Genomic DNA, 137,761 nt, shown 5'->3' on the forward strand with positions numbered 1-137,761 from the left:
AGGAGGCAGCAAAGCGAGGCAGGAAGGAGAGCGCGGCTTGGCTGGGTGAGCTTTGGCAGGGGCAGGGAATGAGAGCCGCGAGGCGGGCGCTGAGGACGGAGGCGCTGCCCGTCGAGCTCGCAGGCAGCCAGGCAGGCAGACGACGAGAGCCCCGCGCTGGGCGGCCTCTCCTCACCGCCGCCGCCCCGCCTCTCGCCGCCCGACTCACCCGCCTCCCTCCAGGCAACATCTCGCGGCACACCAGACAACATCTCGCGGCACACTAGTGTGCCGCGGAACAGTGGTTGGGAAACACTGGTCTAGAAGTTATCTGCTTGACCTAATGGGCAACAATAACATTGTTTTTGTGGATACTATCCCTTGCCACGTCCCTCTGTGTTTTCATGCCATTTCATGCCCACTTCCTATAAAACTGAACATTTTGCCGTAAGCAAAGTGAAGGGGAAATGTGCTGGAAACAGTTGCTTAAGGCAGTGTCATATAAACCTGTCACACAGACAAAGCAGAATAAATACTCAATAAACAGCCAATGTTGTTGATGCTCATGCAAACTTTGTTCAAACAGATCAGGATAAATGTTCAATAAACAGATCACCTGGAAGTGACCTATGACTCCCAGGTACTGAAGCATTACTTATTTTGGCAACAATAATGAAACATTAATATGAATGATATTGACACAAACTATACTACTCTCTTACACACACATATTTGAACCAGACACACATGACACTGACCAGTTCCTTAAATCATAGCAGTAGAGAATTTACTATGGTTAACATTACACCATGAGTGACATTTGCCTTGGTATTTTGATGTACTAATAGAAGCTGAAATGAATAATTTTGACAAATGTTCAAGCACCCAGAGAGTATTGCTCACCAAAGAAAAATACTAATTATAAAATATCCATCTTTCTCCAGGAGAGACAAATGACTTAAGAAACTTTGGATATTCCTATCAGAAGAAACCTGAGCAACTAGCAGCCACATGTATGTAAGCTTGCTAATGTGGACAAGCAGATAAAATTACATACTATTATAAGATGGACATCCACAGTCTTAATTTGGAGCTCTGTGGGATTCTAAAATGACCCTTTGGGGATTGCTAGGCATACTACAGACCTTGAAACATTATGGCTGCAGGGAAGGTATGAAATAATTGTGGAAAATGAATACAAGGGAAGCAAGGTGACTTGATATTGGTTCATCGGATGGATTGTGATATTTTAGGATAGGGAAGGGGAAAGCTAGGGTTCCAATGGAAGCAAAATATTAAATCCAGGGGAAATCAATTGACACTTTTGGGTGTAGTAACCCATTGGTGGAGTGCCTTCCCCTGAGTTTCATTATGATCTTTTCATCACCAATATTCTATTTATTTGAAAGCAATGTTGTGATGGTGTACCTGAAAGGTGGGGCATAAATATATTATGATTATTACATAGACCCGCTGATACTATTTGTTTTTTACACTCCTTGGGTCAGCTACTTAGGTTTTTCAATTGAAGAAGACAAGACTTCTCCAAGAATGCAGCTACACAGGGATGAAAGCCCATGTTACCTTTGATTCTTTCATGCACTGGAAGAAAGATTTCTATAACCCTATTGAAGAGGGAAGATGTGTTTTGAAGGATTTTACTCCATGATGTTTGCAGTAGATTCCCCTACAATTTGTTATATGTATGTAAATATAATTACCAGGAATGTATAGAAAACCTCAGAATATCTCTTGAAAAACTGTACAGGTGAAGAATTATCCTTACTTAGGTCTTTATTAGGATGAGAGGTTTGCCTAAAAGAAAGACTGGTGTGATACTGTAGTTTTGTTAATAAAATAGTTAAATGCCTTGCTACAGTCACATCTTTTTTATTAAACCAATGCAGATGGTGATAATTGACTACATGTGAGTCATCTTGCATTGATGAAATAATTGATTCAACTGAATGGGGGCAGACAGCAGGATACAGTCAGTTGGATTTCTTCATTGGAAAGGTAGGCTGCAATAAGACTTGTTTTTTATGCTTTTTGCGGTAAAATGTTTTGATAATTATTTTTGGTTTGGAAGTAGGGCAAGATAAAAGAATATGGAAGCTGCCTTTCTTTATCGGCCCTGAATGTTAAAGGTTGATGTGCAAAAGCGGTTGTCTCTGTTTTTAAAGACATCAAAGATGATAGTATTTTTAAAATACTTAGGGGGAAATCTTTCATTTATAACATACAATATAACAATTATGAATACGATATAAATTTCAAATTTGTTTGGGGATGTATTGTATATATTTCTAAAAGTTATATGATTGTTTTTGAAGTCTGTCTCTATAAAAAGAGTTCTGCAGCCCAGTCACTGAGTTCAATAGGTCTTACTTCCAGTTCCATGTAAGTTAGTGTAGTATTGCAGCCATGAATTCTTGAAGTATTCTTGTATACTTGGAATTCTGTGCCTTTCTTTTGGCTATGTATTTTGCTTGGCACAGATCTCCATGCTTGTGATGACATGGTTTGTCAACAATGGCAAACAAATACTGTGGTCCCAAAGGCATCCACACACACGGCCATGTTTTCTTAACTTGCATTGAGTATCCTCTTTCAAACTGATCATGGCTGCATGAAAGAAATATGGTAAATGGGACCTGTGGCATCAGACAGGAGTTGCAACTGGGAGGCTGGGCCTTCCACAGAATTGTCACATAACTGAGTAACAAGGGCTTGTAATTAACAAGCTGGCTGACCTCTTTGGCCAAAGAGCCACATTCATTCTTGACTAAAGTTCCAAGGGCTGCATCACAGAAGTAGGCATGGCCATCCTATACACTCTAATGCATACAAGAGACATATAAGCACACAATGTTCTCCCCCTCCACACCCAGCTCCTCTGTGTAGATCAGTTGAGCAAAGAAGATTACCGGTATCTTCCACACTCATCAAATGCTCAATCTGATGTCTGTGGAGAGCACAATTTGTGCCTCCATCAGAACCCTGTGTTCTGCCTGCCCCAGTATTGAGTCTACTTTAAATTTGTTTTCATTTATTTATTTATTTATTTATTTATTTATTTATTTATTTAGTCTTATAGTGCAACCCTATACATGTCTACTTGAGAGTCCTCTTCATTTAAATGGGACTTCCTCCTAAGAAAGGGAGTAAAGGATTGCAGTCTTAGTCAAGAATAAACAAGCATACTATGACCCTGGAAGTTACCGTAGGTCTATAATAGGATGCTGCTATATTTTATAGCATTTGGGAGTACTAATATTGTTGAAAAGGCTGAAACACTAGGTAGTATCTCAAAGATTATAGATACAGATAGGTAGCCGTGTTGGTCTGCCATAGTCAAAATAAAAAAATTCCTTCCACAAGAAGTGTGCATGCACACGAAAGCTCATACCAAGAACTAACTTAGTTGGTCTTTAAGGTGCTACTGGAAGGATTTTTTTTATTTAAAGATTATAGAGACATTCTCAGGAATTATTAGCTAAAAGGAAAATCTCTTGGGACTTCAACTTTTAGAAAACATTCTAAAAGTTCTCTTCTTTGTAATGTACCATAGATAAGTTTGGTTGGTGTGCATTTATAACATTCTGGGGGTATTAAAGCAAATGTTTTAATGGAGGAGTTAATTGGCTTTGAATTTACTAATCTTGTACTGGTGGATTTTCATCTTGCTCCAGAACTGACAAAAAAGTCAGAATGTGTATAGTTTGCAAAGTGCACAGCATAACACAATTCTTTTCATAATGCCATGTATGTGCACATATTCATTCACAATGGAATTTCTGGCATTTTTGGAGTCTGGTTTAGTAGTTCTTGAATTATGGCTTTGTTAATATAACAAAGAGGTGTTAAATATCTGAGCGGCTGATAAGATGTCACAAGCCAAGCCATCAGGGGGAAATGGTATAATAGTGTCTAATACAGGTTGCAAGTGCCTTGACTGCATGTTGAAAGTTAGCCTAGAATCAGCAAAGTAGCCTCCCCCATGCTGTATTCCTTTTGTGGTGTTGGATGAAGGCTTGCATTTTAAAAGATGCTTCTGTGTGGCATGCAGTTTGCAAAAACCTCCAAAATGACCTTTTCTCGTCAAATTTGAACTGAAATAACAGGCAGACGCTGGGGTTCTAGGGGAAATTAGTGGCTAGGGAACAAAGATTATTTTTCTTACAGGAAATGTATTATAGCTTCCACTTTTCCTTCAGACTTTTGAAACTTTGACTTTAGTGGTTAACATTAATCAAGTATGGAAATAGGATCAAATGCTGTAAGTCATAACTTTTATCCAATCTGTGACAGACGTGTTATCTTAGCTGGGAGATGCATATTCCTCTGCCATACCAAACTTGCAAAATAGCATTGGAATAGTATGTCTCATTCATTCGAATGAAATGTCAATAGCTTTCTGAGGTCAACGTGTTTCAATCTGGTAATTTAAGTGAGTCGTTTTACCGCTTGCTTTGGTTTTCTTCTTCATTCGGAATGTCCCATGAAATCCAATATGGATTACATCATCTATCCCATCTTGCAATTCATGGCCTAAAAAGCTGCCAGATCTATCTTTGGAAAGCTCTGCAAGGCAATTGAGGATCTCCCCACCACCACCTTAACAGTCTTTCTTTAATGATAGAGCTTTCCCCAGTGATAATAAGGCTTTTATAAGGAGCTTTCGCTGCCTCCCCATCCTTTCCTTCAGTTGCCCTACTGTCATTCTTGGATTTCAGACCTTCCCTTAAGAAACTGCCAAAATGTTTCAGCTAGGATCCTGTTACATTGACAGTAGTAAATGGATGAATGTTAACTAAGAGCAAACTGCACAGTAAACTCACATTGCATCCGATTGAGTTAAAGGGAGAGGTCTTACTTTAACAACAAAAAGAGCAGTCAAGAGATGAGCACTGCTCCCTCCCACCCCAACATCTGACACTCTGCCAGTTGCTTCGGTCACTTCCTCCCAATCAGGGGTGCCAACTTGAATAAAATATTTTTTTGGGGGGTCAGTAAGCCTTGCCCTGTGTAATTGATCACAAGGTGTGGTGCATGCACATCATTTGAATGGCAATGGCCATCAACTTTGGGGGGCATGGCCTCCTCCAATATTTAATTGGGGGGAACTCAGGCCCTGGGAATTGGTTCCTATGTCCCACTCCCAGATCACTTCTGGTATCAGAGCCAAGAAAGGTGGGCAGAAGTGGGCACAGAAGGTGGAAGCATTCAACACCCTTCTCTTGCCATCACCCTCTTTTCACTTTAAAAACAAGACTCCCTCATCCCCTGCTTAATATGGGAATGAGGGTACACTTGGATAATGGCACCCCTCCCACACAGTCTGACCCACATGAGGAGGACCATGTACACCAAGATTTGGTCCTTGGAGGAAAGGAAATACCTGTACTGCATTTTCTAGGATTTTAAACATTAGGAATGCTAATACAAAGTCTCCAAGCTGTACCTCACAGTACCTTGCAGTACATTTTTGGCCCCCAAATTTATAACAAAATGGTGATAGACATGCCTGATTTCCTCTATGTGGATGATGGTCCCACCTGAAAACATTCCAGTATGTTATTAGAATACTGATGAACAACTTATTTCTTAAGGCAGTGCCTGACTCCAAATCCATATTTCTGCAGCATTAGGAAAATGTCCTCATTTGCTGAAATTAAACAAAGACAGATACTTGTTTAGAATCCCTAGTAAGTGCAGCCAATAAATATATGTCGTCACTATGGTTGCGAAAACAAATACCCGCTATTGGAATGTGGTTAACAAGCATAACAAGCATTAAGTTACATGGAAAGACTTACTGTCTGTATTATCTTAACAACGGGGCCCTTGGATAAAGGGTGGAGTAAGTAGAATGAATTGATTAAAAACAAATCACTGATACAAAGTTGTAACTATTGGCTAAATCGTCAAAGCACTGGAGCCAATAAGTACAACTGGCTTGCTTCAGCCCCACCATATGCCTTAAGGACCAAATTCCCTTCCCCACACAGAGGCCAAGTCATAAGCCAAAGTCTGAAGGTCATATTGCATATCTTTGGATCCGAGCCTAAATTCTGGGGTTGTTTGTTTGTTGTTTGGCAGTAAAAGGGCCCTAAATAATCCAGTTGATTGATGGATTTACCCTCCCCTCCCCCGCTGTTAAGTATTCTGTTTGATGTTTTGGTTGCCAAAACCATTTTGAAATACTCTGCTTGTTCTAAAAGAACCACTTTTGTTATATAATATTTTGGATAGCAAAAAGTGCAGAGTGTGTATAAAATTATGTGTTGCGAAACAAATGTTAGATCAAAATTTGAAAACCATCATAAATGTTGCATTTTTGACTATCTCTAATTTGCTGAGATAATTTACTAAAATAACCTCTGATGCTCGTATATTACAGCACTAGCAAAGCGATGGGCTGAGCTGTTGGGAGAGTGTGGGATCCTTGCCATGGAACTTCCAGTCTTTTGGTAACATTCTGCTGTAGGAATTAACGTAGCCAATTCTGTTACATAGCAACTCTCTGCCCTAATGCTGGAATCACTATTGTCATGGCCCTACAGCTGATTATGCTTCCACCAGTGGCATTCCAGAGATAATGGCTTGCTGCACTTAGGGACATTACTGGGGTCATCTCAAAATTGTATAGCCTACTTTCCACTGATGTGGTGGCATAAGAGATAGAATGCCACTCTACAGGACTTCCGGGTTGGCGCGATCTGGAAATGGCGGATTCCCTCCGAGCTGCGGAGGGAACCGGCTCAACTGAGGACGGGTCTTGCCGCGCCGGCGACGCGGGGACCCTCAAAAACCGCAGGCGCTGAAGCCTGCGGACTGAAGACTCGGTGGGCACCTTAAGCGCCCCCCCGATTTACGAAGAGCCTTTTTAAAGGCTGCGGAGAGGATACGGAGGGTGGCGTGGTGCTGAGAGTCGATCGCTACCTCGGTTGAGCGAAGCCACGAGCCATGACTGGAGAGCGCTGATTCCCTTCCTTGAAATTCGGACTGAAAAGAATAACCCGTGAGTAAAATGGAATTGGACTTTTTGAATATTATCCCGTGAATTTGAGACGACCGGGGGGTGTGCTAAAAGGAAGTCCGCACCCCCCCCCTTCTTGCAGACGATCTAAAGCAACGATATAAGAACTAAGCTGGAGTGCCTACCCTTTGTGGGGTGAGTTGAAAAAGACATTAACTTCCAAGATTTGGCAAAAAGAAATTTTGAGCTGGAGAGTGGAGTGTTGGAAGCTTTCTTTTAGTTGTAAACAACCCCCCCCCTCCCGGGCCCGGGAGTGTCCTGCTTTTGAGCTTGTGGAAGAGGTGCGGAGTTTGACAGCTGTCAAAGCTGTCAAACGGACAGTTTAAGTGGAAAAATCGTTATTTAAGATCCCTCTGGATTAAAATGAGTTGCAATTGAGTTAAAATTGTTGGAAACAAAGTAATAACAATAAGTTGGAGGATTGTTGGAGAAAGATTACTAAGTAACCAGATTCCCTCTAGGGGGAATTCTGTGAAATTACAATGGCTGTGGATGGAAAGTTACTAGTGGAAATCGAAAGACATGTTTCATCTGGTGGGAGTCTTACAAGAGCAGAGTCTGGCTATGAATAAACAACTTATGACCTTGACTTCTGGAACAAGCAGCTCTGCTGAATGTATTGAGGACCTGGATGAGAAAGAATCCACAGCTGAATCGGAAATGATATCTAAAGAAGTGGAAGAGACTAAACAAGAAAAAGAGAAAGTAAACTTGGAAAGTACCAACCAGAAGCTGACATCTGTGGAATATAAACAAGGAGACTTTTGGATTACATCTAACACAAATCTGCGAAAGATGCAAAAGATGAAGGAGGAGGCCCCGGGAGTTTATGGAACACAGGAACTTAAAATAAAGAAATATGATGGGGGCCTCCACTTTGATTTTGACTCTGAAGATGCAGACTTTGTGGAAATTTTCCAGCAGCTGTTTCCAAATGTTCTTGTGGGAAGAGAATATGGTTGGATGGTGACAGAACTTTTTCGAGATTCGACGACCGACATAAAGGATTACCAACAAGACCGGCGGAGAGGGACTGAAAGAGACTTGAAAGCCTCGGACGTGAGGAACCCAGGCTAAGAACTGATATTTTGGATATGTACTGGGAAGGGACGAAAACCGGGGATGGGAGGGAGGGAAGAATAGAATTGTAAAAACACTCAAGACCTTTGGGTTTAGTTAATATGATTTTTATTTAAGACAAATTGGGAAATCAATGGAAGAGAACTTGAGTCCAACTTAGAAAAAGTTTTACTTTTCTTTATAAAAGAGGTAATTTTAAGATGATTAAGAAGAGAAATACCAATTTGCTGACACAATTCTGGGAATGGGGATGCATGAAGGGGGGTGGGGGGAAGTCAGGGAACAAGGTTAGGAAAGTAGGATTTTCTGAAATTATACATGTTTTTGTCTTTTGTCCTTTTTGTGTGTATTTGTCTTTATAAAAGGTGAAAAACCAATAAAAATTTCTATAGAATGCCACTCTACAAAAAGATCACATGGATGCATTATGTTCTACTTACACACATCGATACTCTCACACCAAGGCCTAGTATCACCTTTAATGGTGATAAGCATTTTGTGAAAATCATGTATCATATGACAAATCCCAGCTTCTGTCTATGAAGCACTATGGTATAGAACTACAGGTATTCCAAATGCGGTCATTGAAAATATGTGTGAGAACCTGTCAGGGGTGCCATCTTGCTCTCAGGATTGTGGGTGCCTGCCACTGTTAGGCGGATGCGTCATGTTGCACATCTGTGTTGCGGTGAGCAGCGGTGGCTCCTCTTCCTCCTCCTTCTCTGCAGCCAACGAGGTGCTCTTTTCTGCGGGGAGGGACTTGGAGGCAGAGACACTCTGCCTCCACATCTGAACCCCACCCCCCTGGAAAAGGGTGCCTGGCTGGCTGGCTGGGGAGGGCGGAGCTGAACTACTTCTCTCTCAGAGGCAGTGCTGCTGCCACCCGCCGGCTTTTCTCATTGACTTTGTGGGTGCCCAGCCCCCACAATTACAGTGGTACCTCAGGTTAAGAACTTAATTCGTTCTGGAGGTCCGTTCTTAACCTGAAACTGTTCTTCACCTGAAGCACCACTTTAGCTAATGGGGCCTCCTGCTGCCGCTGTGCCACCGCTGCACAATTTCTGTTCTCATCCTGAAGCAAAGTTCTTAACCTGAGGTAATATTTCTGGGTTAGCAGAGTCTGTAACCTGAAGCGTATGTAACCTGAAGTGCATGTAACCCGAGGTACATACCCGAGGTATATTATTGTGGGTGCCCAGGCATCCACAGCCCCCTGGAGTTGGCTCCTGTGGAACCTGTATGTTCAGAGGCTATCTACACATACCAATGGGCACACAAAGAGGAACAAAAAAGGAAGCAGTAAAAGAGGAGTCGGGACGCGGGCAGCGCTGTGGGTAAAACCTCAGCGCCTAGGACTTGCCGATGGTCGGCGGTTTGAATCCCCATGGCGGGGTGAGCTCCCTTTGCTCGGTCCCAGCGCCTGCCAACCTAGCAGTTCGAAAGCACCCCCGGGTGCAAGTAGATAAATAGGGACCACTTACTAGCGGGAAGGTAAACGGCGTTTCCGTGTGCTGCTCTGCCTTGCCAGAGCAGCTTCGTCACGCTGGCCACGTGACTCAGAAGTGTCTGCGGACAGCGCTGGCTCCCGGCCTCTAGAGTGAGATGAGCGCACAACCCTAGAGTCTGTCAAGACTGGCCCGTACGGGCAGGGGTACCTTTACCTTTACCTTTAAAAGAGGAGTCAGCCACATCTCCATACATGCCCAGCTATTGTGAATGCCTAAAGAGGACTTGAGTTGTGAGAGGTTTTGAACATCAAGGTCTTGAAAATTTAAATTTCTACCTACTCTTTTCATTATATTAATGATTAGCGTTCATAAAACCAAACAATAGAAAAAGGAAACTTATTTCTAAATGTTACTCTGTTGTGCTACTGGATTTGTTTTGTAACTGAGGGCTCAGCCACACTTACCTTTCTAGGCCCAGGTTGGCAATTTCCTGGTCTGTTTCTGAACATTTCCCCTTTGCTGTCCCTAGGAAAACCCACCCTTTAGTGTTGAATTGTTATGTGGATTTTCATAGGGAATCTGGCAGGGCAAAAAACTCAAGTGCTCAGACACAGACAGGAGAAACGCAGACCTGTACCTAGAAAAAGCAAGTCTGGATGAGGCCTGAGTTCTGTATTTTATTTATTTTAAATCTCATTGCTTAATTTTTGGTTATGGGCTGTGTATATTGCCAACCTAGGACCTTAGGGTGAAGGGCAGGTAAGTAATTAATCATCAGCCATTGGTAACACACCATTAAAGGAAGGAAATTGCTTAAAAACTGCTCATGGCATATTAAAATAGAAGGCTCACTACATAATTTTGCTTCACAGTAATATTTATCACAACTTTTGTTCTGTATGACATTTTCTGCCTTCATAGTCTTGATTGATTTAAACTATCAACCAGCTTGCCAGGGAGTCCCCTTTCTACCCTCCTCCCTCATGGCAATATTTCTAAAACGTTGTTGCATTTTAAAAACATTACACACACACACACACACACACACACACACACACACACACACACACACACGTAAGAAACATGAAGAAATATCTCCAACTCTAGCTTTGTAGACTTCTGTTTGAGGTGCTGCTTGTACATTTCCTTACACAGTCCTGAAACAGACTGGCAGTAACCAAGCAACAACTTGTCTTCAACTGGCAAGTTAGTGGTAGGACTGTGATAATCCAGCACTTCCCAAAGGCATGAGTTGCAAATCTGCAAAGAGCACATTGGCTGCTGGGTCCTGCTTTATTTGTGTATATAATACAATCATAATAATTGCCAAAAAATAAATAAAATCATTCTTAATCTGCTCTTTAGCTACAAAGCTTTTGTGTTAGCTTCTCTTCCAGTGCCAAAATCCAGTCTTTAGTTGTACCATATTCAACATCAGCCCACTTCAGATGTTTCCAAAACCTTGTAAAAGTCTTTCTTGCAATTGTCAACAGAACTCAGACTGATTTCTTACTGTTAAGATCCATATTTTGACCACCCAGAGTGTTTAGCAGGACTGAGGTGTTCTTTTTAAATGGATTTTCACAACTAATATTTTCCTTCCAAGTTCTGAATCGTCATCAACATGATTTTTTTCACATCATATTGTATAATGTAACTTCTCTTGCTTTCAAAAAGGGCAGAGCTATCCTGTGGAGGTGGCTGGGTAAGAGTCCATGATGGAGGAACCACACTTCCTAAGCCCCACTGGATTTTTGCCAGTCAGAAAACGAGTGGGTTCTTCCTTAACTCCCATCCCCTTTCCCCTCAACATTCCCCTTTCCATTGGTTCCAATGGGAGGTAAAATAACTACATCAGCTTCAGGTTTGCTAGAATACTTTTCCCATTCTAGGTGGGGGTGTCCAGGGAATCTCTGACATACACCTGAAGTGCGCTTTCAGGAGGGCCATCTTATCCATAGGCACTAGGGGTGCGGGGCACCCGGGCGCTGGGCTCTCAGGGATGCCAGGCTGAGAGTCCAGGGCCCAAGAGTTGAGTCCGGGGAAGAGCCCACCCGTCAGTTGGAGCACCGTGGTGGTCTCTTCTGCTGCGGGTGGCCCTGTGCCACAAGTTCAGGGGCGACTGAGCCAGCAAGATGCTAAGGCAGCCGGCAGGCTCCACCCTCCTGCGCACCTGGCAACCTGGGGCAACCTGGGGGGAGGGGCGCCGCCATGCGGATCTTTGCACCCCAGCGTTGCATGTGCTTAAGGCAGCCCTGGCTTTCAGCGATACAACTGCAGTGATTTGAGTCTTCTACTTTCAGTTACAACAGGATCTCTAAAGCAGATTTCCCTCTCTATTGGTGGATCTCCTTCAATTTATTATTAATTTATTATTAATTAAATTTCTATACCGTCCTTCAGTCAAAGATTGCAGAGCAGCTTACAATATAAAAACACAAAAATATATAGCATAATAACAAAGAATAACAACAACACCCCACCCTAACACAGTTATTTTTATTTATTTAGTTTCATCAAGCGTATCCTATAGCTCCAGGAACCATAGGATTACAGCCTTAAAAATGTGGTGGTTAAAATGTTGAGTGCATTTCAAGAATAGCATTTTTTCGCTGAAAACTGAAATTGTCTTTCATCCAAAACTCTTAATAGAGCATTTGTTCCTATAAGATGTGGTTGTGTGTACACACACCAGTGTGGGAGACAAAACCTAAATAATTTTCAATCACGACTTTGCTTTCTAAATCAATACTTACTAATTATATTTAAAATACCATGTAGTCCGAGTTGTTCACAGCTGAGAACACTTGCGGGATGTGTGTTGAAGGGGCAAGATGGCTACGAGAAAGCTGCATCTCCTTTGAGCTCTACAGTCTGCAGTTTGTTTGTAGTTAGCTTTTAGTCTCTAGTCTTTAGCCAGATAAGTTTTTATATAGTTAATCTTATTCTAATACTTCTTGGGATGTTTTGAAACCCGCTAGAACCACTGATGAAGTCAAACAGCTATGTGTAGTCCTAATAGATAGCTTTTAAATTTTCTTCTTTCTTTAGCCAATGTCCTTGAAAGCAGCAAACATCTGACCATTGATGACTACAGTTCTGGAGACATTTGAGTCATGTTTCCTATCCTTTGTGACTTATAAGGACAGTTGCTAAACGCTGGCTATGAATATAATCCTCAAGATCTTTATCACAGAAAATTAAATGCAGTCATCTATTTGCATTTTGTTTATGAAGTTTTGTTTAGCAACACACCCACACGTAAAATATTTAGGCTGTTTACTCCAAGATGTTTCCTGAAAGCAGGCTGGCATGAATGCCTTACTTTGTTGAAACAGATCCAGCTGCATAAGAAATTGCATTTATAAATGAGGGAAAATGGTGAAACGTGCATGGGTGAGGTGCAGGGAGTGATTGTTGTGCTTACCATACTTTTGAGATGGCAAAGGGGTGTTTTTGAATGTCCTTTACTTCATTCTGCAAATCATTTCACTTAGTAGTCTGCACTCTGCAGCCTTCCTAGGTGCCCCTACTTCAGTTAAAGCCCAGGGGAAGACCTAATGAGAACTACTCCCTTGGGGCTTTCTCAAATTGGGAAGCTTGGACACCTGGGGAGACTACAGCATGCTAGAGAAATGTTTACTGGAAAGAGAAGCAGACAAACCTTGCAACACACACACACCTTGCAACAACCAAGCTCTCTCCACCACCACCCTCCTTTACAAATTTTAAAGTACTCTGAGAAAGTGACAGAAAAATGGAAGCATCATCTGCAGGGGAAGAAAATTTATGAGAAATTAAAGACAGATTTTGGCACATCGCTACCTGGTGCACACCTATGAGACCCTAGGCACATGATAGCACCTAAAGGCCTCTGCAAAAGCCTAATGATGCCTAAAGGCAACACAGGACTCTGGCACTGAGCAGAACAGACTTTTAGTAGGAACCATTAAACATCTGCAGCTTCTTTTCACCTATAATGAACAGCATAATATGGCTAGAATTCCACCTGTAGTGAAATTCCCTAGCAATTACAGCATCCAGCATGTTCGGTTACTATAACACTTCCTTTATTTGCTGAACACACTTGGAATCTACATGCCATGAAGGGAGACCCCAGTCATGCATTATTCATGATCATAGGGAGAATTCTAAGCATGCTAAGCCAAATGTGACCCTTCACGCTTTCGGACTTGCCCCAAAAAAGTGTGTGTGTGTGTGTGTGTGTGTGTGTGTGTGTGTGTGTGTGTAAGTGTAACTGTAGATTTACCCCTTAAGTTGAAGACTTCCTGTGGTAGCTTGATCTTACAGCACTTACAAGAGCATGAGACTCTTAACCTCAGGGTCATGGGTTTGAACCCCATATTAGGCAAAAGATTCCTGCATGACAAGGGTTAGACTAGATGGCCCTTGTGGTCCCTTCCAACACTACAATTCTATGATTCTACTCGTATTTGATTTCCTTGGTGATAGGGGCATGGACTTAGCCCCCTTCAGTGGTGCCCTCCAAGTATTTTGGACTCCAGTGTCCATGCTGGGTGAAGCTGAGAGGAGATGTAGTCGAAAACCTCTTGAGCACACCATATTGGGAAAGGCTACACAACCCACCACATATTTAGGTTGCTTGACTGATGAAGCTTTATGTCCCTTCCTGTCTTTCTGCTATTTGCCAGTTATAAAAGGCTGAGTCTATAAAGGCAAATTGCAGCACCAGTTCCATGTGGCAGAACTCAAAGCATTGGCAAACATTATTTTAGAAAAGGAAAATGTCTATGGGGGTGACGGCGTTTGAATCATTACCCAGTTAGTCCAAAGTTACTGAGAGAGAGAGCTTGCCCACCTTTGCCGTTTTTTGCTTTTTGGGATGCCATGCTGAAATTTCATTAGTTTGTCATCCTTTATGGCTCAGAAAGTAAATCTCTGCATGAGGAACGGATGCATTGTCTTTTCTAATGGTACACATCCATGACCATGGTCAGAAAGACAACATCTAGTGCATAGGAACACAGGAATCAGGTCAGTGGTTCTGTCTATAAGGTGCTGTGCTAATTACTGACAGTGGGTCTCCCAAATTCGGATCCCTAATTTCAGTTTTTCCTAGCCTTACTGGATATACCAGGGATTGAGGCTGAGACTGTCTGCATACAAAGCAGTTGCTCTACCTGTGAACCACAGACCTTCCTGTTGGAGTTTTAAATTTACCAATTTATTAATTTAAAGGTTCAGGTTGTCTGAGCATTATAAGGTTGCTTACAGCAAGGAAGGATTGTAAATGGATTTAGCTGAGTAGGGCAGAACTAGGTAATAGGGAATAAGATGACAATGGGAGATTAGATGGATTGTTAAGGGCTGACAGCTATAATATTATTTTGGCATGACAGATGTTCAGTGAGGGACCCTGAGGACCCCCCCTCCAAATTATTGATTGAAATTATTTGAATGCCAGAGTCTTGTATCTTAAAGTTAAATTGAACATTAGTCATTGCTGCTGGTAGAAACAGGGGAGTCCAGATGCTGAAGGATACAAACATTGTCCATTGTTGAATGAACCTAATTAAATTGAAAAGGAGATCATTAGCAAGAGAACTTGAAAATTACCCCAAAGCTAATATAGGGGCATGAACAGCTGTGGTTATGAGAATGTTCTAGCACATTTGGGCACACGTGTTAAGCAGAACAGGATGGAAACACAGATGATCAAGTCAGAATGGGGAATTGAAATCACCATGCCAAGAGGAATGTTAGAACATGAGCGGATGAGTCAGGATATTAGTTGATGTGTCAGACAGATAAAAAATGAAGAAGAGTCCGTTTTGAGGGTCTCTTTTAAAAAAAGTGTATTTAACCCTCTGGATATGTGGTGATCTTTGAAAGGTCTCTGACTGATCAGATACTGAAGTTTAGTGTAAAAGGAGTTGACAAGAATCTTGGGGAATAATAGTGGGAAGAGTAGGACACATAACTTGTCTTTGGCCCCACAAACTACCTGCTGTGAGGTTGAATTCCCATCCCCACAGGGGGTAACGTGTCTTCTTCTGCTTGTGTTTAAGCTCTGGCTGTGTGAGAAGGATGTTTGTCAATTGCCCAAAAATAAAAAAATGCCTTTCTCTACATTTGTTTGCCTTCTTGTGGTCCAGTTGATGTTTCTACTGTTCCTCCCACACCTACATGTTCGAGGAGTTGCTGGTTTTTCAGCCTATTTGCAGCTCTTGAATAATCAGTAGAACTAACTCTCAACATTCTGTGGCAGTCTGCCATTTTGGTATAATGTGGAGACTGGACTAGCCAATTTATGGAACTGAAATATAGCAACCTTAGCATTGGTGTCTTTTATTGTGCAATCAAGAACCACCAGATAATATTTGCTTGTGGTCAACTTTCAGCCCCATTCTTAACTTGCAGCAGGACAAAGCATCATGCCTCAAATATTTCAATAGTTGTATAAAAGGGCAAGACAAGGTGTAGAACACACAAAATGAGTCCCACCCCCCTCGCTTGGCCTATAACAGACAGTATCAGTTTAATTTCCCCTGCCCTTCCGCATGCTCATATTTGGTTAATGACTCTTCATTGGTTAATAAATTTCCACAGAGACACAGCCTCCTTCAATATTAAGTTGATATTTGGACTCATTAATAGTATGGGGAGGGCATTAGCACATTTGGACAATGCTCTATTACCTCAATGTATATGGATTTAATAAACCTGCAGCGACTGCAAATGGAAAAGGGAAACACAGCATTCTGTGAAATGAGTATCAAATGTGTATTCAATAATGTCAGATTAATTCAAGGCAGGCAGAAGGTGGAGACTGGATAATGCATCTGGCGTGTGTAAAGAGGAATATCCAAATTCTGTAAAAGGTGAAGATCTCAGCTTTCCTGTATGGTTTACATTAAGTAAATGTCTAGCCCCTGTCTAATTTCTTGACACTTATTTAGAAAATAAACAGTGCAATATTCATTCCATATTCAAGTCAAGCCTGGTTGAATTCAGCATAGAAGCTCAAGTGTAGGACAGAACCTGTGCACAGATAATAGTTTTTGTAGAACAATGGGAGTGAATTTTCTGTTATTGCTGTTGTGGCCCTGATCATCCAGCATTCATAACTTGAAAACAGAACAAATATAATGGGCAGGGGGAACCTCACAAAAGCAGAATTTCTGTTCTTTATTGCAACTGTTTCTTCCTTGAGCTTTGCAGGCCAGTATAGTGGCAACTAGATCAGACTGCAAACAGCTTATGGCTTAGTTGATTTAATGAGAGAGAAGTTCTGTGCATGTGATCATAGGTACAAACAGGTGGAAGTAATGGCAGATCATTTTCTCTGGCCCCGTCACCCAATCTTTATGCATTCATCAAAATATTATATAACTGCTGCATCCAATTCATGTGAATGATAAAAGTGTGAAATGACAGAACTAAATTATAGAGAAAGGGGTAAGAAGCAACTTCATTAACACAAACTTGGGTAAAAGGTACAATGTACAACATTTCAGAAAATGTTCCCCAAAATGTGTGAACTGTTGGATACAACAATTTATTCTAGGAATTGCAATGGAAATTGATGGAGTGCTTTGCATTTGTATCCAACACAATGTATTAGCCATTAAAATGTTCTCCGCTGTCCTGATTATACTGAAGGTTCAAGCAGAGTGAGGCATTTTGCGGCAACATGGTGGGGAGCTAATGCTACTTATCGTTCTAAGCGGGAAGTTTTTTTTAAAAAAATGGGAATAAAGAATCCACTTGACTGTTTTGAGTTAAAAAAATAATTAACCTCTGGGAATGCTTTTGCTCTTTTGTAATTGTGACTGCTGCTGTGAGACGTTCATTTGGGAAAAGAACGGCCTGGCCGCCAGTTAAGGACAAAGCAAGCAAACATAACTCAAGCAAACATTTATAAAGTGTGTTCACTTGCAGAGCGGCCTTTAGAAAAAATCAGACCCCCTCAGTTTCTAATTAAAACTGCCCATGAAAGCTCCTTTCCTGAAAGTATAAGGAATTTGTGGAAAAACTCCAAACTGGTTATCAAACTGTTCAGCACTTTCAAGACACTTGCCACACATCATTAACAACACCCTTGGATAATGCCCAAGGCTGGAGGGAATCTCTCTCTCACACACACTCTTTATAATAACCTTACCAACATAAAAATGGGAAAGGGGTTTGGACTCTCTGGTCATGGACTCTAAAACCGGGATGGGGAACAGCTATCAAAAAGAGAGACATATGAGGATTGAGCCAAACGCCTTCTGCATGGACAGCATGCACTCTTACCACTGAGCTATAGACTGTCCTTGTGGCTTTTCTTCTGCCTGGTGTGGAAATGCTCCATGAGATATGGAATAATGAAGTACTGCATCACATTACACATTATGGCAGGGGCATAGAGTCCTAGAGGAGGCTCCACCTCTAGGCTGTGGCTGACCATTGGCTGTGTTGGCTGGGGCTGATGGAACTTGAAGTTCAGCAACATCTGGAGGGCCCCAGAATCCCCACCTCTGCTCTAAGAGGCCATTACCTTTCACAGGGACGGCAGTTCAGGACATGGACACTAAGGAACTGAAAGGAAGCCCAACTGACTCCACTTCACCCCACTCCCTCTCAGTAGCTACCAGCAGCTTTCTGTGTTAAGTATTTTAGCTACTTCCAAATGAGTCAGCCTTGTACCAGCAACCCTGACATGAAATGCATCCTTTCATCTTACTAATTTCCTGAACATGCTGTCTCTCTCAAACCACCACTTCAGTCAGACGTGACTAAGCTAAGCCTTCTATTTCTGATGTATAAGCATTGTCTGAGGACATTGAGGAAAACGGGGTGATAGTTCATCATTAGGGCATTGAGTTTGAAGGCTCAGATTTTCAGGGTAGGGTGGTAATAAGCCACATTTCACTGTGTCTGCAAGAATGTTTACTCCCCAGTGGACACCAGCAAATTACCAGCAGAATGTGACAGTACTGTGTTATTGCATATATTTCATTCCTGGATACACTTTGAAGCCTAGATTTCACCACTATATGATTGTGACATTCTGTTTCTGCAGAAATATTAAGCAACTGTGAATGTCAGCAACATTAGTGAAGTCTGCAGAAAAAAATATCTATAATTTGAAGGAAATGTGTTTTGTTTTTTTAATTGTTTAATTTTAAAGCTTGTATCCTTCCTACATCTGAAGATGCCAGGGCAAGTTACAGGAACAGATGCATAAAACCGTCAATAATAAAAGATTTAAGAACAGCAGTATAAAGATTAAACCATCTATCATTTTTCCTGCTGCCCAGGCATCACTATTCATGGAAAAACCTGATGGTAAGGCAGGCTTTCAGCTGCTGACTAAAATTAAACAGCGATAGCATCAGCCAAATCTCCAGAGGGAGTTTGGTCTACAATAACATACATGTCGTGCCCCTGCCAGATGATGATTCTTTGAGAACATCTAGGAAAGGATTATCTGGAGCTCTCGTGAGCATAACTCTTTGCAGAAACCTCTAAAAGGCTGCAGATGGGCCTAGGTTGGAGTCCAGGAACTGTGGCTTAAACACCTCAATGTGATGGTGGCAGAACTTCTGGAACAACATCTTGCTATCCATACTGAGTCTTGTACTCAATCATGACTGGCTATTTATCTGGGCCCGAAATCTGGAGTGCCCCTTGCCAAAGCCCTTCCTGGAACCGCTGCTTGACTGGAATTGCACAATGGATGTTATTGCTGTTGCCTATGCCCACAATAGATAGCCTTGGTTATCTGGAAGATTCCCTGCAACCTAGGACCCAGCTAGGACAGGACAATTTCACTGAGATCTTAGATGTTGCATTTAAAACGGAAGATGTATCCCCGTTTTCTACTATTAGATGTAACATATTGTAACGCTCCCCTTAGGACAGTCAAGAAGACACACTGCCTTTAAAATAATATTGGGCACATTTATGAAAGATAATTTGCTTTGTTTTGCTTTTAAACCACTTCTCGTACATCATTTATGATGCACCTGGGTACAGCATAATAATAATAGTAATTTTATCGCTTAAACTTCTGGGCAGCTTTCAGCAAAATATAAAAAAATAATAAAATGTCAGACATTAAAAACTTCCCTGAGCCTTTAGATGTTTTCTAAAAGTTGTGTAATTCTTTATCTCCCTGACCTCTGATGGGAGGGCATTCCACAGGGAGGGCACTACTGCCAAGAAGGCCTTCTGCCTGGTTCCCTGAAACTTCTCGCAGTGAGGGAACTGCTAGAAGACCCTTGGAAGTGGACCTCAGTGTCCAGGCTGAATGATGGAGGGGGAGACGCTCCTTCAGGCTTCTGCTCACCTGAATTATGTCTATGACAGTTCTTCTAGTTGTGAATAATGTTGCTTGTAGACATAATTACATGCTGATGAACTGTTTTCATGTCCTGCCCATCTAAATTTACTAGGCTTTATTATGAACACTTTCCTATCTTGAAAGCCAAGGAGGCACACACACAGTTCCTAGGCAAAAATCTGCTTACCTTTAAGAAAATTGCTATATGGCCTTCAGACCACATCTCTGTTCACTGTCATAAAGCGTCAGCTCCTACAGTCCCAGCTACTCCTAGCTGTCTTAGAGTCATTATTTCTTTTAACTATATGTCAAGTTTGTACACTCCCTGGTTGCAAAAGGTCAATGAAAGAATGAAAGAGCTTAAATTAATAGAGCCATTTCAGCTTTCTACTAAAATCAGTGCAAATCTGAATTGAAAACAAATGCCTAGAATATTTCCTATAAATTACTGGATGCACTCTGACAAATTATTGCAATCAGAGAGAGATCATTAAAGGGAGAACATTGCTTCATTTTGTTCAGCCAAATATTTGTGACCTGGAGTGCAACATTTTTGGACACTGGCTGTCTGTAAGTAACCACAACATACTTTGAAAGGCCATCTGAAGTAAACTCTGAAGGAAACTTCTTGTGTCCTGTGCTCCCATTTGTTACTTAGAAAACAACAATGTTTCTACAATGAATATTTATGAGACTACAGCATAGGGCAAAATGCTATCTTTACACAAACTTTTCCAATGTTAAAAAAAAGTTCCATCTATTTGTTTATACTTTGGGAAATCAAGTATAGAAATATTCTTTTGCCCATTTTTAAATTACTATCTCCAGGGAATTTTTATTTATGATATATAATAGTTTTCCTACATGCCTTAAGGATCTGAGGCCAGTTTTAATAAAAATCCATTTGCAGATTATACATGTAAAGATAAGAATCACTGCATGGGCGGACCATGATATGAATGTTGCAGCTGACTTCTATAACCATATTTTAGTGCTTTCAACTTGTTATTCTATACATGTGCTGCTTTACAGCCAGTGCTGATCTGACATATTGCAAGTTGTCTGTGAAAGGCAATCTTACATAGTTTGTGCTACCTCTCTCCTTCCATACACCTCAAGGGGAAAAAATCTAAACCTCCTCATCTCAGTGCAATTTTATATATATATAAAACAACTAATCTTACTGAGAAAACCTTCCTTGGCTATTACACTGATAGCAATGTCTAAATCTAAAAAAAAATCCTCAAGGAACTATTGATTCCATTATAGTGGTCTAGCCTCCAAGATGAAAGGAATAAATGATGTTCAGTCAATCTGCACTGTAGGAAAGGGCAGCAGCTTTCTCAGAGAATAGAGTTAAAGAGGAACACTTCCACCCATCACCATAATATGAAGGACCATAAACATGGATAGAGATGTTCAGGAGTGTGAAATAGGAGGAGGAATCAGAGATCAAGGCAGGAAATTGATTTGGGTGAGTAGAGTCCTTTCCTTACTCTATCCTGATTTAAGTGGGGAGTCCCTATCTTTTGTTATAACCCTTGTTGTTACACCTTTTGACAGGTCTTGTGCCAGCCCATTCCATATTGAAATTATAGTACTTTCAAATTCAAGCTGAAGAATTAGTAGATTTCAGGGGGGAAATAACATAGAATTTATATTTATGCATTGCTCTTGAAAGCTTCAATAGCAAACAATATGTCATTCCTTATTTCACTACACTAGATCTTAGCCAAAAGGTCAAGAAGCATTGTGTAAAATATTTTTTTGATATATCAAGCACTGTCAAGCTCCTATAGAGCCTATAGTTTGCAAAGGCTTCCTTTCACTATCAGAAAGAAGAAAGGGAGCGTATGAGATTTGGAAAATCTAATTAACTGCCATCCAGTTGCTAATCTTCCCTTCTTGGGCAAGGTTCTTAAGCAAGTGGTTGCAGAGCAGATCCAGGCACTCTTGAAGGAAACTGATTTTCTAGATGCATTTCAATCAGGGTTTAGGCCAGGTTTCAGCACAGTAACTACTTTGGTCACCCTGAATTATGACCTCTGTTGGGAGAGAGAGACAGGGGAAATGTCTCCCTGATAATTTTCCGTGACCTCTCAGTGGATTTCAATGCCAGTGTGGTGTAGTGGTTAAGAGCGGTGGACTCGTAATCTGGTGAACCGGGTTCGCTTCCCCGTTCCTCCACATGCAGCTGCTGGGTGATCTTGGGCTAGTCACACTTCTTTGAAGTCTCTCAACCCCACCTCACAGAGTGTTTGTTGTGGAGGAGGAAGGGAAAGGAGATTGTTAGCCACTTTGAGACTCCTTCGGGTAGTGATAAAGCGGGATATCAAATCCAAACTCCTCCGCCATTAATCATGGCATCCCTCTCAAGCAGCTGCCCAAGTTAGGGATGGGTGGCAATACTTGGATGAATGTTTCCAGAGGATCATGCTGGGGGAGTGTTCTTCAGCCCTGTGAAGCCTCCAATATGAGGTTCCTCAGGGTTCAGTTTTATTCCCTCTGCTGTTTATCATCTGCATGAAACTTTTGAGTGGGGTTATCCGGGGCATTTGAGTACATTGTCAGCAATATGCTGATGACATACAGCTCTACTTCTCTTCCACACCTGCAAGTGTGGCAGTGGATGTGCTGGATCATTATCTTGCTCTCTGGATGAGAGCCAACAAACTGAAGCTCAATCCAGACAGGACTGAGGCACTGTTAGTGGGTGGTTCCCTAGACCAGATAGACAGGAGGCTGCCTGCTCTTAAGAGGGTTATACTTCCTCTGAAGGAGCAAGTATGCAGCTTGTGGGTACTTCTGGACCATTTGCTGTCGCTTGAGGCTCAGGTGGCCTCAGTGGCATGGAGTGCCTTCACCACCTCTGGCTGGTGGCCCCTATCTGGACAGGGATAGACTAACAGACATACTGTTGTCTATGATCTGGTAACCTCTAGATTAGATTACTGCAAAGTGTTATACGTGGGGCTGCCTCTGAAGATGATTTGGAAACTTCAGCTGGTAGAGAATTCAGCAGTCAGGTTGGTCACCAGGACAAGATGGTTTGAGCATATTACACCAATCCTGGCCCGACTGCACTGGTGGCCGATTAGTTTCTGGGCTCAATTCAAAGCTCAGGTTTTGACCTATAAAGCCTTAAACAGCTCAGGACTGCAATACCTCAAGGACTGCCTCTCTCCATATGAACCTACTTAGACTCTTCTATCCTAACCTAAGGCCCTTATTTGTATGCCTTGTCCACGAGAGGTCTAGAGGGTGACAACATGAGGACGGGCCTTTTCTGCAGTGGCTCCATGTTTGTGGAATGCTCTTTCTAGGGAGGTTTGGTTGCTGCCTTCATTATACACCTTTAGGCACCAGGTGAATTCTTCAACCAGGGCTTTGGCTGATTAACATCCTATACCCTTTTAATTGTGTTTGTGGGAGGGGGTGAGGGATGAGGGTTTATTGGTTTGGGGGGGGTTGCTCTTGTTTTTATTCTGTATTTTGTGTTTCATTATGTATGTCTATGTTGTGAACCACCCTGAGATTTACAGATGAAGGGCAGTATACAAATTATAACAACAGCAGCAACAACAAAAGGTAGCATTAGTTGCCGGAGTACTCTGCTTTGTGCAAACTTCATGGAAGTTTTCTAATGAGGAGCAGGTTATGAAGAAGAAAGGACTCTTATAGTAGTAGTTTTGATGGTATCGCTCTAAAGATTTGACAGTAGGAATGTTCTTTGGTTGTACAATCCTTCTATAAATGGAAATATCTATAGTAGTAGAACAGGGTTGCCAAGAATGCTGAGTTATTCTTATTTGCAGCTAATATGATGATAGTTCCCAGCAGTAAAATGGACAGCTTGAAATTTGAGGCTGTAGAACTATTTGATGCTGTAAGCAAGTATCCCCCCCACTCTCGGAGAAACAAATGCTTTAATAAAGGAAATATACCACAATACACGGGTGGCGCTGTGGTCTAAACCACTGAGCCTAGGGCTTGCTGATTGGAATGTCGGAGGTTCGAATCCCAGCAACGGGGTGAGCTCCCATCGCTCGGTCCCAGCTCCTGCCAACCTAGCAGTGCAAAAGCACGTCAAAGTGCAAGTAGATCAGGGACGCGGACTTATAAAAAATATGGGGGGGGGCCCCGGGAAAGCTCATGAATAATAAATAAGCTCATGAATATGCAAATAAAGTGGTGCCGCCTCCTCGTGAGTGAATAGGGGAGAGCGTGCTGCACCTATTAATCAGCTCCGAAGGAAATTGGGTGGAGCTTTTGCTCGGGAGGGAGGGCAGGAGGCATGCAGCCCGACCCTGTGCATTTTGGGCTGGGGGAGGGGCGGCGATGGCGCTCTGCTGGAGGGGCGCCGGAGATTATTGGGGGGGCGGAGCCCCCCCAAACGAATTTTTGAGGGGGCTCGGGCCCCCTCAAGCCCCATGGAGTCGGCGCCTATGAAGTAGATAAATAGGTACCACTCCACCAGGAAGGTAAACAGCGTTTCCGTGCTCTGCTCTGGTTTTGCCAGAAGTGGCTTAGTCATACTGGCCACATGCCCCAGAAAAACTGCCTGCGGACAAATGTCTGCTCCTTCGGCCAGTAAAGCGAGATGAGCGCCGCAACCCCAGAGTCATTTGCGACTGGACTTAACTGTCAGGGGTCCTTTACCTTTTTAAATATCACAATACAGTAAAAGTATAGATCCAAATGGTGGAAACGTGGGCATTATTTAAGCCATCTATATTGTCATGTGCCAAGGGGTTCTAGGGTATGCATTTCTATGTGAAGCCTCTTCCAGCCATTGGCTCAGCTGCTATGATGTCATGGAATGCTTGTGGATGTTTTAACTCTTGATGAGTAACAGATCAGCTTCAGTTGTGAAAGCATAGTTTTCCCCTCTCCCACAAATACTTGACAGCAGAAAATAAAGTCTCACGTGTCACACCACTGTTTTCATAATCACTTTGGATCACTGCTAACACCCTGCCCCTACTATCACACACTGTAGAAAGGTCTGCTCCATCCTTCCCCATTAGTATCCTTCAGATATTTTGGACTACAACTTAAGCATCCCTGAGCAGTGACTGTAGTAGCTAGCACTACTGGCAATTCTGCGGCACCAGGTTGGGAATGTCTGCTCTATTCTAAATGCTGCATTCATTTACACTGTCCTGCAAATTTAAAAGTGAAGGAGGATGTTGCCTAAAGGTATATTTTAAAAATCACACCTGCCCTACAATATGTTTTCAAGGAACCAAAATATATCCCAGCAGCTGCAACATGTAAAGTGAAACAAACAACATGTAAATGAAACAAAAAAAATCCTGTTGAAGGGGAAAACAGAGGAAGAAGGGGTTTTAATTTTGATGGGAAATGACAACCATATAAAATCTTTGCAAGGAAGTATTAAAAGAATAGGCCCAAGACAAGGCTGCTTGGATGGGTGGTCTAGTCAGTTGGGTCAGTTCACAGTAATCATCAAGAGTTCACTGAGAGTTATAGCTTCACATTAAGGATTTCAGTACATATGCCAAAGCAGCTGGCAGGGGCATTGATTTCTGCTTAAGACTCAGATTCTTAAAATATGAAATAAAAAAGACTCATTAAATTTGCATATGGTAAAATATAGATGTAAGGATGCACATTCTGGCTGCCTTTCAGAGTGAATGCTGCCATATAAGTAAAACAAATAATTGTGTTTTTTACAGGGGAGGGGAAGACAAAAGATCTAAGGTCTTGTGCAAAAGGTTTGGTGCTCAGCCCACTTCCTAATAATGCTCCTCCTCTGCCTCCCACCCCCTCTGTATATAAACTGCAGACTTGCACACATACTACATAAAAATTAATGTACCCAGCAGAGCTTTAAAATAAATATATATCACCTTTAACATTCAAAATATTAGCAGCTTGACAGATTCATTTACTGAACTGGGTAATTACAAACTTTCTGTGGCAGCTTTATCCTGAGACTCAACATCCATTTTTCAACATAATCAGCTATGTAGGAACATGAAGGGTAAAAGAACAGAGCCTTCTTAAATCAGTGCTCTGTCCTCTGTGATGTGTTGGGTTTTTTTAATCAAAATGCTGAGTCAAAGTAACCAGAAGAGGAAGAAGAATGCAAATCAAACCAATTTGCCCAAGTGTGCATATGTGGAATTCTTTCTTCTTCTAGCCATGTGGACTAGATGCGATCTAAGGCTGTGACTACTGGAATCCTGCTCAGACCACTCACCTAGGTTTCTGAGATTGCACCAGGAATACCAATGCTGTTTGAGCACTATCTTTGCATCAATACAAGCTTGAAGTTTATTTTCTTAACAAACATGAAAGCTGAGGTTTATTAGGGTGCTAAATCTGCACTTTGTACCAGGTTTTGCAGTTGCATAGACCAAATATTGATTCTGACTATACAGTAGAACAGAAACTTATTCAATGATTGGCTTTCACAGCAATCCTGGCTAAGGACTGGCTGTTCAAAGAAGAACTATAATGGGCTGATCTCTGGTTGGCTGTGTGTGTTGAACATTAACTTACACAGTACACCTGTTGCTCATGGTCTCATGGACAGTATTCATACTATGCTACTCCTCCTGAACTTCAACCTTGGGTATCAATCCTTCTTGTGTTTCTTCCTTCCCTGAGTTATTTGGCTCTTTATCTTTTATTGATATGATGTGGAGTTTTCATAGTTTGTCTGGAAGGATAAGGAAATAGATAAGCAGCTACTTTTCTCCCTCAAACAGATATACTGTGTTGATAAATTAAAATGAACCATAGCATTCAGAGACTCTTCTAATTAAGATGGAAATAACTGCAAGTTTCAGTTTATTATTTTTAAGAATTCATCACAGTGTGAATGCACTATGAGCTCATTTGAGCTTTTGGTCTGTAGATGGGATTTTGTGTGGAAAATATTTTCATTTCTAGTCATAAAGTTAAAAATGGCTCTCTTAATTGAATTCTGTTTTTAGCAAAGAGAGCTTCAAAGTCTGAAGCAAATAAATGTAAAGGTCAGTGATTTATGGCACCAGTAGTTCTTTACTTTGGAGTACAGAAGCTTATTCTCACTCTCACTCTCAGTAGATTTTTCTCTCAACAAATTATTCTGCTTTCCAATTAGAAGATGTAAGAAGGGAGGTTACATACAAGGCAAACAAAGATGACAAGACTGGCCACAAGTTTGAAAGATCAAATAGAGCACTCAGATTACAAATGTGTTTGGCCAAGTCAGGTCAAACTGTTGGTGTTTCTGGACTTTCACCTTATATGTCCCAAGTCTGTGTGATGGATTAGGTGCTGATTAGGGTCAATATTACCAAAAGAATGTTTGAAGCCTTGCACAGTTGTCTACCTCTGATCAGTGAAGGATGTGCCAAGATTGTAAGGTGCCATAAATGTTTTGGTTCCAGCAATCCATTGAGAGGGTCACCATGTTTGAATCTTGAGTTTTATGGGCAGGATGGATAGATAGATAGATAGATGATAGATAGATAGATAGATAGATAGCTATAGATAGATAAAATTCAAACTTATAAATGCAAATAATGAAGTCAGTTGTTTTTATCAAACTGAGCACTGCTCTTCTTTTTCAGTTAACTGAAAAACACAATTCCAGAGAAATGCCTGTGCATTCATAAACTCCATCAGTGATTAAAGCATCAGTTTCAGGTTTGCACAGCAAGTGTACTTCCTTAGAGAGTTGCTAGGTTCCTCACAAGGTTCATCATGATATTTAGTCATTGAGTTACTATTAGGAACATTGGTCCTTTCAGTTCATTGTACGTATGAAATAGTCAGCTGGAGCACCTTGCATAGGAATAAGCCCACTTGTGAGTTTGACCAGCTTGGACCACACAGATCCTCTAATCTGGATACAGAGTAAAGTTGGTTTGGACACATTTAATGTAGCACTAGTTTGGGATAGCATTTTATACTTCTTTTACTATTAGGTGTGTGTTTTGTTTTTTGCATGATCTAAGTACTCCACACAGATTTGACAAATTGTCTGTTCGGCTCAATTTCTTTTCAGAGATTAACTTTCTCAAGATGCAAATCCTAGAAATTATTGTGCTTTAACTGTATCCAATTTTTATCCCAGGACACATGCTCACAATTTATCTGACATTACTCATGGATTATTTCAATCCAAAATCTATTAAACTTGTTTTCCTCAGAATTAACAAGTTTAAGACTGTAATGGGATTTGGGGAAAATTACATAAGTCTGACTCTTATCAAATATAGCATGCATTTTCTAATCAGTGATTCATATCCTTTTTGCATACCATATGAAGAATTGTTAGAATATGGTTTTATTAACAGGAAAAAAGGTCTTAAAGTGAGTCCATAGATGTTTCTTTTAAGAAATGATTTTGAAAAATAAAATGAAAATTTACTAGAAGTAGACAAGAATCTGACAGGCAAAAAACAGTATAAAAAAGTTGGAAAAAGATTTAGTGGAAAGGGATAAATCTGAATCGGCTGCTAAAATGAATTGCATATTTGATGGTACTTCTTTCAAAAGGTTTTTCATAATCACTTCCTAAAGCTGGTAGAAGAAAATGAATGAAAAACCTAGAAACTGTATTAAGTTTAGTCTCTCTGGTTCTGATAGTACATTACGGGAATAATCACTTAATAGGAATGAAGAACGGATTCTGCCTCTACTCTGTGCTTACGAGTACATACACCCTCAGTCTGTAAGTGACTGAGGAAGCGAATTCTGGATACACACATCCTTCCACAGTGGGGACATAGGTTTCCGGGTGGGAGTTGATCATAGTGAGGGTTTGCCAAACGTGCCTTCCTCTTAGCATGTTTCTCCCTTTCATCCTGAGTTCAGATGTCTTCAAAGTCCATGACACCTCTGGTAAAGGCGGTTCTCCAATTGAAGAGCTCGCAGGCAAGTGTTTCCCAAATGTCGGTTGTGGTGGGTTGGCTAGGTAGGAGACCTAAGAAGGTGCCACTTGACCAGGAAACCCCTTGACTCTAGAACAGGTCCAATTGATATACATTTTAAAAACAAAAAATGCTAGCAATTCTCTTATGGCATGTTGGTTTGCTCTGGTATACACTTTGAGAATTTTGGGCGGAGGGATCATAAGTCAGTGGCAGAGGACAGGATTTGCATCCAGAAGATCCCAGGTTCCATCTCATGCATCTCCATCTAAAAAAGGACACAATAGCAGGTAATAGGAAAGACCCTTCTTCCTGTGATCCTGCTGGCTAGAGTGGACAACAGCAAGCTAGACAAATTGTCTGACCTGGTTAAGATAATCTCCTACTGGCTTAATTCCTGTGTTTAGGGTGGTAACTTGGATCAGCCTACAGTGAAAGATAAGCAAGCACTTCATATGTGCTTACAGAGGCATATTCACATTTTGGATATATTTGTACGTTCTTGTCATTTTATGACTATGTCCTCTGGCTGGATTAGAAAAACACAGGGAGCACGTTAACTCAGAACCAATATAATAACTGATTCAATCTTTGAAACTATCTCTTCATGATTTTCACTGTGTTCTCTCCTTTATGTTGACTCTGATGAAAGAAATCCATTCATCAGTCCCAACTGCAACCTTCATTGATTTTGGTGGATCCAAGATGAAATCCACCAGGCTTTGTTTTCTTCATAACCAGACAAAGTACTCATAGAAGAAAAGTCGTTTTGCTTTCACCTCAAATTTTTTCTAATTTCATCCCATTGAATGTGTATGAGTTGGATGCTTTGGTTGTTGGGATGTCCCGCTGTACTAACCATTCTACATGTTTCAAAGCTAGATAATGGTGGTGGTCAAACAATATATGAGACAGGATAGCCAGGGTCAGATTTTTTAAACAACAACCCCACCACCTGACCCATAGCCACCGAAAAAAAGAATGGATCAGGGCTATGGCACTGGAGGAATGGGATCTTCCCTTCCCCTGTAGTGTTTTTCTGATCTAATTAATAGGCATATTTCTGAAACTCCTGTTTGGTCATCTGGAGAAAACAAAAGGGTATATAAATGTTTTTCTGAGTGAGGCAAATAGCAGCTATGGAGACCAGTTTCATTTAGGAAAATGGAACCAGGAAAGGGTAGTATTTTTTTTTTAACAAACAAAAAACCCTCTGCCTGCATAATGCCCCCGATCTAATTTGGTTGCCAGCCATGGTTGCTTAAAGCACAAAAACAAACATCAGAATGTTGGATCATAAGTCTTCTGTCTCTTATCAGACTTGGTCGGTCCTCAGAGTGCATAACTGTTAAAACAGCCTTTATTTGTATTTGCTACTGAATCTCTGAAACTGCACCACCATATAATTACAAATAAAAATACGATATCCCAGCTATAAATAGTACGTTAAGCCTTAACAGTTAAGGTACATGTAAAATAGCACCACAAGGTATGCATTTAATAGTGCACAAGGAAACCAATTGAAGCTGCATCATGTAAGGGAGATCAATACTTTTCTTGATATTTTTTCAGTGTCAGCCTTAATCAGATACGTTCTTTGTGCAAGATCTCAATCACTGAGCTGAGCATATTGAATTGATCAGTGCTCCAGCACACAATGCACATATTTACTTGATTATTTCCAGATGACTGGTTGCCCAGCATTTCCCTGAGACGCTTCAGTGTAGCAATCATTTCCTACATTTCCCCTTTTCCTTCCCACTATGCAAGAAAGCAATCCTTCCTCTCAAGTGTCAAATATGCAGTCTAAAGCAAAAAAAGGTTTGTGAAACCTTCATTCTCATCTGTATAGCATCCTTCTGATTCCCTCAAAAACTTCAGGCAGCAGACACATAAGCTGGTCATTGCAATAACTTCTCACCTCCATGCAACAACTGTAAGCAGTTGTTTTTTGTTGCATTTAACATATCTGCATTTTCATTTTAACATATCTGCATTTCCTATGAACATTAGAAGAACCCTGTGAGATCAGAACAAAGGCATATTTAGTGTTGTTTTTAGAGTGGTCAGTTGCCTAAGGGAAGCCTACAAGCAGGACATGAGGACAATTGTATGCTCCCAGTATACAGCCTCAGATACTGCAGGTAGCACACATTAGTCATCATGACTAACGACTGTTGATATTCTTACTTTGCATGAAGTTGTCTAAACCCCCTTTAAAGCCACTCAACTTGGCGGCCACCACCACATCTTGTAGGAACAGATTCCATAGTTTAGTTGTGAATAAATACTTACTTACTCTGAATCTTCCCCAGGAAGATGGATTGACCGTTAAACCAGTCGGAGAGTTGCAGGCCCAGGTGTCATGCCCCTAAGTCCCCTACCCTCCAGAGAATTAAAGGACAACTGAGACTGGTTTGGATCAAAACAAGCCACAACTTAATTGAATACAGATGAAAGAGGTTTGGCTTCAGCATGGGGCAATCAAATACACATAGGTCAATCTGTGCAGGGATTCCTAAGACATACATCAAATAGGGTGACCCCCCAAAGGGACCACCATCTGGAGAAGTACCATCGACCCTGGTCCCCCACCTGGGCATGAGGACATGGCAACTTCCCCCGGATCCCTTTAATGGGACACACACACACACCCCATTTGGAGGGACAGGCAAGACTCCATCCAAGACTACAATTGCCCCAATGCCCAACCCAGTTGTGATTATTGCCATTTTGGTATTCTAATACTACAATGTGGAGAAGGGGACAGAAGATGATGGCTAGACTATAACCAAGGCAACCATCATATCCTTGATCAGGAGGGAGAGGGCAAATTATAAGTGTATTTTCTGAGGTTGGTGGGGAAAGAGGCCTAAGCTTTGTATGTTGCTGAACAAAGTACAGAGCTCCATATCCAAGATGGAGTCTGCTATTGGGGTGACACAGTTGGAATATAAAGAGAAGCTGGACTGTAAGGGTCCTGATTTGGGCCGCCTTTGTGAAGCTCTGCTGAGAGGCGATCAAGTATCAACAGTACTGCTGAGGTGCCTGTCAGGCAAGACCACTGCCGATTCCCAGTAGTAAGAAATTATCTGAGCTCTCAAAAATTGTGAGTAAACACATTCAGAAGTGAAAGAGGGAAGACACTGGGGGATAACTCCATCTACACCCACTCAACTACTTCAGTCTGTGGAACTGGTGCCACATAATGCCTGTTTTGTGTTTGTAAGAACTTGGATCTTTTAGTGTGGCAGTACCTACACGTTGGAACTCCCCGTCTATTGATATCACGCAGGCGCCTTCCCTGTACTCTTTTGGCACCTACTTAGAACAGGATTGTTTAGACAAGCCCACCCAGATATGTAGAACATAGATTTGTTTTTAATCCCTTTTTAGTTTATTGCTGATTTTAACTTTTCAGTGTTTTCATTACTGCTAATAATTCTGGATCAGTAATTTTATTGCATTATCTGTTTTGTAAACCAGTTGGAGGGTTTTCATTTTTACACTCAAGAGGTGTATAAATTTTATGAAATAAAATAAATTAATAACATTACAGGGTTTGTTTTTATAAAAAAATTCCTTCCTGTAGCACCTTAAAGACCAACTAAGTTAGTTCTTGGTATAAGCTTTCGTGTGCATGCACACTTCTTCAGATACACAGGGTTTGTTTTTGTTTCAGGTTTGGTGAGCAATGCTGTTCCATTTATTCCTCCTTCCATTTTTCCTATCAGCTTGTGGCCATCCCTTTTGCTTTCTTGTTATCGCAACTGCTTTGGAACATAACTATTCATCAGCTTCCCTCCCCCCTTGATTTGATACCATATTACATGACAACATTCCCTTGCACTCCTCTTCTTGCATGTTTCACCATTGGCATCAGTTTGGTATTTTAGCCCCATGCTTAGGATAACAGAATGGGGCTCTTGAGGCATTAAGAGTAATTCCTTTCCTTGCCACTGACCTGCCTTATGACCTTTGAGAAATCAATCTACCATTTTCTCAGTGCCCCATTTTCATCAGTCATGCTTGCGCAAACTAGAAACCAAGTCCTTTAAAACAGGAATCCCTTACTCTGTTGTCTCTCTGTTTTTCACTTAATAGTTGAATTTGTTTTCCAGGATTACAAGCCAGTGAACAATATGAAATACACTGAAGGCCACAGCAGGAGATCGATCATCATGGCTTGAAATTCAGAGTGCTGTGGTGAGTACATATTTCATCTAATAATTCCTTTCATATCCCATCCATCTTAAATTTAACACGTCCCTGAGTGGTGTCGCAGAGAATTAGGGAAGCTTAAATCCCCAGGCCGAAAAAAAGGAAAGAAAAGGAAGTAAGACTTTAGGGATGTCAGAGGAGGCAGCATACCAGCGTAGCAAGTGAGGAATGCTGCCCAGATTTCTTCAAAGACCTCCAGGGCTATCTCTCTCTCTTTCTTTCTTTCTCTCTCTCTTTCTTTCTTGATAGACGACCTGCTTCTTGACAGCTAAACTGCCAAGCAAGTCTTCATTATTGGTGGAGAGGGGCAAACTGTGCACTACTGATGATGGAATGCTTTGCCACAAAGAATGCTTTCTGTGGCCAAACTGCTTGAGGACATAGCTAGGCCAATAAGGCCAAGATCTCACCTAGGAATTAACCTAGTATAAAACTGAAATATTTATATTTATATACTTTGACTGATAGGGCGACTTGATAGAACAGCTCTAATACATATGCACCCACTACAATACCGTCCAGTAAGATTTGCAGGATCCAGTGAAGGCTCTTACTGTGTTAGTCTCACAGGATGAGGCTTTCTAGATTTTTCTAGGTCTAGTTCAACTACTCCCCTCAACTAATATTGCAATCCTAACACCATTTACCTGGAACTAAGCACTCCTGCCAACCTAGCAGTTCGAAAGCATGTCAAAGGGCAAGTCAATAAATAGGTTGGCGGGAAGGTAAACGGTGTTTCCGTGCACTGCTCTGGTTTGCCAGAAGCTGCTTAGTCATGCTGGCCACAGGACCCGGAAGCTGTCTGCGGACAAACGCTGGCTCCCTCGGCCAGTAAAACGAGATGAGCGCCACAACCCCAGAGTCGTCTGCGACTGGACTTAACGGTCGGGGTCCCTTTACCTAAGCACTCTTGAATTCAGTTGGACATACTTCTGAGCAATCATGGATAGGATTGGCTGTAAGGTGCCAACTAGATAAAGCATGAAAGATGGATAAACAGGAACTTGAAAGGTAGTTTCTTTAAAAGTTAAAAGCAGTCACAATGTGGAGGCAGGGGTCAAGAATCATATTGATACAGAATTGTGAGGTTGGTCTGGATCCCTTTTAGGCCTGTGATTCTGTATCTGTGAGGTTTAGAATCCAGCAGAAGAACCTGCTGTTCTGGTCAAACCAGTCTCTAGGTTAGATAATGGCCTTACTTGGCACTTAAATACCATAATCTTAAACAATAGGGGGTCCAGCAGTCAAGAAGGCAGTTTCTGCACATGCTGTATGGAAAAGTGAGAGGCAGGTGAGACAGGTGAGGTTCATCAACCTGGGAAAGTAGCCCATCTAGGAGAAGGAAAACTCTGATCCTAAATCTCTGCAGCCTTGCGAGAGATCTTCAGTAGAAGAAAAGGAATAAACCCAGTGTGGAGTCCCTAAGACAGTTGGATAGCACCTTGTGTGCCTCCTTCTGGCAGCTCCTGCAGCCAAGCTAATGCCAAACGTATTCCTCTGCTTTCCTTTGGACCACATCAGTGAAGCCGAGAGAGGGGTCTTGTCGTCTGGTCAGCCCAGGACCTCCATACACACTGCCCAGGCTTGCACCCCGGGAAGGCCACTTCGGTGCTGCTAACACAGTGGTTTAACTTCATCCTCAGAGGCACACCCCCTTGTCTCCTTAGACAGATGGATGCCAACAGCAAAGTTTTAAACAGTGAGCCATGTTGCCACAGCAACAATTAAATGATGGTGCTGTCCAGAAGGAGTGGGCTTTTACCCACCTTAGTTGGCTGGATGCCATGTCATCCTAGGAAGGACGACAATAAACCTTGGATAGGACTGTGTGTGAGTGAGTTTGGCTGATGCTGGGATACACAGAGACTTGACTTTCTCTGTGGGTTGAATGCCAAAGCTATGGCTTGTCAGATAGGCTTCCCTGGAAACCTAATGGGGAAGCAAGATCTGTTGTTGTGTTACTGCTCAGAGTCCTTCCTCCTATGCTCAGGTTGTATATATGTGTAAATACAACCATATATCCTAAAGCTCAAATGGTCTTCATTTAAGGAAACCAAATCCTGAACTTCTGCTGTCTCTCACCACTTGGAGATTGGGGTACACACACCAATATCATATCAGGGAGGGGAGATTCAACCCTTTCCCCATACACCATTTCTCCAAAGCTGTTGCTGTATTTTATTAACTATAAGTTCATGTTTAAGAAGTTTTTGCTGAGCATGATCAAGTCCTTGAGAAAAGTGATGGGAGGGCTAGAGTAAACAGGAAAAAAAAATGGCTGAGAATGTGGCCGGATGTGACAAATAAAGATCTGCTTGGGCATCACTAACATATACTAACATGGATAAGGGAGAGATATCAAAGCTATTCATGTTTTGGAACAATAGTGAAGATGCGTATGTTGATAATGGCTGAGCTATACATTTTTGTTTCCAACAGTCAAAATATAAAATGCCATTGTGTCTTCTTATGCCAGAATGGTTTCTTAAATGCTTGCCTCAGTCGATTGAGAAAGAAAATGGCATTTATCTTTGTAACTTTGCTTAAATGACCCAGGGTTATATGCAATGTTATTCATACTCAGAGTAGATCCATTTAAATAAATGGGCATGACTTACTTAGGTCATTAATTTCAATGAGACTGTTCTAAAGCTTTGTTGGATAGAGTTCCAAGTTTCCAAGGATCTGTGCCTAAGACCAATAGATGTTATCTGTCTGCTCAAAATTATGTCTTAAGGAATGCCACCAAAGCTATGTTTATTGTTGATTTGTGGTCTTTAGGGAATACAGCTGCCAAGTCCTCTCCCACTGCCACCACAATGAACTAGGGAATGTGTCTTCACTATTACAAAAGTCACTCTAACAAAAGTTCACTTAAACGGAGACCAGTTCAGTTGAATTCTCCAAACAACTAGCGCCACATTTACCATTGTTTACTTTCTCTGTGTTTCAGCTGCCTTGTCTCTTAGACCGAAATCCTGTACCAGCTTAGGACTTTTGCACACTTACATTTTGCCCTGCACTTTAAAGCTGTGTCCAGGTGCTTCCTCCCCTCTTTTTTTCTTTTTGCCCAGACCTTGCCCCATTTAACCCCACTCTTTAAAGTTGAAGCACAACAAATGGCAATCCAGGTTTTCCACAGATTGTTGTTGGCTGCAATTCAGCTTTAAAGAGCAGGTTTTCACAGGTGAAGGATGGGATGGGAAGAGGAGTGCTTGACTGCAGAGCTTTAAAGTACAGACCATGCCTGGAAAGCATGGAGAAAAGGTAAGTGTGGATAAGCCCTTAAATGGCAGTGAAGCCACTGAACTTCCTTTGACTTACTACTTAGTACATATGCAGAGATTTGTACTTAGTTCTAGCTTCTGCCAGTCACCTCTTGTCAAGGAACTGTCCATTGACATCTTTCCACTATGGAAGATGGAACTAGTATGCACAACCAAGGCAAAATGGATCCTTGCCCATCAGCTTATGTCAAGCCCATTGGAATGACATCAGCTGATTGGTAGCTGGTTTTAGGGGGGTTTTTAATGGCCTTGTGGGCCAGATTTGATCCCATGGTAAGCCAAGATTGGTCTGTGAGCCAGAGATTCCCCACCGCTATAGTAGATGTTGTACATGCATGGCAAGCATGTACAAATGACTTTCCTACCCACATCTCCAAGTGAGCCATAATATTAATTATGTATTCACTTAAGGAAGTTTCTTTGGACCATCATAGTTTAAACTGCACAAAATCCTTAAAATGAAGACTTGAGTTCAATATACTACATACTGTAGCATTTAAGGAAGCTTCCTAGAAGTGAGTTGTTCTACATACTGGGCATGCTATGTATTGCCACTACTTTATACCTGCTTGGTTTGTGTCCATTTGCAGACTTGCTCTGTCCCCACCCCACCCCATTTTCAATTCCCTAGAGGAAGAGAAAAACATGAACAAGGTTCCCATATCTCCAGCTGTACAGCTGTGGTAAGCAGGGGTGGGGGTGGAGATACATATGCCATACTGTAATGGATGACTTCATGACCTCAGAGACTTGCCATGGTCCACCAGGGCCTAGTTCTCACAAGTCTCCTGCAGATCTGTTGTGGTCATGGATCCTGTGAGGCTCTGGCTTCTGAGAAAAGCAGACGCACACAAAATGCTGCAAATCAGTGTGAGAAAGGTCACTTAGTGAGCCTGAAGCAGCCCATCTGTTCTGGCAAAGTGCATGAACTTAGAATAATCAACCCACTTTGCCAGATATTTTTAGAAACACTTGTAGTAAATAATGTGGAGGATTCCATTTAATAGCCCTGACTTTTAATGTCTGTCTTTTTGTGAGGTTACTCCTGTCCTGGTTGACTGTGAGATAAGATGCTGAATGAAGTACAAACAACACACAATTCTTGGAAGTGTTAAGCAAAGTTGGAATATTACAGATATTTGCAACATCGGGGTGTAAGACCTATTGTATTTAAAACGGTGATTGCCACTTGCCCAGTCATATCTTAAAGTTGGAAAGATGCTTCAATTATTACACTGGACAATTGGTTCACAATAGCCCTGTTTGCTGCCATTTCAAGAAAGTCAACACACCCATTGCAGGTCTGGAGGAACTTCATTATATATATCATTAGACAGCCATTCAGACAATTAATTTGTATGTTAATTTGGTGAAACCTATAGGTTTGTTTTTCACCTGATCACTATGGGTCTTTTCTTAATCTCCATCATCCCCTTTTCATGCCCACTCCTGCTTGCTTGCTTGTTTCCCTAACAGATGAGCTATACTGTAATCTCATGGAATTACAGTTTGTGTTGTTTTGTTGTTATTGGACTACATCTGCCATCACCCCTGACCATTGGCCATGCTGACCTGAGCCTGATGGGAGTTAGACAGCAACATAATCTTGAGGGCCTTAGTTTAAACTCAGTTATTATTTGATTACACAATTTGCAAGTTGTTGCTTTTATGCTGAGTTTTCTAAAATAGTGATCACTGCTGCCCTTCCTTAATGTAAGAAATAGCAGGATAGATGATGTTTCTAGAACTATGTACAGCCTAAAACATATTGTGCACTGGCAATAACTCCATTTAGCTGCAAGCTGCTCTCTGGAAATCTACCAGGTTTGTCTGAGCATGATGTGCAACCTGGGCTGTTGTGTGGGTGCTTTGAATTACTGTGGTTATGAGAAAACTACATGGCATGAATCTGGATGTAGCACAACCCTGAAACATTTGTTTTTAAGCTTTTGGGGAAATACACTTGTAGTGGAGAAGTGTGGGGAGAGCACATTAGTGGCACATAACCTTTTCCTTCTCCACTGCTTTCCCACTCCAAATCATGCCCCCCGTCACAGCAAACCTTCCCACTCCCTGGGGTTGTCAAGAACTTGTCTTCTCTCACAAGCCCATGTTAGATATCGCCTCTTCCATCATGTTTACAGTGTCCTCAAGCATTTGCATGCCACTTGTACTAAGCATCACAGCTGTAGGTACTGGTTTGCTGGAAGCTAAAGACAGCTCTTTAAGCGACTGTCCTCCATTTGCAGGGTAAATAAAAATATATTGGTGCATTTACTGTTGATTTGTAAATTGTGTTGAAATGAAACCTCCCTATTAAATCTGTTTCATAGGCATTAGCAGCGCAGAACATGAGGGCAATCATCTTGACAACCTGCTTTCATTTATTTTAAAGTGACAGAAAGGATGGGGTAATTTTCTAATGTTTTGTAACGTTTCAGAGATAATTTCCTGCATTGAAATACAGTCTGCCAGTTCAGAACAAGATTCCTGGCATTCTTCTTCAAGACATTTAATACATTTAGGCAGTCTCTGAATATTTTCCTTTCCTTTCCTTCGCCACCCCCACCCCTTATTTATGTATACTATATTCGTATTTGGTGAAATAAGATGCAGTCCTTATCAAGGAGTCACACCCATTGAACATGGAGGAGTTTGCTTCTGAGTAAAAATGCATACAATGTTAGTGTTCCTGACGTGAATTAAGAGTGCAGTCTTGGGCTCTTTCAGGCAGGCTCACTATTCCATGGGTGATGCAGCGACCTTGCATGAGCAATGACACCCGAGGTGGGCACCAGAGAGGTGCATGGGGGTGGGTGCAGGCACTGGGGGACGGGGGGCAGAAGGTGAATGAGCCTGCTGTGGCACCACCGTCCTCACCAGACCAACCGCACCCTGCACCAGAGCTAAGCAAGGGTGCGCTGAGCCACCTGGCCTCCTGACACCCTCACAGGAGAGAGCCTGGCCAGCTGACACAGCTCCTGGTGGGCACAGAACAGGCACCTTCACGCCCACTCCCCCAGTGCAGCCTGTCCTGGTGCTCCTCTCTGTGAGCATTGGTAACCCCAAGACTGGGAGAGGAGCGCTAGGTGGGGCCGCACTGGGGGCCCCCTAAAAAATCCACGCCTGGGGCCATGTCCCCTCTGGCAACCCTACACTATGCCCTGGGGTTATGGATGGCTCCAGGTTTTTTCTTTGATCCTACTGTCCCTCTTACCTATAAGGTCTAGGGGAAGGAAAGCTGGTGGGACCTTCAAGTAAACATGGGGTGTGAGGGGGACATGATGACTGCACTGTTGGAGGAAGTGGTGATAGTGTTGTTGAAAGAGAAGGAAGGAAAGTGGCAGGATCATCTCTCTCATCAATACATTTGCTCATATGTGCTGCAGTAAGAATAATATTTCATCCAGCTTTGTGGTAAGAACTGAGGGGCCTCTGAACAGTTGAAGGAATGACAATAAAGAAGTAGATATGTTCTATTCTGAATGCCTTTTCAAAGGTCGTTTCCAAGATGAGTCCTGGTTTTCAGCATCTGGAAAAGAAAGGAGGAGGCTGACAGGGTCGAAAATAAAAGTTTTACTAAGTGGAGCATATAATCTAGCTATACCTTATTTAGTCCATAAAACCCTGTATGCTTTCATTTTGGTACTGGTGTGTGTGTGTGTGTGTGTGTGTGTGTGTGTGTGTGTGTGTGTAAGTTTGCGTTTGTATATGAGTGTATTTAGCAGATCCATAAAGAGTATAGGTTCAGAACATCTATATGGTAAAATGGAATTTGCGAAACTTGTGCTTGTGTGTTGATTTATTGTTTGTAACATTGCATACATCTAGCTATCCAGGAAGAGTTGACTGGCTTATAACCAATAGACTCGAGCCCCAAATATGTAGAGGGCCACCTCTTTCCCTACAGACCCTCTCAGGAGCTAAGGGGCCCCCTTGGTAGTTCCTCTACCCTCAGAGGTCCAGGGGTTTATGGCCTGGGAGAGGAAATTCTCTGTAGTAGCCCCTTTGGAGTGGAACTCCATTCCCTCAGAGATGCATCTGGCACCTTCATTACACAGCTTTCGGGAAATGCTTAATATGCGCCTGCTTACCCTGGCCTTTGAAACTTGAGGTGTATGTTTTTAGGACCCGCCTTATTTTTACAGTTGTAAGTTGTTTTAAATCGTTTTTATATTGTGTTTTAATACTGTAACACACCCTGGGACTTTAGGGTGAATGTTGGGGGAATAAATGTCTACTTAACTCTCAAGAGAAGTTCTTCAGGCCCTTTGTATGCTTTTGAACAGGATCCTAGACTATTCTAGCAGGCTTGGTGTTTTTTAAAGTTAACTCTTCAGTATGTTTTTAATCTGCTGCCATTGATATGTTTTTATGATGCTGTTTTACTGTTTTATTGTTTTATTTTTAATTTTTTACTGTTTTATTTTTTATTGTTTAGTTTGTTTGTAATATACTTGTGACATATTTTTGTTGTAAGCCACTTTGAGTTTGATTTATCATGTAAAGTTGGAGTATAAATGTCTAAACAAACAAGCATATAAATTAAAACTAATGTACCTATATTCTTAAGAGGTGTTAGATGCCATATTCCTGAGTGGTAGCCAAGGGCCTTCTCCCACAACAACATGGGCAACATATTTCTTTCTGTCAAAGCAGCATCTGTAGGGAACTGGCATGTGATAGGAGATGCCTGGGAAACTAAAATAACCGGGGATATGGACCTCCAAGCTGCTATAAAAAATTGAGGCCATAATGAAATGAATAATTAATGAATACTAAATTAATGAATTAATAATTAATAATAATGAAATCATGAATACCAAATCATTATGAATAATGATTAATGAAATGACGTTCAAGAAAAGTGCAAAATTCATAAAACATATTTTCTATAGATCTAGAATGTGAGTACTCCTGACATATTGAAGCAATACAACAAATATAATAGAGAAAATACAATAATTTCAGTGAGAGTAAACGGACTGTTTGTCATCAGTGTCAGTAGGGTGGCCATTTACACATCACTAAAAAAAAGAGGATAAGGTCAATAAAATGACGGGTCACCTATTACTTTCAGAGTCCAAAATAATGTTTTTAAGTTACTTGAAATATGCAGTTCTGGAGGTTGACCTAGGAGTAACAACTACAGCTGTACGAATCTGTATAGCCAAAAACTGGAAAAAGAACAGTGCCCCATCAATGGTAGAATGGTTTGAGAAAATCTGTAACATTGTAATAAAGCTAAAAGTAGCATACTTAAAAAGACCAACCACAGAATAGTGGTCCCTATTTATTATATTATGGAATTGCTTTGTTTCAAATTCTTGTCAAATATGTACCGGTATATACAATTGATGTACAAATAAAACATGCATTTTTAAAAAAATCAGATGAGGACACAAATTTGCATAAAATTTGATGGTGCTAATAGAGATAGATAGATAGATAGATAGATAGATAGATAGATAGATAGATGTAGTTGTTTAGTCGTGTCCGACTCTTCGTGACCCCATGGACCAGAGCACGCCAGGCACTCCTGTCTTCCACTGCCTCCCACATCTTGGTCAAACTCATGTTCGTAGCTTCGAGAACACTGTCCAGCCATCTCATCCTCTGTTGTCCTCTTCTCCTTGTACCCTCCATCTTTCCCAACATCAAGGTCTTTTCCAGGGAGTCTTCTCTTCTCATGATAGATAGACAGACAGACAGATAGATGCAAAATTTGAAATATTTATTGTAAGTTAAAGGAAAATGCCATACTTTTCACCATAGCAGGGAAGACCAGATGAGCTTTTTCTGTGCTCAGTCTGCTGTCCAGGTAGCTAAGTGTTGATGGGAAATTTCAAGGCCACTGCTGTTTCTTCTTAGGATTCCTTATCCATAAAACATACTTGGACCTGACAATCCTTCGGATCTAAGACATCTTCAGATAGAGGGTTGTCCTCTGTAAGATAAGATACATGGCTGCCCTAAATGTCAATCACAGACTTACAAACTGATCCTATCACATTTACTTAGTTCCATTGATTTCCATTGAAATAACATATCTCAGCGTTGATCAAGGCACCAAACTTGAATTACTGAGGTTTTTATTCCACATATCATGATTACTATCAACTAGCTTACTAGCAGTTCCAGAAATTAGAATAATTGTTTCAAGTAAAAAAAGTGGGCCTCATTTTATGTTGAGAGTGATCATTCCAGCTAGTGGCTATTTTAACTTTCTCTGTCTTCAAGGCATCCATAATTTTAAAAGTTCAGAATAATTTTTAGTTGATAACATCGTGCTACAAAATTTCAAACATTAGGTTAATGCATTTACTGCTGCTGTACTGGAATAGTAGCAGAGATCTGTTCCTACCCTGTTGATTAGATTTAGCTCAGCTTTCAGTATATTACACTAGAAACATTCTGGTAAGAGTAGCTGATTTGGCTATGAAGACGTGTTTGACAGGCAACAAAAACAACGTTAACTTCTCCCAAGATTCCAAGAAATGTAAAATATTTGTATAAATGTTAAAAAGTTTGGCTTCAGCTTTTCCCAAAGGAAGTTTTGTTTGGGAATTGTTAATAAAATAACAAAAACTGGCCAGTGGAACACAGCATGCTTAAGTATTGATGATAGAAATCCTAGGCATTCATTCTCACAGCCAGGTAAGGTCTTATAGAACTGGCTAACACAGGACATTACTGCTGGAGAAAGGAATTGACACTGCAAACGTTTCCAGCATATTATATTGTTCTAGTCTTGTGTAAATATCCCAAATCTAAACCAGAAAGTTTATGTAACAGATGCCAAATCAGTCTCTCTGTACATATTCGGTTCCCAGTGATTTGGAGAATGATATGTTTTTCTGCTTAATGACACCGAAAATTAGTCCAAGGAGAAAAAGCCAAATATGCAACATACCCTTAATGTCTATGGTGTCATTTGTTTATAATTATTTATTTCTGTCATAGGATGTAAACATCCTTTTGAACCGTTATAAGGAAGAAAGACCATTACCCAAGAGAAAAGTGTTAGGGACATTATCTTCAGGGCATGTGGAAAACAATTGACAATAGAAAGAGAACACATTGTGTTGTTAACGATGCTCTCTTTGAAATCCATGTACTCTTGAATAGTTCCTATTGATTTCATTGGAGCCTGCACTGGAAATCTCTGGGTGGATTATATTCCATATCTTTTCATGAAAATATATGTATTGTTTCAAGGCTCACTAATGGTGATATGATTAAACAATTTTTTTTATTGCTATTTGGATTATTATTTTTTGCTGTGTTTCTGGTATAGGTTTTTATTAAGTAGTTGTAGGAATGTACTTTCATAAACTATCCCAAAGAAGATTTTAATAATCTATATCATAGTCCAAAATCATGCAGATTTTCCTTTAAAGTTACTTTTGATGATTGTAATAAAGCCCATGGGAGCATAAAATCATTTGCTGGTGGAAAGAATGCATATCAAAAACTTTATTATGAAAATAAACTTATTTTGAAAGTCTATGCTTTTGCTACATCTGCATCAGTTTCTGAACCTGGAAGCCATGTCACATCTTTCCATATGCCACATTCTTGGAGCCAAGTCACGGCATCATTTTCTCACTGTACAGTGATTTTTTCTTCCTTTTTGGCAGTCCGTTTGTGAAGAACATCCATGTGGATCCCATTCTTTGAATGAAGTCTGTTCACAGGTGGATGCTTCTATTGTGTACTGCATCTTCAAGAGTCAAACCCAGAAAGCCTTACCCACAGGTGGACCAGATGACCATGGGTCAAGTTGTGGTGCTGTGCTGCTCACCTGATCTCCATCCAGCTGAGTAGTTGTTGCATATTGAGATGCAGAGGAGGGACGAGGTTGGCACAGGGCAATTGCACCAGCAAGAGACCTGGATTGGCTGCCCCATCATGTTTGCATGGCGCTGTGGGTTAAACCACAGAGCCTAGGACTTGCCAATCAGAAGGTTGGCGGTTTGAATCCCCGTGACGGGGTGAGCTCCCGTTGCTCGGTCCCTGCTCCTGCCAACCTAGCAGTTCGAAAGCACGTCAAAGTGCGAGTAGATAAATAGGTACTGCTCCGGCGGGAAGGTAAAGGGCATTTCCGTGTGCTGCTCTGGTTTGCCAGAAGCGGCTTAGTCATGCTGGCCACATGAACCGGAAGCTGTACACCGGCTCCCTTGGCCAATAAAGCGAGATGAGCGCCGCAACCCCAGTCAGCCACGACTGGACCTAATGATCAGGGGTCCTTTTACCTTTACCTTTACCTTTACCTTTAACCTTAGCATCAGCTCCATCTGCTCAGCTTCCATAACTGCCTTCCACTACTGATGGTGTCCTATTCAGTGGACAATCCTCTATATTTTAAGTTTTTTGATTGAAGGGCTGCCCAGGTGTAAGTCCAGTTTAAGGATAGAGAACCATAAAAGGGTGGTGAGACATTTGAAGGGGTCCATCAACCAATAGCACCTAGATGGCAGACAAGCCACCATGTAGATCATCTGATCACTGTCCTCCCCATTATGGTGAGATGTATTAAATATCTATTTAAAATTAGCAATTATTGCTAAATTTGCATTTACATATATCCATTAGCATATGCCACTTTTATACAAAATGGTGCCCTCTTCTGTCCTCTATTTGGCAATGTGTAAGTGGCCACCTTTATGGGTAAGAGAGCTGGCAGAAACAATTTGACTTTTGCAGCGAAAGCCTATATGAGATGCTGGGTCTTCATCACATTTTTATAAGCTTTAACAATCCTGGACAATGGATCAGTAGCCGAAGACAATTCTCAATTAACATTTGTCCCACCCCCACCTGGAAAATGTGTTTGGCTTCCTTTCCTTTGCACCAAATCTTGATCACATCCCACCTGCTATTTAACAAATACAAAACAAAAATCATATGGGTTGCATCTGACTAAAGTGCAACCAAATTTACTGAAATGGATGGACTTAAATTAGCCATGATTGAAGTCTATTCTGAGTATGACTTAGGTACCGTGGTGTGAAGATATATAAAGTGCAGTTAGACATTTCATATATCCTCTCTGTTCAGTTGAGTTTTTGTTTAAATTTTTTGTGTATGGTTGAAAAATACAACAAAACATTTCAAAACTGGGGGAAAACTATTCTAGATAGTCACAAAAATAAAGTGAAAGTTTTTTAAACCAAAACTATCCTTTCTGTAGCTGTTGCTTAATTCATGACATGCTAAGAATTAAAATATAATACAAAAACTAATTTTTATTAGCGGTCACTCGGTGCTTATGAAATGTTTCTGAAAGCCCCAAGGTTTCTCATTGCAAGTATAGCCGAGACTTCCTTATTTTGAGTTTCCTCTGCATATCTTTTGAACTAATGCATCTCATCATTAATTTGCAATTTACTTTTTTCAAAACTTTATTACACGAACTTCCAATGAGATTCTTAATATTTATCTGTATCTGCTTTTCGTCTTGGTCAAGCAACTCACCAAGCACCCTGTCACCATTTTGAATTCTCTTTTACTGTTATTCCATCTACATCCTGCAAATCCAAGCGGAATCTACATATAGCTTTGCATCTTTTCCTAAAATACTCCAGGATATATCCTTTCCTGTTTAACTGCATTGTGAAGTTTTGTTGAAGCTGTCAGCATTGTTGTATCAGGCTGATTTTTTGTGTGTGGCTGAAGTTTACAACAGATTTTACAATCATTTTAAAGCACCTGGCACCTGCGTGCAGTTTTTGAGCAGCAAAGATACAAGTTGGCTCCCTGCTGATCTCACAGGGACTGGTGTATGTGCTTATGCGGTTTCACAGGTGTATATGATTCCAGACAACCCCAGGTCAGTTTGCTGTACTGTTTCAGCAGTTGTAAAGATCTGCTCTGTATCTTTCCAAGGAGCTACAAAAGCAGTTCTGAAATAGTATCTTCCCCTTTTTAAATTCTGGGAAATTGTCCTGCTACTCTCGCAACAAAATAAACTCTTATCTAATTACTGCCCCTTTCCTTCACAACCACATAACCTATATTGCATACACAAATATAGTTCTGGGCCTATATTCAGAACTGTGGCCATTGCTCATGAGTTTGCTGTTTCCTGTTGAGCTCAGATGGGTTGTTGCAGAAAATTGAAACTTTTCACCTTTGGGATTCCCCCCTCATGGAATGCTGCAATGATATCACATTGCAAGACCAAGTGATAACCAAAGCTATTATTTACAGAAGTTTAACAGAAGGAAGGGAGCAGTTTGAGCTCTGGATGTGAGTCTGATTGGCTGATTGAATCGGGATCTGATCCAGCTGCGTGTCTCCTGGCTTTGTAAACAAAAAACCAAATACTTGCAGACAGGGATCATAGAGATTTGCCACCTCCATGATTTCTGGCTGCAACCTCTGTGCCAGGAGATGTCCTGTAATGCTGTCATGGAACTGGGTGGATGGGAGCAGAATAAGCCAGGAATTATTTCTGCTATGTGTGTGTATAGATGCTAAAATGGGACTCTAGTCCATAATGGAAAATTGGGGTGCTATTGCACAGCATCTTGGTGGTTTTTTCTTTGTTATGAGTACATGTGAATATAGGGAAATTTGCACAAGGTTTTGCTTGTTGGGTCTCTTTGCTACAATAGGATGCTGCTTCAGTTGCAGTAGCAACAGACTCTGTTTATTCCACAACAGCTAACACAAACTTGTAGGAATGGGGTATCAGTAAATAACCCTTTGCATTTTATATTCAGATCCTCAATAATTAAATGCAGTCAGCTATTGCCACTCCCGCTGTCCAGAACCTTTCCCATTGGCAGTAATAGATGTGCTGATAAGATCTTGTTCTCTTTTAATGCAGATCAGCATGGGATCATAGTAAATCTGTATGTTGCATACATGGTTTTCCAGAAGAAACAAGCCAAAAAGTTTTATGTGATCAGATGTGCATGAAAGGCCAGAGTGAGAAAATGTCTCTGTGTTAATAATTACACTGTTCCTTAAGTGCTCTGAGTGAAATGAATCTTAACCTCAAATCATTTTTTTTACACTTGTGAAGAGTTTCTTTTTTATATTGCATGACCTCATCTCAAGTGAGCAATGTTCTGCAGAGCACCACGCAGTTGTAAATTATCAATATCTCTGCAATCCTGAACAAAGACTCCAAAATTCTAGTTTTTCTACTGTTGAAAATGAGAGGCTCTTTAGCTGGAAAAATTAGCACCACAATGATTCACATAAAGCTGACGCAATTATCTTCTTAAAAACCAGGCATTTGCTGCTTGGCAAGTTTTCTTCTATGGGCCAGATGATCTTGAGTAAAAGATTAAGTGCAAGCATATGGACATCAACAAACTGATCCATCCTCAAGAAAGAATTCTGAAGGCAATTTTTATAGTGTTGGCCGGCCAGTTTCTATCCTTGAGTTCATTTTAGCTAAGGGATGTGCACTGGGTCTTTGTCAAAGAAGAATTTGAAGTTTAGTCTACTCCATTTCAGACACTTTTCAGACGCTTACTCTCAATATATGTATATGGGTAGAAATGCGCATATGGGAATATCTCTATTTCCTTAAGAGCATGCAAACCATGTAAACTAAGTTGACGGTGAGCTTGGGCTAGCGTAGCTCAATAGCATTAGAATGTTGGCCTGAGACTAGGTTGAGAGGACTAGATCTCTGCTCAATGAAGACTTTATTACCGTATATGGCCTTCAGCAAACTCATCCCCTTCAGCCTCAGTTCCCCAGTTTAAAAGTGGAATATTAGTGACTGCAGGGATGTTGTGAGAATGAGTGAGGTTACTACTAAGAAGCACACAAATGTGTGTGTGTGTGTGTGTGTGTGTGTGTGTGTGTGTGTGTGTGTGTGTTTGTGTTTCATAGAATCATATAATTGTAGAGCTGGAGGGACCCTGGGGATCATTTAGTCCCATACAGTGATCAAACTATCAACCTTGGCATTATCAGTACCATGCTCTAATGGTACTGAACTTTCCAGGCTGACACATCCACATACCGGGTATATACTCAGGGCAGACCCACACCATACATTTAAAGCACATTCAACATACATTCAAAGCTCATGTCTCCCACAAAAAATCCTGGGAATGCAGGCTGGATTACTGCAGTGCAATCAATGTGGGGCTGCCTTTGAGGATGACCCATAAACTGCAGCTAGTGCAAAACTCAGCAGCTCAACTGCTTACTGGGGCACAATATTATCATCCGATTATGCCACTTCTGGGGGGGAAACTGCACTGGCTGCCAGTTGGCTATAATCAAGGTGCAGGAAGTAGTAGTGGTGGTGGTGATGATGATGATGATGATAATAATAATAATAATAATAATAATAATAATAATAATAATAATAGTATTCCACCCAACTGGCTAGGTTGCCCCAGCCACTTTGGGCAGCTTCCAACAAATATAAAAGCACAATAAAACATCAAACATTAAAAACTTCCCTATACAGGTGTCTTCTAAAAGTTCATGTACAAAGCTCTATGCATCTTGGAACAAGGATACCAGAGATCATCTCATCCCCTACATACCCAACCAATTACTACAGATAACATCCTATTAGGTGGCCCATTCTGCATGACATTGGAATCAAATCTTTAGTGTGATGGCACCTTCCCTTTGAAACCACCTTCCATTGCATATCAGACAGGGACTCTCTCCATTGTCTTTACAGCAACTGCTAAATATGTTCTTCTTTCAACAAGCCTTCTAAAATTCTTATCTGAGTTAGGTTCTGCCTTGGAACTGAACTGATTTTATGTATGCGCTGTTATTTTAAATTGACTTTTATATTTACAATTGCTTTTTTTAAAAATAGGATTTCATATGTGCAATCATTTCAAATGTTGTTTATATATGCAACTGCATATATCTTTATATTGTTAATCATTTTTAAAAATGAATTATTATTAATATCGCATTGGGAGATGAGCAGGTGGATGAACCTCCAGTGTTGTGGGTGACATTATTAAAGTTCTATAATACTGTTGTCAGAATAGACATTGGGATGGAATTGGCATCTGCGTCTGCCACCAGTAGAGGGGTAGGGCAGTATTGGTACCCTCCTAGAAGCAGTACTGCACTTCCAGGGTGGTAGAGTTCTGCACTGGCAGTGGCAATGCTGGTATGCATGTGCCTGTGTGGCCACCAACAACCCAAAGTTCCCTCCCAACCTGACTGCTACCATATCCTACTCTGTCCTGGTAAACACAGTGCTGCCACTAGGAGGGCAGCCATTCTGCCTGCCTTGTACATTGCTGCTGTCTGCTGCTGGGTCTGCTCCTTGTGTTTTGGATGTTGTGGCCTGTTTTTGCTAATAGGTGGAGAGAAGGCTTCTTGTAAGCAAATAAGGGGCTGCCACCTGCAAGGCAAATGTGATATTGTCCAGGATGAACTGTAGATCACTGATGCTATGTTTGAGTGGACTTAACTGGGCATTGTAGTGGTCTGTAGTTTGCTCTTCTAGATCTGTCCCGTAATAGGTTGGTACCAATATGGATTTGTTTATCCCCCCTCCCCCCGCCTACACACACATTGTTGGGTGGCTACTACAGTCTGAGGAATACCCGAAGTAGATTTTTTAGTTGTGAGTCTCCGGCAAGTTTAAACAGATTAGGTTGTATTGTAGGACTTGGCAGGAGACAATGAAGTTTGTGTTGCGTGCAGCGGTGGAAGTTTGTCATTCCAAACAATGTTTATTAAGGAGTCACAGGAGGAGTTCTATGGTTAAGGTGTGTCACATTCTTGGTTAAAAAACATGATGATTCTATTCCTTATTTAGTGATATCACTGTTAAATTTGTTGTGGAAGATGTCTTGAGTGAGGAAAGTACACACTTTTCACATTTCATAAAATCTGAATGAAGGGCAGCTGAGCTGCAGCAGTTTAAAACTGGACATATTTTAATGCCGCATAAACAGTGCCAGCTGCAATTAGAGAGTAAAACTATTATTAGGGGGTGCCATCCTATCTGATTCTGCCAAACTTCTCCCAAGTCCTGCAGCCTACCTCCAATGCTTAATTAACTGTAATTAATAAAGACAACCAGAAGCCGCCTGCTGCAAATATTCTGTGGGTGTCTGCACCTCCAGGCTGCACAGATGCAAAAAAACAAGCATTGCTCAGGGATCCCCCCCCCCCACTTTGAGCACATTCAATGATAAAGCATATGGAAGGCCCTTTGCAGGTAAAAGCACAGGTTCTCACCAGCTGTTGAAATGAGTGTGCAAATATTGGGGACAGAGCCAATCATCACACTTTCAATACCTCCTGCACAGCAGCTATTTTTTCACAGATGAAATATTTACAAAAAGCTAGGGAATAGATGTGGTAGTAGCAATGATTAGAATTTTTTGTACCAATGCAGGGAAGTGAGAGCCTTTCATATGCATTACGGATGGTGGCTTAGTTTTAGGACTTTAAATCAGGGTAGCCAATGTGGTGCTCCCCGTCCTGCAATGCAGCTTCCATTATTCCTTGCTGTTGGCCATGCTGTCTGAGAACTGGAGGGCACTGGAGTCTAATAATATCTGAGGGCATTAATTTGACTATCACTGGTCTAAGTCTTTCCCCAACAAAACAATACTAGAATGCCATTCTTTAGCCTTTAACCCTATACCCACTTACCGGTAAGCCCCATTGATCTGAGTAGAAAAATATGAGATCACACTGTTAATATTTTGCAGTGGGTGTGGAACCTCCAGATGCTATTTGACTCCCCACTCCCAGCCAGGATAGTCAATGGTTGAAGATGATGGAAGCTGCAGTCCAACAACATCTGTAGGACCACAGGTTCTCCAATACAGTGGTACCTCGGGTTAAGAACTTAATTCGTTCTGGAGGTCCATTCTTAACCTGAAACTGTTCTTAACCTGAAGCACCACTTTAGCTAATGGGGCCTCCCGCTGCCGCTGCACTGCCACCATGCGATTTCTGTTCTCATCCTGAAGCAAAGTTCTTAACCCGAGGTACTATTTCTGGGTTAGTAGAGTCTGTAACCTGAAGTGTCTGTAACCTGAAGCATCTGTAACCCGAGGTACCACTGTATATGAATCTCATCTATGAAGCACATGCTGTTCCTCACAAAATCCACAATGCTTGAAACCTATTTCATCCCAGAGTAGGAGTTTAGAAGTAGGGGAGCAATAAGTCTGCATGATAGACAACAATATAGTGCCCAAACAAGTGGAACAACCATAAACACCCATCCCATTATACCTGAAGCAAAACTGATATGAATGAGTGTTTGAGATTTAAATGCAGTGACAGACTTTACTTTTAGCAGACAATGCCCATCCATTTTGCCAAACCTTTTGCAACCATGACCTAGGATTTACATTGGCAACTTGGAAATAAGCAAATTATTAGTTCCAAGTACTTCAGTGGTTGAAGTAAAATGCTTTGTCCCTTAGCCACAATTGTTTGAAATGAAGTAAGGCAAAGAGAAGATCTTGAACTGATTGTTGAGTTTGAGATACTTTTACTGTTGTCATCTTGGAGCTCAACATTTCATTGTGCACTATGCAAGTATAATAATTTCTGCTTGTAGATTAAATCAAAGTGACAAAGCAGTCACACTGTCAATTGAAGGGGCAGTGTAGTGTTTCCCTCCCTTTCAGATAGCAATCTGGTATGAATTACCTAGGATACTAGGGCATGTTACCATGATCCTTACAATGTTCCTGTATGGTAGTTACTGTTGACAATTCTGTGAAATAATGGAAGAACAGAAACAAGAGGAATAATAGCCACTTTGGCATTCGGGATGAGGCAGGCTGGAAAGTATGAAAGTGAAGGGATGTATCTGGCTACATTTTTAAAAAATGGAAGCTCTCCTAGTAAAATGAGCAGTAAAGACATTTCTTTACATTCTCTATCACCAAGATTGCCTAAAAGTTACTAACACATTGCCAGGTACATCATGCTGTTTCACTTGAATGCCAACAGCACAGCAATAAAGAAATTCATAACAGCTGCATGGTAATTTTATACCGACTCTTTCGGTACAAGTTTAGGTATGTGCATTTCCTGCCAGGTACCTGGGGAACCTCAGTATTAAAACTCCACTTAACAAGAAACTCTATCTTTATTGTGAAAAGACAATGGGAGCCAAAAGTTTAGGATAGAGCAGTATATGGTGGGGGAGTTAGGAAAGGATAAGAACACACTGTTGCAAAACCAATGGCTGCGAGAAGCCAACCTCTCTGACACAATGACTTTTGAAGAAGAGTGAAAAGTTCCAAAGTCATGTAAGATGACATATAAAACCCAATTCCAGCACTGCATCTTTTGGTATGTCAGGGGGATTGAAAAAGTGAAACTTTTATTCCCATACTACAATACTGTACTGCTTTTACTATGTAGCCTAAGGAACCTGTAATGACCCCCAGATCTGAGAATCTGCCCATCTTCTCTTCCTTAACTGATTTGCCTTTGGCATTGTATCATCCTTCCATGCCCATGACTCTTTGTATCCTGGACAATGTCTTCTGGACTTAATTGTAATAAATAATATAACTTGTAGCATATCAATTTTTTCTTTGCAACAACTGTTCAGAGCTAACTTAGGTTGTGATCACATTGTAGCTTGCTAAAATTCAGGGCACTGTTTAACCATGAGCTAGCTATGTTTTGGGTTCTTTGTAACCTTTAAACACAGTTTGGATTGTAACAATGAGACATGTATGCTTAACATGCAGCTATAATCTTGGAAATGTTAAGTTACTAAGCTTTTATGGTACCTATTTAGCTGGAGTGATGTTTGAATGCTCACCGGTTTCTTCCTTGTCTTTCAAGATAAAACAGGTAGCCTAATGATTAAGTGAGGAAAATAGTAGAAAGTAATATTTCAAGTTTATTCTCTTTTTATCAGACAGGCTTTAAAAAGCAGGATACATCAAACACAAATGCTTTTAATGGTAGAGGTGTGAAAACCCCAAAGATTTCTTAGGGAACAGTTAGTACAGAGCTTGATGTTTTAATAATCCATTTTTTTTACTAGTGAGCTGGAACTGGTGATATTTTTTAAAAAACACACACACATTACTTTCGAATTGTGATAAACAGTAGTTCTCGTTCTTCTTTCATTTTCCTGTCTTGTCTATTTAGAGTTCTCTTTAAAAAAACAAAACAAAAAAACAACGCACATTCTCTCTCAACTTTTTATTCTATAATACTTTATTATTCCTAGAACTGATTTGTAACTTGACTGAAAAATGTCCCTGACAACCTGTCACACAAATATCAGGTGCCCCTACTTGTGTGAGCAGTACACTCCATTTATGTAAGGCCTCCACTGAATACATCCTAGTGTTTGTTGTTTTTATACACCATTTCTATACTTTAAAAGTATCAAAGTAGAATACATTAAAATGAATAATTTAACTGTAAAATACTACAGTATAATAAAATTCATAATCTAATCCAGTTTCCTAAAACAAACTGAAAACAATGAGCCATACTAAAAATGGCACATTTGCAATCCCCATATGAAAGCTGATCTCACACCAATGAAATTGAAACAAAACCCTTCCGAAATAGAAATAACTTCTGCAGGTGTCATATTTGATAAGGAAGGTAACCAGGCAAATTTCCCTTGGGACCAAGCTCTACACTGTGGGTGCCACAACAAAGAAGACTGCACTTCTTCCCTTCTCAGACTGGTAAAAACTTGATTCAAAGGCAGAACGCAAAGCATTGCCTTCTTGACAGTTATCACATGGTGGGGAATAACATATGGGAGAACTTGTTTCGTCAAATACAAAGGCTATTTTTAACAACCCTTTGAAATGTACACAGAAACATAGCAGCAGCCAGTACAGTTCAACTAAGATTAACAAGCTTTGGTCATTTCACCCTCTAGAAAATGTGCAGCAGAATTGTCTTCAAGCCACAGTATCTGGATCACTTTCACATGTCACCACATTGCAGCAGTCTACCTAGAAGGTTATCTGTGTCCGGTGGCCAGTGGCTGGTGGATCTGATTACAAAAATGGGAATCGTACCAGTTAAATCTTTTGAAGATGGAAAAAGGGAACCAAATATATTCAATAAAAAAATTGCCACAAAAGGGGGCGGGGGGAACACACTATGGAGACTAGATTTTGATGCTGGAAAATCCATTTATGAAATGTGTTTAATTAATTTTCCCATCAAAAACTATGGGTTGCTATTGTTCAGTTTTGAGATCTTTTGCAAACGGATATCAAATGTTCTGAGAAGGGTCCCAAATAATTTGTTTGCTATAGTCCTACATATGTTTAATGGTTCTGGGTTAAAACGTTAACCCCACACTATACAAGTTGTTGGACTGGAACATGGATACATAGAATTCTAACAAAGACCATGTGAATTTACTCCGTAAGAAGTTGACCATTTTCAGTGCTGCATACATTACATGCTCTTATTGATGGCTGTTTTCCAGAAGTCCATTAGTTTTCTGGAAAATAATACTGTGTTAATGCAACGGATCTTTATGATGTGATATCGTAGAGCACATCAGGATTCAATGACGTAAGGAAAACAGTGACCCTCAAGCTAAACAATCTGTTTTGCTGATTTAAAAAATAAATAAATCTAAAAATGTTACCTTGTTTCCCCTAATAATGCTTTAAGGACATGAGATTGGTTCATTTCAGAATCCACCAATTGAAATGCCTACTTAGGAATTGCCAACATGGCAGCCGCATGTGCTCATCAGTGCTTGCTTTTGCAGAAGAGGCACACTGTACCTTCAAAAAGAGGCTTTTCACTCTTCCATGCTCTCATAGGCTGAAAACTTCTTCTTGCCCTGCTCAGTCCTGATTGGGTGGGATAAATATTTGATGTTGCCCCTTCATTCTGTTCTGGATGCAACATAGGCAAGAGGAAGTGTCTTCCACAGAGCAAAGAATGGTGGTTTTGATTTGTATGCCATTCTTCTGTGTAATTTCACAGACACTTCACTAGACGTAACAATCGCAGGATGTTTTTCCTTTTATATCCCCTTTTTATTAAAACCTTCCATATTTGCATGATTTTGAGGTCCTGTCTCTTTTGTGATATAGCACATCCACACAGCAGCCATTTTGTGACTGGCACCCAGAGGCTCATAATTGCACCCAGAGGCTCATAATTGTAATTGCTACGGTCTTAAAAATGTCCTAACAGGTTCTGGATTGTTGTTACTTTTTCTTTTTTGGATGTACTTTGAAAATGTAACATGACCAATCCTCTCTATTTTGCTTCTTATTATGGGAAATTTTATATTGTGTTGATACTTTTATGTCAAAAGCAAAATGACATAAAAAAGTAGGTTCGAAATTTTGTTCTCAATAGCTCTGGGGTATTCTAAAAGCATTGACACCAGGATTCTGGTATATATCCTTGGTTGCAGGAAATGCAGCAACACATTGCCACTTCATGGAGGAAGTACACTAGTTGGTACTGTACTGTGTGAGTAAGAACAGGGTATTTACAGAGTTACTTGGATAACACACTGCTAGTGCCTAGAATATTTCCTGATAACACTTGCAAGGAGTGTGAACAAGCATAGGCATTTGACAGGTAGACTAAGTTTCGGTAGTCAGTTTCAACTTGGATAGGAATGAGTTGAAGGCACTGATGAAGTTCAAGAAGGTCAAACTGGGGTGACAATGCAATAACCTTTCTCCATTCCAGAAACCATGCTGTTAAATGATAGAAAGGTACAGTTCCTGGAAAGGTGTGCCAACTGAATGTGCGATTGATGACTGGTACATAGGAATTGGAGGTGCATTCAGGTGGAGATGCTGACTTTACAGGAACAGGGAAGAGTCTCAGTTTGGGATATGAAGGAGTTGCTCTCATTAAACAGTTCATTGACAGAGAGGTTGCAGGCATAGATAGATAGGTGTCCACAATATTTTACATTGGGTTTCATTACATCCACTTTTTCTTTTTTTAACAGTTGCTTTTGTTTGCTGCCACCACCATGGCAGTGCAGGCACAGGTAATTTTGGGCAGCCACTTTCTGGCAACGGAACATTCTGGGGTTGGGTGTTTATGGCCAGTATTCCCCCACCTATCAGAATGTTCTTGAAGAACACAAATTCTAGCACATTCTAAGAAAATAAAATGGCAACCTCCAGGACAAAACTGCTGAAATTAGCTGCTTCTGCAAGAGAAAATGAACCCCACAACACCAGTGGGCCACATTTGGTTGACTTTACCATTCCTTATTAAATTCATGCATATCTCTAATATATAGCAGGCATTCTGGGATGTGAGCTTCTTGTGCAGGCAGTAACACTAATAAAAACTGATAGCTGCCATTTAGCAATGAATAGTTGCATAACTGGTATAGCTTGACTTTTGCCTCTGAACAGTTTAGGGCCCATTGCAAGTGAATTCTCATAATCACTCTGACCATATACATCACAGTAGCAGAAGCCAGATTTGTAGGGACATATTTGTTTTGATTTCATTACCTATCATATTGAAAATAAAAGTACACACTGAATTTAATAGAGTTTGCTTATGATTCTTAGTCTAGAGATGGCATTACACAGAGTCACGCTAGGTGCTCTCTAAAATTACAAGGAACCAGGAATAATTGGGTGTGCATGTTGGTTCTAGCTGGCTGCTGAAGCATTTCAAAGATGATTGTTTCATGTTATTTACTTGCATAATGGAAAACTGAGACACTATTTTTTTGTTTATGTAATTTTAAGCATCTAATTGAGTGAATGGACCAGTGATGACTCAACTTTAAGAATGCAAACTTGGAGCGTGCAGCTTTTCTGATGAGTCAAATACTCATGTCTTGAAACATAGTGTGTGTTGATGTCTCTCCGTTTGGCTGGCATGGTGCCTGCATGGATGCTAATCACATTTTGCCTTGAGACATGGAATCTATGTGGTGTTTGTTTATGTCATGGATTAAAAAAAAAAAGATAGGACTGCCAACCAAGTTATTTTGTCTTATTATTTCTGCCTCCCAGCTGTCATTTTGTTTTCTTTATGTAAATGTGTGTAACAACTTACTTTCTATGGTTGGTCTCTTATAATTCCCTATGAATCCCCCTCTTAAGTTCACTGACATAAGGAGAAGAAGAATTCTACTACATCAAATTCAGGATACATCTAGTTCAAATCTTCTTTCTAATACAGTGGTACCTTGGTTCACAAACTTCATCTGTTCCGGAAGTCTGTTCCAAAACCAAAGCGTTCGAAAACCAAGGCGTGCTTTCCCGTAAAAAGTAATGTAAAAATGGATTAATCACTTCCAGACTTTTAAAAACAACCCCTAAAACAGCAGTTTAACATGAATTTTACTATCTAACAAGACCATTGATCCATACAATGAAAGCAACAAACAATGTACTGCAGTCACACAATCAATCAATCAATCAATCAATCAATCACTCAATCAATCAATCAATCAGTAGCTGAACTGGGTTACACACAGTCACAAAAACAAAAAAGGAGCAGCAAAAACAAAAATGCAAAATAAACAGCAAAAACAGACAGAACTCAGCGTAACACTCAAAACGGAAGTGTGGCACTCAAAACAGAAGCGTAACACTCAAAACGGAGTATATTTGGCTTCCGGAAAAAAGTTTGCAAACCGAAACACTTATTTCCGGGTTTGCAGTGTTTGGGTTCCAAGTTGTTTGAGTACCAAAGCGTTTGAGAACCAAGGTACCACTGTAGTGGCCAACACAGTACTGACTAAGACTTACAATGGGCAAAAGTGGAGCTCCTTCCTAGCCATCCTGCCTGAAATCCTAACTGGAGATGCTGGGGGAACCTTAGAAAGGACCAGCACACTTAAGTTAAAATCCTATTTATACATTTACCTGGAATAAAGTTCCATTGACTAAGTAGACTTGTATAGCACTGCAGTGTTAGGAACGTCCTTTTGTTTAATTTCTTAATTGTCTCCTAGAGAAAACAAGAAGGTAATAACCTTCTAACATAGCACATATCTTTGAATATACATTGTGGTTCTTCATTGTCAGGTAGAGGTTGAGGTGTCATATTCAGGCCAAAGACCAAGTAACATGTTGATTGTAGATGAGGACTTTGGTGATAACCTGGTAAAGCATTAATGAAACCATGGTATTAACTACAGCAATGGCTTGGCCAGTAGACCTATTGAAATTAAGGGACCTAACTTAGGCATGTTCCTTAATTTCTATGCCTTTACTTAAACATAATTGAGTGCCCCCCACCATCATGGAAAAGGCATTGTTAACTCCCACTGAAAGGAAATCAAATTGTAGTGACAAGATTGTACAACTTTTTAAACATTCTATTTATGGGGGGCCCTTATAAGAACAAGCAGCCCTGGATTATAGCAAAGTTTTCCAAACTTAGGTCCCTGGCTAGCAGGATCAGTGGCCAGGGATGATGAGAATTGTAGTCCAAAAACAGCTGGAGACCCAAGTTTGGGAAACCTTGGATTATAGGGTTCGGTTCTTTTTACCTTAAGGTTTTGTTGTTGTTTGTCGTTTAGTCGTGTCCGACTCTTCGTGACCCCATGGACCAGAGCACGCCAGGCACTCCTGTTTTCCACTGCCTCCCGCAGTTTGGTCAGGCTCATGTTTGTAGCTTCGAAAACACCGTCCAACCATCTCGTCCTCTGTCGTCCCCTTCTCCTTGTGCCCTCCATCTTTCCCAACATCAGGGTCTTTTCCAGGGAGTCTTCTCTTCTCCTGAGGTGGCCAAAGTATTGGAGCCTCAGCTTCACGATCTGTCATTCCATTGAGAACTCAGGGCGGATTTCCTTAAGAATGGATGTGTTTGATCTTCTTGCAGTCCATGGGACTCTCAAGAGTCTCCTCCAGCACCATAATTCAAAAGCATCAATTCTTCGGCGATCAGCCTTCTTTATGGTCCAGCTTAAGGTTAGGATCATCTTTTTAAAAAAGGAGGAGGAGGAGGAGGAAGAGGAGGCAGCGCCCATGATTCTCCAAGTTGCAAAAGAGTATTTTACTGGATGGGAGGTCTGCTCACCTTTTTAGGTGGGCGGTGTTGTGACCAGGCATCTGGGCCCCTGCAGTTATCCGGCATGGGGACGAGGAGTTGACGCCCCCACATGTCGTCCCACCCATGTCACTGGTGCTAGGCAGGGCCGAGTGTAGCCCCACTGGGCAATCAGTGCTGGTAGGGAGTGTGGCCGTGGGAAATTTAGCCCTTTTGCCGGATCTCCCAACTCACCCATCCTCTTTTTATGCTTTGCTATGACATGACCTTGCTATGGACAAATGTCGGCTGCCATATTGTTGGGGCTGGGTAGGATTTTTTTCCACTTGGCAAATTAGCACCAGCCATTTGGTTTTTGCCTACCTTGTAGCAATCGCCACAACTTTGTGAGGTTAGGCATTGTGTAAGCCTTTGTTTGGATGGAGAGGAGGTTGTAGCCTCTGCCTGCCCCTCTTCATTAAGGGTATCCTGTTAAAGGGATCTGGGGGTGTGGATCCTGTCCGATGCCTGGACGTGGGCTAGGGCCATGCCACGACCCCAACAGGGACCCCTCGGGGTGCTCCTATTTGATGTAAGTCGCAGGGTTCCCCCTACTGGTGGAGTCCCTGAAGACGGGCAGGAGACGAGATATAGCCTGGCTTCACCCAGTGTCTAGGCCAAACTGCTCACATCTGTAACCAATAAAGTTGTGGCCTATTTGAACCCTTAACCCTAAATACTCGTGTCCGTGTGTTTATTAATCACTAGGGGACAGAAGGTCACAGGGCCCTGGCACAAAAGTAGTAGCAGTGGTGTGTCCAGTTGCTTCACTGTGCAGCTGCTATATGCTCTGCTTGCCCACACTTGACTTACCACGACTTTTCCCCGCTAGTCTCTTGTTTCTTCCTGAGTAACTGCTGGGACATTGCCACAAACTCCATCAGCCTCCCAACTGGAACAAGGGAATGATAATACTGACCTGCATTATAAGATGTAAGATTTTACGGAATAATATAATCAAAGTAATCTGAACATTCACAGGAAGCACTCTAAAAATGCTAAATAATATCATTACTAGAGAAGAATTTTACTGCTCCCACCCATCCCAGAAATGTTCACTAAGAAGGTACTGTGCACAGTTCTTATATTCAGCTTCATGATCCAAGTAAATTCTTTGTCACTTCTTTTCTTACACAATAGACAAAGAAGAGGTTCCCATGGAATCCTATGGACCTTGGATTAGGGAGTTGGTATTTTGCCTTTTCAGTTTAAAATGGTATGGAAATAATCTTTCAGTTCCTTTCTATTGACTTTGGCAGAATATAGTCATAATATGGCATACGCTCAGAAATCTAGCATAAGTCTAACTTAGTCTAAACTTATGAGACATCTCATGTTTTTAATCTTACTGAATACTTACGGATTTACAATTATTATTTATAAGGTAATATAATCTGCCATGTTATTGAATGTAAAAATGGTTTCCAACTCTGGAAGGAGGTTTTGATTTCACCATGTAGTTTATAGCTCTCTCCAATGAGGTACATATTGACTGTAAATTCTCCAGTCAGCTGCTTCTTTAAAGGAAGATGCAGTTCTGATTTGTGGAGGGTTTTCTCATTATTATTCTCTTTGTGTCAGTGCAATTGATCACTTAGCACAAACAGGGCAACAGCCATAAATTTTCACTGATGCCGGTCACTGAAACCAAAGCCACACATATCTGAAAAATATAAAAGAGGTCAGCCTATTAGCAGAAATAATATTGGTACAGTTTGACAGTCAAATCATAGTCAACAGCATAGTCTGCTCTTAGTTCAAGACATAATGATGTGAAAAAAGAGCCCCTTAATGTGTTATGACTACATCATAGGGTTGCTGAGGCTGTCCCTGTGTTCACTGGAATGCTGATGTGGTCTTTATGTAATGATAACTCAAAATAAGTTATTAATAACTACTATGCAGAGAGCAAATGGAGACTGTCTGAACTAGATTGCAGATTGATATCAGGGAGCTAGATGCATTAATATGCTTTTGAATTACATGGTTTAAAGTGGATTTCCATGTTTAGCCATGACCCTGGGTTTGCTTTGCTCCCTTTTCTCCGCCTCTTAGATCTTAAATTGACTTTCCTTCCATCTCTTCTTTGCTCAGCTCAAAGCAGAGGTTTGCTGATGCTGCCTCTGATCTGTTTCCATGCTTCAGTGAATGAGGGCAGGGGAGTGGAAGGAGCACCTTCAGGCCAGATAGACCCCCAAGCCAGATATATGTCCTCCTCCCTCCACATGAATTGGGGGTCCCCACCTTGGACTGAAATCCACTAATCTCTTCCAAAACAATCAGTGGAAACCATTCATTATAATGGAAGTAAGTAAATGTAGCTCATTATTGGCAATTACCAATTACCAATATTTCCATTTTGCTAGCTATTTAATATCAAGGGGTATTGAAGTCCCTAAACAACTTGGGACCTGGATACTTGCGTCTCTCCCTATGTAGACTTGCCCTGTCACTGCAATTGCCAGAAGAAGCCCTGCAGACATCCATCTGGTGACAATCAGGAAACACCTTTTCTGTGTTGATTCCTATAAACTGGAATGACCTCTCCCTGAAAATAAAGCATATTCTGCTCTGCTGCAGTTTAGGCACTTCTGACCCACCTTTGATGACTCCTTATTATAGTCACTATGTTTTTAAGCTTTTGGCTACCGATTATGTTGTATTGCTCTGTTTTTGTGTAGTGTATATCTTTTTATTGCAGGCATAGGCAAACTTGGCCCCCCAGATGTTTTGAGACTACAGTTCCCATCACCCCTGACCACTGGTCCTGTTAGCTAGGGATGATGGGAGTTGTAGTCCCAAAACATTTGGAGGGCCGAGTTTGCCTATGCCTGGTTTATTGTATTGTAATTTATATTTTTACACTACCTGAATACGTTTTACATAGAATCATAGAATCATAGAATCATAGAGTTGGAAGAGACCACAAGGGCCATCGAGTCCAACCCCCTGCCAAGCATATAATAGGTGGCATATAAATATTTTTAAATAACTAGGGGCAGCCCACCTGCTTGCTTCCAGTCATCAATCCCTCACCATTTCCCTCATGGCAATGCCCTAGAGCGTCACCTTACCTGCCCACATAATGACTAAGCTCCCTTTTCATCTTCCCATCCCCATTTCTGAAGCAACTAATTTCTTCTGTTCCTTCTTCCACCCACCAAAGGAAAGGGGAGCCTTACATGGCTACCTCTAATAACACAGCTGCCCCTGGCATCTTGGCAAGAAGGTTGGTTGCAGGCAGACAGGCTCTCCTCAGACCACCTTGGCTCACTTGTTTGCCTCTCCCACTGACTCTCACACACATGCATATGCTGCCCCCTCCTCTGCCAACTGTGCCTGTGCATAAGAGTACTAGCATGATGATAGTCTTGCATTTTTATCTATATAGGAAAAAATAAATAAGGGTCAAGTGTAGAGAATTGCCTCATAATTTTTCAAATATATTGCAAATGAATGCTTCATGATTGTTTTCAAAGAGATCTCATTGGTATTTTCAGCAGGTACATTGTAGTCTTCTTTTTCAAGTTCGGTATTTTAAACAAATTCCAAGCAAACACCAACTGGCAAAATACTAACTTTTAGTTTCCCCATAGACTTTTAGTTTAATGGGAGGAGGGGTAGATCTGGGAGGAGATGTGTTAACATTCAAGCTAAACAAAAATCTAGCATCCATAACAATATGTTCAGCAATATTTTTAATTTTACTATTAATTTTAATAAATCATGCCAATTATTATTATTTTTAAAGAAATGTTCAAGAACTGTTCTATTTGGCTGCTTTTGCCTATATCCTTAATACTTCAGCCTCTGTATCTCTGAAACATTTCTCCAGCAATTTCAACCTTATGTAAAAGTGAATCTAGCTTAGAGCCTTTGGGTCCTCTTATGAGTCTTTTTTATGTAGTCAATCATGAACACTTGTCCACTGATTACAATAGAGATAAGAAGGTGAGCAAAGAAAAAGGTAGGGAAGAAGGAAATATAAAAGAAGGAGGAAAGCACCAGGGGTTCCTCAATATTGCCTCTTTTTCACACTGTGTATTTCTCTACAAAAATTGCTTGTAATATTTATGTTTCACTTGCACAAATTGACTTTTATACTAAGGTTACCAGATGTCCCCATTTCCCAGGGACAGTCCCCGGATTTTCATATCAGTCCCCATGCAAAATCCATTGAAGTTGAAAAGTGTCCCCAGATTCATTGAAAAAAATCTGGTAACCTTATTTTATACATTACTTTTTCCTTGGTGCTAATTGTATCATCTAAGTATCTATGGCTGTTTGGGCCTTATCTTTCCATTTACACAGTATCTGCCTCTTAGCAGTTAATGTGTGGGAAGAAATAAAAACAAGTGATGAAATGGATTACTTTAAATGTTTTTTTCCAAAAACAAAACACATACCATTTTGGGAAAATCCATATGGATATAATTTAATGCAGCAGCAAAAGATGAAAACTAGTGGTAATTGAGCCACAATGACTTATTTCTCCTTGTTCATTCTTTGGGCCTGCAGGTGGTGTAAAAGTACCTTTTTGCAGTTGTGCAGCTAAAATGCTATCCCCTTTATATTCTGCTGAAGCTAATGTTCAGTGCCTTTTAAGATTTGTCTTTTTTAGAATCCTAGAGCGAAGCAGAAATGTTATCAGAATCAAGTCATGAACACCTTGAACAGAGCTAGGGTCAACTCTGTTCATTTTCAGTTAATGTGAAGTGCACACACATTGTTAGTTGCAATGTGTGCTTGATGCTATGGCTGAAATACTTGAAAAGCCTTTTTTTTTTGCTCTAGAAATAAACAGTTGATTAGAAGAAGATATCATTCCTCTCTAGAACAGAGACCTACTATGCGTACAAGGTCCAAGTCAAATTATATCACATCCAATCCTTTATCTATAGTTTCTTTAAGAAAAATGTCATTTCTTTGTAACGCATGTGAACAGTCATAATAGCATGAACCTGAAGGATTACAGTGGCTTTCCTTGTATTTACATTAGAAAGCCATGGGCTCTCTGCTGTTTGTGTAGCCAGTCAATTAATGTCACAAACGTCAATTTACATCTCAGATTAGCTTATCACAGAAGGCTGGATTCACTTACGTTGTTATCAGGCTGCATCAGAACCTGATTTGCTTCTTGGGGTGTTGCAGACATTTTAAATATATTCTGCCACTTACAGGAATCCATCTGAAATTCTAAATATAATATTCAGCCTTATTTCTCTAGAATGTTGTGCTTTTTATTACATTGCACCAATATTCAAATACTCTTTCTAAAAGAAAAGCATGTTTATAAAGGCCTTGCCAGAAGGGGCACTGTGGCTTAAAGCAAGTACAATTACTGAGAGCAGTGACATCCTTATGATGTTTTGTCATGATTATCACAGAACATCCAAGTGTCCCTATTTTCCAGGGACATCCCTGATTTACAGAAGCCATCCCAGTTTCTGAATTGATCTCATAATGTCCTACTTTTCCTTAGCACACCCCTGTTTTCATCAGATAAATTTTGGAGGGTATGGTAAAGGTAAAGGGACCCCTGACCATTAGGTCCAGTCGTGGCCGACTCTGGAGTTCCGGCGCTCATTTTGCTTTATTGGTCGAGGGAGTCAGCATACAGCTTCCGGGTCATATGGCCAGCATGACTAAGCCGCTTCTGGCAAACCAGAGCAGTGCATGGAAACGCTATTTACCTTCCTGCTGGAGCGGTACCTATTTATCTACTTGCACTTTGACGTGCTTTCAAACTGCTAGGTTGGCAGGAGCAGGGACCGAGCAATGGGAGCTCACCCCGTCGTGAGGATTCAAACCGCCGACCTTCTGATCGGCAAGTCCTAGGCTTTGTGGTTTTACCCACAGCGCCAACCGCGTCCCTATGGAGGGTATGGTAGGATGTCCCTATTTTCATCAGAGAAATGTTGGAGGGTATATTATCATAATGTGGCTCTCCTTAATACCCATGTTCAGGTGGTTGCCCTCATCATCCTGACTTCATTGTTATCAGTTTTATGTCCCCTGCCCCTCTCTATAGTGATTGTCTTTCCTCTCAAGATTCTAAGTAGTCATTGAAGTCCCTGCCAGCTATATTGCTAATGCCCTGATTTTCTTAAAAAGTTCAGCAGCTGTTATTCGCAGGTCCTTTTGTTTCCTCTCTGTGGTGTCACTTGGAACACAAATGGTATCTTCAGTGCTATTTTTCTAGAAAAAGAGGTGCCTGATCTCACCATGAACTTCTCCCTTGTTCTCTTAGAATGGCAATGGTACCCATCTGATAGGTGCCACTGAGCTCTGGTGAGCTCTGGTAGGGGGGGGGGAGTCCTGGGTATCTTCAGTCCAAAACTTTGATCTATGGCCCTCCAGGTGTTACTGGACTACAACTCCCATCAGCTTTGACCCTGGGGCTGATGGGAGGTGGAGTACATCATCCTCTGTTGGGCCATATTTTCCCCTCCCCCTGATGTACAGCAATATCTTGCCTTCATCCTAAGTACTTTGTGCAGGTTGTGACAGGAAGAGCATTTGGGGAGGAGCTATAGCTTGCATAAAGCCTCTGGTTTGATGTCTGACGTCTCCAGTTACAGTAAAAGGAAGTGGTAGCAGATGAAGACTTCTACTCGACTTCTACAGTTGTCGGTCTGAGTAGTGAATACTGGGCTAGATTGAGAAATATTCTGACCTGCTATAAGGCAGCTTCCACAAACAGACTAAGGCATTTGGCAGTAGTAATAGAGATGTAGGTTGCAGCCCACAAAGAAACATCATCTCAAGTATGTTGCCATAGATTTGCAATGTAGAACCACTTTTAAGACGGCGGTTAAAACTCTGCAATCCATTTGTCATCACAGCCCTTTGCTATTATCTTGTTAGGAGTACATGATAGAGGCACTGAATTCAATGAGCTGGCATTTAATTTCTATGTGCTTTTCATCAACTTACACAACAATCGTACACAGATCTCTTCAGAAGTAAGTCCTGTTGAGTACAATGGTTCTTCCTTCCAGGTAAACGCATGTAGCTTTGCAGCCTTAAATTATTTTGTTTACCTGTAACATGATGCTGAGGCTTACAGGTTTCTTGAAACTCTCTTGACTTCTTGAATTTGCCAACAACTTCTGACCTTACCACCTTGTCTGATGATAACACCGATAACATCTAAGTACACGGAGGAGCAACAAGGCTTTTTCTCACCGGAGCCTTTTTCATTTGTTCATATTGAACAGTGATAGACAAAACTTTGCATCTTGATACAGACAGGGCTGGGTCTTTCTGAGCCATCATAAATTCTCAGAAAATGCTTGCACTTTTGCCAGGAATTGCCGAAAGACGATAAAGACTCGGCCCAGAGTCTTTGGCTCCTGCATGCCCTTTAGTTTTAACATGAAACTAGTGAAGGAGGCCATCCATAGATATGCAGTAAAATGCTCTGAGTCAGTGCACTGAGGACACACAGTTCTAGTTCTCTTTTTCATCAAGTAGTGGTGTGAGTCAATGGATATCCTGAACAAGTGTCTGGTGCTGGACTGGCTGAGAGCCAATAAACTGAGGCTTGATCCAGATGAAACTGAGGCAGAAGCAGCTTGACCAGAGGGGGCAAAGCTGCAATGTTACTGCTGCTTACTGGGAGGGAGATGGGCATGGTGAGGCAAGGTGGTGGGGACGTTGGCATGATGATACTGGTGAAGCCAATCTGGTGATCCCACTGCTCTACCCAACTACTTCGTACCTGTGCCTACCTGCCCCAGCCAGCTCACCCTTGTCCCTCCCAGTAAGTAACATCTACACACCTGCTGAGAAGGTACCATTATGGCTCTGCTCCACTGGGCAAGCCATTTCTGGAGTTAACAAACAAACAGGGAGCATGGGAACTGCCATGCCTAAAGATTTATTTCTTACAAATCTGGATCAAATATCTAACGTAGCAATGCCTGCAGTTTGAAGAGGTTGCGTGTGCAAACTCAGTGTGCCAGTGTAAGGAACATACTGAGTTAATTCTCCACTTCAGAAAATAGTTCTGTGAGGATCTCTGTAATTCAGTCAGTAACAGAATTCTCAGTTTCCTTGCCAAGATGAAATATCCTGGATTTTGGGAGGGAAATGATGACAGATAAACTTGCATAAAACTGATATGCACTCATAGTGTACATATACACTTAAGAGTCATTAACAGTACAATCCTATGCATGTCTACTCAGAAGTAAGTCCCATTGAGCTCAATGGCGCTTACAGATGTGATTATAGTATTGTAGTCTAAAGATGGGGGGGGGGTGGAACGCGATGACCCTTATGTTGCTTAGGCTGCAATCCTATACAGTGGTACCTTGGGTTACAGTCACTTCAGGTTACAGACGCTTCAGGTTACAGACTCCGCTAACCCAGAAATAGTACCTCGGGTTAAGAACTTTGCTTCAGGATGAGAAAAGAAATCGTGCAGTGGCGGCGTGGCGGCAGTGGGAGGCCCCATTAGCTAAAGTGGTGCTTTAGGTTAAGAACAGTTTCAGGTTAAGAACGGACCTCCGGAACGAATTAAGTTCTTAACCCGAGGTACCACTGTATTGCTAACTTCTGAATAGCCATGCATGGGATTGTAGCATTACAAGAGTACACCACTCCTTAGGTTGTTACAATGCTTTAAACTCTCTCCCCATCCTATAGTTACAAAAACTTAAAGCTATTTCTGAAGTGGGTCCCCCCCCCCATATTTCTGTGCCATTTCTTTTAAATGTGAATGGTCTCAAGGTTGCTTACATGCAATGAAACAACTTAAGCTCTTTATAGATGAATTAGAATAATTTAATAAAATTACTCAAAAGCAAAACAAAAACAACAACCCACAAAACACTAAAAGCATAGCTCCAGTTAAATGCTAAAATGCCTGGTAGAACAGAGATGTTTTCTCTTGTCTCTAAAAGGAACACAAGGAAGAACGTAAATGAGCCTTTCCAAAGATTGTGTTTCGCAGCTCGAAAGGGCTCTGCTCCTAGGAGAAGCTAATCTTACTCAAGAAAGAGGGCGCTCAGAGAAGAACCTCATCAGCAGATCTTAACACCTTTGGGGACTCATATGGAAGAACGTGTTTGCTGAGTTCCCGTCAGTGGCCAGGCTTCACAGGGCTTTGAAAGGTCAAAACCCATTTTTGAATCAGGCTTAAGGGGAAAAACTTGGTAACCAAGACAGATGTTTCAGAACTAGCGTGATACGTTGTTCTCGCCAGCGCACACTCAATAACAAGTGTACCAGTTGAAGTCTCTGGACCATTTTCAAAGCATTTCTGGCATTGTGTACCAGTTGTAATTTCTGGACCACATTCAAAGGCAGCCTCACAAAGAGTGCATTACCATAGTCCAGTCTTTAGGTCAGCAACACTTGCTCACACGGGAAATCCAGCTGCACACATTAAACTCCAGTGCATACATGAACCCCACTGGATCAGTATCTCTATATGTATCTCTCTAGGGTTGTTTGGAGCTACACGTTATGAATATAAATTACATCATTCCTTTGTTTAGTGCATTGGAAAAAAACAATAACACATATTGGACAGATTTTTGTAAGGCATAAATAGAAATGTTTCAAAAATGCAGATACATGAAACTGTTCCTCCTCACTTAGACTTTCACTTGATTTACCTGTGCAAAGTGAACATCATGGCTATTTCTGAATATGCTGTTTGAATATGCTATCAAACACAAAGAAATAGGCAAAGGAAGAGGAACAGTTAACTGTGTGGCTTTGCCTCTTGGCATGAACTAGCAGTCAAAAGTGCATATTTATCACAGTGTATAAAAAGCATGTACTTCAGTATGAAAGATGGTAGAGGGGAAGGTTTCTGCCAAGAAAACATTGATATATGGAGCTGTCCAATGGCACAGATCCCAAGGTCAAGCCACCAGATGTGGGCTGAATGATGAAATGAAGAACACTGAGGAAAGATGTCCAACATGACTGCTGCATACTCAGAGCAAAGGGGGAAAATATGAGCAAATCATCTTTTTTTATAGAACCAGGGAGAATGGATAATTTTAGGAATATAAATTTTGTAGAGGAATACTTGTTCTCAGGTGGTCTGAAAGGAATACACTTGAGAGAAATCTGTCTACGTCACTAAAGAATGCCATACAAAGCCTCAAAGTGTTATGACCATTGAGATTATTACTCTGTCTAGAAAACCATTTCAGCTGAGTAGATTTTATATTAACCCACTTAAGAATGATAAACAAAAGGAAACTTTTGCCAAGTACCCATTTCTTTTCATCCTAAAACTTCATGGATCCAAAAATTAAACAATTTTATCTTCTGTTTCTGAACTATAAAATAATTATTCTGTGATAAAAATCAACAAAAACAGCCATGGCATAATTATATATCTCTGTTTTCATGCCCAGCCCTCCCCTCCCCACAAAAAATATTGGGTATAGAAAACAATTAACACATTAGAAGATGAACTGTCATGTTTTCAATGCCAATTAGTTTCCAGGCCAAAATAAAAGTTCTTCTTTTGATGTATAAAGCCTTAAATGGCTCAGGGCTGCAATAACTCAAGGACCACCCCTCCACATATGAACCAACCCAGACCCTTCAATCATCATCTGAGACCCTTCTTCTTGTGCTCCCTCCATGAGAGGTCAGGAGGGTAGAAACACGGGTACAGGTCTTTTCCGAGGTGGCTCTCAGCTTGCGGAATGTTCTCTCCAGCGAGGCTCACCAGGCAAAAACATTCCTCTTCCCCCAGGCCTTTGGCTACTTAAACAAACTATGATATTTTAAACTGGGGTTGGTGGTATTGTTTTTTGTTTATTAGTGTGTTATGCATTTTTGTGTTTTTATATTGCAAACCGAGCTGCGACCCTCAGATGATATTTAATAGAAATTTAGTAAGTAAATTAATAAATATATACATACATTTTGGTTTATTACTAGACACAGGGTCAGCTCCAGGCTTTAGAGACCGCCGGCTCCTTCCTACAACAGGTCTCCTTCCTGGGCTTTCCTGCTGGTGGGACAGGCAGAAGCAGCATGATCTGCAGCAGATGGCTGCGAGCTGCCCACCATTTTAATAACACAAGTGTTGCTCTGGGTTGGGATATCATAGGCTATTAAAGTAGTTGATGGCTCACAACCCCAGCCACCCAGTGTAGTGGGTCCTGGAGATAGACTAGGGCCTTAACAACTGCCTGAAGATGCCAATCGCTGATTCTGGCCTTGATTGTATTACATCCAACCTCACATTTCTGCTTTTTCTCTTAGTGGAAATCTGTTCTCAAAAACGTATCTGGGCAGACCTACTTCACAGACTTGCAGACATGAATGGGATTGCAGCATTATTATTATTATTATTATTATTATTATTATTATTATTATTATTATTATTATTATTACTTTGCTCTAAGGTATATTGAAAGAACTGTAGACTTTACACACTTTACACTCCAGATCAGCGGCGTAGCGTGAGTTGTCAGCACCCGGGGCAACGCAAGTAATTTGCGCCCCCTAACCCGGGGCAAGGCAAGTAATTTGCGCCCCCCCTAACCCCTAACCTGCGAGTTGCCGCTGGCGCTGCCGCCCAAACGACGCCGCTTGCCTGGAGGAGGAGGGGGGCAGAGAGGCGAGGAAAATGCAACGGCCCAGCAGCTGCAGCAGCAGCGGTGGAGGCGGGGCTGTGAGGAGGGGCTGCCTGGCGCGTCCTCCGCGGCGAGCGCTGAGAGCCGCTGCCTGCCGGGCGCCTTCAGCCCGGACGCGCGCACAGCTCGTCGGTTCCGCGAGACATGCGGCTCCGCTACAGCCTGCGCCCGAGGCTCTTCGGCGACTCCGGAGGCAGCGAGCGCGCCCCCCCAGATGTTGCGCCCGGTGCGGCCGGCACCCCTGGCACCCCCCACGCTACGCCACTGCTCCAGATAGACTACAGCTCTTTATACACCCAAACGATGTCAATAATCACTGTGCCGTTGATCATTATTTGATGCTGACATATGAATGCTCAAGCTTCTGCAAGATCAAATATGGTAATCAAACCAAAATAGTAAAACATATGTCTATACAAGGCCAGAAACAATCATCAAGGGTTTTCCCCAGATATCTTGTACTGACAGACAAGAGTGCTTTAGAGCAGCTCTTCAGTTTTTGTAGATCTGTCATTAGAGTTCACTGTGTAGAAATTGCCAGTCATACAAAAATGCTTCTTTAGCAATTAGGTCTCTGAAGAGCAGTTTGCTTCGTCTAAAAAAATAAAAGCCCACACATCCATCTTCCTTTCAGACAGTTGCGAGGAACCCAGCAATATAATGTGACATGCCGCTGTTTTCCATCAGGCACCAAACACAGTGTCACTTTCCAGCCAGTACTGAAACTACTGTGCTGAACATACTGAATATGCTTTTCTGGGGTTGTGTTCTATTGTTCTTGGAAGTGTTAGAGTGGGTCACTTCCGTTTTCTTTTCTTTTTTTAAAGAGACTTATTAATAAAATAAATGATTTTCCATTTACTGTGACTTGGAGTGTATTCTCCATATTTGTCCCATTGGATACTGTTTTCCACACCGTAAATGCTACAAAAATATTTTGTTGCGCATAAAATTTTGAAAAGCCCAGTTAATTACACCATTTAAAAACCTTGCTTTGTAGGGTTGCCAACCTGGGAAGAGGGAATGGTTTCCTGTTTTGCCATTCAAGAGCAGCCTGATTCATAGAAATTGGGAGTTGAAGCTTTTGCCACTTGCTGATATCTGCCAATCAGATCTCTATTAAAGGCAAGCTGCAAAGGCCAATACAAATGTTGGCATTCCTGCTGCCTAGATATCCCTAACCCAGATGTACTTTTATGTCACTAGGTCCCTTCGTCTTGGGAATACAAATTATGATTTTCAACCCTCTCCATTTCAGTTTCCTAAAATTAGCAGGGATTAAGCCTGCCAGCAACCCTTCCATTCTCGATAAGATTGCCAAGTACTGGACACATTTTGCAAGGGAAAGCAGCTACTGTTATGACGCTCCAAATGCCATCTGGAAGTCTGATTAGTAAATGCTCACGTCCCTGCATTTCCTTCCTATATTTTCTCCCTTGAGTTTTAAGGAGAATTAAAAGAGGAGGTGCTGCAAGCCACACCCAACCAATTGGCTTTTTAGAGAACTTTGAAGGAAATGACATTCAATTTGTGTTGCATCTGAGCATTACGAGCTAGGCAGTTTCATAAACAAAGTAATTATGAGTTTGGGTGACATTATTATCTATGACACTTTGGATTAGACCCAGCCTGGGAGGGGGTGCGCAACTCAGAAGGTTGTTATGTTATATAAGGCCAGCTTTTCCTTTAGTTTGGGACAGATAGGAAAGAGCAAAAACAAAAAACCATTTGGTCTGTGCTTAATGGATTGTTTGGTTGTATATGTGGTTTAATTGGTGTTCTGAGTTTTAAATGTTGCAGTGCAGCATCAAAATTACATTGGTCAAGCTAAATTGTTAGCTAACTTTTGTTTTGAGCAATGGAGGCTTCTGACTGTATCCTTCTGGTCTCCAGAGAAGTTTGAGGGTGAAGAAAGGACATGATGTATGACCACTGGCAGCCTTCAAACATCAAACAGAATTGGGGCCGTATTCAGCCATGTTTCTATCCAGAGTAAGTAAGCCATGTCCATTAATTGCAATGGGCATGACTAACACTGGCTATGACCTGTGGTTGTTTCACAGACCAATCTTATGTTTAGTATGCCACAACAGGACTTTGTGAGGGAGTGAGAGGAAAGTGAATTGTGCCACCTCAATGTACAGCTCATGGCTCAGCCTTCCCTCACTCACAACAATTAGTAGGGAAGGGAAGACTTGTTGTGACTGTAATCTTCACTTCCCACTTGCAGGTGAACACCATGTATTCAGTGACTATTAATTCTGCTCCATGGATCCAGCAGAACATGTGCATTCAGGAAGGACTGGAGTGACTGGCATTTGCCAACAGAGAGCTTATTTGTGTGCACAGATGAGTCCATTTTCCCTGGATATGAGAGCTGTTTCACCCCACTGTTGAGAGATGGGGAGTTTGAGAACAATGCAGTTATGTTGAGATGAAGTGTTCACATATAGCAGCAGTGGCTAACCTGTGGCCCACAGGCCAGATCCAGCCCACCAAACCACATAAGGTGTCCCACCAGCCTTTGCAACTTTATCTTGCAATCTCATTGGGTGATAAAGTTTTCTGTTCTTTAGAGAGTGATTTTTAAAGAACAGGCAGATTTCTTTGTCTCCCAGTCATAAAAAGTATTCTAGCTGCCCTTGAACATTCCTCTCTAAAGGGCAGCCAGAGGGATCATCTATCTACAATCTCAGCACTAATCACCACAGTGCTGAGATATGAGAGAAGTCCAATCAGGAACTAAAAGATGCTTCTGGCAGCCCTTTAGAGAGGAACTCTAAAGGGCAGTCAGGGGGTTCTTTTATCATCAATTTTAGAAGCACAACAGTACTAAGATCAGATAAAACAACAACCCATCTACTCCTTAAGAGTAAAGAACATGCACATGCTTCTGCATGGGTGCTTGTGTCTGAGAGTGTAAATATGAGTGTTGCTGGCACTGTGTGCGCGCATGTAAGATAGAGAGTTCTGTGAAACTATATGTGCTCTGTTTGTGTGTGCTGCATGTGTTGTGAATGTGCAACTATTGTGAGTGTGAAAAATGTTTAGAAGTAAGGCACTGGAGAGAGCAGCAGCTATTTGTTATGTGTCGGAATGCCAGAGTTTTGTGGGTACAAGGCACTCATAAGTCTTAGAAAGAGTAAAAGTCAAAATTAAAGTTTTATTAAACTGTGCCAAACATGGAAATTCCTGAGTTTACCTTATGCTAGCAAATCTAGCCAGGCTGGCAGGGCTAGCTGAGTGCAAGCCATTAAGAAACAAAGAACAGTGATGGCCCATCATGGAACCCATTAAGAGAGAGTGAAGACAAGGAGGGGAGGGGTTCCTCCTCCAGCTGTGTGTTGGTGGGCAGAGACAGGGTGGATGACATTAGTGAACAGGAGGGAAGGTGTCAGTTTTGCAAGCGGTTTGGCAAGCAGAGAAGAGAGGGCTGTAGAGACTGACAGTGGCAGGCTGTGGAAAAGGAGGCAGAAACATGGCTTTTTGCCATTCTTTGAATCCAATGCTGCGCTTATGGAGGACTCCATACCTGCTTTGGTTGTGAATGCTCTGCAAGCCCTTCATCTTGGCTCAGGTTGTATACGAGAGTAAATAAACCATAAAGACACCACAGTCTTTATGCCTCATTGTCCCAAAGCAATTCAGGTGTTCTGTGGATTGCCATTTGCTCTGATTCAATAGTAAAGAGCGGGTTTTCACAGGGACCTGAGCCTAGAAACAGGGCACAAAGGGAAGTCTGGATGAGCCCTTGGTGCTGAGTTACACCACATTCTATGAGTCTATCCTCTATCATGGTGACATGGGCAATGTGAGACTAACTAATTCCAACCCCACTTTTGAAGTGAATGGGTGGAAGATGTCCTCTTCTTGGCCTGGCGCTGTGCAGTCAAGCTGCACTGTTGATGGGAATGTGGTCAGTGATTGAAGTTGTATTGTGTACACCTCTCCTGTGCCACCATGCCCCTGCTGATATCTCTGCACTTTTTCAGCCATTCTTCCAGTGCCTCTTTGCTTACAGAACAGCCCTGGCAGTGAAGTGCTCTGCCAGTATATCTAGAGCATTCCACCATGTTTCTGGGGCTTTGTCAGCGAAGCAGGGCTTCCTCCAAACCCTGCAACTCCTCAGCCAGCAAATCTTCAGTATGTGATTGCTCCCTTAGAGAAGCGAAGTTTTACTACATTGTTACTGCAGCATGAGCTCTCTCAGGAGGAGAATCCATGATTAATCACAATGAAAGTTGATTCCTTAAGTTGGCGATAGTAAATGTGTATTATATACGCTTTTGTTATCTTACATGTCAGTTTACAGTATATAGGCCTCTCCTGAGTACCCAATAATTAAATTTTCTTTTCTTTTTTTACACATAAAGCGCCCAAGAGACACTGGGCAGCTGAAAATCATTTGAGAAAGTAATCAAATTTATTTTAACTTCCCATTATTCAATCTACTATGGGATTCGAATTTGTTCCAAGGCTGAAACAGACAAGAGACAAGCAGAATATCCTGCTGAATGAGTTCTAAAGAATGGATCTTGCACCAGTAAGAGCCTTTGGAGGACTGGAGTCAGATGCTTTAGCTTGATGACATTCACAGTGTTTGTGTCAATGATGGATACATTCTTTTAACCACCTGCAGGTGATGAAGCTCCCAAATCAGGAACCTTGTTTTTCATCGCCAAACCTATATGTGTGTATTTTGGAGCCCAGCCTAATTGTAGCTTTCATCGCTTTCACACTATTTCAGTGGTGCTGAGAGTAAATTTGTTATGGCTGGCACCCAAAGGATTTTACACTGTAAATCTTGAACTCATTTATTAAAGACCTGCTTTGCCTTTCATTAGGGCCTTGTTTGCTTATGCTGAAGTACAAATATAGACAATGGTTTGGAATGATTGTGATCTTGGGATGCCTCAGATTTTGTGATCCATGCCTAGTGAATTCACCCTTAGTTTTGCGCTCAGCTTGCGGAACAAGCAACACAAAGCATGGCAGCTGTCTGGAGCAACAGCACAAAATGTGTTGCACCATTTGTGTGGGCAAGTTGATCCTGGCTTGAGTGTCGGCAAAGGAAACCAAGTACTGTAGGAGGTTCAGACATGGAGCAAAAAGCTATCATTGGCTGCTAGTGGTGATTGCGGTTTACTACATGCACTATCAGAAACAGCATGCCTCTTAATACTAGTTTCTGCAGAACATTAGTGGTAAGAGTCCTGTTTGTGGGCTTCAGTAGGTATCTGATCAGCCACTGTGAACTTAACACAACAGTGAACTTAATGCAACCTGTTGGATTGCTCTGGAGGAAAAAATCCACTGCCTTACCGTTGTTTAATAGTGGGGCAGTTGCATCACTTAAGAACATGTTATAATGATTTTAGTGTGCCAATTCTTCCCTCATTATACACCTTGATGGTCTTCCCTTGCAGTGCTGGGGAAAAGGATCCATGCCACAAGAAATGTGTGACCCCAGCATTGTAACCTTCTACAAGAACAGAGGTGAGCACCATGATTGTGACAATTACCTTATGTCCTGAACCCCTGGCTTAGCTGGCAGCAAGTCAGTATGTCAGGTCCAAAGTTTTAAGCCCGGAGTTCAGTCCACACAAGCAAAGTCCAAAATCCAAAGGTCAGGAAACACAGTCCAAGGTCAATACAAACGGCCAAGTCTGAAGTCCATCAGTCCAGAATCAAACCGAAAGCACAGTCCCATAGAGGTTTAGGTGCATCCAAGCCCAAGGTCCACCAACATGGGCAGTTGAGCAGACACAGCACCTCAGCTGTACTTTGCATGCTGATTGCAGCATCTGGGCTTGTGAGGCATGAGACCTTCACCTGTTCAAAGCCTTCTCCAGTTGAGTAATTACACACTTTCTCCCAGAGCTAGCGATCCTCACCTGGCCAGCTAGAGAGCTGGGCTGTGGGCCCTTGACTGCCTCAGCCTCCTAGAGTGCCACTCCCTACACCTCAGAGTCGACCATGTTCATGGGGACTGGGGCCCCTCTGGCTCTGGTGATGGGTCCTGCTGCTCTGGTTCCTGTGCATGTACACCATCTTTAGCTCCTTGGATAAAAAGGTGAGATAGAAATTCAAACAAAAAAACAAACAGTCGTACCTACCATGTAGCAGAAAAGGCAGAAAAGAGGCCCCACTTTCTGTTTCCATCACACTCTTATGTGGCTGTTGAGCAGAACTGTCATGAGTGAGGAAGGACCTGTTGTCACTGGTCCTGGCCAGTGCAAGGTTGGAAAACTCAGACACTTGATATGATACATTTGCAAGTATCAATTGCAAAATCAAAGGATTTGTATGCTCAATGTTTGTTCTGCAGTTCAGTTGTTATAATATGCTCCAATCTTATTTTATGCTGCTGTTTTTAATTCTAATTGGTAGTATCAATTACATTCTCATTATTTTTTATTATATAATGGTTATTGTTTAAATTGCCGTAAGGTGCTTTGAGTGGAGTTACGGAGGAAAGTGTTGTATCAATGAAATAAGCAGGAAAAGTGCCTTTCCCTTCAAAATATTTGCATGTGGAAGCTTGAACCTCTCTTGGCCTTTGCTTGCAAGTAGTTTGAAGGAGAAGCCATGTATGAAACATGTGTGCCCTTCAGATCTGATGTGATACATGTTGTGTACTTGCTCGGTAAGTACTTGCTTACAGAATATACCCTGAGAAGTGGCCCTTAATGTTCAGATTTACCAGTACATGATAGAAAGTAGGGTGGAATTTAGCCATTGGCCAAAGGCACTTGGGGACTCCTGAACTTTTTTGGTAAAGAAAGAAAATACATTTTCTAGTACATCTGGGATAAACTTCTTATATCAGCCTGCATAGCCCAGTTGGTTAGAGTGTGGTGCTGATAATGCCAAGTGAATATTCCTGCCTTGCAGGGGGTTGGACTAGATAATCCTCAGGGTCCCTTCCAACTCTATGATTCTATCTTTGTTCTGCCCAGATACCAACAGCCCTCAGGAAAGTGGATGTGTGTTTAGGTGGATGCACAGAAGCTTTTAGGAGCCACGGAACAATTTTCCTGGTGATGCTCACGTAGGGGTGGTAATGTTTAAAGCAGCCCTCAGTTGCTGTCATATTCTCAACTGTACTTGTTGAAGTAGCCTTGTGGAATTTTCTTCTTGGAAGCCTGATATTTCCCCTCCTGCAGGACTTGTTCTTGGTGATTGTATAACCAAGCACACTGGCAGTTTAAGGCACAAAGTTGTGGGTTGCTGGTGAGTGGAAGTAAAATAAAAAAAAACCACCACCCTGGAATTCAATATATAGTGCAAGACTGAGCTGCCTGAGAGGAATGAATGGAGACCATGTCCAAACCAAAAGTATCTGGACCCTCGGAGGCCTTTGGAGAAGAGATTATCCTCATTATAGTTCTTTGCTGGAGCCAACAATTTCCTCTACGCTAGATTGAGATGTGCAAGATGACCCCCATAAATCTGGCAAAGAGTTACAAAAGACCTGCCAAAGGGTAACTGGAAGGAACAAAGTAGGAAATATAATTACTATTACCTTCAAATCACAGAAACAGATTTTAAGCAGTTACTGGTATAAAAAACAACTTTCAAAGGAAGCACTTTTTTGAAGAAGGGAAAAAAAGAAAAAGATTATAAGGTCACCACATGTTCCTAAGAACTTAATTTATCATCTTTCACAGCATAATTTAACATGGGTTAGTTAACTTAAACCACACTCATAACTACACTCGTGCTCTTAAAACAGGGTAGTTACAAATGTGGTTGAAAGGACACTGTTTTTTACTCTTCCTAAGCCCATAAAGACGGAGTGGAGGGGGGATGGCTTTAATATATGTGAGTGAAACAAGCTTCATTGATCAGAAGAGCAAACTGCATCAGCCTGGGACTGTGAGAATCCTCTCCAACATCCACTCATGTAGGGAAATGGTCCGCCTTACGCGAACAAAAAGGATGCATAAATTAGTATTCAGAACTGACCTTGAAGAATAGTGTGTGAGCAGTTGCCAAACTTCCTAAGGCTCATGCTCACATGAGCAAATGTAATATATGAATTGAGCAATTAGAGATTAAGCTGGCAACAATTACTGTGCTCACAGCAGGTATTTTTCCAGATGCCATGATCCAAGAATTGCACTGGACATATCCATGATTGCTCAATTAGCACATTTTAGTCTGCGCAAATGCATACTAAAACAAAAGGCTGCTTAAGCAAGAAAAAAAAAGTGAGCTGGCTCTGAGTGATTTGAGATGGTGAATCATATTTATGATTCAGATATTTATATAAAATTAAAACAGGATGGAAAATGACCTCCTAAATGAAAGAACTGATGGAAGTTAGAACTTTATTTTTTAAAGGAAGGAAGGAAGACTGTGGTAGTCATTACAAGTAAATTTACAGAGGGATTTATGGGGTGCTATTAATCCCCCAACATTTTCACCATTATAGTTGACATAGCAATGCATGATTTCCCCTGTTATTGGGGCAGCTGCTAGAAAGTTTAATCCTCAGGTAGGTGGCTTCAGCCTTATAAATGGAAGATATGACGGAAGGTTTCTGCAAAATAATGTTGCAGTCATTGTGCCAATTCGAGTTCTCGTGGCAGGGGAGGATTTCAACATGAAGGCATTTCCATGTTTTAAATTATTAGGATCTGGTAGATAAGCCGAGTTACAGTTTGGCACATAGACAGATTTATTTAGGATGATAACCATATATTATGAAGGCAATAAATGTTGCATTAAACCAAGGAAAATAGTTTATCTTGGGACTGAGGTGTAAAAATAAATCATCTTAAGCATATCAGTAGCGTTTTTGCCAAGGGGATTTATAGATGATAAGGTCGTAAGACTTTTAAAAAATGTTTTATTTATTGCTAGTACAATAGACTCTCAAAAGACCGTGGTTTTGCAATAGTAAATTATTTCCTTCACACTGAGATCTTGGAAATTTTTAAAAAGAATTTGCTCGCAGGGCGCTCTGCCTTTTTCATTTGACAATTGCCATTAAAAATAGAAGATTTGAAAGCATAGGCATTTGGACAGAAATGTCTTATTTTGCTCAAAACAGCAGGAATCTCCAGTCACCCTTGGCTGTAATCCAAAGTCCTGTTCCTCGGGTTGTGGATTCACTGCTGCAACCAACTCCCTGATGCTTGCAATGGTCAGGGCAGAAGGTGAGGTGGAGGGTGGATACTTTTAACTTGTTTTGCTACTCTGTTTCTAGGTTGGCACAGCAGAGGTGTCCACATCAGGTCACACTCTGGAAAATGGGCTGGTTTGGATCCAGTAGCTCCATAACCAGGCCTGATCCACCCATACCCAGTAACCCCTCATTTGGTGGGCTTGCATTGATTACCACCAGCGGTAGCACGTGGTTCACCATGCTTTCATCATGCATGGCATTATAACCAAACCAAGAATTATGGTTTACCACGCTGTGAAGTTTTTTAAGTTGGCTTCCTGGTCATGGTTTGAGTGAAACTAACCATAGTCTCTGGCCTGGATGTAACACTAAGCCAGGAATTGTGGGTTGTTGCTCATACTAGGGAAGCAGCCATTATGTTCAGTAAACAACTGGTTATGGTGAATGCACTCAATGTGTACTGCAGGTGTGGACATTTTGCCTCTAGCAGCCAAAATGGGGGGGGGGGTAACCCCGATATAATGCATACTGTGCTGCTAGGATGTGCCTTGCATTGTTTCCGACATCTCTTTCATATGAGGCATAAAACTGTTCTGTACACCCAGGAATTTCTTTCTTGGATCCTCCAAACAGCCATTTCTATGAAATGGAATCCCAGCATCAAGGGGTTTATGTGTGAAAATAGGTTTCACTGCCAAAGGGAAATTCCTTGGAGGATTTTGTGTGCTTTACAGAGCTCTAGTTTGGGTTATAAAGTGACCTGTGCTAAATCAACAATTTTGATTGGAGGACCCATATTCAATACAGTTCATTTCTTGTTGCTCCAGACTAAGTAATTTCAAGGGCCGGATTTTGTGTGTGGGTTTCTGTTAGAATATATTGTTAGAGTATTGTTTGTCCTGATTCTAGTGCCTGAGCAGAATAGGGCAATGCAGAGGATAGATTTACACAAATATCTTGCTTTATGTTGAAGGCACACATTTGGCAAAACTTCAGACGCTGGCCAGGAACCTTTCTTACATTGCATTTTCATGCATTTTTAGCATCAGTTTACACATTACAGCTGTGAAGAGGAGGTTGTGCTAAATTGTTCCATATGGTGGCTGTCATCATGTGGTGAGCCATTTGTAAGCATTGTTTATCCATGCAGATGCAGACCCATTTGCAGTGGCATGGCTGCAACCAAATACCAAAATAGCGGTGGAGTTATTTGCACAGTTGCAAATGATGTGCCTAGTTTAAATATATATATTAAATAGCAGCCTCACCCCTTCCCCAGTTAAGATCAGCACTGTGACAAGTATCAACCATTTTTGCCAAACAGTGGTATAGTAATGGAAATTTTCTCTCAACCCCACCCCTGCCACAAAGGCTGCTCTTTGCTCCAGGGAAGAAGACTCCATTGGTGGACACATACATAGTACTCCAATTCTCTTGCTTACCTGCTGACAGTGTCATAAGTAGCAGAGCATTTGAACCCAGGAAAGCTGTCAAATCCAGCTTGAGTGTCATTGAACCAGTTCTTTCAACAACTAAGGAGAAAATTGTGATCTGTTCCCCCTGCCCTGCTTCACCTCCCATAGATGAAAAACAGTATCATTGGCCACACAAACTATTTAAACAACCAGATCCCAGCCACACACAGAATATGAATGCTATACTGTGGATACTGCTTTCCAGATGGCTTCCAGTATATGTTTTTGTCCACATTTTGCTTCCTTTCCCCCAGTCCTTCATTCTTGTCAGCTGCACACTGCGTAAGATAAGTCTGCCACATCTGTATTAGATAAAAGCAGTGGAAACAGAAACAATGCTGTATCATTCTCACGAATGTGTAAAGCATAAGACATATGACTTAGAGTTATCAAAACGGGCAAATTCTTATCACATTTATTTATGATTTACCACCTATCCAACAACATAAATGAGAGCATTGCCACATAAATATTTTTCACAGGGAGATGCTATCACATAATGATTTCTATTACATTTCCTCATGTTGTAGACCAGGAATTGCCAGTGTTATGTCCACAGGTGCCAGTGTGCAAACCAGTACTTCCGATGGCACCTGCAAAAGGTCTCAGTAGATATACCTTCAAAATAAGCAATATATAAAATACTAACAAATAAAATCAACTTAAAACCAAAAAATAAATAAAAGAATAAACTCCTAAGATATCCATCTAACAACACAATAAGAAGGGCAAGCCCTACCCCACCCCCTAAAAGATGAGCATCACATTAAAGGCTAGCTTAGCTACCAACAGTCTGAGTCAATGAAATGTCTTAGCCTGGCATCTAAAGACGGACGACGATTGTGGCAGGTTTGTTTGACTGAGAAGCGCATTCAATAAATAGGGAGCCACCAGTGTAAAGGCCCATTCTCACCCTCTGCACTTCCCTCAACTGAGGGAAGGGACTGTGATGAAGACCACAGGATTTGGGCTGGTTTATGTGGTGAGGGAAGGTACTTGAGGGGGTTTGGGGGTTTTTTTGCTTTGTTTTTTGCTTTTTTAGTGCCTATTTGAATGGGAGGGAACAAGATAAATCTAGCTGTGTTGGAAGAGTAGGATTTGTTTGTTTGTTTCTTTGTTTATATACTCTGCCTTTTCCCCTGATGGGACTCAAGGTGGTTTACAGATAAAGCCAAGGACTGCTAAAAGGATACAAATTATTATAATGGGACCTCATGAGTCCTGAGAATTCACAGTAGTTACAGGACCCAGAATCTTATAGGTATGTGACACTGCCACCTCCTTCCTGCTTTCTGCCCCCCACAACACAGCTGGATATGTTTGGAGAACCCTGGTGGCTAATGTGGCTTCCTGGAATTGAATGACTTTCTCCCATGGACTGTAATACACCTGCCTCTCCTACCCCATGTGCAAATAGGCTGACTTGTGCCTTTCTAAAGGATGGCTGTGTTGGGATTTTTGGGTTTTTGAAACCTCAAAGAATTCAGATTTAGTTTCCACCAGCACACAATCACCCGTTCATTCAATTTGGATGGGCAGCTAGTCTGCATGTTAAGAAGCAGCAAAAGGTGGGTGGGTGAGTCACTCTTGCTCCTCCTATCTGCACTTGTAGTCAACACATTCATGGGTCTGCACCACACAATATGCACTAGATCTCACTGTGTGTAGGACTCATCCTCCTTGCCATGGGGAGAGATTTACAAGCCTACCTTCGCAAGTTGCCCAGAAGCACAAAAAGGAACTGTCAGTAAATCACACACCTGCCTATTGCTCCAGTTATCACAGTGTAAATATAAAACCTGTCTATGTAATGAACGTGTTATCAGATGTTGTGCTTACCCTAGCCAGGCAGTTCAATGAGAGACCTTCTAATTATCTATAGTAAAGCATGCACTGTTGAAAAGTCTGAACAAAACAGATTATAGAGTATAATAAGGTGAGCCAAATTCTAATCCCTGTAAAGCCATCAACACAATTCCCATGAACTTTACTGGGACCATAATGATATAAGTATGGCAAGCATCCAGATGCACTACTGATGGAGTGTATTGACAATTGACCTCTGTGGTACAGAAACATCTCTGTTTCTATGAAGCATAGAAACATGGCAGCTGTATTGTAAATAATGCATTCCCTATGTACAGACACTGTCAATATTGGCGTTCCTGTTGGACCCTCTTGGAATTCGAGGCAATGAATTATAATTTATAAAAGTGCAGAAGATGACACTTGGCAGTGGACAACGGTGTATTGCTGTTATTTTCCACAGTTCATTGGAAAAATATCTATAATGTGTTTGACCCAATGTAACTTTACCCAAAATATAAACACACTTTGTTGTCATGGGGAACATTTTTCATTCACAAGGATGAAAAGCACATGGAACAAAAGATACACCAGTTTAAAAGTAAGCACAAAAATGCTATAACAAACACTATTTCATTCAATAAATCAAGCAAATTGCCAGACAGACAAACCTATTCCTTTCTGGGTACTTCAATGAAAGCAAGCGAGTTTTGCAAGGAAGCTCTTTTTTTGTTTCTCTTATTTCTCATCCAGCTGGCAATAAGGCCAACTGTAAGTGGTATGCAAACAGAAAGCTCAGATGAGCTAGTTCCAGCCAGAGTCGACCACTGGCAATGTTATGCCTTTTATTTTACTCGGTGATTCTTTGACATTCCTACATTTAGAAATGTATACTGCATCCTGCCCAAATATTTGGTAGGCTTTCCTGGGATGTGTGCCTGGCATTCAATTGTAGGACATCATCAAGCCAAAGTTAAGCACGTTTTAGTCAAAGTTAGTCACACTGATTTCAGCGGAAGAGATTTAGGCACATGCGTAAATCTCTTTGTTAAACAAATAGGATTTTTGAAGGTTATCCATTTGTCTAAATTGTGCCCCATATTTGCACTTTGCTATTAATGCACAGTTGATGAGTGTGAGGATCTTCCCATTTTTTCAACTTGGAGTGGGGGTGTCACGCTAGGTTTGCAGAGCGTAGATGATGTCATTCTGTAGAGGGCCACGTTTAATGTTTTATTATGTATGTAGGAAGTAGCCCAGAGTGGCTGGGACAACACAGTCAGATGGGTGAGGGTATAAAATAATAATAATAATAATAATAATAATAATAATAATAATAATAATAATAATTCAAAAGAAATCCAAAGTGCTAACAGTTCTGAAAGGAAGATATGACTCTGTGCTCTGAGCATAGCAATTCCTCTCTCTTTTGTTCACTCCTCACCTTCCACACACCTTGGAGAACTGCTTCATAGTTCTCTCCAATATCTTCTTTGTGATTGCATTTTTTATTATTGTAAGTTTTAAAACACTGTTTTTAATGCATTTCAAATTGTTATAGCCTGCCTTGGGACCTTAGGGTGAAATCATCTCCATCCTTTCTTTTCTCCAAGCCAAGGTTAACCATTGTCTGGCACAATGGGCTGATTTGTTCCATCTCAGCTATTTTCTTTCTTTGATGTGGACACCTAAATTAGATCCCTTGAAGAAAAAGGTAACTGATGGGTCAGGTTTTTATAAAGAGTCCCGAGTATCAACAGTTCTTAAAGGTAAAACCACCTCGCAGATTGCATCTGTTTCCACCCATTTAAGGTGTAGTACAAACTAAACATTCCTTTGTAAGCATGCCCAGAATGCTAGATTAACTGCAAAGGTCCTGACCTTTAGCGACGTTTGGTGGCTGAGCACTTTCATTGAAGTCACTAGAAACTAAGCCTGCGTCTCATTGCCACACAATTGCTGTGCACCTGGCAGGAAAACAAGGCATAGCAAAAAGACAACATGTGTTTTCCAGGTTATCAATGCCTCATTAACACCCACAAGAAGGTCCTAAGAGTTCAGGTTTATTAAAGCTTTTGTATGCTTCATTATGCATCTCACAATCAAAGCCAATTTCATGCATTCCGGGGATTTGGTTGTTTTGTTTGCTGTATACAGTGAAACTAATGTGAGAATTTAAACTTGTGACTCAAGCAAAAAGAAGTCATTGCTGGCTCTAACTAGTGGAGTGTTTTTTGGGTTCATTAGCTAATCCCTCGTCACAAAAACTGGGAAGTCAAGTTTAAATCTCTGCCTTTAAAAGCAGCCATTCAAAACCCACTTGCCAGATTACCCTCTGAATGAAATATTTGTACAATCTATTCTAGGACATTTGTTAGAATCATAACAGACTCAGCTTCTTTTATTTGCGTTTTGTGTGTGCGCGCATGTGTGCATGTGTGGACACATGCACACATGTACGAGGGATGTGCATCTGATTGTGACAAATCCTGAGGTGAAGTGGAATCTGTATGAGGTTTCACAGGTCTAGGTATTACCAAACTTAAAACCATGGAGAGACCTGGTCTGAATAGAGACGTTGGATTCTTATCTCATTATACATGATAAAGCTATTTATAGCCATCTGACCCCTTGCTTTTTCCTGTAAGACCAATTGCCATCAACAGGTTTACCACACCTATCAGCCAATCACCCATTCCCACCACCCTTCTGAGTAATACCCCTCCCCACCCTCTCACTATATATAAGGGTCTGGTGACTTCTATTTCAGTGTATCTGGAAAAGTGTGCATGCACACAAAAACCCATACCAATAGCAAACTTAGTTGATCTCTAAAGTGCTACTGGAAGGAATTTTTTTATTTTGTTTCGACTATGGCAGACCAACACGGCTACCTACCTGTAACTAGGTCTAAGTATGTCCCCCAAAGTGTTACATGGCACTTTCGTGATTCAAACATCATGCAATTAATACAGGTAACAAAAAATGGAAAGACAAATTGCATGTTTCTTTTTTAAAGCACACTTAAATTGGCCATTTTTATTTCAAAGAGAAAGCAAGCCAGAGAAGCCAGATCAAAACTTTGCTCTGGGTTTGGATTGAGCCTGAAAATGCTGCCATTGCTATTTGCTCCTGAAAAATGCTATTTCTATCCTGCACTTCCTCAAAAAGAGCCCGGAGCAATGAACTACAATACAATTTAACATAAAATAAGGAAAAACATTTAAAAGCATTAGCAATGTTACATATTGTTAGATGCATCCCCCGCCCCAATTCTTTGCCTAGCAGTGCATGAAATTCCTGCAGCATTGGCCTCCACTGGGGTCTGTGTTCCTTTGGAGAAATTAAATGTATCTTAATGATATAAGGTCTATATTATACACATATACAACTTTTGGTTGTATAATAAGGCACAATATGGTTGATAAGACTCTGGGGCCAATTTTAGCCCTTTGAAAGTAGTTTTGCACCTTAATCTTGAATATTTGTGTCTTGTGTTATCTTAAAGCAGTATTAGAGCAGCATCTGTATAATAACAGGGAGGCCATGGTTATTGGCATTGCATTGGCAATGTGTAAAGCACATCTTCATTGATTGTGAGATGGAGCAAGTCATAGGATCAAGCTGCTGGTCTTCCTCTCGCCGCCCCCTTCTCCCGCAACAAAACCATGAAAGTGACAATCTAGCACAGGCATAGGCAAACTCGGCCCTCCAGATGTTTTGGGACTACAACTCCAATGATCCCCAGCTAACAGGACCAGTGCTCAGGGATGATGGGAATTGTAGTCCCAGAACATCTGGAGGTCCAAGTTTGCCTATGCTTTGTCTAGCAGTTTCATATTCAGTTACCGGTATTTTGAGAAAGGGAGAATATACGCACTTAACTTTCTTATTTTATATGGAGAAAGGTAGCAAAAGGGCATGTCAGATTGATGGTACTAGTGACATCTTAAATTCAATCTAAAGTCTAGAACAGTTATTAAAACAATAAAAAGCAGTGCAGACTGTTGAGCTCCACCCAAGTACTCCATCTGATTTTATTTTTTTATTTTTTAATGTCAGAAAGCTCCAGAGAAATGCCAGAAACGAAGAATTCATAATCCTGTGCTCAAGTATATTGAAGTGTAATGGTACTGCTGGAACATGATTAAGACAAAAATAGAAGTTACATAAACAACACATCGTGACCTCTTTTTAACTTGATTAGAGTTTACTAGAATACCATCCTTCAGCAAAGGGCCCATCAAGCCAAAAAGAAATGACTAAAGCTATGACTTTCATGAAAAATATGTGGCTTCGAGAAGATAACCAGAGATGGATTAAAACTAGATTGTGCACCAAGATAGTTAAACACAACTAGATTAATGTGTAAGCAGAAATTTAAGATCTTTTTTTTAAAAAAAATAGAGTGTATTCAGGTCTACTGGGAATTTTGTGGACAGACTGACAATGAGGCTGTGTCTAGACACATCAAAGAAGTGTTTCGGTTTAAAGTGTAAATTTAAACAGGGAAAACAGGCAGAGAAAAATGGGATTCCACACGGCACAGTGTTATGTCGCACATACAACACATATAAATCGCTTTTTCTTTACCAGTCTAGCTGAGTCCTGGGAGAAAGTAGAAGGGATAGGTATAGACCACTGAGATCTTCTCGTGTGCATGTAGATTTGGAGCAACATCTGTTGTAAAGGAAAGGTTTTCAGTGGATTGTGACCATTATCTAGATCAAAGATTCTAGTTAAGCTTTTTTTTCCTGATTCCTTGTTGCTCAGAAGTCAACAGGGAACACATTTCTGTTGATTCTTCAGAAGTTTTCCTAAAGGCAGGTCTTGGCATCCCAGGGCCCCATTATGGCAAACACTCTTGGATGAAATGGATTGTCCTCACCCATTTCAATCTGGGCTTCCAGTCTGCTTAGGAAAAGGCCATAGCTCACCAGTAGAGCATCTGCTTTGCATGCAGAAGGTCCCAGATTCAATACTCACCATCTGCAGTTAGGATTGGGAGTCTTCTGCCTCCCAGGATTGCCACTGCCAGTTAGCATAGAAAATTCTGAGCTAGATGGACCAATACAAGTCAGCTTCCTACAAGTCAATCCTGTGTTATAGGACTAAATTGACATTGGTTGCCCTGATGGATTACCTTAATCCGGAATAGGTCGGGGGAGTGCAACCCTGTTGTCTTTATTTGATTTCTCAGTGGCTTTGAGACTATTGACTAGGCTATCCTCCTGAACCAACTAGGTGAGATGAGTATTGGAGACTCTGTTTTATTATTATTCCAGTCCTATCTCGGGGGTCAGTTTCTGGAGCCATCTCTAGACTAGAGTCCCGGGTGACCTCAGTGTACAGGAGTGCCTTTTACAAGCTTCATATAGTAAGTCAGCTACGGCTGTGGGGCTACTCCTGGTTGGTCCATAAGCTGCAAGTTACAGCTAATGAAAAACAGAGTGGCTTAGCTGCTCGCTGGGATGGGTAATCACCATATCATGTTAAACCACTGATGAAAGAATTGAACTGACTGCTTATTAGCCACCTAGCTAAGGTCAGGATGCTGGTACTGGTATACAGGCATACCCCGGGGATATTGCAGGTTTGGTTACAGACCACTGCAATAAAATGAAGATCGCAAGAAAGCGAGTCACACAATTCTTTTGTTTCCCAGTGCATATAAAAGTTATGTTTACACTATACTGTAGTCTGTTAAGTCATGCCCCCCTGGCACAGGGATGGTCAGGGGGAAATCCAACCCTAGCATGCTCCTCTCTCATGTCCAGGAGAAGGGGGCCAGCTTGCCTGCAGCTGCAGCTGCATCCTTATAAGGAGCAATATCCTGTGAAGCACAATAAAGCCTCTCCCACCCTAAACTCTCAGCTTCATTCCCTGAAAAAGCAGAGTCTGATCCCAGGGTCATGATACACTATCCATCTTCCGTTGCCTGACTAGGCTCCCTTGTAAAGGTGAATACTAATTAATGGTAGAATATATAGGAGGGGGGAAGACTAATAAAAGTAACTTAAAATGTCATATAACTGGTGAGGTTTTTAAAATACAGTGAAGAATTATGTACCAACTTTGCTCCCAAGATAACAGTTAGATAAACATGCATATTTATACAACCCTGGGAAAAAATATAGATGCCAACTTCCCACTGAATGTCTGGTGTAGTCTCTGGCCAACAGTGTCACTAAGGTTTACAGACAGTGCAACTATGGAAATCAGAGTTTCCCAATGTCCCAAACTCAAATCATTTTGCTATTTCTCTGATGATGAAAGCCTGCAGGCCAAAGATCATTGCCAGGATTTTGGCTAAGAGACATAAAAAACTCATGTGTTAGAAATGCCATCCTTAAGTGATTTTGAAGTGCATCATGATACTAATACTTAATCTGGGCTTTGGGCCTAATACCTATATTTCACAAGGGAGATTTTTTTAGCCCCAGTTTCACATTTAACCCTCAATAGCTGCAGTCTCAGTCCTTTGTACAGTGGTACCTCAGGTTACATACTCTTCAGGTTACATATGCTTCAGGTTACAGACTCCACTAACCCAGAAATATTACCTTGGATTAAGAACTTTGCTTCAGCATGAGAACAGAAATTGTGCTCTAGTGGCGCGGTGGCAGTGGGAGGCCCCATTAGCTAAAGTAGTGCTTCAGGTGAAGAACAGTTTCAGGTTAAGAACGGACCTCCGGAACAAATTAAGTACTTAACCCGAGGTACCACTGTATATTGGACAGAAGGTCTGAAGGGGGATTCTTCACAAATACATGTAGTCTTCTCCCTGCCGATGGGAACCCCAATTACAGAGTCCCCCAATCATGGGGACTTTTCTAAGCATACAACCTCTGCCAGCCACTTCCACTCCAAATGGCAAAGTTGGGGCAGCAGCCAGCAGCGCCAGAGCATGCATTCCCCATATGCTCTACCCACCCACCCCAATCTGTTCTTTGAATGCCCCAAGAGGGCTATGATTGGCAATTATTCAAGTGAAAGGCAACCACTTGAACACGATCCAGCCAAAATGAAGAACATTTCAGCTCCCTTTGTTTCAGTGGGGGAACATGCTTAATTCTCACATTTACTCAATAGGAATTAAAAGTGCATTGCTTTAGTTGAACTATGACCGTTGTATTTTGTAAAAGCATAAAAGAAAGAAAGAAAAAAGCAAGTTTAGAGCACAATTCACTGGGAAGCCTTCCTGCACAAGCACATTTGAAATGAATGTGGCCTTCATAACACCACAAATCCTGTTTATTCCCATGGAATAAATATATACCTTTATATATATTTATATATTTGGATATTTTTCATATATTTAAGGCATTCATGCAAACATTGCAAAACTCTACAGCATTAAAGCCACCAGTTTTGAACTACAGTGCTTGAATTCTCTTAATCATTACATTCAGAATCTGCTACTATTGTTTTATGGTTGTACCCAAAATTAATAGAACGCTTGTTTTCCCCACACATGCATAAGCACAACATGAAACTAAACATCTGGGACTAGGTAGTGAAGTTCTTTCAAGATACTGAAATTCTAATGGTCCCCAGTAGTTATAAATCAGCTCATTACTTTAATGCCTTTTCATCACGTTACCAAGAGGACTTCTACTCTGATTACTACAGCAAGAGGTTCCCCCTCCCCGTTAGAGATTGTTGATTGATTCTGCAACATAAAGAGTAATGAATTTGCGTGCACTGTGAGATGAGTGATTTACTAGTCACACAGTACTGTGTGGCATTGGTTTTCATGTTGGATATTTGTAATATTTAACCTTAGTAGCCCTCATGAGGTCAGACCAGAATGATGGATGGAATTGAACAGAGGCTTTTAACATAAATTGTAACATGGGACAATATTAAGAGATGCAAGATATGTACACCATATTCATTGGTATCTGAACTATGGAGTACCTGTGCTGTCAAATAATCACTGAACAATTTGAACAATCTTATACTCAAAGTAGAGGATATGGAGAAATAGATTTCATAACAATTGATAATATTAAGAGTGGTTGATTTGTTTTGGCCAGCTGTAATTGAGGAATGCTCATCTGCTGCTTGTTTTGGCTTTATTTTAATCTTGTTTTAATTTCTTATACTGTGTTTTTATTGTTTTAATGTAGAAGCAGCTGTGGTTGTAAACTGCTCTGAAATAACCTGGGATAAAGGGTGGCATAGACATCTAATAAATAAACTATATGGCCAGTCCGATTTCAGCTTGCTTGGGTTACAGTTCTGCTTTATCCCTTCAGTTCTTCCAGTAAGATTCCAGTCAGGCTCTGATTAAAGGGAAAGCCTGGTAGAGAAAGGTCCCAAAAATATTTGCATTATTTGAGTGAATCGCTCAGAGGACTGTCCCATGGATTCTTGGAAAGGATTGCTGATATAACCTAGGAACTTTGGGGAAGAATTTGTGCTTTTGAAACCCTGACATACAGAATATCACAACAATATGTAGAAGAAGAAGAAGAAAGAAGAGTTTGGATTTGATATCCCGCCTTTCACTCCCCTTCAGGAGTCTCAAAGCGGCTAACAATCTCCTTTCCCTTCCTCCCCCACAACAAACACTCTGTGAGGTGAGTGGGGCTGAGAGACTTCAAAGAAGTGTGACTGGCCCAAGGTCACCCAGCAGCTGCATGTGGAGGAACGGAGACGCGAACCCGGTTACCCAGATTACGTGACTACCGCTCTTAACCACTACACCACACTGGCTCTCAATGTGTGGGTGGGGACTCCTATCATCATGTTTCCTTTTATAGAAACTAATCTCTACCTCAGCAGCCAGTTTCAATCAAAGAAGATATGTTCATAGGGGAAAAGAACGTAAATCTGTATATGACTTATATACATGCACGTGTGTGTGTGTGTGTGTGCGCGCGCATGTTGATATAAATATAATCCCTATATTAGCATGATGACTAAGAATGCAGTTTGAAAGGTGATTGTATAACTACCTACATTTTGAATTATCACTGGTGGCTGTTTTTGCTTTTGCTTTTTGCTTTTTCATCACTGTGTTCTTATGATAATGTCAGAAGTGCGTTGGGCAAATTATGTGTTTGTCTCTCAGCAGAACCCATGGGTTTTAAAGGATTTTGAAACTTGTATTTCCTTCTTCCTCTGTAATAGTTTTTGACAAAACGTTATGGGTACAGTCAACATGTAATTGACACACATACAAGTTCTGAAACAGATGTGAACAATCCTATTATATTAGTATGGAATTGCAAGATATGCCTACAAAATATAAATATTGCTATATAATTCTCAGTATCACTCCTTGAAAAATTCCACAGTGGTTTTTATAGGGGGACAGGATGGTAGTTGTTTCATGGATTGTCTTTTTTGCTGGACATCTGTAGATAGTATTCATGTTTCTTTCCTTTCAAACGCTATATTCAGTACATCATCTTCTTCATTATGAAAATACAAATATCAATAGAAGTTTCAAATTTATCTCCCATCCCTATGTCCAACAGGTGTATGTGTGGAGGGAACATGCAAAGATGTTTGAGTATCATTTCCAAATCCAAGTGCATGTGTGTATACAACTGCAGGCCTACACAAGAAGAAAACCAGTGATCAGTATTGTAACTGGACTTTTCTTGTGATAAAGGGTATATCAAGGAATAATCCTTCTAGAGGCACTCTGTGCTCTTTCATTGTCCTCTACATTTATGGTACATCTGACATACCTATGTCAGAAAGGTACCCTGCCTTTCATTTCTACTACCCTTTACGTTACAATTAAACATGAGGATTATTATTTGTAAACAGACTGTAAGACTGAGAAAACGGTGACATGAAATACTACCTTCATTGTTCTCTGATAAGGTCAGTAGTTCAAATGACACACGCATTGGAGCAGCTTTTAAAGCAGAGTTTAATATACAAACCCATATGTACCCATTGTGATGGGTTCTCTTATGTACACGGCTATCAGGTGCCCTTTCAGAATATAATTGGGTTGAAGTGATTTATATCACAATTTCATTAAAAATGTATCAAACTGGGTGAAGATATTATTATTATTATTATTATTATTATTATTATTATTATTATTATTATTATTACTACTACTACTACTACTACTACATTCTATTTTGGTCCAGAAAAGGTTAAAGGGGAGAGAAGGGTTTGCAAGCAAGGGTTTGTGTAGGAATACTTTTTCTTTCTTTTTTTCTCAGTCTCACTCAGTTTTATTGCACATAGCCAAAGGCTGCCGCAATGTACACAGAATTATTTGACAATTAAAAGAAAATATGCTGAATTCATAAGACTTTAAACATTTATATTATTAAATACAAAGATTTTTGTTGTTACTGCTGACAGCCCACTTATTTAAAACCAGAAACATCAAATTTATACAGCACAGTTAATAACAAGGTGGTAGATAAATGCAGCATTAATATTTTCTAAAGTCATGCCTGCAGAAGGAAAGATGGCAGGAACCCCAAAGACATGCTCTATGGGGGGCTGGCTTTGGGCACCAGGCCCATTGGCAGACCAACTTTGTCTTACAAAGATGTCTGCAAACATGACATGAAGGCTGGCAACGTTAACCCCGCCTGTGGGAATCCCTTGATCACAGTGCCTGGAGACAATCAAGTTGTGTATCCATAACTTTCGTGTTTCACCTCACGAGGCCACCCCTGAGTAGGACTGAGTGAACACAGATATATATATATATATATATATATATATATATATATATATATATTATTTTCCATTTTACAATATACGTTCACATCATAACACTCCATTTTATGTCCCCATCTCTTTAGAGCCTGTCAACTTCTTTCCCTCCCACCTCATGGCTTTCACAGTTAACCTTTATATCATTGTGATTTGCACGTTTTCCAATTCAAGTTACACACATTACAAAATAACTCAAAATTTAAATAAATATAAAGGTAAAGGGACCCCTGGCCATTAGGTCAAGTCGCAGACAATTCTGGAGTTGTGGCACTCATCTCACTTTACTGGCTGAGGGAGCTTCCAGGTCATGTGGCCAGCATGACTAAGTTGCTTATGGCAAACCAAAGCAGCGCACAGAAATGCCCCTGACCTTCCCGCCAGAGTGATACCTATTTATCTACTTGTACTTTGTGTTTTTGAACTGCTAGGTTGGCAGGAGCAGGGACCGAGCAATAGGAGCTCACCCCGTCGCTCATGACAAGTCTTCAGACAACCCTGCTAGTGATGTTAATTGCTTACAATGATCTTTCAGATATCGTATAAATTTACTCCAGTCCTTTTGGAATGCTTGATCTTGCTGGTTTCGGATTTTTCCTGTCAGCTTCACCAGTTCTGCAAAGTCCATCATCTTCATCTGTCACTCTTCTTTCGTTGGTACTTCTTCTTGTTTCCATTTTGGGGCTAAAATAATTTTTGCCACAGTTGTTGCATACATAAACAGACTTTTATCTTCCCTTGGTATCTCTTCACCCCATGAACGCAGCAGTTTCATCTAGATTCTGATTCCCCATTCTTCAATGTCTACCCATTTTTGCCTTTTCTGTTGGCAATGCTCATGTAACAGCTTGTTTCATCAGTTCAGGAGAATTTAGCAGCAGTCTTATCCTACCCAGTGGGTGCAACTCAAGGACTATAAATTAATTTCCACCTGGGAAAAAGTCTACTCTTTGGCAAAGTGAATAGATTATATATTTAGGTTCTAAATATAACCAGAATCTGTTTCATGCCAGTTTTCCCTTGTAATCTAAACTATAAATGAGTGTTTGATGATTGCCTTATAGACTGTTAAAACAAGTATAATTGCCACATTCCTTTCACAGGACACGTGCCTTGAATGCCTATTTTCACAGGGCAGGCTCAAAAAGGAAATCGAAAGAGGACAGATCATTCCAAAACTAAATACATTCAAAGTAAATTAAATACACTCACAGAACAACATTAATAATCCCACCATTCAGGGCTTTGATGCCTTGTGCTCACTAATGGGTGAATGGAGAAGCTTGCTCAAAGTCCTGAATGGTGGGATTATTATTGTTATCCTATGAGTGTATTTAATTTACTTGAGCCCTTTTCATGCATGGATCAAATGCCTTTTTCACTGTGCTATTGCCCTCATACAATTTGACAAGTGAGGTTCTTATAGTTTCTAAATATAATGCTTAACACTAGACAGTTATAGTTTTTGCAGGCATACTTTGTGAATGACCCAGTTTATGGCATAGCTCTAGTTACTGCTTTACTTTTTTTTTTTTTTTTTGAACTCCAAGTAAGCAGTAATTAATATAAATTATGGAAAATAAATTGTCTACTCCTGCCAAAAGCAATTTTCACATTAATGGAAATATGCAATAGCTTGACAAAGTAGCTCATCATAAATAGAACTATGATAAGATGCTAGTTGTGTTGTCTTTATGTGCACATACATGCAAAAACAGCCAATGGAGCTGCCATCTTTACATTTTTATTATTTTATTTTTATTTTTATTTATTAAGTTTGTCAGTTGCTTTGTCTTGCCCAGGACAACCCAAAGCAATTCACAACCAACCAAATAGACAATAAACCCCACATAGGTACATTAAAAGCAAGAGGCAAAAGAAATACATTTAAAACATCCCACCCACTTCTAAAATGCCACAGATAGTTAAAGGCCAGAGGCCTGATTATAGAGGAAAGTTGGCACCTAAAGTTATATAATGTTGGCCCCTGGTGAGCCTCCCTAATGGAGAACATTCCACAAATTGGAAGCCACTGCAGAAAAGACTTGTTCTCATGTTGTCACCCTCTGGACTTCTCATGGAGGGGGCACATAAAGAAGGGTATCAATGAACAAGGCTACGTTATGATGCAGTGTGTTTCCCACACAGCATTTTGCAAGTAAATATGGGTGCCATTGGGTCATTCAGGCTGTTCCCCTCTCCTTTCATATGGCAGCAAAGCTTTTCTTTTGTTTTAAAAAGCAAAAGGGAGATTACCTCAGTCAATGGTAAGCCACCGTCACCACCCTAAAAAAATTCACCTCTGAAAGTCGTCAAAGATCCCCCATACTCAATCATCAGGGCAGAAATTATTCAAGAGGAACTCTTTTTGCTACAGGAATTAATATTTGAATACAAAATATTATTTTTCTGTGTACTCAAGTTTATACATGTCTGCCAAATGATTTGGGGTGGCATGGGGACATCCTCTGCACGTCTTCAAGGGAGCACCAAATTCTTTGTTGACTAACAGGACAACCCCTCTGGAAGTTGCTTCCCATCCCCACCCCCAGTAGCTGTCTGCAAGTATTCAAAGTTTGAGTTTATTTTGCATCACCCGATGCATGTGCTATGATGTGGCTTATTGCCTTTGGTAGAAGGACAGATCTCGTGTTCTATTACCTTTCCCTGCTACTCACACCTGAGACAACTGCAACACAAGAAAATAAATAAAAATGTGCTACATATGCAATTGGGCGACCAATACTGTTTCCAAGATTGAAATAAAACCAATCACAGACTGTATTGTATGTTTTTAAAGTTGTTCATATTATAACACCGGATGAAAATGTTTAGTGACGCATGCAAACATTTCATTTAGATTTATTTGTTAGAAGGGAGGTGGGGAAGCTTGATTAATTGTAGTGTCACCTGAAAAAAGTGACCACTCCACTTACTACAAGCATTCAAATTGCTGGTTGCCAGGAGTGGAAGATTAATGTCATCATGTTTCCTGTGTATTACAGAGAGAAAATACATGCTCTGCATTCTTTTAAGTTTTATTGTATATGTTGCAATGGCCATAGATATCACACACTGCTGCAGCATGGGGTTTTCATTACCAGGCTTCACAAGGCTTCTACTGTGTTGTGTTCAGAATATTCTTTTAAAATTTGCAAGGCAATTTAGATGTCTTTCGCACGTTAGTGACAGTGTGGTTAGTGAATGGACAAACAGGCCTGTGATATTCAAGAAAGAAGTCACATGCCCAATAATAGTATTATATTTACTGAGTATCACTCTCCTCTGTCTTTTTCCCTGCTTGAAACGGTAACAACATATTGACCATAAACTATACAACGTGAATCATCGTAACATGCAATGTTGTATCTAATGCAGACCCGGAAAGTTGTCTGTGGACAAACGCTGGCTCCCTCAGCCTGAAGCAAGATGAGCACCCCATAGTCGCCTTTGACTGGACTTAACTGTCCAGAGGTCCTTTACCTTTACCTTTTACCTACAGCGTTGAATCTAATACTGGCTTGTGCAGAATGATTTCCATAACTTCCTCTCCTTTTCCTCCCCCTCATCTGCTCGGGGAGGTCCACCAAATTCTCTAGAGCAGATTTGGGGTGGCATGGGGACATCCTCTGGTGCCATGCAGGTTTGATAAAATGGGAGGTCGCATCAAGTGCAATTGTGTTGACATTCTCCTGGCAATAATTACTTAATTATGTACCCGTTTGCTGCATCTAATTTGAACATGTAGCATTTAAATAATGTTTCTCTTAAGGAATGTGCCATTTTTCCAGCACTAGAAAATGATAGCTTGTACCAGGGTAACATTCTTCCGCTGTTATTACTGTGTAGTTACAAAAGCACCATGGGCATAGGAGCCAACTCTTATCTATTTGATGGGACTGCCCCCACCAAGTTGATAGGCATTGCCATTCAAATGGTGTCCGTGCACTGTGTCATGCGATCGAATATGCAGCACAGGGCTTACTTGCACACACACACAATATTTTATTCAAGTTGGCACTGCTGACCATGGGCATCTCTTGGATATTGCTTATGATACTGATGGAGGTGCATTATTTAACTCCCTCCAATGTCAAGTGAACTTTATTATTGCTTATGATGAGGTTGAATGCTCCTCCCCACTGAACTAGAAGTTTGCCTCTAAATGCAGATGTTTTTGACTATTATGAGTGTGCAAAATTGCAATGGTGTTGCTCAGTCCCTTATCATCTGGACACAACCCATAATTCTCTACAAGTGTCATTTGGGAGACCGAATGCTGTCCAGTACCTCTGGATGGTGCTCAGAGTCAGACTTTGGTAAATGCATAGAGAAAGGAATCTACCAAAGAAAGATTTCTATAGCAACGTCTGAGAATGCATGTCTGTGTACCCTTGTCCCTCCATGAATGGCAGCAGGAAGCCCCAAGATTAGAAGATTAACTGCTCATTGTTTGTTCAACATTTCAGAGAACTCTCAGAAATACATGCTGCAATGTCTTAGTGACAAACAGTTACCTTTATTAATTTGTGGCATTAATAAATGAATTGATATATAGCGTCTGAGATATATTGCTTGATTTGGCAAGGGAAGTTTTGATAAGATGGAATGGAATCTGTGCCTTAATACTACTTTTAAGGTGTCACTGCCTGTCACATCTCCATAGTGGCCTCATAATTCTAACAAGCTGCCAAGCGAATTGTATAAAAGCCAGAATACACTGTTTTGATAGCACAGTGAATTGGCAGTTGCAATGGTGCCAGACATTGTACCTTACTGTGAGCTATACTTTCTGGAGACTTTCATCCTGTAGTTTTGCCAATGTAGAACTCTTTGTTACTTTGGTAGAAATGTTAAAAAGCAAGCCCTTCATTAGTAGCTCCACTGGTTACTCTCTCCCCTGTTGGAGACAGTGTGTCTCTGAATATCACTTGCAAGGAATCACAATATTGCTCTCAGGTTCTGCTTGCTTCCCATAGGCATCTGATTAGACACTTTGTGAACAGGATGCTGGACTAGATGGACTTCTAGCCTGATCCACTAATGCCCGTCTTACATACTAATGCCCTAAACTACCCTTATTTGCTGCCTTTGAGAGCAGGCACTGACCATTCCTAGAGTCTTTTGAGTGACAGGAACACACGGTGCTCCTTCCAAGAACTGCTGTGTGTTTCCTGTGTTAGCCTCCCTTTGGCCAGAATGAATGCCCCTAAGGCTGACCTCACTAGCTCAGCTCTGTTGTCTACTCAACAGCAAAAAGATATTGCACTCAAGAGAATGCCTTTCACAATACTGCTGTGTTTAGTGAATAAAACTACAAATATGCATACAATCCAGATATGTAAGTGGTCATGACAGCTGTTTGTATCCCTTAGCCTTTTCAGTGACTATGTAATGGATTGTGACACTTTTACAGCTGTGAAGTAATTCTGCACTAAAAGCTTTTGTAGAACAAGGCCATGAGTGGCCCAGAGCAGTTCCGTACCTTGCTGTACAAAGCACACAGGACAAGAGCTGGGGTGGTGTAATGGCTGAGATTGGGAGCCGAGAGCCAGGAAGTCCTCGGTTCACATCTTGCTTCAGCCAAGAACTGACTCTGGATTCACTCTCATAGATCCAGAGTGTGGTCAGCACACCCTTGTGGGAAGGAGAGGTTGCAGCCATCTTGAAAGAGGTGGAGATGCAAGCACTCCTGAAAAAGCCCATCCTGGACCCAGTGATTTCTGATAAACTACTGTCCAGTTGCAAGTGCACCTTCTGGGGAAGGTGATCAAGTGGGCTGTAGCAAGACTCTTGGGTGAAAATGATTTTCTTGGCCTATTACAGTTGAGGTTTAGATCTGGTTATGACACTGAATTGGCCTTGGTAGCCCTGTTGAAAGTCCTCTATTGGGAGAAGGACCGGGGTGTGTGACCCTGACTTGACCTTTCAGCAGCTTTTGATACCTTTGGCCATGGTACCCCTGGTACCCTGTCCAGGCACCTACAGGGCTCCTTCTCCTGCTGAAATTAGGCTTGAAAGTTGCATTCTGTTGTAACTAATAGAACAGTTTCTGGTGTGTGCTTGGTTGAGGGAGTGTATGTGCCCACAACAGCTTCTCCTGTTCTCAAATGTGCCCACTCCCCCAAAGGTTTGGTGGCCCCTTTTATAAATACTTACACCAAGAATAGCCAGTTGCATGAGCTTCCATTCCATTTTCTGTAGCAGATACAGTTAGTCGCTACTTGTTGATGTACAGGGCAGGTAAGTTCTGTTTCTTCAAATGGAGAACTACAAGGATTAGATTCAAAAAAATAAAAAGCGGCAGAATCTAGAATATAAGAAGCCCCAATATCAGACTCAACTCTGGTTTTAAATATATATATATATATATATATATATATATATATATATATATATATGCAGGTTTTGGTGTCTTCGGGTGTCTTCCCGTGTAAGAGTTGGGGTGTCTAGGCGACGTTTCGACGAGGTCTCACTCGTCATCGAAACGTCGCCTAGACACCCCAACTCTTACACGGGAAGACACCCGAAGACACCAAAACCTGCATTCCTGTACCCGTGAAAATCTACGAAAGCATATATATATATATATATATATATATATATATATATATGCTTTCGTAGATTTTCACGGGTACAGGAATGTAGGTTTTGGTGTCTTCGGGTGTCTTCCCGTGTAAGAGTTGGGGTGTCTAGGCGACGTTTCGACGAGGTCTCACTCGTCATCTTCAGGCTGGTGCTTTCGGCTTCTTGTTACTGGAACAGAGCAGGATCTCAGTGTTTGAGTTCCTATAAATACTGTTGAGGGGGTGTGGTGCAGAGAAGAAGTTCCCAGGTTATTGTGCCTTTTCTTCTTTTGTTCTTTAATTACTTGGGGGATATCTTGAGTGATATCTTGAGTGGTATTCTGAGTACCACTTAGGTGGGTCATTAAGTGTGGATTAGTTGCTATAGCTTTCGTGTCTTGACCTTTTGAGCTAGTGAAGAGATTTTTCTGAGAAGATGGCTGTACTGCACTTAGTTGTGCTCTGGCTTGGCTTCGTGTATAGGGGCGAGCTGTGGTTTTGTGCCCTGTGCCAGCCAGATCTGTGTAGGGATTGCAGGGGGGTGCAGCATCCGGAGGTGCCACTATGGTTTGGCTACCGGATGGAGTCTGTAATTTATCTGTGGAGAGGGTCTGGGTTTGGGTCTGGTGTGGTTGATAGGTGATGGCGTTCTGTGTGCCTCTGGTCCTGGTGTCGGTTTTTGTGGGGATAGAGATAGAGAAACACCCTCACAACATGAACAAGCGTGACGACACGTCCCGCCTGCCAGACATCTGGAAATTAGCCCTCCCCACAAAAACCGACACCAGGACCAGAGGCACACAGAACGCCATCACCTATCAACCACACCAGACCCAAACCCAGACCCTCTCCACAGATAAATTACAGACTCCATCCGGTAGCCAAACCATAGTGGCACCTCCGGATGCTGCACCCCCCTGCAATCCCTACACAGATCTGGCTGGCACAGGGCACAAAACCACAGCTCGCCCCTATACACGAAGCCAAGCCAGAGCACAACTAAGTGCAGTACAGCCATCTTCTCAGAAAAATCTCTTCACTAGCTCAAAAGGTCAAGACACGAAAGCTATAGCAACTAATCCACACTTAATGACCCACCTAAGTGGTACTCAGAATACCACTCAAGATATCACTCAAGATATCCCCCAAGTAATTAAAGAACAAAAGAAGAAAAGGCACAATAACCTGGGAACTTCTTCTCTGCACCACACCCCCTCAACAGTATTTATAGGAACTCAAACACTGAGATCCTGCTCTGTTCCAGTAACAAGAAGCCGAAAGCACCAGCCTGAAGATGACGAGTGAGACCTCGTCGAAACGTCGCCTAGACACCCCAACTCTTACACGGGAAGACACCCGAAGACACCAAAACATATATATATATATATATACATGCTTCAATATAAAATTTTCAAATCACTTAGAGAAGACACTCAAGTTCAAGGTTTTGCCTGCTTCATACTTTAAGCTAGTGGCATATTTGCTGCTAAAAAAAGCAAAACACATATTCACCCATCCATAGTAAGTTGTTTGCCTGAAGGTTGCATGGGTCAGATAGTCTGCATTGGGGGGCAAAAATCCTTATGAAGAAAAATCCTATGTTTCTTCAGCCCACAAACAGATTGCAAATATGCCAAATAATATGAACAACAAAATAGATAATGCAGGTACAAACTCTTTTGGGGGGGCATGGCCATTTTTCACAATTCTCTTATTCTTCACAATATTTTACTGTGATGTGCAGGTCTCCATGAATCCAAAAATAACACATAATTCATAAATACAAATTAGTGGAAACAAAATATAACAAGCTGACTTAGGCTAGGGTGTTGCTGTGCAGTTGTAATGACTCAGTTCTGCTCAGTTAGAAACACTGAGGTTACATACACCAGACTATGAGGGAAAGGGTGTTGTTTCATTTCCTGACCCCAGCAGGAACTGCAGGGATGGGCATTGCATGAGTGGTCTTGCCTAATATGCTGCTCCTAGAACTCTTACCCTGTTCCGTCTTTGATTCTCAATTCAGTAATATAAAGCTTACAATGGCTGTTGGCCATTCCTTTCTTTTTCTTTAAAGTTTCTTCAAAGCTACATACACCACACCAAACAGTGCTCAAAACTTGTAACAACACCATGAGTTTCTTCCAGGAAAGTGTCCTCGTTAGAGGTGCTGTCTTGTGCCCAAGATTGGGAGGGGGGTGGCCTGCAAGACCCACACATGACATCATGTGCCCAGTTTGTATTGCATGCATGTGACATCGTGCATGCGATGCATACAGCACATGCAACGTCACATCATTGGAAGGAGGCCAAGCATGTAGTCCAGCATGGTGCGGCTTCCCCTCTCACACTCAGGAGGAACCAACCACTGAACCATGTTGTGCTTCACTCAGTGATCAGCCTTCATCCACTTAGGGGACCCAGCCTTGTGCCAGCAGATTTTGAGGGGGCCAAAGACACCTCCGCCCCTAGAAGTTGGCATGCCTGGTCCTTGCCATGAAGCAGGAGGGAAAAAAAAGGAAGGAGGAGGAGGAGGAGACACAACATATCTCAGTTTACATTTGATAAGACTATGTGCTTTGCATTCATCTCCAGGCAGAGAAGTTCTCTGTCTGAAACTCTGCTGCCAGTCAGTATAGAGAATGCTGAGATAAGCCAGACCAATGATTTGACTCAAAAAAGGCAGTTTTCTATGTTTGGAATTTGAGAAGACAGCTCTATAATTCCAAGTCTTACAATCGTTAAATCTTCAACAATTCTCCCTGGAAATGAGAGATTGCTAGAAATTGTGTAAGTGCAGGAGAAGAGACTCACAAACTGGCAGTGCTCCACTGCAACCCAGTTGCTTTGATAAACTGAGCATCCAAGCTAGACTAGACATTTCTAAGTGGAAATGAGATTGATCCTATTGATCTCTTCTTTTCAAGTTAGTTAATCTTCCAGGTATCATTGGTTGCAACAGTTAAAAGGACACTTGAATATTCAGCAGTCTTTCTTTTTCTTTTCTCCCCCTTTTTGGTCTTTGCAAAAGTTCTTCAACTGTAATACAAGGAAGAAGGCTGTTCATGAAAGTGAAATGCATATTCAGCCAGGGAAAAACAAACAAACAAAAACAATTGACAGGTGGCAGAGGAAGCACTAATGAAATTATAGCACAAAGCAGAGGTTAAAGACCGACAGGAGCACATAGCCCTATTTATTAGCCCTGCAGGGGGGGAAAACATCTTTGTTTTCAAAAGCACCAGACATTTCAATTATGCCATGCCCATAAGCCTTTGCAAAAGGCTGCATTAATCACATTATTTTGCTTCATGGGGCCAAATCGAAATGCTGCTGGGTTTTCAGCTGTCCCTAATACAGTTATTCTTCAACAAATGCTCATTAACATAGTGGCAATAACTAATATGCTGGAAGGCAAGACCTCTGCACTTGTGAACAGCTAGCTAATCCGACAGTTCAACAGTGTGATGTTATTAATGCTTCACTGACATCATGGGAGTAGTCTTGAACATATGAAGGATGCTGACACATTTGGCAACAATTTCTGGGAAAATGCCTGATAAGCCTTTCATTGCAGCCACGATCCGAGAATCTGATTTTGAATTACAATTGCAGTAAGACTGAAATCTGTTGCTTGTTACCCAAAAATGTAACCCTATACCATGAAAGCGCAACCAAGTTCTAACTAACTTAGGGACTGTTTTCTAGCTTCTCTAAATGAGCCAACAACACAACACATCAGTGTCAAGTTGTTTTATCCTCCACATTTCTCCTTCATAATTTTATTTCATTCTCTTGAGCTGTCTTGCAAGGTAGTTTAAGCCCCGTAATTCCTGAGAGTAGAATGTGTTTTACTGAAACAGTCCATCTTGCCCAATTTCCTCGATCTTTTCAATATTTCTGAATACAGATATGGATAGGTATAAAGAAAAATGTGAACAGAATTAGCACTTTGTGTTTGTAAACCTCACTGAAGTGCTGGCATAAGTCATGGTTTGTAGTTATCAGGGAACTGCCATCAGAGGCACGGGAGAAGGAGAGGGTCTCTGATTCTGCAGGGGAAGGTCCGAGCACTAGAGGGAGACTTAGCCGGGAAGAAGGGGAAGAGAATGAGTGTAACACCAGGGATCCAGGAGAGCAACGGGACAGGGAGGTGCAGGGGCTCCAGGACTCTTCGTTGGAAGTTAGCGAGGAGAGCCCAAGCACCCCGCTGCCCACGCCCACCCTGCGCAGGAGACTCCCGCGCAGTGAGAGGCGGAAACGATTGGGCGTCAAACAACTCTTATGTTGGCAACGCTTTAAGAAACGCCCACAGACAGATTCTACGAGTGACTAAGGGCAGCCACGCAAATATGGGCTGCGTAGTCCGGAGGGTTTAACCAGGCAATCCGATGCTCAAACGGAGCAGGATTACGCACGAGTAACTCCCAACCACTACAGTGGTGTTTCTTCTTAATTATTTTGTTAGGGGTATTAGGATATGCTTCATTCTAATCACTTGTGTGAGGATGACTCAAGATGGTTCATGTAACCGTTCCTATATGTCAATAACATGGTGATATTAACTTACAGACTTTCCCCTGCTTTTTCTTTTCTTTTTCTTTTTTGTTGTTGTTTATGCTGGTCATGTGAAGTCTCCCATATGTATCGAGATCATGGCTCACGTCTTCCTTGAAAACTTTAAAGCAGCTGACAAAAATAGTTTTGTTGAATACACATCACTTGCTGGATATCCTATATCAGGCTTGCTCAATGTGCAACCAGCCAACCATTAGCCATGTATCATCCATGGTTGCTTGCTTGGCTGGGACTGCAAGAACAGAGAAGGTTGCGATGCAATTGGAAAGGCCAAAACATGCTTTGTGGGCTGTATTTGGCTCAGTGGATCACAAATTATACATTGATTTAGGTGCCCAGTGATCTGATATTAAACGAAAGCTTGCCACCATCTTCCAGACACTAATCACATCTATTCTATGGTGGTCATGACTATGAGACTACAGAGTAAATGACATTATTGTTTCATCCGCAGGGAGTTCTGTCTTCATTACCTCTTTCAGAAAAAGATTCACAATTCTATGTAATATGTGCTTTCTTAATATTCCCTTTCGAAAGCACATTACTTCACAGATGTGCTCCCAGTCCTTCTTCACCAAATATGAAATCAGTTTGCTTCACTGAAATAAGCCTTGAAATGATATTGCTCCCCACCCACCTTCCATCCCTGACCATGTTTTCTTGTTTATTTTCACATATAAAGCGTTTACTCTCTTGGTATGTGACATATTTGAAAGTTGACTGACAAAATGCTCTTTTACTGCTTGAAGGTTAATAGCATTAGTCTGCCCCTTGACTATAGGAAGCTGTCAATCTAACTTGAACTGGCAGATGTGCTTTTACAGCTGGAGCTCTATCAGCAATATTTATGTTTTTGCCACACTGGGAGCAAAATAATGCATCAGACAACAAGGTATTTCACTGGATAACTTTCGGCACAGTCTTACAGAAGCCTGGGAAGTCTCCTTTCCCCTGAAGACACGGGAGTCCTCAGATGTTTCTCCAGAAACAAGGAACCAATGGGATGCCTAAGAATTCAAAAGATTTCTTGAGGAGTGTCTTTTGAGGATTATTGAAAACAGAGTGACGCAGGGACAACAACCCTGAAATCTCTGTGTAGAAAATTCATGGGGAGTAAGTACTTTCCCTTTTTTCTTCTGTGGGGGAGAAATGTCCATCACCATTTTACCAGCAGTGACTTCTGCTGTCAGCCAAAAGCTGCTGTTCAACTCCACCCGACAATTCCTCTTCCTTGGGTTGAAATACTACAGTGGTACCTCAGTTTAAGTACTTAATTTGTTCCGGAGGTCCGTTCTTAACCTGAAACTGTTCTTAACCTGAAGCACCACTTTAGCTAATGCGGCCTTCTGCTGCCGCCACGCTGCCGGAGCCCGATTTCTGTTCTTATCCTGAAGCAAAGTTCTTAACCTGAAGCACTATTTCTGGGTTAGTGGAGTGTGTAACCTGAAGCGTATGTAACCCGAGGTACCACTGTATAGCATTTTCCTCTGCATGAAAAGCCATAGGAAGGCCCTGGTTACGTACATTTCAGATGTTCAAAATCATGGTTCCTAGGTTTATACAAAATGTGGGGTACACAGTACCAACGATGGGGAACTTGTGACTCTCCCCAGCTGTTTTTTCTCCTACTTACCCCAGTCAGGACTGAAATTAGGGTGGATGGAAAGGAGCATCCTGTAAGAAAGGCAGTTGGTGAGGGGAGAGTTAAGCACCCGCTTATTATTTCCACTTTCAAATTCCACTTCCCATCCCTGCCTTGCAGGCTCATTAGGGAAACAGACGTCTTCTGAGGTAACATGCTATTCCACCTTCATCTCACAGCAGATTTTATTTGGGTAAATATAAACCATTTGGCAATGGAATTCTACAGTTGTTTACACACTGAGGAATGGAAGTTGCTTCTGACGTGACCTTTTAAATACTTATTCTTGCTGTATGCTGATATATTGAAACACCTCATCATGAACCAGATGTTTGGAACTATCTAAATGATCGAGTGGAAGGAGAGCTGTGCAAGATATCTTAGGCAGGGAAGGCCTCCTGTTAGCCAAGTACGAAACTGCTCGGCAAATGAAGTGCTACCAAATGATTAGCTGGAAGGGTCACTTCCCTATGAAAGTCATTCCTTATAGAAAGTGGTGCCGAAAGCGCTACTGTTGATCTCTGAGGGTTAGAGCTGAAGCCTCCCGAGACAACACATAGATAACATCTGAACGTTTGTTTGGAGTAGAAACAAACTGAGGTCACTCTTGAAGACAACAAACCGTCTGCTGCATTCCCTGACCCTGAAAGGTTAGAGTTGAGGAATTTCCTGACGGGATTCTGTTTGGTCTAACTTTTTTCTTTCTTTCTTTTTTTATAAAAGTATCAGGGGAACAGTGAGAGAAAATGAACGATTATTTGCAACAGGCTTGTAAAACCCTGTTATCTTTTCAAAATATTCACAGGGCTGATGCTACACAAATTGGTGGCGTCTTTCCTTTGCTTTCCCTCTTGGAAATTAATGATTATTTTCATAAACCTTCTGGCAATAACCTTTGGATCCTATATGTATTTAGGACATGCTAAAAATGGGAACCAAATGCTTTGAACATTCAAGCAGTCTAAAGTAGCTGAGTGATTATTCTAGCGGGAGTGTTCTGAATTCAGTCAGCGCCAAATGCCTTTCTCTATAAAAAGAAAAGAGCAAAATTAGGGAGGGACAAATGTATGTATGCATGTACATGCGCAATAACAAAATAATCCTCAGTATAGTTCTTCCATATGAACACATATCAGGAAGCATTAAAGATATGCCTGCCCTTTCACATTTTTTGCTGCAGTTGATCAATCTTCTTTGAAGTACAGTGGTACCTCGCAAGACGAATGCCTCGCAAGACGAAAAACGCGCAAGACGAAAGAGTTTTCCGTTTTTTGAGTCGTTCCGCAAGACAAATTTCCCTATGGGCTTGCTTCGCAAGACGAAACGTCTTGCGAGTTCTTGCGAGTTTGTTTCCTTTTTCTTAAAGCCGCTAAGCCGTTAATAGCCGCTAAGCTGCTAATAGCCGTGCTTCGCAAGACGAAAAAACCACAAGACGAAGAGACTCGCGGAACGGATTAATTTCGTCTTGCGAGGCACCACTGTACATGAAATTAACTGTATTTGAGTTTGTTAAGGCTCATAAGGATTCCAGGCTTTGCGTATATTATTATACTTATACAATCATGTATGATGTATTCCAGATAGTCATTTGTAACTATACCTAAATTCTAAACAACTTCTAGGCAAGCTAGAAAGGTAAAATGTGGCACGTTTTTTATTCTGAGGAGAAACGCCCATCCTAAATTTCTGCAACCATGTTGCTCAGCAGGGTTTCATTCAGTTCCACACTGGAGGGAAAGGCTCAACTACAGGATCTTCAAATGTGCAAAAAGTATTTTGTTTATTTTTCAGAAAATGAGGGGTACACACTCCCAATTTGGAGAGGAATAGCACTGAATATGTACTGGCAAGAAGATAGTCAAATGTTCAAAATTTGGGGAAATGTCACCTTGATATTTCCAAAACCTAAAACATTTCTTTGAAAAAAGGGGTACATGGTCATCACTGGTGTGATTCTAATGTTTACAACTGCACATCACAAAACTTGATGAAGTCCTATATTATCATTATATCTTTCCTTTGTTTCATGGGTACCGAAATCTGTGCCATCGTCTCCTCTGCCCTCAACCATTCAGCATCAGCTTCCATCCCATACTGCTCAAACGTGTATAAATCTGATCCACCAGAAATTCAAGTGGTGAGATACTGATCTCACCTGCTGTCAAATCCATGTGTCCCAGAAACCATTCTGGGACACAGATCTGACCTGTAAATAAGATCCAAATGTTTACATTTTTGCAGTGACTTTTTCTTCTTTGAGAAAAATACAAGCAACTTCTGTATCTGCATCCCGTGCTCCCAATGTAAAGTTCAATCCAGTCAATGTGATGAGGGAAAGGAAAGGGGTGGAAATGTAGTAAATAGTTTCACAAAGTTTATACTCTTACATGCATTTTCCATTGTGCATAACTCTCTCTTTTTTTCTTCTTGCCCTATAGGTACATTAGACAAAGTACAAATAAAAAAAACTGAAATGAAGATTAATTATATGCCTCAAAGCCATAATTTAGTGTTTAAATTAATATTTTCATGCAAAGTGTCACATAATAAAGGAAAAATTAAACCCATATGGGCTGCAGATTGGAAAGAAATTAGCAATTTGTCTCAAGCCTGGGGATGTACTCTTGTTTTGTAAATGAAATATGTTATATTTCTGGTTTAGGCATGAAAACTATTTTTATAATTGCACTATGATTTTGAAAAAGGAAATGCTTTTAGTGTAATTATTGACTGGGGGCAAGGAACACAAGCAAGAGCTATCTTGGCTGTCTGAGACGGTTTAACAACAACCATTTAATGGGCAGTAAAGCTGGGTCACTAATGCAATGTGCTGGGTGGCCTGCTGAACTCTCCAAGCCATGTCTTGAACTCCCGTTGATAATGGTGCACCTCCGTCACATGCAAGTGGGCTTCCTTGATGTTTCCAGGAGAGCTGATATGATTTAACATATGGGATCATTTAGGAAGGCTCCATGTATTACCGTCTGTACACAATTTCTATTTGGGGCAAACACCATGAGTAACCATTTCGAAAGAGGAGATCCCAGGGAGATACTAGTAGTTATGTATAGTATTTTCTTTCTAAGCACACACAAGATCTCTTCTCACATTGATTGTTAGAAGAGGACTTTTACTTTTGCTTCCCTTTCCATGCCATGCCACTTGTTGCTGTCTCTCTCTCAAAAAAACCCCACGTTATTGCTTTTCCAAAATAGGATGTTCTGAACCACAATAAGATCTGGGATCTGAAGTCCCTGGTGTGTGTGTCCAAATCACTTTCTGCATGTCCCAGAGACGTTCCTGTTTTCACATCTAGCTGTATCTTCTTGTACTGTGTAGGAGTCAAGAGTCAGGGGAAGCTTTTCATAAAAGAGGCTGTAAGACTTATATCAGCTCTTTGGCACTTACAGGAAGCCTGCTGGGATCAGCTGTGCTACAGAGCTCCCAACGGGGCACTCCATAGCAGAGTCAACCACTGCAGGCTTACTGTCAGGCATGTGGTAGTCACAGCCGTAATGTGATGGATGCTGTGCAGGAAGGAGCAGACGGACTCCGTGATTGCTCAGCAACAAAGAACACTTTACTTTGGTACCTCTTGCATGCTTCTATTATCACTAGTGCCAACTGTGACATTAACTGTAATTGCACTCAGTTTACAACAACCAGATCCCAGATATTACAACAGCAAGCCTCCCTTGCCAAGGAACATGTCTCATCAGGGGGTTAAATCTGGACCTGTGCTGGATCTAATTAGGCCCTCACACTGGAAGTTCCTTATCCCTGCTATAAAAAGAAGGGGACTTGTCAATATGTGTGCTTTGGATACCATGCATGGTTTATGATTAGAACTCCAAAGCATGCTATGCTTTCCCCCAGGTATAGAGAACTTCAGGTCTAGGGTAAAATGTGGCCCTCCAGTCCTTTCTCGGTGGCCCTTGGGATTCTCCTCAGGCCACAATTGCTTCCCAGTGGCACCCCTCACCAAGCACACTTTGTAGCTCCCTTTCATGCTTTTGCTTGGCTGGAATGTGCCCTTGAATTCTGCTAATGACCGGAAGGGGTGTATGAGAGTGAGGAAACTAGCCTACTGTAAAGTTAACATTTAATGCTAGGCCTACTTTTGCCTCTGGCCTCATCCATCACAGGCATGTGCCCCACTCCCCACTCTGCACAAGGTGTACCAGAAGGAAAGGTGTCTTTTGAACTTCAAAAACTCCCCCATCCGTGATGTAGGCAGTACTGAGGTGACTGGAACCAATGGCCTGACTCTGTATAAGGCAGTGTTCTATGTTCCTATATGCTCTCTAAAATCTGAAGGCGGTATATAACCATCATGACTATAGTCAGAGCCATCCCACCCATGAGACAAAGTGAGCCTGGGCAGTGTTTGGAGGTCCCGGGCTACCCAGACAACAATACCCTCCTCTTGGCCTCACTGATGTGGTCCAAAGGAAAGCAGAGCAATATATTTGTCACCAGCTTGGCTGCAGGAGTTGTCAGGAGGAAGACTCCACTCTGGATTTGTGTGCTGTTTACTCCTTAACTTTTTCTTCTCCCAAAGATGTCCTGCAAGGCAGTGGGTATGTGTGTGTGTGTGTGTGTGTGTGTGTGTGTGTGTGTGTAGGAACAGATTTGTTAGTGCTGTTGTGGCATTCATAAGCACCCAGAAATTTGTACATGCAGAACTTTCCTTGCTTATTTCAGCCCCCCCCCCCCCGCAAGCCTCATTTTGTCAGACAAAAGTACAGAGCTGGATCAAGACTCACATTTGCATTTTTACTAATGTTTTGGAACATTTTTGCAGTGGGGGGGCACATATAATGGACAACCAGCTCAAGAGGAAACATCTGTGTACTCTCAACAAAGCAAAACACATCCCTTTAAAAAACATGCAAGGTTTTAGTCTTATTTGCTTTCTTTTAGCAGTCTCACAGCAGGTACCTCATTTACATACAAATGAGGTGATGTTAATGAACCTGCCATGGTGGAGTTGAAAAGGCCTTTGCATTGTATAACACAGGTTCATTTCCTGTAAACTCAATCCCACTGAGTTCTGGTTCATTAAGTGAAAGTTATGATATGCTCCTTGATTTCACTGTTCCCACCAGCGTGGCACAGTGAACAATACCTGAGAGTGAAAGAAACCATGAATAAAAAGTTTCACATTCCTGCTCAGGGATGCACTCAGAATGTGGAAAATGGGAGAAAGGGGGAACAAGATGGTTTCTCTTTTTTTTCCAAAGGAGTAACATTTATTGAAGAGAAAACGCAGACCCTTGTAAAATGGAATTGGATGGCTAAAAGCTGGCTTTTGTAACTACTGCAGTCCCAAAGCACATGCAGTCTCTTTAATGAGAACTGATTCTAAAAGCATTTGTGGAATGTGTGGAAGGATCAAGTCTGACTAAATGGTTCAAACTGGCTGCGGTTTATCTGTCTTGTTCTTTGACTGCTGCAATTTAGGCATTGATTGAGCCCCAAATACCAATAACTTTCTAAGCCTGTAAACTCAGAAGACTTCAAATCCTGGCTCCATTGCAGGTTAGCTGATTCAAAAGAAAGCTCCCTTTACAATAGAAATTAAGAAAAGGAATCTCTCTGACCACTGGGAACTGTTGGACAGTCAGGAAATGGAGCAAGATAGGCAAACAGCTTGTTTCTATGTTTCACTGCTGCTGATTCCAAAGCATGCTTGTATATAAAGCCAGTGGAAGAACTAATTTATTGAATGGAAGGTGGTGCATTGGATTTCGAGCTTCAGGATGCAATCATTCCAGGCACTCAGTAGTTGGCAAACTTATATGAGCAGCTCTATTCAGCCATTATAAAAATCAGTAATTAAATAAAAAATTTTTTTTAAGAAAATGGGTAATTTACCATCTCATTAAGGGGAGGGGAAACAACAGAGATGGCTGAGATACTGTAGCTTCATCCTCCGAGCCCATTTTGATTGCTTCCTGTGAGTTGGAAAGGTGACTATCTGTAGCAGGGAACATCTTGTAACTGTGGATGTCCTGGTTTCCAAAATGCGCAGAGAACCACCACAGCTACAAGAGATTTGCAGGCAGTCATCTTCCAGCTAACGAAAGGTGACATTAAAAGGCATTAAAAGAGTGTGGGAAGAAGCAGTGCACTCATTTGCACTGCCCTTGTTACATAGTAAGTTACCCATTTTTGTAACACTTGAGGATACCTATACAGTCCATCGATTCTAATACCATGTGCTGAAACCTTTGAAAGCGGACATTGCCAAGTGTCTGACCAGCTGATGGATCTCATTGTGGCTGATGCAAATTGCTGGCTAATCCTCAATGTAACACTGCATCTTTCACAGCTTTTTATCCTTTTGCTTTTCTGTCTGTGGTACATTAGCATACAGTTTTCCTTGTATTGCTTTTTATCCAGTTTACAGTCTACTCCAAAGCAAGTTTGTTCAGAAGCTGGAATGAGCTTAATGAGACTTAGCTTTGGGGAAGTTCTGAGTAGGATTCCAGCCTAAGATTTAAGTTTAGATATGGAATCAACAGAAAGGAATGTGTTCATCTGTCATACATTTGCCACATGTCATCAGACTGCATAATCTGCTGGTTCCTGTCGTGGCTCTATGTCAATAAGTAGACAAATAAATGTTGTATCTTTATCATTTGAGGGAACATACTAAATTCTGTTCCACTTGGACTGACCTTAAGATTCTGTTAGCATTTTAACTGGGCCACAAGTTTAGAAAAGTAGTTTGGTGATCCTCCCCCCCCCCCAACCAAGTAATCTCTAGCAGATTTGCCTAGTATTTTAAATTCTTGTGCTGTATCGTGAAACAAGCCTTATTTTGTCTTTCCAGCAAGCAAGTGAAACTGCCTGTTTCATAAACACAATCATGTTGTTTTTATTACTATCAACATTTCTCGTTAAGCTAAATGCTAAGAGCCAGATTCGCAGCAAGCTGAGGTCATTACACACATGCACGCGCACACACACACACACCAAATAGAAGTTTTTAAAAAACAGTGAAAGGTCTTGGGGGATTCAAACTGCTGAGTGTGTTTATATGGCAAAGCACATTCAGGATCAAAGTAAAAATTCGGTGCCAGTGTGTTAACACCTACCTTGTCTCAAAACAGCAAAATCTGCTAAAGAGCTTCACAGATTTTTTAAAAAGGAACCAAAGAATTATGTGAAGTGCCAGTCCTAAGGTGAAGTACTAGGTGTTCTCTGCTGCAATCGCGGCAAGAGAATGTGCAGATATAAAATTGATACCATATGGCTCCTGCTTGTGTGTGTACTTTTATCCTGACTTTCCAAACCCATTCACTTATTGAAAAGGTGTTCATGATCAGCTTCGTAGCACTGGCATTATTGTTTTGGCTTTGGCCACATTCACACCATACATTTAAAGCTCTTTGTTACCACTTTAAACAGCCGTGGTTTCCCCCAGATAATTCTGGGAACTGTAGATTGTTAAGGGTGCTGAGAGCTACGTTGCTGGAGGCCTCTGTTCCCCTCCCGTTGCAAAGTTCCCTGTGAAGTGGGATTGGTTGTTAAATCTCTTTGAGAGTTGTAGCTCTGACAGCAGAATGACACCCTTAACAAACTACAGCTCCCAGAATTCTCTGGAGGAAGCCACAACTGTTTGAAGTGGTATCATAGCATTTTAACTGTATGGTGTGGCTGTGGCCTTTGTCATGCTAAAATGGCCCCCTTCTCATAGGAGCCTTTACACTGTGGCTGCTACTGCAGTGTAGTTCCTTCTGATGCTGCGAGACCAAGGGAGAACCATTTGGGCAAGAACCTCCACATGAGCTTTCCCCTTGCGGCCAGAAGCGCTACCTTTGTGACATTGCAGCAGCACACTTTGCAAAGCTTATAGGGAAATGGGACCCTGGAAACAATGTTCACGTTGAAACTTGATAGAGCAGCAGACAGAGAATGAGGGTCTGGGCAAGAGCATGATGTACGTAGGCCTACTTTTGGGTTTTGCTTAGGGTCATATTTTGTTATTGGTACACTGAGACATATTTTGCATATCTGCACAGTCAAGCAGGAAAGAAATAAGGGGAGAATGAGTGTTTCCGAGGCACAGGAGCCAAGAACCATTTTCAAGAGGCACTTGAAGGGAAAGTATGCTGCTTTAAAATATCTTTAAAAGGGCATCACACAAGTTTAGTCTGCTCTCATGCCACAATTTACAAAACCCTGGTATTTCTTATTTAAAGAATTCAGGTATGTTTGCATTATGACCTAAAGCAAACTATTCAAGTTTTCTGCTGATTGATTTTTGGCTTTCTTTTCTCCAGTTTACATCCACTTTTCTTCCACACACACAAAATGCCATGCCTTAGACTCAGCTGCTTATTTGAATTATTGTAACATTATTTTTATTCTATTGTTGATTCCATTTTGAAGCTAGATGTTCATTGAAAACCAATTTCTTTCACTGTTATTCCAAACCTCAAATGGGTTTTCATGTCACGTTTCCTTATAATGTTAATGCGACTAAGCAAAATTTTCCAGCAGAATTTTTCTTCAAGACTCTGCTGACTTTTCCCAATGAATTAACATGGTACTTAAGTACGTTAGCTAGAATCACACAGCAGTGGGACCAGTGCTTGTATTTATCCTCTCCTTGCTTTACAAAAGCATACTGGTGAAACCACCAGAAACAGAGTTCATGTCTGGATGTCATGAGATCTCTAGGCTTGGTTTATATAGCATTATAATATTTTATACATTCTTGTGGCTTCAGAGTTCAGAGGCATGTAGCACCAAGTGCTGAATAGGGGCTGGCAGAAGGGCTATTCCTCCCTTCCTTCGGCCTCTTCCCAAATGCTTCAGTTTGATCTCCAAAGCCCTCCAATGATTCAACAATAGCCTTGCCAACTTGTATTCAAAGTTCTCCATTTGCTGCAAACTCTCACCGCTCATTCAATAAGCTTTTGCCTTTTGTGTGAAGTGAAAATTCAAAACCCTCCATTCTGCTTCACTGCTCACTTGATGTCCTGAAGGTTTTGAAGTGCTCCCAGTATTCAGACTACAACTCCCATCAGCCCCAGCCAGCATGAGGTTGGGGAAGGTGGCCTACGCTAAGCATTCTGGGGGGCCATGCTAAGTGCTGCCTCATCTGTTACATATAAGGCATTTGCTATGCCAAGGGTGAGGGACGCGGGTGGCGCTGTGGGTTAAACCACAGAGCCTAGGACTTGCCGATCAGAAGGTCGGCGGTTCGAATCCCCGCAACGGGATGAGCTCCTGTTGCTCTATCCCTGCTCCTGCCAACCTAGCAGTTCGAAAGCACGTCAAAGCGCAAGTAGATAAATAGGTACCACTGCGGCGGGAAGGTAAATGGCATTTCCATGTGCTGCTCTGGTTTGCCAGAAGTGGCTTAGTCATGCTGGCCACATGACCCGGAAGCTGTACGCCGGCTCCCTTGGCCAATAAAGCGAGATGAACGCCACAGCCCCAGAGTCGGCCACGACTGGACCTAATGGTCAGAGGTCCCTTTATGCCAAGGGTACCAGAATAGGGTCACCTATTTCACGTGCTAGAAAGTCTCTGCGGCTTACATTCAGTATATTGAAATTCACAAACATTTGGGAGTAAACTTGTTCATTCTGCTTATCCGTATATGCTTAAATAAGCTTTGTTGTGCTTTAGCCTTTTGGAAGTCCATCAAACCTTTCTGCAAGTCACAGCAGAAAGTAAGCAATACTTTCTAAATATTCTTTTGCAACCACACAGGCAAGATACCAAGAATGGGTGAAATGGAGATTTCGGATAACTTGAGTGAACTATAAAACAAATCCCATGCTTTCTACAATATCACACATACATTTTCCTTTTCTATATGTGAGCAAGAGCTAGGAAACTTCTCTTGTATGAAGCTCAACAGCGGGTTTAAAAAAAAAAGCTGTCTAAATTCATGGGATTAATTTTAACAAGGGTTTTTCCCTCTGCCAGATGTTCTCTCTGCAAGTGTTTGTTTTCCATAAATATATATGCTCCCCTTTGTACTTTACAAATTAAAAAGAATGCACTGCACCACATCTGAACTGCAGAATGCCTTTCTGTTTTATGTGGGGAAGCATGTCTCATGTGCATAAGGATATCTCTCTCTCTCTCTCTCTCTCTCTCTCTCTCTCTCTCTCTCTCTCTCTCATTCTCCCTATCTTCTCTACTCTTTCTATAGCATTTTCCTGTGACTATATAAGTGAAGGGGAAGCTGTGCATGCAACAGAGCCCTGTGTCAGTATGGTGGAGAAATTTGATTCAGCTCCCTTATATTATATGGGACAAGTTCTATTGCATGGGACAAGCAGAAAACCACTCAGACCCAGGCTTTCTAGGCACCAGACAAGCAGAAGTGTGGACAAGCCCTTAGTCTTATCTCACAGAGTTTTTGTCTAGATAAAATAGAAAGGATAAAGCTTTGCAATTTGTTCCAAGCTCCTGAGAGGAAGGGCATATTTTTAAATTTGTAACATAATTAGAACCTGGGGAAATAGGCTTTTGCTGCTGTGGCTGACTGTTTTCAATGCACAGCGGTCACAATTCAGCACCAACTTAGGTGAATATAAATTCAATTAAATTAATGGGCATATAGCTGCCTCGCTCTTTCCTGGACTGTGGTATTTGTACCTGAGAAATAACAGTGCATTCTCTTCTAGTTTTGTTCTATTGTATCCACCTGGCAGCAATTCAGAAACAAACTTCTAGTGAAGAAAATGATGGGGTTTCTCGTATTCCATCCCACATAAACTTCATTGTTCTGTTGCAGCCAGTAAGGTTGGGGAAGTGACTTTTGCAGTCATACTCTGGCTTCTTCCTCTTTTCTGATCCTGACATAAGGGGGAATGTAGCTGTAAAGCTTGTAGTTACTGCATAATTTCCATGCAACTCAGAAACAGCTCATTTGAGCTAAACGCAGATGTATTTTCTATTCACTGATGCTGAATAGCTTTTGCTACTCAGCTGTTCTGTGCATGCAACATCCAAAATGTGATATTATAGACTAATGTTGTGGGACACAAGGAATTAAACAGGAATTAAAATTCTGGTATTTGGCATGATTAGTTGAAATGAGTGGGCTGTTTTGAAGTCATAATCATAGTCACTTTATTTGCACATATACATTACACTCAAAGAGGTTCACAGCAAAGCATAATTTTAAAATAAAGCCAAATGAGGTTTGTATCCGGTGGTAACTTTGTCTCAACAAAAAGGGTTTTCACTAATGCAAATCAGGGCATCTGATTTCCATTGATTCCCCCGCTACTTATTTAAGTCCTCAGAACTATATCCCATTCTGTTCTGGAGAAACCCCACCCTTTGAAGCAGCTTTAAAATGGGGGATAGGAACTTTGGAGAGGTCAGTGAAAATCAAGTGACAGAACCACTTTCCACAAAGGCATGATTGCTTTCAATGATGTACAACCCTGTCCTCCTGATACAGTAGAACTGATCCATTTTTCTCCTTAGGCTTCCTCAGAAAATCCAAGACAACTACAGTGGTACCTCGGGTTAAGTACTTAATTCGTTCCGGAGGTCTGTTCTTAACCTGAAACTGTTCTTAACTTGAAGCAGTATTTCTGGGTTAGCGGAGTCTGTAACCTGAAGTGTATGTAACCTGAAGCATATGTAACCCGAGGTACCACTGTAAATCTGTGGCTTGATGGGGACAAATATCCTTTCAAAGCTGTCTTCTCCATTTGGGTCAATACCATAGTAGATGACTATAGAAAACTGTGGCTTTGATACATCATAGAAACATGAAAAAGTCCCCCATATTTCTGCCCCACTGGTTCATTTTGCGACTGATGCATTGTGGATTGTGTGAAGGGCACAATGCCATGGGCAGCTCTCAGCTAAAAGAGTAAAGAATTCATTTATCAATTCATTCTCTGAGATACCAGAAGCAGGGAAACAAACAAAGCTGACAACAACTGAGATGGAGGCTCTGATTATCAGACTGCATGCATAAGTGAGGCTTGTAGGATTCCTGTCTAATATCTTGGCCAATCATTCATGATTATTCATTGTATGATATGTCAGTTTTATCACATTAAGAAGATGATGATTACTTGGATCCAAGCAGGATGGCTCAAGACTACTTCTAAAAATATTCAGGGGAAAATGGCAAAAAAACAAACAAAAACATTTCAGTTCAACCCTGAACATAGAAGACATATTTCTGCTCAGTTTCAGGGGAGTTGGAGGTTGAAAACAACATAAAACATTCTTGATTTCTGGCTCACGAATCATTCCTACAATTTAGAAACTAGGAAACCAAGGGAAACCAGGCACACACACACAAAATAATCTTTATCTCCTTAGATTTACAGTTAAGAGTTGCCAAAGGCTCCACCAAAACTAACACATAGAAATTAATAAGAGTTTTTAGATTGTTATAATTCAGTCCCTGGTAAAGAAAAAGTGTCTCAAAAGAGATGATCAAGATAACTAACTGTATCAAGGCCCTTGATAGCACTGCACTCTTGATAGCCCCAGTGCAGCACAAGTAGAGTGATGTCCCAACCCTAAGTAATAGATGTGGAGCAATCTTGCAGGATGGAAGAAAGCAATGAGGCTGTTCACATCACAGCCTTTTTAATGAATGGGAATGGATAAAAACTCCTTCCAGAATGGTATTCACACAGTTGTTGTTGTTGTTTAGTCGTTTAGTAATGTCCAACTCTTCGTGACCCCATGGACCAGAGCACGCCAGGCACTCCTCTCTTTGTTGTCTTTGTCCATGGAGTTTTCTTGGCAGGGATACTGGAGTGGCTTGCCAGTTCCTGCTCCAGGTGGATCACTTTTGGTCAAAACTCTCCACTATGACCTGTCCATCTTGGGTGGCCCTGCATGGCATAGCTCATAGCTTCTCTGAGTTATTCAAGCCCCTTCGCCATGGCAAGGCAGTGATCCATCAAGGGGACACAAAGCAATGAACTGGCAGGGCTATGTGAGTGAGGAAAGAGGACAATTGTCTGGCTCTTCTGGCTTTGAAATTCAAACCTTAAAAGCCAAACTTCTAGTTCTTGATTTTAAAGCAATATCCATTCATTTCACTGAGATTTGTGTGAGGGAAGGTGTTACATAAGCTCTGGGGAAATAAGTGGGAGTCATGTTGCATCCATTTCTAAGGAAATACACTCCTAGTCTACAAATTAACAGAAATTCTTCTTCTTCTTCTTCTTCTTCTTCTTCTTCTTCTTCTTCTTCTTCTTTAGATTTACATACCACCCTTCATCAAAATATCTCAGGGTGGTTCACAAAATACAAATACAAATTAAAAACACCAAAAAGTAATTAAAACAAAATCAACAAAACAATAAACTTTCCCCTCCCACAAACACATTTAAAAGTTTGTAGAATAGTAAACAGCCAAAGACCTGGTTGAAAACAAACTTTTTTTCCTGGCACCTATAGATATATCATGAAGGCACCAGATGAACCTCCCCAAGGAGAGTGTTTGACAAATGGGGAACCACTGCAGAACAGGCCTGTTCTCAGGTTGCCACCATCAGGGCGTCATGTGGAGGAGGCACGGAAAGAAGGGCCTCAGAGAATGGGTCAGTTTATATGAGGACAGGACCGTCTTACCCATAGGAGCTAAGGGTGCAGGGCTCTCAGGGGCGCCAGGCCAAGAGCCTGGGGCCCAAGAGTTGAGTCAGGGGAAGAGCCCACCCGTCGGTCGGAGTGCCGCTGCGGGCAGCTCTGCGCTGTGAGTTCGGGGGCAACCGAACCAGTGAGATGCTGAGGCAGCCGGCCGGCTCCACCCTCCTGCGCATCTGGGACTAGGCAACCGGGGGGGCACCAGGTGGATCTTTACACCCCAGCACCACATATGCTTAAGACAGCCCTTTTTGGGGAGAGGCAGTCCTTGAAGTATTGTGGTTTTGAGCCATTTAATGCTTTATAGGTCAAAACCAGCACTTTGAATTGGGCCTCAAAGCTGATTGGCAGCCAGGGCAGTTGCGTGTTGAGTCACAGTAGCCCCCCAATAATTCACACTTCACACATCAATTTTTGTTTAAGGTTTTTGGCATAATTTTGGCCACAACTTTATTCAAATACAAAAATGTGAGTGGTTGCTTAGGCACTGGTTCCGACTATCTGTCCTTGCCCTCAGGGACAGAGCTGGCCTTCCGGATACCAGCGGAAGCCAGCGTGGGAAACAAGTATTGGGTGAGAAATAAAGCTGGGCACCAGACCATTACTTCTCACCCTCATGTTCCTGTGGGGCTTGCACGGCCCAAGTCCGACTCCGGGGACAAGGACGAAAGAATGGCAAGCCCCTGGATTTCCTTTAACGGAATTCCCATTCGCATCATTTGGAGGGGTAGGCACTTACCCCTCCAAGCACCAATTTAACCAGTGCCTAACCGCCATGGAGCCCTCAGCTCACCGCCAAACCACTCACAGCCCCAACCAAGACCTCAGCTTGGTCACCACCGCACCAATCCAAGCCTCATTCCCTGAAGCGGAAAGGTGCATGCCATCAGCTTGGAAAAAGGATGGCCTCTCAAAAAGAATCTCGGGGTGGGAAATTGCATCGCCACCAGCTCCAAAACTTTTTTGACCACAGCAGAATTGATGCGTTTTCGGGCCCTTTCAGTGGCAGCCGGGCAACGACTGCCCTTCCAAACGCAGCGTTGCAAAAGCTTTGACCAAAAATTTTTCGCTGTCGGCACCATTGCACGCAGCGTCTCCAGGTCACCCAAAATTGCAGCACGTAGTGACAAACAGTCCATGGGCACCAGGTCGTTCTCACCAAGCTGCACCACAATAGCAGCTGGCGGCCCCTCCAAGAGCAACTGCCTCCGGATACTTGGCAGGAACTCCGACCAGCACATCCCACGTCTGGACAGCCAAGACAAGCGAATATGTGGAGGAAAGCCGAAATCTGGACCCAATCCAGATTGCCGTGCTGCGACGCCAGCCCAATGGACGATACTGTGCCCCACAATCCAAACACGGGTCACCGCTAAACCTGATAAATAAGATGAAACAAGCAAAAATTGTAAGACACCAATAATGTTAACGAACATAATCTTTGAATGCATTCGATTTCCAACGACCTGTATTTTATTTCCACTGCCTTATTAACATGCTTTCCGGCCTTCTTGGTGGTACGTTTGTCTAGGCATTGGTTCCTGACTAGCTGCACCTGACCTCAGCAGGGCAGCACTGACGACTGGGCCCCACCATATCGTCAGTACCAGCAAACATTGTGGGGGAGCAATGAATCCCAAGGCAATCGCATCCCGCCAGGTGTCGTTCCCCATAGGGGAAAGATGCACCCCATCTGCCCTAAAGAGGGGAACAGCCTTGAAGAAAATTAGGAGGGTGCAATATTACAGAACCACCTAAAGCAAGGACCTATTTTATTTTATTTGTTATTTTATTCACTTTATTTATTTTATTCTATTATCCACCGCCTTATTAACATGCTTTCTGGCCTGCTCGGTGGTAGTTTGTCTAGGCATTGGTTCCCGACTAGCTGCACCTGACCTCAGCAGGGCAGCACTGACGACTGGGCCCCACCATATCGTCAGTTCCAATAAACAGCATGGGGGAGGAATGAACCAGGATCAGACTCAAGCTCACCCCAAATGCTCCCAGGGACTCTTGCATGGCCCTACCCCTCAAAAGGGGTCGACAAAAGCATGGCAAATCCTTGGATTCCCTTAATGGAACATCTTTGCGCATTGGAGGGGACAGGTGCTCCCACCCCCCCTCCAGACCACCTTGAACCAATGCCTTAAATTATTTTGAGTCCAGGGAGAGCTGCCATCAACTCAATCCAAGCCCTCTTGCATGCAGGAATGCAAACTTATGCTGGAGGAAGACAGCAAACATTCTCGCCCAGCTGTACCACCAGCACTGCGGGAGGACCTGCACAGGTCACACTCGACCGCACCAAAGGAAGGATCTCCTCCCAAAGCATTCCCCATCTGGACATCCAGTATATGTTCACATGGGCAGGAAGACTGAGATGACGCCCCAGTCCAAACCCGTCAACATGCTTGCCAGCCTAGTGTACAATGCTGTGGCCCAAATGTGCACAGCTGCTCCTATGAAAAAAGGAAACAACAGACAAGCATCAGCACAGACATCACTGTGACACTTCCTGATATAATCCTTGTCAGCGTCAGACTTCCAATGACCCGTATTCACAATCCTGTCTACTGACAGGCCCCCAGTGTGCAGCCTTTGCAGCAGCACCTAATCGTAAGGAATGAGGAGTGTTCAGCGGTAAGCAAGCCGCAGGCTCTATAACTGGTGCACGACGTAAGCACATTGATGCCGGGCTAACGGGAACCCATTTTCATGCACTAGGAGCGGGCCAGCCCCCAGGGAATAAAAAGCCAAATATTCTGTTATCCATAACCGGGCAAGGGCCCTCCTCACCTGTGGCGGGAAGCCTGATTGTGGCACTCCTGCCCACTAAGTCTGTTTTAGAGTTACCAGCTCTAATGACAAGCTCCAAAGGATAAGGAAAAGTCCTGAAGCAATAAGCCTCCAGAATCTCGGCCCCGTGCTGGCTCCAACAACCATTTCCCCAACCCTCAGTGCGAAAATGCAATGGACTACTGAAAGGAGTCTCACCTTGATCTTTAACCCGCAGACAAGTTTTAACTTGTTGCAGATACTGCATAGGTAAAAATTGACCGACTTCCTGCCCACTGTCCTATGAGGTTGGAGCCTATTCCAACCTTCCAAGGCCCTGCGCACTGCAAACTTTATACAAGGGTCTCTGAAAAAATAAAGCTTCAATGAAACAGACATTGCAGCGGACTGAATTCGGATAGTTATAACCGCATGCCCAATCTGCAGCAGGTGGACCAAATACTGCAGGATCTGCTCAGAGGATGGGGGCAAATTCTTCCGAATGGCCAAGAACTGCCAGCTTAAGGCTAAGAAATCCATCCAGGCCTTCCCATAAGAGGTAAAAGCAGAAGGGGAAATGGAAGCTGCCGCTCTCTGAAATTACTAATTGTTGTCAAAATGCCACAAGACTGGAAAAGTCTGGCAATAGCTGAGTCTGGAGCCCAGGATCTGAAGCGCTTCATCTGAAAATCGGATAGTGTCAGCGTAATTTGGAGAGTAGAAAGCACAATATTAAACCTTAAGTGGCGCAGCTCGAAAGCATGCGCGGAGGGGCAGAGACTGTGCTACAGCATGAGGACTGTTTTGCCAAGACGCTCAACACCACCTGGTTATCAGACCAAAAGCAGATCCGATGGTCACTGAACTCCTCGGGCCACATGTGAACTGCTACTACAATGGGGAAAACTCAAGAAAAGTTATGTCACATGATTGCCTCACCACACCAGGCTTGAGGCCATAGCTTTGCACACCAGCAGCCCTTGAAATAAAAACCAAAGGGCAAAGATCCAGCAGCACCAGCATGAACCTGAAAATCCCTGAGCGGGTTCAAGGTATCCTGCCATGGCGAACTACTATTGCATACATTCAGGAATTGCTACCATCGCCTGATATCTGCCTTCACCACATTTGGTAGGCATACACAAAGGTAAGGGGACCTCTGTCAGCATCGCCCTTGAGCCAGTGCCACCAACTGGACTCATCCACTTCAGCCCCAACTGGGCTAGGCGAGCTGGGTAGCACTTCCAGAGACCACCTTCTGCACATGAACAGGTCAAAGTGCTGTGGACTCACAGCTTAGAGTTGTGAGCACCGGATTCACTCCAACAAAAAGACAGTCGTCGCACAGCAGAGTACAGCAGAGTCTGAGTATATAAACAACTCAGAGAGCAGCTCTGTAGAATATCTTCTTTATTGTATCTACAACTATACAAACTATATACAGAGCTTAATAGGTCTAAGCATAAATAAATGCTGCACTGCACTGAGTATCTGCAGCTGCCCTTAGCAGCAACCTTATCTCTACACATGATCTCTAACACTCAGTCTCTCTCCCTCTCCGACACTGACTGACTGACTGACTTGGTGCTGGAGCAGAATAAGTAGAGACCAGAACACGCCTCCTCCTCTCTGGAGAATCAGCAGACTCCTCAGGAGATTCTTGGATATGGGAGGGGTGAAATCTAGGCAGCCTGGCCTAGTGGGAAGATTAGTTAAGTGACCCAGCAAGATCGGATCTGGTGAAGCATCACTTGCTACAGAGGAAGTATTACAAAATAACTTCCTTCAAGGCAGACAGCTTCTCCATAGCCAAGTGGTATGTTTTAGCAACGATATCCAACTGGATCCCTAAATAAAATGGGAATATGGGCAAAAGGTATTGAGCTATTGCTTGCCAGCTTCCAGCCCCCGCTTGGGCAGGGGGCATCTTGTGCAGCCATCATGATATGTAAATTTACAGGGCCGACGCTGGCCAGAACCCCTAAAGAAGTCCCAACCAAGCTGCCTCCAAGCCAGCTTCCTTTTCAGACACACACTCTGTGCAATGCAAAAAAAAAACAAAAACAAAAAAAACAACAACACACACTCCGTGCAGTGCACACACTCTCCATGCAATGCAACTACACACTCCGTGCAATGCAAAAAGCACGCTCTGTGCAATGCAACTACACACTCCGTACAATGCACACACAAAACCTCTGTGCAATGCAACTACACACTCCGTGCAATGCAAAACACACTCTCTGCAATGCACACACCTTTTCATGCAATGCAACTACACTCCATGCAATGCAACTACACACTCTGTGCACTGCACCCTCTGTTCAATGCAACTACATACTCCGTGCAATGCACACACACTCCGTGCAATGCAAAAACCAAAGCAAAACAAAAAACACTCTGTGCAATACAACTACACCCTCCATGCAATGCACACGCACTCCATGCAATGCAACTACACACTCCCTGCAATGCACACGCACTCCATGCAATGCAACTACACACTCCCTGCAATGCACACACCCTTCATGCAATGCAACTACACTCCATGCAATGCAACTACACACTCCGTGCACTGCACACCCTCTGTTCAATGCAACAACAAACTCCGTGCAATGCAACTACACCCTCCGTGCAATGCAACTACACACTCCGTGCAATGCAACAACACACTCCGTGCAATGCAACTACACACCCTCCGTGCAATGCAACTGCAAATCTCCTAGCAATGCAATGCAATTGCAGCCCGTGCAGCGCCGTGCTCTGCAACGCACAGAGCAAACTGCAATGCGGGCACGCAAAGGTGCTTTCTCCCAGTTGCATATTGCAAACATGGCGCCCATTACATCCCTCGCAGTGAGGTAACCACCAAAAGGACTTAAGTGTCCAGGTAGAGCATGGGGGAGCATGCAGCTGTCCCATACAGGGACCAATCCTGCAACCTAGGCATTACCGGCACTATGCGCTGACCCAGTGAAACCAATGCTTCATGGACCACATGGGGACACTATTCAGGCCGGAAACGCTTCCAGGCCATCGAATTCTAGGGCAAAGCCCTAGGATCACCTGCTAGGCCAGGCATAAATGTTTCCAGTGAAATAGCAGAGTTGAGGTAGCCCACAGCTTGTCCAGGTACCCCTGCTTGCCCTTTTAGAGGGAAGCACCCCTTCAAGAAACCCAAAGTTCTTTTATCACAAATGGGCCGAACTGCCCAGCAACAGAATAGCCCATAAGGAGCAGTTTGTTTTGTTTTGTTTTAACAATGGCTAAGAGGGGGATATGAACTCCCAGGTCCTAGTCCTGCACTTTAGCCACTAAGCCACAATGGCTCATCTCAAAATGGCAGTCGCCTCTATCAGGGCAAAACAAACTTAAAGAAAATAAACTTGTTCAGAAACAGCATAGTTCAAGAGCATATACAGAGTGCTCATAGTCCTTGGAGGCACAGGGAGCCATAAAGCCAACCTTCGGGGATACTATAAACGAAAGTGATACCAGCTAAGCTGGGAACAGCCCTGACTAGCCCCACAATTTCAACAAGAGAAATGGGGGAAACCTTTTTGCGAAAGAAAGCCCCTAACGGGGGCTCTCTCACTATTGGGAAAGGCAAGCCACAGATACAGGGAGAATCTTCCTACAGGGCAGGGTAAGGGGTGGGGTGGGAAATTGAACAGGAAAAGGGGGGAATTAAATTATTTAAGGGACTAGAGAGGATTAAAAGAAAGGGGAAATAAAGAAATAAAGAAATGTAACCAGACAATGAGAAGATTGTCCCAGTGCTCCATGTGATCCGATGCAAAACGGCCAAGAGGCCGTGCCAACGTCTGGCCCCTGTATATATAGACTCTGACCCCTCCTCCGAATTGGCAACAATCAAAACACCCCAGCAACCCAGTTTAACCATTTAAATGGCCGGGATTCAACTAAATTTGCCTAGTCACTGGAGGGTGGCCTGTTCCCAACCGCAACACGTGCTCTCTGCTAGGGAGAACACGCTTTGCGCCAGGATTGGTGTAATATGCTCAAACTGTCCTGCTCCAGTGAGCAACCTGGCCGCTGAATTCTGCACTAGCTGAAGTTTCCAAACTGTTTTCAGAGGCAGCCCTACATATAATGCATTGCAGTAGTCAAACCTTGAGGTTACCGGATCATAGACAACAGTAGTTAGGCTATCCCTGTCCAGATAAGGGCATAGCTGGGCCACCAGCCAAAGCTGATGGAAGGCACTCTGCACCATTGAGGCCACCTGAGCCTCCAGCAACAGCAAAGGACCCATGAGTACTCCCAAGCTACGTACCTGCTCCTTCAGAGGGGCTGTAGGGATCTTATCCTTTGTATCATTTTGCTACACAAATCTGCACATGTCTACTTAGGACTAAGTCCCATTAGTCCCATCACTCCCTTCTTCTATGTAAGTGGGTACAGGATTTCAGCCTTAGTGAGTTATGTATTGTATACATTTTATGTTCATAATAGGGTCTCAGGCATTTCATAGTAACCCACTAGTTTGGTGTCTCTAAGACAGTTAAGCTCTGGATATCAGCCTTTGGGAAAAATCTGGTGTCCAAAATGGGCTTAATGTGTTATGTTTTTGTTCACATTGCTATGTGCAACTATTATGTGCTAATAGTACAATATAAACAGTCCTAGACATCTTATGTATGATAACTGGCTATTATCTAGAGGTTTCCCCAACTTTGGTTTCATTCTATAATGTGATTTTATTACAAAGGCATATTACTCGCGGTCTAAGAAGCTCAAATCTATTGGCACGGGAAAGCAAAACTGCCATGCACATAGACCTCAAACAAGTTTCAAATTACTTATGGAGTTGTTTCAGCAATGGACAGAATTTGAAAATTTCATGTAAAAATAGAAAACTCTTAATGCATGTTTTAATACCAATACAGCTCATGATCTCAACAGGCAGAGAAAAAGTTTATTATTTCCTTTTTATCAATGGGTTGGGGGTTGCATAAGATTGCCTTGCTCCTATCCCACTCTAATTTATGTACATTTGTGTGTCAGTGGAGTGGAACCCCATCAAAAAAAAGTTACCAATTTTGTATAAAAAGTTAAAGCAACTGTGTACTTGAAGTGACAATTGGTAACTGGAGAGAAAAAACTAATGGGGAAATCAATGCAAAAGAGATTAGAAGAAATCAGATCTTCCTGTGAAAGCCTTTCTTCTCCTTCAACAACATGAAAAATCTCTGGCTTGGTTACATGTAACACCAAACCATGTTTGGCACTACATGAATGACCTTTGTGCTGCTCATACACGACTTCCCAACTCTACTAACATGCTTAGTTTTAATCAATTACTTCCCCTTTTGGTAGAGACTACAGTTTGTGGTTCTATCTCAACTGGCAAACTATGGTTTGTATGATTTGATAAGCCATGGTATGCATTATATGTGAACTAATCCACTTTTTTATATTGTCTTGGGCCAGGTTCTGATATGTAAATATCAGTATGGCATTGGAAAATACATACACGCCCACCTCTGGCTGATAAGCTGGACTTTCCTATAGTAAACTAATTTACTAAGTATGGATCAATCTGCAGCAAAAGCAACATCCTTCACTCACAAGACACAGAGGTATCAGCAGGGTTGGAGAAACCCTAAGGTTTGCAGAATGCAAAAAGTTCTTTAGAAAAACACATTTTATCCAAGCATTTTGATGGCTGAAAGCCCTCTCCCTGGCAACCTTGAGATTATTGGTCTGGGTGTAGGTGATTGCTTTTGGAAGTTTTCCATTGTTTTTAGAAGGTTCCTTTTAACTTTTTTAAAATGTTTTAATAGTATTGCGTTAGGATTGATGTGTTTGTCACCCTGGGCTCCTTTGCAGGAAGGGTGGAATATAAATTTAAGTAATAATAAATAAATAACAAAAACTGTAAGGGGCAGAAACCCTCTCCCCACCAACACCTCATTTAGGGCAGTGCGTTGCTCAGTGGGTATAAAATGGTTACTGTTTAAGTGACACCAAAATTCAGAGAGGGGGGTGTAGAATGGAGTGTCCTGGATGATGGCATAGTTGAATGGCTGGAACCCTGAACAGGAGTAATCCACACCACTTTTTTATTGCAGGTCTTTAAAGAACATAAGAAGAGCCGAGCTGGATCCCATCAAAGGCCAATCTAGTCCAGCATCTTTTTCTCACAGGGACCAACCAGAAGCTTATGAGAAGCCCACAAACAGAACGTGAGTACAACAGCACTCTATCTATTTATTCTCCCCAGCATACTACTTCTGATGGAGAGCCAGTGTGGTGTAATGGTTAAGAGCGGGAGTCTCGTAATCTGGGGAACCAGGTTCGCGTCTCCGCTCCTCCAAATGCAGCTGCTGGGTGACCTTGGGCCAGTCACAATTCTCTGAAGTCTCTCAGCCCCACTCACCTCACAGAGTGTTTGTTGTGGGGGGAGGAAGGGAAAGGAGAATGTTAGCCACTTTGAGACTCTTTCGGGTAGTGATAAAGCGGGATATCAAATCCAAACTCTTCTTCTTCTTATCTTCTGATCTCGCAGGTAATACATATAGGTAGCAGAAATTGATTGTCATATCCTCCATATATCTGTCTAACTCCCTTTGAAAACTGTCCCAGTTGGTGGCCATTGCACTACAACCTGTAGTTGCAAATTCCAGAATTTAATTACATGCAGTGGGAAGAAGTACTTCCTTTTGTCTGCTCTGAATTTTCCAACATTTAGCTTCTTTGGATGACCCTGAGTTCTACATCCTCTACACCATACAGAACTCATGATTTGCTGCCTCCTGTTCTTGCAGTGGGATCACCTTGTGCAGCCAGCACAATGTTCCTGGAAAGCAGAAGCTGCCAGTTGGCTAATGCGAGGTCTCATGATTCTTCCCTCAGTCTCATGGGACATCAACAGAGCCCTTGAGGTCTCATTAGACTTCACAGGAGGCGGAGCCTACCTGACTTGAAAGCCATGGCCCTGCCATGATACCTGGTCATGATCCACACAATTTTACACACCTCTGTGTCTCCTCTTCCACACCTTTTTATCTCCTAAACTAAAAAGCTTCTTTTCTCATGTGGAGAGTTATTCTAGTCCCATTATAATGTTGGTTGCCCTTTTCTGAATCTTTTCTATGAGTCTACTGTAAGCATGACTTAGTTGGCTATAACCCTGAGTTTCTCCATCCTGAATAAGTTAGCATCATCTACCATTTACCTGCGCCCAGATACCTTATGCTCAAGTTAAATAACACCAGCCCCACTACAAATATTTCGGAGACCCTGCTGTGTACTTCCCTCCATTATGAACAAAGCAAATTGATAAAGCTCCTGACAAATCCATACAATGAAAACTTCTCCCAGTTCTTGGACATTGCAATTATCATAATATTTTTATGCTTCAGGAAATGGTGACCTGGGAAATTACAGTGAAAGAAAAATTATCTTTTCAAAATAAAACAAAAGCTTTAATTAATAAGACCTGCCAAAATGTTTGGATGCTGTTCAAATGAGAGATTGCTTCTCTTAAGCCACCTTCATATATAACCAGCTCTGAGATGCTATTCATCCCTTATTTACGATTGCATGGTCAATGTAAATGGAAGACACTGAGTGTGAAAAAATACTCAATTTAAAAAGAGAGATAGTTGAAGGATACTTTTCAACGAACATTTCTGCATGATATTCACTACCAGGAATATCTCATTATGCACAATAGGACCCAAATGCCTCCATTCCTCCAAGGCCCCAAACTCTTCCCAATGCCACCATTTCACCCACCCAAAAGCCCTTGCACCCTTGCCCTGCTACCCCTTCTCTTTACCCAAACTTACCTGATGGCAATGTATTCTGATCAGAGGCTGTAAACCTGTTCACACATCCTTTCTACACTGAGATCAGTAAACTACCCTTTTGAGCAAGCATGCATGGATTGAGCTAAAAAGATCATGATTCACAAACCATAGTTACTGGCACATGCACGCATAGTCTAGTTCCATCCCTAATTAAAGTTCAATAGGTTTAAAGTAACTTGAATGTAAGTGTTTTGATTTAAGGGGTGTCTGGAGGTCATGATCTTTTTAACTTGATGAAAAGAGCTAAATCTCCAAATTACTGCATAAACCAGTACAGGATAAGCAGGCATCTCAGTAGCTAGTAATTATTCATATTCTTTCATGTTAGCTGTGCTTTGACTTTAGAATACAGTTCAGATGAAAGAGTATTTCCACGCTTATAGACAAAGGGATATATTTATGTTGACTGTTCAAATGCACAGTCTTAAGGTTGGTTTTATATGAAATTAGAGGTCATTCTTGAAGCTAAATCTTAAATGCCCCTGAACAAATCCTTCCTGTTTGCATAGAAATGGGTGATGAATACAAAACCCCCAAAACTATCAGCTACTTGGAACTGCTTAAAATCAGGGATAAGCAGCAAATTATAGGTCAATGTTTAATGGCTGAGCTCAGATATATAATATGAACCAAAGGGTACCAGGCACTCAAGACATCAAATGTCAAAGGGTCCCTTTAAGACTCTTGTACAAATTGCCTCATGATTCTATGATCACTAACAGATTTATAAGATTACACGGAGTGTGGTTGCTGCTAAAATGCCACTATCTTTAGCCATTTCCTATACTGGGAGGGGAAAGCCTGCTGGGTGCTGAAACAGAAAGAAAAAGGGATTTATTGTCTAGAAGCAAATGAAACAAAAATAGTTTAGTTGACTATAGGGGGGAAATGCTGGACACAGCAGAACACCTGTCCTGTTACCACAACAGCCACTAAGTTTGGTGTGATGATGATGCTTTATTTATATGCTGCCCATCTGACAAGGCTGCCCCAGCCACTCTGGGCTGCTCCCAACAAAATATTGAAAACACAATAAAACATCAACCATTAAAAACTTCCCTGAACTTCAGGTGTCTTCTAAAAGTCAAATAGTTTTTTAACTGTTTGACATCTGATGGGAGGGTGTTCCACAGGGTGGGTGCCACTAATGAGAAGGCCCACTGTCTGGTTCCCTGTAGCTTCATGTCTCACGGTGAGGGAACTGCCCTCGCAGCTGGACCTCAGTGTCCATGTTGGATGATGGAGGTGGAGACACTCCTTCAGGTATACAGGGCCAAGGCCATCTACTACTTAAAGCAAGAATTGATGTATCAATACAATTCCACAGCATCCATAACATTGAGCATGATTTTACATTCTGCCATTTGGCACCTGATAGCGCATGATTTGTCATTCATGTGTAGCAGATCATTGTGCTTTCCTCCTCCCATGCCATCACAAATGTAGTATTTACTTTATTTAAAAGACTTTCAAAACACAGATTTCACAGACAAGTTGCAGTAATCACAGCGCTTTTTAAAAAAATACAGCCTAGCATAGCCAAAGTATCAACAACTGGCAGATTACAATGTATATTCTAATACAGGAGCAACCCAAAAGTCACCTTCACTAAAAGTCAGTTGGAACAACTGGGCATCAAGACTTCTTTTTGAAAGCCAGTACTGAGGGGGCCAAAAGCTCATTCTGAGGGAGGGAGAAGTTTGCCTTGGTGTGGATAAATGTTTGCTATGTGGAAACAGAGCAAATGAGGAGGTAATTTGTTTATCCTTTATACACTGAATGTGTATATTTAGCACATTTATCATTTAAAAATAATCTTATTATAAAGCATCTGGACAACATCTGTCTAGTGGGAAGGAAAAAGAATGGTGAAGACAGGGCAAAGACAGCATCACGGCCTGCTCTGGGCAGACTGCCCCCTCTCCCCAAAGGGCCAACTTCATGTTTCATATCATTTATTTGTTTTAGTATTTTAAAATTGTAAATTGCTTTGGCAGAAAACCCGTCGGTATATAAATACAATAATTAAATAAACGAACACAGGCAGATGTAAAAGTAAAATCCAGCCATGTTTAGATTTCATTGCCTGGATCTGAAAATTCAGCATAAGTTTATTACTTAATATTCTGTGTCCCATTGATCGAGAACTTATTTTGATTTATTAAAAATGTTAATCGTTGCAGTTGAAGAAGTTTTGCTTTCTATTGTACACACTTTTATTAGTGGATAATGCTGGCTGGGAGGAGGTTACTGAGGTAGCACAGTATAATTCTGGGTGCATTCTGCCCTCAAATTCAGCCTTTGTTAGGGTAAATACTATTTTTGCACCAAAAAAATTACATGACATAATAAACTGGTTTGTGGGAGATGTAGAAAATCTGCAGACTTGCCAAATGTCTTATGTACAGAAATTAATAATCAGGGGGAAATGATTGAATTGCTTATTAATTACATTGCCCAAAGTATTCAGTATTTCTATTTATAATTGCTAGAAAAGGAAAATATTTTACTATGCAATACTGTTTGCAGCACAATCCTGTACATTTCTATTCAAAAGTCCCATTGTGTTCAATGGGGCTTACTCCCAGAGATGTGTAAAGAATCGCAGCTTAAGATGGTTTAGAAGGGAATTTGCTAAATGAAAATTAGGGTCATTTGGCCACAAATGTGGACTTTTAGATCTCTGGAACATTAAATCTCCCAAGAATGTATTCCCTTAATCCCTTTCACCCATTTGCAAAGTATTTATAGTTTCCAAAAGCTCTTGGTCTGTTTTACTTCTTCTTGATGATCACCAATAGTCTGCCTGTTCCATCTAATAAATCACCTCCCCCAGTGGATATGTAGTTTGGCGATATACTTTATGGCAACAGGAGATGGCAAGCAACAGATGAAGGAGGAGGAGGAAAACAGGCAATAATACGGAAAGAAGAGTAATAAAACAGGAGAGAACAAAAAAAGTGTGGAGGGAATGCTGGAGAAGACATTGCAAGATTTAAGAATTGGTTTTAGATGTTTAACATGGAAGGGTTAACACCTGTGACATTTGCTTGGTGAAATAACAAAGAATGTGCTATCTCAGAGAAGAATTGTATATTCTCACTACTGGTGTGTTTGTGTGTGTTTAATGTTCACTTTTGTTTGGGAATGTGAATTCGGAACAATATTTGGTTTTGAAAATTACTGAACAAAATGCTGTTTTCAGTTAATTTTGTGTGTTGATTTCACTGAGTTCCAGCCTAGGAACACCCCATGTCAACAGTTGGTGTCTGAAGTGTGTAAGGTGCCCGTTCACATGGTTCTGGAGTTATAATGTGACAGTTGTAGAGACACTACAGCCATCTGTGCAGGCTAGTGACATCATCGGTCCATGCAGTGCTGGCTGCTAGATTTCTCTGTTCAGGCACAGCATTCCAGTGGAGACTGATCCATTTGGACAAAGGGGAACTGCCCCACAAAACTCAGACTTCCCCTGGCCAGCCCACCTGCCTTCCTTTTTATATATAACCACTCCAAGGTATGGCACTCACCATCAGCAGCCTTCCACTTAGGCTCAGTGTTGCCCTTGTTGAAAGCAGAGAGGAGCATAAGAACAAAACTAGAATAAATTGGTTCCCCCTGTCATTGGCTCTTGTTCTTCCAATCATTGGCCGGCCTGCCTTACACCCTACCAAGCCCAGTGAACACCACCCATCATTGATTATGACCTCTGCACTACATGAACTGGACTCTCCCCACCCAAGACTGCAGCTGATAACCGGTTCCCCATAAGAACACAAGCCATACTAGATTGGAGCAAATATCCATTTAGCCTCTGTCTCAGTAGTGGTCTGCAATCTATCTCCAGGAAATATGCAAGTGGAGCATGATAATGGTGGTGGTGGTAGATGTCCCATGTTGTTTGAGTCTAGTCTCTTTTAATATGAAATATATATTACTATATCCGAGTATGGAAGTTTCACTGAGCTATCAGAGCTCAAAAATATCCATAGATCTACCTTCCATAAATTTGCATTATATTTTTTAAAACCCATCTAACGTGGCCACAACATCCAGTGGTTGGGGCATTCCACAGGTTAATTATGTACCGTATGGATGGCTCTTTCCTTGAGTTTGTCTTGAAACTACCCTCATTGAGTTTGTCCTCATCAGAGCCACTCATTGGTAGCCGTTGTCTGAAAATATAGCACAAATTATTTTTATTTATTAATTTTTTTATATCACACTATACCCGCAGGTCTCACATCCCTCTCTTACTCCCAGCACAGACTGAAACTGAGATATATCCTATTTTAGAATGGGTATTTTAATTGCAGGGCATTTTAGAAAGATATACAGGTTAGAAATCTTAGTGCCCATCTCAGATTAAATATATTAACTCCAAGGTCACCAGTGAAGCATTATTTAAAAGGTTTAAACCAACATCCCGAGGAGACTCATTTCAATCTCAATGAAATCCTGCACAAGCAGAACTGTGCCTTATTTGTAATGCCTGGTGGGGCACTTAAAGCTTCCATTGTTTATGAAGTAGTCCAGTGTAAGTAATTTGCTTGGGTAAGAGATCTATGGCGTGGAGGTTAAAGGTCTTGCTGGCCTGTGACTCAGAAACAAGAAATGCTCCCGCTTTGTGTGTACATAAAGTTTGGCCACTTCAAATCCTTTTGAGTAATCATTCACGTGCCTGTGCTTCTGGAGTTTTGCGGCATCTCGTAAGAATTGTTCCCCGTCGCTCCTTTTTAAGAGCCCCTCACAGAGGCTCTTGCGCCTTTCAAGATGCAGTAATGTGGAAATAAATGCCATGTTTAGCTTAGCATTTCGGATCTCTGAGGTAAATGATATGCTGATTAATGTTGGCAAGGGCCCCGATGGGTTAGGTAATCAAGCAGTAGCCCCGTCCATTCTCAGATCGCAAGCAGCATTTATTCTGAAACGGCAATAATAAATAAAGAGGAAGAATGATTCGTCTATAAAATCTCTGTGATTGCCTCATTTTGGAAGCTCGGGAATCACATTATCCTGGGGAGATAATTGTAAAAGCAGCAATAAAAAAAGAAAAAACCTGATCTGAGTAATTGCAGCCATCCTTTTACAAGCAAAGTTATGTACTCTGACATCTAAACTATCACACACCACCCTCAACACATCTGCTGGAAGATGCAAGGCAGAGTATCATTTGAAATGTACTCTTTACATGTGAGCATGGGTTGGGTTGTCTTTGTTGAGGTAATAGCGTCCACTCTTGCATCTGAAGAAGTGAATGACAGCCCAGTAAGGCTTTGTGCATATTACCAGCTTAAAACACACCTATGCCCTTATTTTTCTCAATTTGGAATAGAATATGGGGTTCTTTTTGGGGGGGGGATGCTGCAAAACACAGCATTCCACATATATTTAGAAATCTTTGAGATGCCACAAGACTCTTTGTTGTTCTACAACAGACTAATATAATTATCATTCTGAAAGTTCTCACTCTTGGTATTCAAACTTACTGAGCAATCCTATGTTTGTTACCTGAAAGAATTTACTCCCAAGTACATGTACATAAAACTGCCGCCTTAGTCACTACCTCATTGGAGTTGTTCAGTAAAAAAAACAAGGCTCTTAGTCCCCCCCCCCTTTCCCTATCTTACATATCACTGACTCAGATTCAGAGATTGCTTAATTATAGCATGCAGGAATCTATTACTTGTAGCCTCAGTATTAGCTCTGATTCAGGCCCTTTCCTAGTCACATATGACAAGTTTCCCATTTTGATGCAAAACACATGCTATTTAAGATGGACTTTGCTCTCTCTCACTTTTAAAATTAATGCATTTTATTAATAATGTTAATACAAAAGTAAACAGAATTGAAACTATTGTTCCAGTGCATGTGGTTTGTGGAGTATTTGTCCAATTTGTCCAATTAACACTATTGTCTTTTGTGACAACATATATAACAAGTTCAACAAGATTTTTGACTTTTTTCTTTCTCTCTCGCATTATTACCCATAAGGTAGGTTGCATCAGCATCATTGAGAGGTCCCATCATTGCTGTAGAGTAATAAGAAAAGTTGTGGTGTGTTTTCTTTAATGTGGCAGGGTACCTACATAGGCAATTTGGGAGGGCCAAAGAAACTATGTGAGTCCTAACATCAGCATTGTATAGCATTACTGTTGTTAACCAACTACCGGTATGATAATTTCCCCAAGATTCTGCAGCCCTTTATATGAGTATAAAGCAGTGTTTCCCAAACGTTTTTGGGCAACGGCACACCTGTTAGCCGGAAAAAAATCTCGCGGCACACCACCATTAAAGCCCCGCCCCGTGACGTCAGCGCGCAGCGTCACGCCGGGAGGGACGCACAAAAGCGAAAGTTTTTTCCCTCCCCCTTGCTGGGGTGGGAGGAGGCAGCAGAGCGAGGGCAGCTGAGGCGGCGGCGGCTGTTGTGGTGGCGGCGGCGATAGCGGGCGGAGGAGGGGGCGGCGGCGGGAGTTGCTGCTGCTGTTGTTGCTGCTGCTGCCCAGACATGCCGGCCTCCTCCTCCTCCGCTGTCTCGCGATCCTCCCTTTTGCGCGCGCTGCCCCGCCGCTCGGCACCACCACCGCGGAGCCGCCCCCGGCTCGACGCGGATCCTCGCTGCCGCCGCCGCCGCCGCCGCCGCCTCTCACCGCCCGACTCGCCCGCCTTCCTCCCACGGCACACCAGCCGATGTCTCACGGCACACTAGTGTGCCGCGGAACACCGGTTGGGAAACACTGGTATAAAGGCCCATTGGTCTTCAACCACTGCATTGGCACCC

At 41.7% G+C, this 137,761-nt stretch overlaps 1 long non-coding RNA gene across 1 annotated transcript; it reads left to right on the forward strand.

Moving 5' to 3' along the window:
• The first annotated feature begins 1,948 nt into the window (after positions 1 to 1,948).
• Positions 1,949 to 76,353, forward strand: LOC308595229. Its single transcript, XR_014011943.1, has 3 exons — positions 1,949 to 1,995; positions 32,874 to 32,958; positions 76,282 to 76,353. It is a non-coding gene; the product is annotated as an uncharacterized lncRNA (long non-coding RNA).
• Positions 76,354 to 137,761: the final 61,408 nt, after the last annotated feature.

Source organism: Podarcis bocagei (genome assembly GCF_964188305.1).
Source record: "Podarcis bocagei genome assembly, chromosome: 9".
NCBI lineage: Eukaryota > Metazoa > Chordata > Lepidosauria > Squamata > Lacertidae > Podarcis > Podarcis bocagei.